This window comes from Chanodichthys erythropterus, chromosome 4 (assembly GCF_024489055.1).
Source record: "Chanodichthys erythropterus isolate Z2021 chromosome 4, ASM2448905v1, whole genome shotgun sequence".
In the NCBI taxonomy this organism is placed as follows: Eukaryota; Metazoa; Chordata; class Actinopteri; order Cypriniformes; family Xenocyprididae; genus Chanodichthys; species Chanodichthys erythropterus.
The window spans coordinates 14,067,401-14,197,500 of NC_090224.1; the positions used below are offsets into that span (position 1 = coordinate 14,067,401).

Sequence of the window (130,100 nt, forward strand, 5' to 3'; positions counted from 1 at the left end):
TGCCAAGGAAACATTTATAATTTTCATTTAACTTGATATACTAAAATAACTAAAACTGAAAGTGAAATAAAATGAATAAAAAAACAATCACATTTAAAGGCCCGCTGAAGTGTCTTGGAACGCACAGCATTATTCAATGTGCTGACGTAATTTCAACTGAAACAGGAAGACAGGGCGATATATCAAACAGCCCTAACCCTTTTTAAAATAGCCAATAGTGTTTTGTTTATATCACAGCTCGGCCAGAACTGTTAAACTCAGTAAAACCTATTAATATCTAACCGTTTCTCCTCCTAATCTCCTCTATATCACTTTAAAATACAGCATTCTGTGCAGAATTTAAATGGGTCCGATACCTTTCGTGGTCTGAGTTGACTCGCGGATATTATCCGCTCTGTGCTTTCGTGTCTCTGGGTCAGAGCACTGTGCTCGTGCAGCAGCGGTTCACGTTATACTAACGCAAAAACGAACGACTTCATTGCGCCAATGGAAAGCATATTTACACTCTCTGAATCGCTCCCTATTCTCTATATAGTGCACTAAGTGCCATTCACCATGTAGAAACTAGTATGTGTGAACAAATGACTGATTTCAGCCGCAGCTTCAGTGTCTGTTGGTAGTGTAGGAGGGGGCGGGACTTCAGATTCTAGACAGCATTTGATTGGACAGAAGATTTGATGAGAAGCTGAAGAGCGATGTGATGTCATGAAAATCCATGATTCATTTTAGCGGAAGTGAGAGTTTTGAATGCTTATATCTCCTAAATGCAAATGTTGTCATTGTTTTGGAACACACCAGCTTATTCATAACACTAACATATTCATACTAAAAGCTAAAAAACTTACATTTTGATTTCAGGGGGACTTTAAAACCCCCAAAAATGAATAAAAATGACAAAAACAAAATTACTAAAACTTTAAAATAAAAATGAAAAAAAAAATAAAATTTATATAAAAATTAAATCTAATTCAAACTATTAACTGATAAAACGATAACTGTCTAAGTGCTAAAATAACACTGCTTTTTACTTTCATGTGTTTTAAGGACAATTTTTAATGTAAATGAAAAGTGAAATAATTAACTTGACACAAAATATAAATAAAGTCTTAAAGCCTTTTAATATAAACTTTTGAAAATGTTATATTTTTATGATTTTACATACACTATCACTTTAAATGCACATTTTAAAAGCTCACAAAAAACCTGCTGGATACACAACGAAAGTTCACACCTATTTCCGCCATTTCGGCCAATCACAGGCTGATCCATTCCCTTATATGGAATTGAACCCGCCTCGCTTTGTTGCTTCATCCAATGAAAAAGCCGCCAGAACTTGATTGGCTGTTGTTTATGGCGATACAATAACAGTATCAAAAAACCCTAGAGTGAGTGACCATTTGTTGAGACCGTCAGTGAAAGCGGTTACACGCCTACACAGAAAAACAAATCATTCACTAATACTTTACAGTCAGTTGTTAAATTAATCTACCGAGGATTATCAGCCCGTGATCCCTCCGCAGGAGTCGATAACCTCCTCAGTGTTTTTGAGCGAAAGGATGAAGTAGTTTCTGTGGCTCCGGAGCTGATCGCCAACTAACGTTACAGTATGCGGCTTACTGGGAATATATGACAAATTCTGATCTTATTCTATCCTGCAAGGACATTCACCCATAGTTTGATACAGAAATGGTATCGCTGACCATTTTTTCTGTCCTTGGATCTTTTTCAAACCACCTGAATTTTCATACTTGAGCAGGACTGTGTGGTTTTGGCACATTAATATGCAAGCTCGAGGTGCAACATGTCTTTGTGCATGAATGCTAGGCAATCATAACTGATCTGGGGAACAACAAGGGGAAACTCCCCCTCGGAAGACTTCGGGACAATGACCGGACCAAGCGCCACCAGCAGCGGCGGCTCAACGGCCAAGATCAGCAGACACGGTCGGTCCAAGAGCACCAGTACCTACTGTCACACTACGGGTCCCGCTGCTGAAACCTCCTCGTCCACTGCCGCAAATAACACCGGTAGGTCGTCCGGTGAGGAAGACGAGAAAGACGGCGGGGTCCCGTTTTTCGTGAACAGGACGGGCTTTCCCATAGACGGTGTCACCTGGGAGAGAATGTGGTCGCACGTCACCAAAGTTCATCCTGATGGACAGGAGATGGTGGAGAGAATACGAAATGCAACACACCTCCCAAAAGTAAGTTGAAAGTAGTGGACTAGTGTCTGTGTCTAAACGTTTTTGGTAGTATAGATTCCCAAAAATGCTCAAAAATGTTGTCATGTAAGAAAGCTTGTCTATATGATATTTCTTGTTCAAATGGACAATGGTCATACATTGGTATTACCATGTTTTTGGAAATCTTTTAAGTAGGCTTACATAGTACATGTATATAACAATCATTTTTACCTTGGTATATATGTCACATTTTCATATAATTAATGACCACAGTACCATTTTTTTTTTTTTTAAAGTGATTTTAAGTTTGGGTTCAGAAAGTTTTTTGAAAGAAATTAGTTTTTTTTCCACATGGAAGCGTCCAATTGATCATAAGTGACAGTAATGACATTTACAATGTTACAGAAGATTGCTGTTTCAAATAAATGTTGCTCTTTTGAAATTTCTATTCATCAAAAAGTCCAGTTTCACAAAAATACTACACAGCACAACTAATGTCAACATTGATATTAATAATAAATGTTTGTTGAGCATCAAATCAGCATAATAGAATGATTTCTGAATGATCATGTGACTGAAGACGAGCATCACATGAATAAATTGTAATAATATTTAACAATATAACTGTTTTTACAGTATCAAATAAATGCAGCCTTGTTGAGCATACGAGGCTTCTTTCAAAAACATTAAAAGGTGCTTTTGAAAAGTAGTGTCTGCATACAGAAATCTTTTGCTAAAACCTCCAAATTGGTCTATATGAATCCTCATTTACAGGAACAGAGTTTATATATAAATAGCCTCTTACAAACTGCCATGCATGTGACCCAGTTTTCACGCAGAGAGGAAGTGTAGGCTATGTGATATGCGAGCGGATTTTCTCATCCATGTGTTTTCCAACACTATGCTACATTGTCCCTTGTCATAATTTAATTAAAAACCAGTCAAAGGAGAGATTTGATCCAACCAATGACAACTATGCAGAAACATTCCTCTGTTAATGCACATTATTATGAGGGACGATGCCATGTGACATCTCAGGACTTTCATTAGGATTAGGATGCTGTCATGTCCCTGTATCGCAATGTTGCACTAACCTCCAAACATAAACCAATCAGGCCTGATCAGGCTTCATAGAGCATGCAAATGAAGGGCCTCGGAGGGGATAAAGCGAGTCTTAATCACAGACTAAGTAATCCCCAGTGCTCGGATAGACAGTATTCGCAGGGTCAAGATGTGTGTTCATAGTAGCTCTTTTGGTTTAGTTAACACTATTGTGCATTCCTACACGCTCATATGTGCTGATGCGTGCAGAAAAAAGGCGAAAGCGTTGTGTCAGATCCCCAGATGTTAAAGTGATTTATTAAGGGACATTCCCCACCAGCAAGTGTTGAACAGGTGCTTGGAGTGAATCCGTCAGATCAGCCAGATTAGGAGTCACTCGAACGACTGCGACACGAGCCAGACGTTCCTGTTAGATCCATTAAATGGAGTGACAGTCCATGGGAAAGTCCTAGGTGTGAACCCATAAATGACTGTATTGACAAAGAATCAGAGTCTCTTGTGGTAACCTTGGATCCGAGGACACTGCAGTTATTATGTAAACAAACCACATACCGGTACAGTGGTGTCAATGTTGGTGCAGTTAAACAATATTCAGAGAGTCCATTATTTTTTCATAGCACATCTTGCATCTTTAAAATCATCTTTTGGCTTTGCTTTTTGGTATAATCCATTTGCTGGAGTGATATTAGGGATAATCCGTGTAATTCCTGTTATTTTGTATTACAGTTTGCATAAAAATATTAAGCATGCAGCACAAGCACAACTGTTTTCAACACTGATAATAATAAGAAATTGTTATTAAGCATATTAGACTGATTTCTGAAGGATCACATGACACTGAAGACTGGAGTAATGGCTGCTGGAATAAATCACAGGAATAAATGACATTTTAAAATATATTCATTTTTAATTTAAGTCTTGATGAGGCTTCTTTCAAAAACATTAAAACATTTTACTGACCCCAAACTTTCAAACGATTACCTACATTTCTGTATGCATATACCTTTTGATAAAACATCTTTTGGATTTGGTTACTGATATAATCCTTTTGCTAGACTGTTACTGAGGATAAGCTGCATAATTCCTATTGTTTTGTCTAGCAGTTGGACCTTTACATAAAACAAAACAGTCTTTGAGTCATCGTAGAAGTTACACAAATGTTGTTTTTTTAATATATATATATATAAAATTGTTTTATCCAAATTGTATTTGTACTCTGCAATGACTTTTTTTTCTGTAACAACTTAAAAGTCCACATCTGTTCTCTTAGATGGACAAATGTTGTCGGTGGCTTTATCGTCACCTACAGCAAGTGAGTTTCAAGTTTCTGTACAGTCCCACGGGTGGGCAGAGGTCAGCTAACGGCTCTGTGAGTGTGGATTGTGGTCTATTTATTGCTGCTGACCTCCTTTCAGGGTAGGAGAGACCCAGTTGAGCCAGTGGAGTAGAGTGTAGATGTAAATGAAACCTCTCTCAGAGAATTCAGATCGTCACAATCAATATTCAGAGTGTCATTTGTATTTAGATACACTGTTTGGGAATCGATACTGAATTTAAAGACTGAACATAAATTAAATCGATACCTGCACTGCACTGTTATAAGATCATTTCGAGCAGCAGTGATTCTTAATTGTTGGGCTGCTGGTCTGGACAACACAGGAAAATAATGCTAAATGTACACTAGTTTTTATGCTTGACAAGGCTGTGTTTACTTGAGTAAAAATTAAAGTATTAATTTCTATAAAAATATCGTATTAACCCCAATATTTTAAATTGTAGTGTAAATAATAAAATGTAACCAATATGATCAGGCATAATTAGGAAAGCAAAATGAATGTCAAATCAAGCCGATGTGCTTCCCGTATTATATTTGTTGCTCACATAAAAGTTAAACTTGGTATTTTCATGCAAATCCAGCTCTAATTTGGCAGAGGGCCTGTATAAATAATTAAATAAAACTAAAGAAAGTTTAGCAATTGATTTTTATTTTGCTAAAGGATTAGTTCACTTTAAATTTGAAATTTCTTGATAATTTACTCACCCCCATGTCATCCAAGATGTTCATGTCCTTCTTTCTTCAGTTGAAAAGAAATTAAGGTTTTTGATGAAAACATTCCAGGATTTTTCTCCATATAGTGGACTTCACTGGAGCCCAAACGGTTGAAGGTCAAAATGACAGTTTCAGTGCATCTTTAAACGATACCAGATGAGGAATAAGGGTCTTATCTAGAGAAACCATCACTCATTTTCTAATTTTTTTTTTAAATTTTATACATTTTAACCATAAATGCTCATCTAAACTAGCGCTCTTCTTCTCTATTAGAGAATATATTATATTCTATCTGGTAGTGTAAACACTGCTAAGTGTATTACTGCCCTCCACAGGTCAAAGTTTGAACTAATTGTTATATACTTGCACTAGCATATTGTATATGACAATTTTGTTCAAATTTTGACCTGTGGAGGGCAGTACTACCCTAAGCAGTATCTAAACTGCTGTAATTCTAATAGAGAAGAAGAGAGCTAGTTCAAGATGAGCATTTATGGTTAAAATGTATAAAATTTTAACTTTTTTTTTAGAAAATGAGTGATGGTTTCTCTAGATAAGACCCCTATTCCTCGTCTGGGATCATGTATTCTTTGAAGCTGCACTGAAACTGTAATTTTGACCTTCAACCGTTTGGAGGCCATTGAAGTTCACTATATGGAGAATAATCCTGAAATGTTTTCATCAAAAACCTTAATTTCTTTTCGACTGAAGAAAGAAAGACATGAACATCTTGGATGACATGGGGGTGAGTAAATTATCAGGAAATTTTAATTTGAAAGTGGACTTATCCTTTAAATTTTAGACTGTAAAAGTGTTTGTACTGTGCTGAGTTGCTATTTGAGTCTTGAAGCAAATCCATTTGAGAAAATGTGTTCGTCTGCAAAAAGTACTCGACTAGTAGTTAGTCAGTGTGTTCAAAAACACCATTTTAATGAGGCTGTAAGTTCCTATGACGGTTGTCACACCTTGGGTTTCTAAACACCTCTATGTTTAAGTGCTGAGAAAGAGGTGTGTGTTTGCAGGAAGCACGACTCCTTCAAAAGATATTCTATTCAGAGCAACAGCATTGTTATTCTGCTGTCATAACACTGGTGCAGATTTAGACAGTTTTAAGAGGGGGCATCTGAAGTCACGAAAAGAGGGTGATGACACAAAGTATCTCCTGCTACAAAAATATATGAGGCCTATTCATGTATTTGTCGGACAGTAAACAAACCTCTTGCTACTATAAATATGAAAATAAAAGCTACTGAGAAAATACAGTGTCACATCACTCACGTGTAGCCTGTTTTGGTTTCGTTTTCTCTGTTTTCTGTTCCCGTTTTGCCTGCCTGATTTACTAGTTAATTTCCTTGTTTGTTAATTAGTCCCACTGACTCCCACACACGTTCTGTTTCATCCTGATTACGTTTCCTCATGTTTATAAGCCCTGTGTTTCCTCAGTTCTTTGTCCGGTACTGTTTATGGTAAAGTTTAGTTGCCCTGTTTGTTTTTCTCCTGTTTCTCTTGGATTATTAAGGGTGCCCTCAAATGAAAAATTGAATTTATCTTGGCATAGTTAAATAACAATAGTTCAGTACATGAAAATGACATACAGTGAATCTCAAACTCCATTGTTTCCTCCTGCTTATATGAATCTCATTTGTTTAAAAGACCTCAGAAGAACAGGCGAATCTCAACATAACACCGACTGTTACGTAACAGTCGGGGTGTACGCCCCAATATTTGCATATGCCAGCCCTTGTTCCCAACAATATGAAAGGCATTAGACAAAGGCAGGCAGTATAACGTCTGGATCTGTGCACAGCTGAATCATCAGACTAGGTAAGCAAGCAAGAACAATAGCGAAAAATGGCATATGGAGCAATAATAACTGACATGATCCATGATATCATGATATTTTTAGTGATATTTGTAAATTGTCTTTCTAAATGTTTCGTTAGCATGTTGCTAATGTACTGTTAAATGTGGTTAAAGTTACCATCGTTTCTTACTGTATTCACGGAGACAAGAACCGTCAATATTTTCATTTTTAAACACTTGCAGTCTGTATAATTCATAAACACAACTTCATTCTTTATAAATCTCTCCAACAGTGTAGCATTAGCCGTTAGCCACGGATCACAGCCTTAAACTCATTCAGAATCAAATGTAAACAATATAACTACAATACTCACATAATCCAACGCATGCATGCCGCATACATGACGAACACTTTGTAAAGATCCATTTGAGGGTTATATTAGCTGTGTAAACTTTGTTTAGGCACTGTTTAAGGCAAGAGCGAGCTCCGTGGGTGGAGAGCACGAGATTTAAAGGGGCCGCACAGCATAAATCGGCTCATATTTAATGATGCCCCAAAATAGGCAGTTAAAAAAATTAATTAAAAAAAATCTATGGGGTATTTTGACCTGAAACTTCACAGACACATTCAAGGGACACCTTAGACTTAAATTACATCTTGTAAAAAAACTTTCGATGGCACCTTTAAAAGGACTTTATTCATCATTCCTTTAGCCTACTCAGTAGAGCTGTGGTTTTTGTGTCACGGGAAGTTCGTAGGTTAAGGTGTAAGAAGTCCGGTGCCAATCAAAATGTGACTTTGCGAAACATACTGTCCTTTAACCAAAATGTTGCTGTGGTAGCCTAATATTAATGCTATAAAATACACTTGGTTAATTCCATTTCATCATTAAAATCCATTTTCACAATTATTTTGACTGAGGGGGCGACGTCCCCCGCGGTGCCGGCCCTGCATAGTACAGTGCGTTTATGTGTTTCTTTATCATGCGTTCAAAAGCTTCAAGTCAGCACAGACAGACAAGACTTTACTTCCCTACCTTTCTACAGTCTCTCATTCTCTCGCTTGGCAGAGAGAGATAAAGAGGAAACAGGAGATAATTCCCTTTCCTCCTGTGACCCAGTAGCTCTGGTCTCCTCAGCTGTCCTGCAACACATGCTTAATTCTGCCAGCCTTTTTGTGACAAGCTTTGGATTGAGACTGTTAATGTGGTGTAGGAAAGAGCCTGTTTTGGATAGAAGACAGATTTTTTTCTAGCTTTCATTAATTGCTTCTTTTCTTCTTATAAATGGAAGCTTGTGTGCGAGAGGACGACCTTTGTTCATTGCTAATTTTCTTCGCTGCCCTTTTGCAGTTAGAAGTGTCATTGTAAGGGTGCAAATGATCAATGAGGCACTGTTTCTACAGATGATAAGGACTTTTCATGCCGTTGAGAGACATCGGAATCTGACTGAGGAATCTAGAATCACCTTTTGACTAGTTTATCAAATTTAGCTGGATAAAAGTGACACCCTTCATGATGTGGAAACCATGATATATTTTTGATTCTTTGAAGAATAGAAAGTTCAGAACAGCATTTATTTGAAATAGAAATCCTTTGTAACATTATAAATGTCTTTACTTCCGCTTTTAATGTATCCATGCTAAATTAAAGTATTAATTTCTTCTCTCTGTTTTCATAGCACCCTGTGCCATCAGTTCCAAACTTTAAGCCATCGATGTCTGTGCCTGATTGGCTCCATGCCGTCCAGAACTACATGAGAAACCTGCAGTATCCTTTACCCTGCACAAACTACTAATTCTGGGAAAGCATTCTAAAACTCTGCTTCTTCTGGATGCATTATGAATTCATTGGTACTCATTCCTTTGGAGTGTCAGTTATGCTTTTTCGCTCCGTGTAATTTATTCAGTCAGCTTGAGTGCCTTTTTGGTTGGAATGTCTCTTTAATGTAGAGTGATATTAGCCATGGGCCTGCATATTTCTGGCACACTGATACTTACGGTTTTGATAAAGTCTTAGTTAGACATGAAACCGTCTGTAGACACTATACTACTTTATAATTTGGGCAGCCATTGCTAGATCACTTCAGCTCCTGTGGATATTTATGTTCATCATAGTGTGTGATTAATATCTCTGTGTCTGACTTTTCTCCCACAAAGAAATTTAAATCTGTGAAGGGTAATGAGGACATAGGGTTCAACAGGACGTTGGTCGCAGCTGTGCACTTTGAGATGTATGAGTCACAATGAAAAAACAGGAAAACAAGAATTCCTAAATTAGTCATACAAACTTGACGTAGCTCCTTAACTGCTGACAGATACAACCATACAGGAACTCAGTTTTTTGAGATTAAGAAAACCAGACCTCTGAGTGGGTAAGTGATGCCATCGCTGAGGCATTTTCATCATCCTGTCTGCCTACCCCTTATTTCCTGTTTATAGTCTTTTCTTTTTCCTGTTCCTTCTTATTTTACACTTATTTTGTTCTTTTTATCTAGAGATGTACACAATTTTTAGGTTTATTTTAAACTGAAAAGAAGTCATTGACCCTGTATTACATATATATTTTTTAATATTTTTCAGGTTGATGGAGACTGCCAGAGAGATGATACGAGAGTCACTTCCCATCAAATGCCTTGAAGCAGTTATTCTTGGAATGTATCCTTTGGCTTTATTGACAACATTGTTTTTATTTTAGCAAAAAATAAAACTATTAAAAATTGCCATTAATTGAAACAAAGCAGAAATAAAATATTAATATTATATGAAAAACTTAAACTTAAAAAAACTTAAAAGAAAATTAGAAATATAATGACTAAAACTGAAATTAAAATAAATATACAGTGGGTACGGAAAGTATTTTCACTTTTTGTTATATTGCAGCCATTTGCTAAAATCATTTATGTCCTCATTAATGTACACACAGCACCCCATATTGACAGAAAAACACAGAATTGTTGCAGATTTATTAAAAAAGAAAAACTGAAATATCACATGGTCTTAAGTATTCAGACCCTTTGCTGTGACACTCATATATTTAACTCAGGTGCTGTCCATTTCTTCTGATCATCCTTGAGATGGTTCTACACCTTCATTTGAGTCCAGCTGTGTTTGATTATACTGAATGGACTTGATTAGGAAAGCCACACACCTGTCTATATAAGACCTTACAGCTCACAGTGCATGTCAGAGCAAATGAGAATCATGAGGTCAAAGGAACTGCCTGAAGAGCTCATAGACAGAATTGTGGCAAGGCACAGATCTGGCCAAGGTTACAAAAAAAATTCTGCTGCACTTAAGGTTCCTAAAAGCACAGTGGCCTCCATAATCCTTAAATGGAAGACGTTTGGGATGACCAGAACCCTTCCTAGAGCTGGCCGTCCGGCCAAACTGAGCTATCAGGGGAGAAGAGCCTTGGTGAGAGAGGTAAAGAAGAACCCAAAGATCACTGTGGCTGAGCTCCAGAGATGCAGTTGGGAGATGGGAGAAAGTTTTAGAAAGTCAATATATAAAATCAGTTTAAGTACTAAAGATACTAAAACTGAAATAAAAATAAATGAAAGCTAAATAGAAATATTAAAATTATATTAATATTATTAATAAAATAATAATAAAATATTATTATTATTAATAATAATATTAAAAGTTGTAATTGTATATAAATAATACTAAAATAACAGAATCTTATTTTTATTTTTAGTAAAATTACAAGGTCAAGAAAAAAATAAAAAATGAAACATGTATACATATATATTAATCATTCACAATAAGATCAATAACATGCATTTAGAAAACAGATAGGGTGATTTTTCATTTCAAGCCATCTTTAACACTCATAATACTCTTGCATTGTGGATAGCACACGAAAATATAGAAATTGAGTGTTTTCTGTTTTAGTCTTGAACGTCTTTTAGTCCCTAAACTATAAATCAGTACTCATAAATATAATTATTTTCATTGAGCACATGTAGCACTGTTAATTCGTCTTGGGAAAGCCCCATTTCTCCCTAACTTTTATTGTTGTTTTTGATATCTCAATTGCTAAAATTGGGATGGAGGATTAAGCAGCGATCTATCTAAGGCAATGTGCTTCAGATCACTGTCTTTCCTCATGATCCCCCACCCTTTCAACTCAGCCTGAAGCTTTTACGTTCAGCTGTTGCTAGGAAACTAGGAGTCGTAGTAGATTCTCCTGAAGGCAGGCAGAGCTTCCTGTCCATGTAGTGGATGCAGCTGTGCCATTCAGTGCCACTGGGAGGGTGTGTTCCTTGAGAAACTATTAGTGTCAGTTATCTCAGCAGACCCAGGCCAGGGGTTAACACAAGGTGAATGGCATCATCGTCCGTTGAATTGCCAAGTGCTTTACAGATTGTGGTGTGTTTGACAGGATCTGCAGTGTAGACTTCACTTTGAGTTAAGCTCCTCATGGCTCATTAGTTGCAAATAGATGCTTTCTCTCTGTGCGGATTTGTTGTGTTGAGCGGGAAGATGAAGGGTTCCAGTTTACGTCACTTTGAGATTTGTATCTTTGTGTACAAAACCCGTCTTTTAATCTACAGTGCTCTTGATGCAGTTCTCGTAAAGTCGCAGATGACTCAAACATCATAATGGACAAAGAGCGTAAGAGTATCAGAGAACACTGAGGCTATTGTTGTTGTAAAGTTAAAGTTGCTGTAAGCACTTTTTTAAATAAAGCACATAAAATATCACTGAAATAGGTGTCTTGAAAAATAACACTTGTTTTTGTGACAGCCCTAAGCGCTGTAACAAAGAATCTGTGCCCGCATGTGTTACCAAAGACTTTAGATATACAAAGATGCTGCACTCATATTACTATGAATGGGAGAAAATGTAATGCGCAATATGGCAGAATAAGTCCCTTCTTCTAAATAAAGGAGCCAATTGCTAATTGGTAAAGTCATTGCGTCAGTGCAGCTGCCGTTAGAAGCTGAGATGCGCGCTTATGACTGCACATGCGCATTGGCTGGTCCAGCCTGAAAAGTTTTCTGCCATAATTTGAGCATTTAGAAGCAAAATTTATGAGACAGTTGTTGTCAGATTTCTTTGGTGATTTCAAATATGAAATTTAACTGTAAGCTTGGTAAACAGCTTTGGAGAATTTAATGTTTCCCCATTCAAAGATATAGGAGCTGCACTTGCATGACTGAAATAGCTGCCCGAGAGGCATTTCAAAGATGGCTGGCAAAAGAAATGACTTGCCTTGAAGGATTAGTCCACTTTCAAATAAAAATTTCCTGATAATTTACTCACCCCCATGTCATCCAAGATGTCCATGTCCTTCTTTCTTCAGTCAAAAAGAAATTTAGGTTATTGATGAAAACATTCCAGGATTATTCTCCTTATAGTGGACTTCAATGGCCTCTAAACAGTTGAAGGTCAAAATTACAGTCCAGACGAGGAATAAGGGTCTTATCTAGCGAAACGATCAGTCATTTTCTAAAAAAAAAAAAAAAAAAAAAAATATATATATATATACACGTTTTAACCGTAGACGTTTGTCTTGAACTAGCTCTCTTCTTCTTCTCTATTAGAATTCCAGCAGTGTAGACGCTGCTAAGTTTATTACTGCCCTCCTCAGTTCAATTATTTATTTATTTTTTTAGAAAATGACCAAATGTTTCCCTAGATAAGACCCTTATTCCTCATCTGGAATCATTTAAAGCCCTTTGAAGCTGCACTGAAACTGTAAATTTGGCCAATTGAAGTCCACTATAAGGAGAATAATTCTGTAATGTTTTCATCAAAAACCTTCATTTCTTTTCGACTGAAGAAAGAAGATCTTGGATGACATGGGGGTTAGTAAATTATCAGGAAAATTTTATTTGAAAGTGGACTAATCCTTTAAAGGGATTTTGATGTTACCCAATCAGAACTTTCTGAAAGGCAGCTCTAAACCAATGGCATGAGTTTGGGGACGGGACTTTTTTATTGTAATTCCATTTGGGGCTGCTATTAGCACAGAAATCACTTCTTTAAACGTTGGGTCTGAAAGTCAAAAAGATGATATCCTGATAATAATTTTCTTAACTGTAGGTGTTTGTCCATGCTGGATTACCTGGATGTCTGGTCCCACTTTATATTATGTCCCACTATATATTAAGTGTATTTAACTACTATGTACTAACATTTAAATTAATCATTTGATACAATGCACTTGTGTTTAGTTCATATGTATTTACAGCTGTTATTAATTTCTGTAATTACATCTATTACACTGAGTGTGTTTACATGCACGTTCTTAAGCCAATTATGCTTAATAAGCCAACAATGAACGTGGTCATGTAAACGTGGTAACCCGTTTTCTTTTATTGGAGTAAGGTCATAAACGCCTTAAGCATAAACCGCTCAGAAAAGGTAGTTTTTTGCCTCTTATCCCGATTCTGCGCGGCATGTAAATGCATTAACCTGATTTCTGTCGGCTTATTGAAGTGCAGATTTCAACGCGCATCCAGACAGAGCGAGCATTTTGTAGCAAAGGAAGAAGGAAATATATCACAAACGCAGACTCTTTCAAGACCCAGAAAATTGTAAAAATGTGTTCTCATCTCTCGTGCAGCAGAATTAGAAGTAGTTCAGTCAAAACGCTGCATCTGTAACTGCCTGAGAGAATAATATATGAGCTGTAAGTTTCTCGCTGACATGTTGCAAGCTTATTTAACATCGCAACTGACATAACATATGGAATAATTGGAGTTAGATATGCAAATTATTATTTTTGACGTCACTACAGGGAAATAACCCGAGTCATGTACATAAAGTCATGTAAACTTGGTTTACTTGCGTGGTCATTTTACTGTTTTGCATGTATACAGGGAAAACTGGTTTTTTCAATAAGCTGATATTTGTGAGTTATCAGCTTACTGGTTTGCATGTAAACATGCTCACTGTTGACCCTTCCCTTACCCCTTAACCCACCCTTAAACCTACCCATACCACCAAACCAGTCCCTGTCCTTGCCCGTATCCCACCTTAATAGCAGCAAAAGTGTTTTGCAATTCGATATGAACACAATAATTACATTGTAATTATTTTTTGATGTATGTACATAGCAGTCAAGGACACCTAATATAAAGTGTGACCAAATGCCTTGTATTGTAAAGTTGTAAAAACGAAGACATGAAGACAAAACAAGTGCATTTCCTCACACTGTGTTCTTGGAACCTATAGCAGAAGTAATCCCAGCAGGTTTGGGAATGCGTGCGTTGCAGATAAGAATGTTGAAATCCACGGCACTGCTGCTGAGAGGATCACATGGCCCTACTGATGGGTAATGTGATCCTCTGGAGTCTTCTCATTGTTACACTGGCGGGGGGTTTTGTGGGTGTGTGTATCTGTGTACACATACATAGAGAAAACGAAACTCAAAAGAGCTGCAAAAGAACAAAACGTATGGAACGGGCCTGTATTTTCTTTAAAGGCATTTTGGATAGTTTTGTTCTTAAACAGGGACATAATTTGCTACAATGTTGCATTTTCTTCATGGTTCAGTTCGCTTTCACAAGGCAACCTTTCCAAGCTAACCAAAATGTGTTTATGCAAGTCACATGTGAGTAAAACTGTCCTCTTATTGGTCAGAGTTTACCTGTTTACCCATTAAAGGCATAGTTCACCCAAAAATGAAAATTATCATTTACCCGCGCTCATGACCATTGAAGCCTGAAAGTTTGAGTAATAATTTTTATGTTGAATCAATTAAAATATATATATTTTTTAATGTCTATTTGGTGCTTTTCTCATTTAAAGGTGCTAAAGAGGTTCTTTTTGTCGACTGAGTTTTTGAAATGAGCGCATGTGTAAGAACAACCCCCCTCCTTCACAGCTTATTTCAAGGGAACGCCTCCCAAAACTCATGCACGAGTATCGGAACACGAGTGTTTACCACCGGCATTCACTGTGTTATTAAGCCGGGCACACATTTAACGACTAGCTAAAACATTCTGACTATGCTCAACATACAGCAATTGTTTCCTGCTACTGAAGCAGATTTATATACTTTCACATGGAATTTGAACACCGACTGTAATCGCAGACTGAACGCAACTGGCTCTGACTGGACGCGTTTGAGCGCGATCAGTCATAAGTATCAATTTACATTCTTAATGGCCCTTACACTTAAAGCTGCGCACACACTTAGTAAATTCATTATGTCGGACTCACCGCAGGTAACTCATAATCTGCAGTTGTTACTCCTGTTTCCTGACAAAAACATTGCATGCAGCGCCTGTGGAGTGTGGAAAGTTACTGGAGCGCGCAGCCGCGCTCGTCTCTCACAAGGATCGTCATGGCAGTGATTGACAAGCCAGAGGGCCAATCGTTTACGCAATGATCGCGTAAACGATTTGCTGATGTTTTTAAGGCCCTACCTCGTGCAAAGATGATGTATATTAATATTATTACTTTCAGTGCTCCTAATAAATAGTATTTTATCAGTTAGTAAAGACAGTTTCAAGTAATATTGCAAAAATGTATAAAACAAAACATCCTCTTTAGCACCTTTAACACAATAATGACTATATCTTTTGGGGGTAATTTCTCAGCTGTGATTAATTTGTGATTAATTATTAATTTATCTTATTTTATTTATCTCGTTTTTAAAGGATTTTTAGAAATTTTAATGGAAAACAAGTAAAAAGCATCTTATTAAAAAAGGACATTTGCAGTGTTGAATTGGGAAAATACATTTTTTTTTGTAGTTGTAATCTGAGGAATCTGTTTTTCTGTTTGTGGACCACTGGAGTCTTTGATAAATAGATGAATATGCTTGTGTTATAGACTACAAGCATATTGTGCTGGTGATTGTCTTTGAAAGGCAGATGGCAAAGCAGTGAAGCAGTTCCAGGACGTTGCGTTGTGTTGTTGGACACACATGGCTCAACAGATCTGTGGTATGTGCTCTTGGCTGACTTGGCCGCTTGTGCCGTACCCAACTGCAAAATGACACAGGCACACTGTTTACTGACAAGTGTGATGATAACGATTCATTTAGCGGGTGGTTGCAAAGAATAAAGCATCGTTTCCTCATTTTAGCAACCTCAAGGCCACATGAATTCAAATTTAGCATCAGAAAAGAGAACAGCAATCATGCTAATCTCTTTCCAGTTTGTTTGTACCCTAGTTCTTAAATTTCATCATGGATACCCTAAAACAAACACCACTCAGTTTACTAATGTGATTGATGCCATTAAGGTCAAAAAGTAGTCTTTTTTTGTCCCTAGTTGCAGACCAGAATCCTGGTGTGAACCCTGCAGATAGACTCACAGCCTGGTGACTCCTCATGGCAGCAACTGCCGCATCATGTGTGGCCATGCCGCAGTGAGCACTGATCGCTTACATAAGACTACAGAAGAGATCAGGCAGAGAGAAGGAAAAGCCTAAGGGGAAGGCCAGTCTAGCCGAGTGTCTGCTGACCAACTTCAATCACATCTCTGCAACTTCATGGAAACAAAAAGCTTTTGTTTGATTTGAGATGTTTGTCTTTTTATTAGAGTATGTTTGTGATTTCAGTATTTGAAAATAATTTATTTATTTTTATATTTTTTGTGTGTGTTATTATTTGGTTGCTAGGGTGTTCTTGTTGGTGCTTGCCCATGCAAAAGTGTTTACCACAATGCTAGAGGGTTATGGGTGGCTGCTAGGGTGTTATGCAGCTTATAAGACTTTCAGAGTGTTTTTAGTGCATTATGTGGTTGCTAGTGTAACCCCTCCGGTCCTACTCATCCCACTTCGAGCGGGACTCAAATCGGCGTCTCAGGCATGGGAGGCATGCACTCTAACGAGGATGCTAAAGACTGCAGTCTCTAGCGTCAGTCGCTAGTGTGCCTCTTGAGATCAGGAGAGTGAGGTTTACCTGCACAACTTTTACAAGCTGGCCTCCATTGCACTCACCCCCGATCACATTGCACTTGCACCGCGGTCCATCTCGAATGACGACGCATCTATTGGTTAATATGGTTTGTTTAAAATAGCAACGGGGAAAACAGACAGAGTTCAGATAATGTATGTTTCAGTCGATGGATGCACAAAACGTTACAACAACGATAATCAGAAAGCGTGGACAAAACAGTCTTTCTTTGTATGTTAACTGCGAGTGCCCTCTGCTCTAATGTCCAGTCATTTACGCCGTCATCACCCGGGTGTTGATAGCGCGCGAGCGCAGGTGAACAGCACACGTTGCTGTCTGTGTTTAAACTAACTCATTTAAGCCTTGCTGATTTAAACCTTCAAGAACAAGATGCGAAAGAGAACTCGCACGCGCTGTGAGAAGATTTGTGTGTGCGCTCATCCGAAGCGCGCACACGCTTATTCCAGTCAGCGCGCAAATACTGAGTTCTCTTTCAAGTCTTGCGCTTCGGCGGACAAATTCATACAAAAATTATGTCAACATGCCCATCCTAGTGAGTATCCTAGCAAACATAGTCGGTTATGTCTTAAGTGAGCGTATATTAGTCGAGAAAGACAGCGCATGTGGAACAGTATATGTACTGGATCGTGCATGTCTTAAAGGGAAAACAACTATTCCTGCTGCCTGTATTTAATGTTAAATCAAACAACAAATAACAAAGAAATCACTCACTGCACTTGACTGAATAGTTTTTGTAACTTCAATAATGATTAATCTTTATTTATTTTATACAGTAAAGATAATGCAGTGATATTTTATATTTGATTACTATTTGATTACTGTTAAGATACCTGAAAAACCTGAAAAGCACTGTTCCTGGATCTGTTTTTTCGCTCTTCTTTATTCTTTTTTATGTAGGCTATTAAGTATCGGATCGGGACTCGGTATCGGCAGATGCTCAAAATCAAATGACTCGGACTCGATGGCAAAAAAACGTGATCGGGACATCCCTAGTCGCTAGTGCACCTCTTGAGATCAGGAGAGTGAGGTTTACCTGCACAACTTTTACAAGCTGCCCTCCATTACACTCACCCCCCTAAACCTCTGGTCCTACTCATCCCGCTTCGAGTGGGACTCAAATCAGCGTCTTAGGCATGGGAGGCATGTGCTAACAAGGACGCTAAAGACTGCAGTCGCTTGCACTAGTGTACCTCTTGAGATCAGGGGAGTGAGTTTTACCTAAACAGCTCTCACTAGCTGGCCTCTGTTACAATGCGTCATTACTAGGGTGTGCTTTATCGGTTGTTTTGAAAAATACTTAAAGGTGACTTGCCTTGACTTCTTGTTGGTGCTTGCATATGCAAATGTTGTTGCCAAAATTTTAGAGAGTGTTATAAGTGATTGCTAGGGTGTTGCTATGCAGCTTCTAAGGACTTCAGAGTGTTTTGAAGTGTGTTATGTAGTTGCTAGGGGGTTTTGGGTGGTTGTTAGGCTATTGCTATAGGTTGTTGGTGCTTTTCTATGCAGAAGTCATTGGCACAATGCTAGAGTGTTATAGGTGGTTGCTTGGGTGTTGCTAGGGTGTGTGTGTTATGTAGTTGCTAGTGAGTTCTGGGTGGTTGCTAGGTCATTTCTAGGGTGTTCTTGATGGTGCTTTCTCATGCAAAAGTCGTAGCACTGCTTGAGTGTTATGGGTGGTTGCTAAAGTGTTATTATGCCATTTTCTAAGGCATTCAGGGTGTTTTTTGTGTTATGTGGTTGCTTGTGAATTCTGGGTGGTTGCTAGGCCAGTGCTAGGGTTTTATTGTTGCAAAGGTGGTCACCACAATGCTAGAGTGGTGCTAGGGCATCGCTATGCAGTTTTTAAGGTGTTCAGTGTGGTAGCGAATTGTTACATGGTTACTAGAGTGATCTGAGTGGTTATTGTTGGCATGACTTGAGTACTTCATTCAGTACTGTAAATCTATGGGATTATTTCTCATATTTCACCTGATTTTAAAAAAGTAAAAGCATTCCTCAACAAGGCGCATAATTAGATGTGTCATTTGTGTATGTAGAACAAATGGTTTATTTTCAGGAAGTGTGACTGAAACCAAACTTACTGAAAGTACAAAGACAAATCAGATAGAAAAAATCAACAGTTCACATTAAGTTTAGAGGATTTGGTATTTTTCATGAAACACTTTGGTATCCTCCTGAATTTTAACACAGAAAAAAATCAGTTTGGCATTTAATTATCACCTCATTCTCAAGCAGCTGCTATTTCTGAGCTTGTAAATTATACTGATTTCATCCAACCTGTTTTGAGTAAACCCATCACAAATGAACGTTAATGAAACTGTACTGTTAATGAAATCCTTGACCCTATTGCTGTTAGCTACCTAACCAACGGTCTGACCTCTGTGGAGCGGTTCCCCATCAGCTTTAAGACCCAGTTCTCCGGCCACCACTTCCATCACGTGGTGCTGGGCGTTTACTGTAACGGCCGCTATGGCACCCTGGGTATGAGTCGGCGTGCTGACCTTATGGACAGATCTCTGAGCTTTCGTACACTCAGCGAGTTGGTGTTTGACTTTGAGGACTCATACCGTCGCTACCAGCACACCATGAAGAAGATCAAAATTGGCCTGTACGTGCCCCACAATCCGCATGTTTTCCAGCCTATTGAGTGGAACTATCTGGTGATCAACGCCTGCAAGCAGGGCCATGAAGACATGCGCAAAGAGCTGGAGAAGCACGGCCGTGACATGAGGATGAAGGTGGGTCCATAGTGTTATTTTAGTATTATTGATAAAGTATCATAGTTTTTGTTAATATTTTGTATTAGTTTTTATTTCTATATTTTCTGTTTTAATTTTTAGTAATTTTGTTGTATAACTATATATAATATTTTTTTTTAATTAGATTTTTTTTTTGTCATGGTTTATTTAGTTTTTTATTTTAGCTCTCAAAATATAACTATAATATATTATTGATATTTTATATAAGTATATTATTGATATTTTATACATTTTATTATTGATATTCATATTTATGCTGCCTTATCATTTTATTATATATATATATATATATATATATATATATATATATATATATATATATATATATATATATATATATATATATATATTGTATTTTCTATTATATATTTTAGATACTATATAATTTTTATTAAAAAAATGTTTATGGTTTATTTAGTCTTAGTTATTTTAGTACTTCAACTTAACTAAACAAAAATGAGAAATGTTGTAAATAAAATTTTAATCAAAATATAACTATAGTAAATTATAGATATTTTCTTTAAGTATATTATTGATATTTTATACATTTTATTATTGATATTCATATTTATGCTGATTTATAATTTTACCAAAACTACATATCTTAGGTTTTGGAACAGAGACCTACGCTTCATCCGAAATCAAATACTTCCATACTATATAGTATGCGAAAAACAGTACGGCAAAACCGTAGTATGTCGAAATACATAATATTTGAAAAATAGTAGGCGAAAAATCTCTGGATGACTACTACTTCCACCGAGATACAGAAGTGTGCATTCGATGGACACTTTACTATCCCATGAGGCCACGGGAGGGGATTTATGAATGGAAGTGAAGCGATGCAACTGACGCTGGTTGGTCACGTGACCGTAACAACATGGCGGATATAGTACGTCTGAATTTCATTCATACTACCCATATTCATACTATATAGAGCATGATTTTTTTAACCGTCGCGCAGTAAATTCAAATTCAAATGTAGTACCTACTCAGACAGTACGTGATTTTGGACGCAGCACTATTGTCCCTCTCAAAACTAAGCTAATTCAGTGGGAACTAAATAAGGTCAGACTTCCTGTGGTAGGTGGAGCCACATTACAAAGATCACGCTTGCCTTTACTCCGAGTTATTTTAAAGTAAACATTTATGTTTTACCCTGGTTCATTTATGACTGAACCAGGATCAGCAGTGTTCATATTTGTCCTTGGATGTCTCTGAAGAGAAAACCAGCAGACTAGCTTGAGATCATCTGTATGACTGTAATATGGGACATTTTTATCATGTAGACAGTAAAAAGTAGGTCATGTGCTCTGTTTCTCAGATGCGGCCTTGACTTGACCGCAGTCAGCTATGACATAGTTTCCATGAACGGCGTGAGCAGAGAGTGGAAACTCCTCTCTGGATGTCTGAAAGGAATGCATCTTTTTATGGATGTTGAATTTGGAAATGTTCAAAACCTAAATGTTTTTGCAATTTGTCTTTTATATTTTAGCTATATGAACATCTTAGAACATGTGATATAGGAATGTTTGAGGACATAACAAATACATATGGACTTGCAGGAATTTGCTTGTGCATTTAAGACAACATGAAATCAAAATTTACTTTGGCAATCTATCTTGAAAGAGTTTCTTGATGTACTGAATACCCAGCATCTGGCATCATCAACATGGAGCCGATAGAGTATATAAATCTCATTCTAAAAATTAACTATAACAATTGAGAACAAGTCAAGTTGCCTCTCATCGCTTGTGCTGCTCATTTGGGGAAAGCACAAGTGACTGAGTGTTTGGGAAATCTGTTGTCTAGTAGCATAATGAAGTTAATGAACATCATCAAGTTAATGAACATAATGTGGAGTTTTTCATTATGCTAGCTTTATTTGTGCTGCAGTTACTAATGAGAAGACACAGTGAGAGCGACTCAGCATTTGCTCCCTGTGGTGTGAAAAAGTTCAAGCCATACCCGTTTAATAAAGTGATTGTAGATTTGTTGTTTTCTGGCACTGGACCCCTGTCGAGCCGATGATAGGCAGTATTCTTCATCTGTTCCTTTCTCTGCTTGACTTTTACCACCTTGAAGATTTTAAGCCCATTTTCATTCTAATTGCCTTGAAATCCTAATTTCATGAACAAACTGAAGATAAAAATGATCTGTATTACCTCGTTCTCTCTATATAACTTTATAATCTCACTTGCATAATATATTAACTTATTCACAAATATAAAAATAATGAATATAAAATATGTGAAATTAATGAAAGTTTTAAAACAACTGGGTTTTATTGCAGATCCTCAAGTCGTCCAGTGCTCAGTCTCCAATTAAAGAACGAACCCGAGGCAAGTCTTTATCACCACGCCGCCGATCAGCCAGCAGTCCCCAAAGACGCCAACACGTCCACAGAAGAGACAAATCGTAAGTAATGGACACTTTGATGTTGTGGAAGCTCAGTACAGGGAAATACATGCACTTTTGTTAAAGCTGCTTGGTAGAAAAGTCTCTGTTGAGAAAATCTTAAAGTTCACCTAAAAATTATTCGCCCCAAAATTTCTTTCTTCTGCTGAACACAAAAGAAGATATTTTGAAGAATGTCAGTAACTAAACAGTTGATGGGCCCCATTGACTTCCATAGTACTATTTTCTATATGTATAGTGCTGTTCCATAGTTCCAGAGTACTATGGAAGTCAATGGGGCCCATCAACTGTTTGGTTACCCATATTCTTCACACACACACACACACACAAAAAAAATTGTGCGTAGTAGAAGAAAGAAATTGATACAGGTTTGGAACAACTTGAGGGTGAATGATGACTATCCCTTTTAGCTGTTAGTGATTTATTGGCAGTGACTCATCATGACTTGCATCAAGCTTAAAAAGTAATTACTTTGGGGTCCATTTATTAAATGTTGACACATTTTTAGTCATCATTTTTTGGATGTTCATGCTCTTTGAATGTACTGTAATTACTTTTATTAAAAATCCTTTGAAAATAAGCCATTCAAGGAGCATTCACACTAACAGCGATTAAATCAGTGGTCACTGAGGTCACCGAGATGCTGTTTCTACTTGGCTTGACTGATGTGCAAAACTTGGTATTTACAAAATTGACTAGTCAATTGAATTTTTTTAGTTTTTTACACACACACAAAACTAAATTTTGAATGTTAGTAATATATATATATATATATATATATATATATATATATATATATATATATATATACAAAGTTCTGTCATGAAACTCTAGATGACGCAGGCTGATAGGTACTTAACTCAGTCTTCTTGCAATCACATCATTCTATAGGGCACAGCTGATTGGTTCCTGCCTTATCAGTAGCCAATGAGCTCGCTGCTCAACCTTCAAATACATACAAATACATCATTTGCTGTAGTAGTTGCAGCGCACTTTCAGAATACCTCTGAAATTCAATATCTAAGATAAGTGAACTGTCATTCTTATGCTATGCATTATTGCGTGGTCTGCCTTATTTAATTCCACATGAGGTAACAGTTCATGAGGTTTAAAATAATGGGTCATGTTAACAGTCCTGTTTTAATGCTTAGAGTGAATTACTAAGCATATTAGCAGCTAGCGTAGATACAGTATTGTGTTTGTGTAGCAATATAGTTGCTATGAGGATACAGTGACAAAGCATTGATGGCATGTGAACTTGTTCAGCTGAAATAGGCATTCAGTTTTGTATTCGCATATTTCAACAGAGCTTACAGCAATTCTTAGTACTTTTGTTCAGAAGCAGCATGTAGCCGAAAAGGAGAAATGGAGATCGAGGATTGATTTTGAGATTTTCTGAATGCATCGGAATTCTCTGTTGAATTGATTCTGAACTTAGTTTTTAACAGCAGATGACGTTTTTAATGGTGTTAGTTTTTAACCGTATGCTCAAATGCTCACCAAGAAGAGCACTCGTGCATTCGTGAGTCTGAGAATGTATTTCCACCTTAGAATGCTTTTATGACGTGAGATTAATGTAAGCAGCCCACTGCCCACCCTTGGAATTCGAAATTTATGAATGATTATTTTATAGAATGTTCAAGTGGCGTGTGTAACGAAATTGGATGCAAGCAGAGTACAGCTGTTTCTAAAGCACATAGTGCCATCTGCTGTTAAAAACTAAGCTCAGTATCGATTCGAGAGAGAATTGTGATGCCTTCGGAAAATTTCTCGATTTACGATGTATCGATTTATAGTTGCAGCCTCTAATTACCAAGCCAAACAATCCAAGATTTGTCATGACAGAAATATATACATTACAACAAAATTCCAATTGTTCTGTGAAAATTAGTAATTTTGACACACTTCCACTTCAAATCGCAGTCAGTGTGAACAGTCCTTGACATTTGTAGACACTGCGTAAGCTTTTGTAGCAGTCATTGAGGTTACTAAACACTGAAGATGACACATTGTCTGTTCATGTTTCATGTTCATGCAGTGGCCTTAACGCAGTGCGTCCTCATTAGAGCTGTGATGGTGACACTGCGAAACAGGTGGTGGTAATTCGTTGACTAATCTCCTCTAGCAGCACACGGTTGGCGGGTTCTCATGTTACCAAAGCACAACCCTGTTTCTCTTGTCCAGGCGCTTGACTTTAATGTTTCTATAGCAGCGGCACAAGTACTAAGCGGAGAAGCTCTTTTATTATGCTGAGTGGACCAGAAAGTCCCTTTTAGCACTGCTGATCACTTTACAAGGGAGACCTCAGGTTCCTTTTGTTTGTGGTGTTGAGGAAATAAGATTTCTTTCCTTTTAGTTCTGCCCCTGGGAAATATTGGCAGTGCTGTGTATCTACTAGGAACAGAGTCATAAAAAGTGACATAGTGATAGATAGCAAAGCTTCCTCCCTGACAGAAGTAGCTATTTTAGCAAGAAATAAACACAAAGGGATCCCTAATCTGTGGGAAAAAAGACATAGCACAGGGAGTTAGGACTTGTTATTTAAGCAAAGTAGCTTTTAAACACCCTCTCCTGTCAGTACAACTGCCCTCAGGCATTACACTCAGTTGGCATCCGCTCTAATAGGATGTGAGTCCAATGCAACAGCTGTGGTGGATGCAGGCCTCACTGACATGTCACACTCAAATGAACCAATGAATAATCTTTCTACATGAACATACAGTGATAATCAGCAGGTCCTGTTGTGTTTTAGCATTTCAGAGCTCAGCGTCTGATGATGTAACTTCATCCTATGATGCAACGGATTATTTTAAAGCCGGTGTGCTTTAGTTTGTATGTGTTGGAGTAACTAAGGGTGCGGTCACATTTAACGCTTTTCAGTGAATTTTCGCAGGTGAATTCGAGTCATTACAATAGGAATCCACGCATTTTGGAATTTCATGTGATTCCTCCAAGCAGATTTTGTAATGGGTTCAAGTTGACCAACAGAAAGCTGCTTGGTTTGAAATTGACTTCTGTGTGAGTGGTGCTTTATACATCATACTTCATACAATATGGACAATGGGCCGTTTTCTTTTTTTTTCTTTTTCTTTTTTTTTACATTTTTCCAAAATTTCGTTGATGTGACCTCACCTTTTGTTGCAACACTACTAATTAACTCAATTTTTGTAGTGTGACAGTAGTTTTCAAATGTAGGTTTTCCAGTTACAAGCTACTTTTTAGAAGTACCCTGTAGTAAATCAGTCATCGCTCTCATATGTAGCATTAGAAATTCTGATTTGTTCTAGTGAATTGGTTTGGACTAAACAGTCTTCTCTCTAATATATTATGATAAAAGTTCTAAAAGTTTTCTCTCTCATATGTAACGCTAAAAAAAATTAATTCTATTGAATCTGTTCATTCTATAAGGTCCTTTCTATCATATGAAGCACTGATTCATATTTTCAGTGCTATACTTATGAGCAGTGTTGTTATTGTGAACTCAGGCCCCATTTACACTATGCATTTTCGTTTTAAAACGCCTAACTTTTGCTACGGTTACGCCTGTCGTTTACACTACGCCGACGACAGAGACTTTCGAAAACGCTGCAGAGCCCGTTTTAGTTTGAAAACGACATGGTTGCGTTTCAGGCCCAGTTTACACTAGAGCATTTTTGTTTTAAAACAGCATTTTAAAATGAAAAAGTACCTTGTCTACACTGCCGTTTCCACGGCATTTCAGAAACGATCTCCGTCTACACTACACAACCAAAAACGCATGTCACATGACCGTAAATAGTGTCCTTTTACGCATGTAGGCAGCTGCAGTATTAAAAATATGCTGAGTTTAACTGCACAATGGCTGCTAAAAATGACAACAAAGTCAGCAAAGATTGCAGTTCAGTCTCCATGTTATTGTTTACACGGTCGTCAAGGATACGCAGAGCGAATGTGGGCAGCCAGGCCATCGTTTTCAAAAGTCTCTAGGTGCGTCCCAATTCGCGTACTTGTGCACTATTCTGTGACGTTTTTAAATTGGCTTGGCTGCCCACATTCGCTCTGCGTATCCTTGACGACCGTGTAAACAATAACATGGAGACTGAACTGCAATCTTTGCTGACTTTGCATGGCTTTGTTGTGATTTTAAGCAGCCATTGTGCAGTTAAACTCTGCATATTTTTAATACTGCTGCTGCCTATATGCGCAAGACACAACTTATACTCGCATGCTCAGTGTCAGACTATAGAATAACACAAGACATGTCACTCGTATTGTTTTGAATGGGAGAAAGTGTAATGCGCAATATGGTGGAATAAGTCCTGCCTTCTAAAGCCAAGAGCCAATCGTCGACTGGTAAAGTCATCGCGTCACTTCAGCGGCCGTTAGAATCACCGGTTTCTATAGAAACAGTCAGATGCTCGCCTCCAAAGAGACGCGCATTTAGGTCTGCGCATGCGCATTAGCTTGATCCAGCCTGAGAATTTTTTTTTTTTTGTCATGATTCGAGCGTTTAGAAACTAAATTTATGAGTCGGTTGTTGTTAGATTTCATTGGTGATTTCAATTATCAAATTTAATCAAGGTTGACGAACAGTTTTGGAGAATCTGATGTTTCCCCATTCAAAGAGATAGGAGCTGCATGATGCCCAGGATGCCCGAGAGGCGTTTCAAAGATGGCCGCCGAGTGAAATGACTTGTCTTAAAGGGACTTTGTCAGTGTGCATGAACAGTCATGTGACATGAGTTTTCGGTTGTGTAGTATAGACGGAGATCGTTTCTGAAATGCTGTGGAAATGCCAGTGTAGTCGAGGTTCATTTTCATTTTAAAACGAAAATGCACTAGTGTAAACAGGGCCTAATACTAAAACTACTGAAAATGATTTCCTTTAAAATAAAAAATGAATTTAAAATATAAATATTAGAAGACAAAAAAATTAAATAAATTGAAGTACTAAAATTACTAAAACTAAAAATGCAAATAAAGCTTTAAAAAAATGAAAAGGTTTCAAAAAACCTAATAAAAATGACAAAAGCACATAAATTTGCTAAAACTTAAACTAAAAATATAAAAATTAAAGCTAATTCAAAATATTAATAAGTACTTTAATAGTTATGAGAAAGACTTTATGACGTTATGACGAACCAATTCACTAAAATGAATCAGACTTTCCATTTTAGTGAATCGGTTTGTAATAAATGGTCTAATGTTCCAATGTAGTGTTGGAAAGTCCAGTTGATTCAAGTAAGTTATGTTATGTCTTAAAATGATGCAAGATTGTTAAGGATGCTCACCTAGCATATGTTTGTGTTGATAAGCAATTTAAAAATACCACAGCAATGTCCCCCTTTGAGTTTTGTTTAATCGCATGCACTGTAGCGCAGCTAATGACATGTCTAAAACAGAACTCTTGATTGTGTTTTACAATGCTGTAATTTTTTAGTCAATCTAATGCACCTCTCAGATGAGAGGCTGAACCGCACAAGGCATGAAATAATACCAAAGTTTAGACTGCAGATCTGTGGACCTCCTGCTTCCCGATCGAAGCTATTTTTGCAGTGTTCTACAGCACCTTCCTGTCACATGCTCTGAGATGTTAATTACCAAGCCCCACACATACACCAGTGTGCCAGGCAGCTGCTGAAACACACCACCCATTTAACGTCAGCATCACCCTCAATTACACAGAACTGCACAGCACACGCTTTGCTTGGCAGATGAGTTTGTTAATTCACTTAGAGTGGAAAGAATTATGGACTTATGAAATTAATCTGCTCTCCAACCCCCTCAGTTCTGCAGTTGATGATTATGAAGTTTTGCCACTGTGATAAAACCTACAGCATGTGACAAGTTTCCGAAGCTCTCACAAGGAAACATCTTATACAAATATAACACTTCTTATAAAAATACACCTCTTAAAGGGACAGTTCACTCAAATATGAATATTCTGTCATTGTTTACTCACTCTCATGCTGTTTTTTTTTTTTTTTTTGGAGGAAATAACAGTGTATGGCTTTGCAACATGAAGTTGAGCAAATAAAGACAGAATTAATTTTTTGTGAACTATTTCTTGTCGTGATGAAATGGAAGTAGAGACAGGATTTGTATTCCGTATTTGATTTCTTCCATCTTGCGATGTACATCTGAGTTAAACAGATTATCAAAAAGTAAAAAAAATGTGGGGTGAGGTCTTGGTTCTCTACAACAGTAGTTTATTAGGTGGAGGCAGATCTGAATGTGATCTTGTAGTCGATTATCAGAAACGGCAGAACATGCCACCGGTCTTTTTCACTGGAAAAGGTTCTGACATTGTGATTGAAAATTATGAGGTCAAATTAAAGAAAAAAATGAAGCATACATAGATGAATCATTCACAATAAGATCTATAACTTGCATTTACAAAACAGATACAGTGAATTTTAATTCTATGCTGACTTTAGGACTACTGCAATATTCTGCAGTCCCATTCTTTGCTGTCTCTCTCACCACTATTTTCCTGTCTATCTCTAATCAAATGCCCAGAAGATAAGATGAAAATATGCATCTGATCCTCTCCAGACTTTCCACATCAAATCTGTTGAGTGAACAGGGGAAATTCCACAGGGAAAATGAAATTTAGCTTTGGTACAACATATCTGCTCCTGCCCTTTTCCTGGGTTCCCTCCCTGTCAAAGTGCATTATCTCCACCCAGGGCTATTTCTAACACACAGGATATTTGCTTGTCTACAGGCTCACCCCGCCTCTTCTGAGTCCTCCTTTCAGTCATCCTCAGATATCCACAAAAAATGCAGACAAACACTTTCAATGCCCCCTTTGTACATCTTGTACCCACAGAGTTTGAGTGTTCAGAACTTGCCAATCTTCCTGAAGGTCATTCTTCGGTTTTCATTGGACAAAAAAAGTAATGTGTTTTAAGAAAAAAAAAAAATATAATAATAATATATATATATATATAAAGTATAAGTATGTGTTTCTAATATTGGCCTAACTAGAGTGATGATTAAAAAAATCACTAAATAAAGAAAAATAATTAAAAGAAAGTAATAGTATAATTCAGCAAGGATGCATTTAATTGATTAAAAGTGACAGTAAAAACTTTTAAATGTTTACAAATGCTTTCTATTTCAAATAAATGCTGTTCTTTTGAACTTAAAGGGTTAGTTCATCCAAAAAAGAAATGAAGTCATCATTTAATCACCCTGTTGTTCTAATGCTGTATGCCCTTCTTTCCTTTTTGGACCACAAAAGGAGAATTAAAAAAAAAAGTTATCCTACTTGTGCTCCTCCATAAAATGGCAGTGTTTGGTAAAAAAATAAACAGAAATTGAATGTATTATTTAATGAAAATCCTGACCTTGACCATTGGACTTATGTGCATGGCTGCTCTACATGTGTGTTTGTGAGACTCTATTAGCACTGCAGTTCACAAAAAGCACACAAGTTTTGAGGGAAAAAAAATGTGACGAACTACAATCCTTGTATTTGTGTTCATCGCGACAAGAAGTTATCGCGTTCACATCTCTCATCTGACAACCACATTTTTTTTTACCAAACCCTATCGTATACCCCCAGAAAACGGTCACTATTCACTGCCATTATATGGATGAGCCAGAGCGTAAATCTCTAAATTTTTGTGGAATTTTGTGGTCCGAAAAAGAAAGAATGGCATACTGCATTAGAACAACACCAAGGTGAGTAAATGATGACTTAATTGTTGTTTTCAAGTGAACTATCGCTATAATATTCATCAAAGAATGCTGAAAAAAAAATCACGGTTTCCAGAAGCACAAATGTTTTCAACATTGATAATAATAAGAAAAGTTTCTTGAGCACCAAATCAGCATATTAAAATTATTTCTGATGGATCATGTGACCCTGAAGACTGGAATAATGATGCAAAAAATTCAGCTTTGCATTTTTGCACAGTCTCTTTATGAACTTTTTATGACTTTGACTAGTCATAAAGCTGCTATTATTGTTGTGGTTTCCTACAATGACTATAGAGTACCTCAGGGATGACGCATTTTTGTAGGCAAAACCCGGAAGTGAGTTAGCATTTTAGGGCTTCCGGTTCCAACGCCATAAAGTCAATGGGTTTTTTGAATGGGTTTTTGTGAAATCGCCTGAAATAAGGTCTGTGGTTAACATATTTTCACGTTTTGATCTATGACATAAAACACACCAGTTATAACCTGCTTGTGATTTTTTTTTTAAACTTTTACTGTGTCTTAAAAACGGCAGTTGCTAACAAATTGCTAAAAGGGACTACTTCATTTGGTGGGGACTTTAGACGTCATCATGACAAACAGGACATTTGGACAGCATTTCTCATGAAAAAGTGTATTCATAAACAGCGCATATATAATCAGTGAGCATGTTTTTAAATAACGTTGTTTTTTAAATACAGTTTGAGGAAGCTTGGTGGTGACAACATTGATCCGCTACCATGGTGTGTTGTAGTCCGTTTATAGCCTACTGTTAGCTTTTTATATCTGACCACTTTATTTAGGCTTCAAAATGTATTTATGTTGTTTTAACTTGTAAAGATTATCTTGATAGACAAAACGTGTAAGTGTCATAACCCTTTGTTAAACACAGAGCTTATTTTCTGCGATTTTCCAAAAGTCTATGGGAAAAATGCATAGGCTTTCAACCGAGGGAACCCGTGCGCCGCTAACTTCCGGGTTTGCCTACAAAAACACGTCATCCCTGAGGTACTCTATTAAATTTACATTTGTTTGGTAGCACTAATGTTTATTTGCCTAAGAAACAGTCTTTTATGAAGTGAAGAACTGTAAAAGGCAGAGTTGGAGCATAGAGGACCTGCGTTGGCACTGCTGTGCGATTGATCACCTGACGTTGAAGCGCCTGCTTCAAATAGCTAACATCAGTCAAAAGAACTTGGAGGCCTATTGATTTTTTCACACGAGTAGTAGCATAAAAGTGAATGGTGGAAGAGAGAATGTGATAGACTTTTAAAGGCAACAACAGCTACGGCTATGCTGGAGGTCTGTGATGAAGCGCATGGTTCTTCAGCAGCACTGTGTGTTCTCAGCAGGACTGAAGGTGGAGGTTGAACGTTAATGTGATTTATCTCAGGAAACACATCTGTGGGAAAGATCAAGTGAGATTCAAACTACCGATAGACCAATACAATGGTTAGTTCTGGTCCACAGCAAGCATTCATGTAAGAGCACTTAATATTTTCAATGTTTGTATCAGTAGCAAGACAGTTCTCATTGAAAAAAGAAAAAGTAATTAGCTGGCCATATTGTCTAAAATGTCAGTTAGTATCAACAGTAAACTGCGCTGGTTTATTTGTCAGGGACTATATTTTCAAGTGGAAGGATGAATTTGATTGATAAAAACAATTTTATGTAAGATTGTGGCCTTAAAGGTGCCCTAGAATAAGAATTTTTATTTATCTTGGCATAGTTGAATAACAAGAGTTCAGTACATGGAAATGACATACAGTGAGTCTCAAACCCCATTGTTTCCTCCTTCTTATATAAATCTCATTTGTTTAAAATACTTCCGGAAAACACGCGGATCTCAACATAACACTGACTGTTACGTAACAGTCGGGATCATTAATATGTATGACCCCAATATTTGCATATGCCAGCCCATGATCAAGGCATTACACAAGGGCAGGCAGTATTAACGTCTGGATCTGTGCACAGACAAGGTAAGCCAGCAAGAACAATAGTGAAAAATGGCAGATGGAGCAACAATAACTGACATGATCCATGATAACATGATATTTTTAGTGATATTTGTAAATAGTCTTTCTAAATGTTTTATTAGCATGTTGCTAATGTACTGTTAAATGTGGTTAAAGTTACCATCGTTTCTTACTGTATTCACAGAGACAAGAGTCGTCGCTATTTTCATTTTTAAACATGTGCAGCAGTCTGTATAATTCATAAACACAACTTCATTCTTTATAAATCTCTCCAACAGTGTAGCATTAGCTGTTAGCATTAGTGTAGCATTAGCCTCAAACTCATACAGAATCAAACGTAAACATCAAAATAAATACTCACATAATTAGAAGCATGCATACAGCATGCATGACAAACATCTTGTAAAGATCCATTTGAGGGTTATATTAGCTGTGTGAACTTTGTAAATGCACTGTAATATAGTCGAGAGCTCGTGTGGCAGGGAGCATGTGATTTAAAGGGGCGGCGCTGCCAAAATCAGTGTATAGTAATGATGCCCCAAAATAGGCAGTTAAAAAAATTGTATAAAAAAAAATCTATGGGGTATTTTGAGCTGAAACTTCACAGACACATTCAGGAGACTCCTTAGACTTATATTACATCTTGTGAAAAAGCATCCTTGGGCACCTTTAATATTTTATTTTTTTTATTATTTAGTGTTTTCAGACCACTGTTCAAACGTTTGGGGTCAGTAAGATTTTTCTTTTTATAATACATTTATTTAGCAAGGATGTATTAAATTGATCAAAAGTGACAGTAAAGACATTAATAATGAAAGTTAAAAGATTTCTATTTCAAAGAAATGCACCAAGCATGTTAGAATAGTTTCTGAAGGGTCATGCGACACTGAAGACTGGAGTAATGGCTGCTAAAACTTCAGCTTTGCAATCACAGGAATAAATTACATTTTGAAATACATTGAAAATTCTGTCATTAATTGCTCTCCCTTACGCCGTTCCACACCTGTAAGACTTTCGCTCATCTTCAGAACACAAATGAAGATATTTTTGATGAAATATGAGAGCTTTCTGTCCCTCCATTGACAGTCTACGCAACTACCACTTTGATGCTTCAAAAAGTTCGTAAATAGATCATAAAACAAATATATATGGAATGAGCGATTTAGTCCACATTTTCTGAAGAGACTTGCTTGCTTTATGTGATAAACAGATTGAATTTAGGCTTTTAATCTTTATAATTTTTGCCTTTTTACACTCTTTTTCCTGAGGTGGTTGATTCTGCTCTATAACAACTAATCCATGAACCAAAAGATTTGCCATATTTGTCATTACGCAACAATAATCTCTAAAATGAAACTAACATAAACATGTTTATTTGCAGGCCAGCAGCACTGGACAGAAAGCCAGCAGAGCTCAGCACCCTCAGTGATGGCTACCAGATCCGCATCTGAGACACTACAGCACTGACGTAACAGCTTTATCCTCCACACATCCTCCCTCAGTCAGATCCACCGATGGTGTTTTTAAACAGTATTTAATGTGCATTGTGAACTGTACAGTATATTAAACATATTTATAGTTGTACTTCCATGTTAGAGGTAAACTGGGTGCCCTTCTTAAATTTAAAAGCAGAAGAAATTCAAAAAAATGTTTTAAAAAGAACATGATGTTCTTTTTCCAGCCATAACATATTTTTATTAGTGGAAATTTTAAGTAGGAACCAAAATCAGCTTTGCTAAAGAATGTTTTACCCAAATAATTATACCCCCCAAAAATATTCAAGCATATATGGAAGATGTGGGAGGAAGGCTGTATTTTTAGACAGAATCTTCACTAGCAGTGAGAGCTAGAGTGTGAATGGATTGTGTTTGGCAGAGAGATGAAAACCTCGGTGCCTCGTTTTGTGGTGGTGGTAGTTTGAGGCTGACTGTCCCTTTTGTAGGAGAAGAGAAGGGTTTTTTTTTTGCCAGAGATGCAAGGACGCAAGGGACCAGAGCATCAGAGAGCTACCCATTCTGCCCACAAGAACTGTATTCAATCCAATTTACTTCTTTTTTTTTTGTCGTCGTTGTTGTTGTTACCTGCACACAGTCCCAAACACTCCTGATGAAATGGACATGATTTATTGACTGAAGGTTTGAGGCTAACTTACATTGAAGGCTTTGTACTGTTTTTTTTTTTTTTTTTTTTTTTTTTTTCTCATAAAAATATCACGGTTGCAGTTGTAGAGAAATAGTTTTTTATTTTTTTGTATTATTTAAAAAAATGTTTTTCTTGTTTTTACCGGTTGTTTAACAAGTACAGTGGTTTTTTTTTCCATTTCATTTTCTTTTTTAAAACAAAATCTCTGAGGTGTGAAGGTTGACGTGCTATTAATTGACCCATCCCTTGCAAATAATTCTAAAATTTCCACACATTTGTTTGAAAAATAAATATATTTCTTTTTTTTTTTTGCAGCGGCACAGATATAAGGCTTATCAGCTTGGCTAATGAATGAGTTAAGCAGATAAGTGGGTTCTTACGAACCCCCTAAAGGAACATGGTGATGGGAAAAAAAATATTTTTTTTTTGTGTTAACCTGAAAAAAAATGTTGCTTTCCCCGGAGAAACTTTGCTGTGGGTGAATGCAAAACTGGTGATGGAAATAATATGAAGTGGTATTTCAATGAATTTGAACAATACTTTTGCTACAAAACACAAAAGTTTCTTTGGCGAATGTGAAAGCACTGAAATAGAATTTTTATAATATGAAGTGGGAAGAATAACTACATTTTGATGCTTTTGCTAGTGAACAGTTTCTCAGGGGAATGCAAGACTTTTGCAACAGAACGCAAAAGGTTTGTGTTTGAACGCAAAGTTTCTTCAGAAAACGCAAAACTTGCAAACATTTTGCGATTGAACAATGTTTCTTGAGTGAAAGCAAAACTTGCAAAAGAGTGCAAAAATTTTGCGAGTGAACGCAAAGTTTCATGGGGGAATGAAAAATTAGCAAGAGACCAAATGTTTTGCGAGTGAACAAATGCAAAGTTTCTTCAGAAAATGCAAAACGTGCAAGAGAATGCAAACATTTTGTGATTGAACACGTTTCTAGGGTGAAAGCAAAACTTGCAAAAAAAAAAAAAAAAAAAAACGTGAAATTTTGCAAGTGAATGCAAAGTTTCTTGGGGGACTGTGAAACTTGCAAGAGAACATAAAAGTTTTGCATGGGAATGCAAAGATTGTTGAGGGAACACAAAACTTGCAAACATTTTGCGATTGAACAATGTTTCTTGAGTGAAAGCAAAACTTGCAAAAGAGTGCAAAAATTTTGCGAGTGAACGCACTGTTTCTTGGGGGAATGTAAAACTTGTGCGAGTGAACGAACGCAAAGTTTCTTGGGAAAATGCAAAACTTGCAAGACAATGCAAAAGTTTTGTGATTGAACAACATTTCTTGAAGGAAAGCAAAACTTTTGCAAGTGAAAGCAAAGTTTTTTAGGGGAATGCTAAACTTGCAGAAGAGCGTGAAAATTTTGCGAGTGAACGCAAAGTTTCATGGGGGAATGAAAAATTTGCAAGAGACCAAATGTTTTGCGAGTGAACAAACGCAAAGTTTCTTCAGAAAACGCAAAACGTGCAAGAGAATGCAACAAAGTTTCTAGGGTGAAAGCAAAACTTGCAAAAAAACGCAAAAATTTTGCATGGGAATGCAAAGTTTCTTGAGGGAACGCAAAAACACTGAATTTAATTTTTCCTCCCATCAAATTTTTTCCCCCCCATCACCATGTCCATTTTGGAGCTCCGTAGGTTCTAACTATATTAGGAATCGCCTCTTACTATGTTCAATCAAGTATACACAAAATATCATCTCTTTATCGACAGCATATCGCTTCGAACTTTCCCACCTCGTGAGAACAAGCTATGCACGTGGAAAAGGTCTGCGGATCCGTCCTTCTTGACAGCAGACCCATCTTTAAAATTGCAGCAGCGACATTGTTACTGATTTTGCGTGGGCTGTATGAGCCGTTCCTCTCTTAGCGTTGTTTATTGGGTGCTGTTGACTGAACTACCACATTATAGCTCACTCTGCCTTGTAATTGGTACCAGCTTTCTATCAAAAGCTATTGAACCACACAAGTGCCAGACCACTGAGTATGTCAAACTCATCCTTAAGGCTGAGGCTTACTTCTCAGTCACATGAAGATGAAAGGTCATGAGTTTCAATGACATATCAAATGTATCATGTTGAACTGCTCAGACCCTTTATGGGAGAGAAGCGGTCTGCTGCTACTAGGAAGAACGTGAAGAACATTACATTGTTACAGATTTATATCATTTATAACTTGTTTGGTTACTGATTAGATGCGTGTGAAATTGCGAGTGAAAAACTTTTTATGGCAGACAAAAAACAAGTATTAGTTGTATGAAAATGGCTTTCTGATTTTAAGGAAATGCAATGATCTCCCCTTAAAGGTGCTAAGACAAGACATTTTACCCATATTATAAAATTCAATTATTTTAGCATTGACTTTTTTATGATTAAAGAGCACATTGAAGTGACTTTTCTGTAGCACAATGATTAGGAAGTGAATTTCTCAATTAGTACAAGATACATGTTTAATGGTAAATAAATAAATAAATAAATAAATAGGTGAAATTAATATTCATGAGATTACAAATGCGTTTGTGGAATTTTTATGTTTTATGTCTTAAATGCAGTCTTGTCTGAAAATACAATCAATTTTGATGACTGACAAGTTTAATCAAAATTTTAAGGGAAATGTTTTTCTCAGTAAGAATGTTAATGATGTGACTTTCTCTATTTTGAAGACCTCACATAAAACTTGTCCTCATTTTTCTGTTCAGATTTTCCGTATTATAAATGTACCACCTAAATAAGGACTTGACCCTCAACTGTTTTACACACATTTTTCCTAAGCCTTACCACAGCTTGCACCATCAATCCTTTTTTTTTTTCCCAGAAATGTGTGTTTCTGAGTCGCCTCCATTTCCCCACGAGGAAACATGAAATTTGTTAATCCTCTGTAGCATGTTTTAATAAAACTATGTTTTTCTGTAAGTCTGATTCACCGTTCACTGTGCTTATTTATGCGGTTCTCTGGAATTCTTGATTCTGATTGGTCAATCACGGCTTTCTGAGATTTCCCAATGGCGCATCTGATATATATAACACAACTGAAGCCAATATTCGTCTCAGTTTTTGATAGTAGTGAAAATAATATCAGATATTAATACTGTAATAATGGATTGTTTTTTGAATCTAATATTTCATGTCCATGTATTTTGCTGAGTAGCCACATAAGCTGGTTTATTTTGTGATACTAATCGGCTTAATGTGCATTATCCCTTACTTAGCATTGAAATCTGGTTTTGTAAGGTCTTAAAATCTCACTTGCACTCCAATCTGAATATTCAGAGGTGTTGGCCGCTCTTTCTCTCTGCAGGCCAAGGAGCTGCTCTTGCAGAAGAGATTAAACCAGGTGATGTAACATCAGTGTTGCCCTAAATCTCAGCCACACAGTTACAGAACCCAGCCTGAACTAAGTCTTTCTGCACAGAGGGAATACGCCCGCATTAATCTGCTTACAAAGACAGCGTCACACACAGGAATAGAACCGCAGCAGATTTACCAAAAATCCTTCATTTCTCATCTATTCTCCCGACATAAAAGCACTCCTAGAACACCCACCATTGTCTCACACATATCCCAAAGAACACTCTGCTGAATCTCAATGCCTTATCATCTGGATTTTAATAATCCAGAAATAAGAGTTTTTCTTATCGCTTTCAGAATATATTCCAGCTGTAATGCACATTTGATTTGCACAGTCATGCAAGAATTAGTGGGGACAGACGTTTCTGAATATTTAACTGATAGGATAGCCAACAGTATCATTTTGGAAAGATGAGGAAAGGGTTGCCAGCTGTCTCAAACAAATATTATCTTATATTTGGAAGGAAGTAATGATCTCAATGTAAAAACGAATTTCAAAATCAAACATTTTCAACTTATTCTCATGTAACAGTGGGCTCGTGAAGCTCACTATAATTACAGGAATTTCCATTTTTGGAATAAAATATCACAGAAACTGCTTCTAGTTTCTCATCTTGGCAGTCTTAAAGAGTCTTAATAGATATAAAACATATGGCATCCTATATCTGTACTTAAATATGACACGCAACAAGAGTTCAGTACATGGAAAGACATACAGTGAGTCTTAAACACCATTGTTTCCTCCTCCTTGTGTAAATCTCATTTGTTTAAAAGACCTCAGAAGAACAGGCGAATCTCAACAGTCAGGATCATTAATATGTACGCCCCCAATATTTGCGTATGCCAGCCCATGTTCAAGCATTAGACAAGGGCAGCCAGTATTAACGTCTGGATCTGTGCACAGCTGAATCATCAGACTAGGTAAGCAAGCAAGAACAATAGCGAAAAATGGCAAATGGAGCGATAATAACTGACATGATCCATGATATCATGATATTTTTAGTGATATTTGTGAATTGTCTTTCTAAATGTTTCGTTAGCATGTTGCTAATGTACTGTTAAATGTGGTTAAAGATACCATCGTTTCTTACTGTATTCACGGAGACAAGAGCCGCTATTTTCATTATTTAACACTTGCAGTCTGTATAATTCATAAACACAACTTCATTCTTTATAAATCTCTCCAACAGTGTGTAATGTTAGCTTTAGCCATGAAGCACAGCCTCAAACTCATTCAGAATCAAATGTAAACATCCAAATAAATACTATACTCACATGATCCGATGCATGCAGTATGCATGATGAACATCTTGTAAAGATCCATTTGAGGGTTATATTAGCTGTGTGAACTTTGTAAACGCACTGTATTATAGAGTCGCGAGCTCGATGGGCAGGGAGCGCATGATTTAAAGGGGCCGCAGCCTGAATCGGTGCATAGTTAACGATGCCCCAAAATAGGCAGTTAAAAAATTTATTTAAAAAAATCTATGGGGTATTTTGAGCTGCAACTTTACAGACACATTCAGGAGACACCTTAGACTTATATTACAACTTGTAAAAAAATGTTCGATGGCTCCTTTAAACGGATTATATTATTAATATAATACATGTGATGTATTACAAATGCCAGACCTGGGATCAAATAGTTTGTTAATGATCAGTGTTTTAGTTTTAAATCTGAGGATCGGAGAAAAGGGCCAGTCTAAATGCAAGAGTTTTTACATATAAAAGTCTAATTAGCAGGGTTATTATAGTTAACTAAAACTAAATAAACATTAACTGAAATAAATAAAATACAAAATCCTTACTTTATTTCAGCTAGCTGCCAAAGCAACATTTCCATTTTCATTTAGTTTAACTTGATGTACTAAACTTAAACGTAAATAAAAATGTAGAAAAACTTTATAGACAGACATTTTCAAAAAAGGTTTGAAAAATGAAAACAGAAAATACAAAAATAAAAACTCATTCAAAATGTACATCAAAAACCATCAGTAAAATGCATCTATTTTCTCTTCCTGTAGCTTAAATATTAGAGCAAAGCGCTAGCAACACCAAGATCATGGGTTTGATTCCCAGGGAAAGCAAGAACTGATAAAATGTCTCAAATGCAATTAAAGTCACTTTGGATAAAAGCATTGCCAATAAATGTAATGTAAATGTAATACTTTAAAATTTTCCAAACTTAATAAAATATATAAATTATATAAAAAGAAATATAATAAAAAGAAAAAAAAAAATCAGAATTTCTCTTTTTGCACATCTGTACATTTTTTTGCTAAACAAACAGAAATACAATAATACTACATGAATACTTCAACAGCTTGAAGATAAAATCATTTATTTTTTCCTTTTTATTATAATCTTTAAAATGACACAGGTCTGAAAGAGATTACTTGAAAAACCTTGAAAATAAAAAAAAATATTAACATCTTCATGAAATGACATGCTTAGTATCAAAGCTGCCGTATTTCACAATAAAACATCCCTAATTTACAGGGTATAGTGCGCATGTCACCACCTCGTAATTAACTGGGTATCCATGGTATCTATGATCATGACTTACAGACAAGTTCCACTTCTGCTTCAAGTCTGTAATAGACAGTCTTAAGAGTATCTGTGAATCATTATAGCTGGTGTGAAAAAAAACTGTTTACATTGTACTGCGAGTTTGTTGGCCACAAAAGGATTTAAAGGCTGTATGATAATCGCAAACCCTTTTCGTTCCGTCAGCCATCAGCTCAAGGGTGTAGACGGAAGCGTGTCAAAAGCGGCAGGTGGTCAGAGGAGTTATGCTGGTTGGGAAGGCCGTTAACCTCCTGGAGTTCATCTTTCCCCACCAGGGCTAACCTACCCAGCAGCTGCAGACCCTTCTCTGGTGGCACACTGCATTCTGGGTAAGTGAGGGGTGGAAGAAAACAGTACCATGGTAACCAGCAGCAGAAATTTTGCTGTTGAATGTACTGCACTGCAGCAAACTGCAGCATCACAGATCACATGATTACAGGAGTGGTGATGTAACATTTACATTGATAGTCAAGAGGCATCAGCTTCTACTTTGAGGATATTTAACACAAATACATGTTCATTTGGCAGCAGCAAATGCAATAGCTGTAGTAATGAATAATCTGAATTTATATTTGAAATGAAATGTTACATCACACAACAACTATTGAGTATTTCCTAGGAAAGAGAATAGTAATGTAATGGTCAAACCTGCTTGAGCCGTCGCATCCCCCAGAGCTGCGGAGTAGAAGATGTAATCGACGGTGATGGCTGTACGTGAGTGGCATGTGGTGATCTCAGGTTGACCGCTCTCTTTCAGGTAGTGGGAGTATGCAGAGGTCAGCTTTAAACAGTGCTCTATGCTGGGATTGGTAAAACTACAAAGCAGATCACAAGAGAGAAGAATGATTACGTTTACAAAAATTAAAGTCTGACATGCTGAGAAAAGACGCATCATAGGACTTAAACAAGACGCTTCACTTTGAGCTGTCAAATCTCTCCACCTTAAATCTGCTGAACAGCCCTGGCTCAAGACAGCTTGGGTTTAAAATGCTGACGGCTATGGAACACAAAAGAGCAACAGAAACTAGGGGCAAAGGTTTACAATACTTTTATCGATGGCTCTGGCATAAGTGAATCGAGCGAGATACTGTGTACAGATATACTGGGAACTTATATTTACCCATCCAGTTCTGTCTGCTCCAAATCCTTCAAATCAGAATCTGTGAAAATATTTCAAATTAAATGTTAGCAGTTGCATCTTCAAAGCTATTCCATGCCATTACAGCTGTGGCTGCCTCTGTTTAAATCAATATTACTGTTTACTGCACTGTAATATATAGTAAGACTGAATGTCAAAGCTTTCTAAGTGGCTCCAAAAGTATTTGGACACTTAAGCCACACATATAAAAATAAATAAATAAATAAATAAATATTTATATATATATATATATATTATATATAAAATAAAAAAAATATATATATATATATATATATATATATATATATATATATATATATATATATATATATATATATATATATATATATATATTTTTTTAATATATATATATATATATATATATATATATATTTATATATATATATATATTTTATATATATATATATATATATATATATATATATATATATATATATATATATATATTTTTTATATATATATATATATATATATATATATATATATATATATATATATATATATATATATATATATATATATATATATATATATATATATATATATATATATATATATATATATATATATATATATATATATATATATATATATATTTTATATATATATATATATATATATATATATATATATATATATATATATATATATATATATATATATTTTTATATATATATATATATATATATATATATATATATATATATATATATATATATATATATATATATATATATATTTATTTATATATATATATATATATATATATATATATATATATATATATATATATATAAATAAATATATATATTATATATATATATATATATAAAAAATATATATATATATATATATATATATATATATATATATATATATATATATATATATATATATATATATATATATATATATATATATAAAAATGTTATTATCAAAAGTTTGGGGTCAGTAGGCTTTATTTTATTTTTAATTTTAATTTTTAAAATTAATTATTACTGTTATCCAGCAAGGATGCATTAAATTGATCAAAACTGACAGTAAAGACATTTACATTGTAACAAAAGATTTCTATTGCAAATAAATGCTTTTCTTTTGAACTTTTGAAAAATGTTTTATGGTTTCCATAACAATATTAAGTAGCGCAATCATCAACATTTTAATTATTATAATAAGAAATGTTTCTGAAGGATCATGTGACACTGAATGGCTGCTGAATATTCAGCTTTGCCATTGCAGAAATAATTTTAACATATATTAAAGTAATTTTTTTTTTTTTTAAATAGAAATAATATTTAAAAAACTGTTTTTACTGTATTTTTGATCAAATAAATGCAGCCTTGGTGAACATAAGAGATCCAAAACTTTTGAATGATGCATACAATGATGCATTTTGAATGATACATATCTGTCATAACACAACATTTGTGGAAGATGACGTTAAATTTGTTAGTTTTCAAATTTTCTTGGCAATTATTATCCAGTTAGTGTTTGTTCATTATATTATAAGTAATAAGGGCTGAAAGGTGACCTCTTGTTTGACTTTCATACTGGCACTGCTGAGAGATGCCCAGACTTCTTGGCCAAATTGGCACAGTTAGAATACGCTGCCCTCTTGGATTCTCCTCCTGTCCTGACACCTGCAAAATCAAGTCAGAAAATTTAAGTGATGCCAATACTGTGTCTGAAAAAATAAAAAGCAAGGAAACGTGCCAGGATTCTCTACCTTCCCGATAGGTATGCCATCATAGTCCAGTCTGCTGTCCTTAATAAAACGATACAGGGGAGACGAGGGAACGGAGTTCAAATCCCCACAGAGCAGCACTGGACAAACGCTGCTGTCAGGTAACTGGGCCACCCGGCTTATCTCTGCCAGCAGCATAGCAAGCTGGGCCAGTTTAATGTCCCCACGCCTAGGGTTGTACAGTAAATGTGTGTTGGCCACACAGACGTTGGTGAGAGAGCTATGGGGGTCAATGGGCCGCAGAAGCACAATCAGGCCCACGTTATCACGGTCCAGGAGAGGGATGCCACGTCGGAAATACTCCACAGGATGACAGGAGACCAAAGAGAAGCGATTGCGTTTGAAGACCACAGCACATCCGTCAGGCTTAAGTCCTGTTCTCCGTTTGTATTCACAGTGATAGCCTGTTTTAAGGGCAGAGAATTGCTGTGTTGAAAATGAAGTCCTATTCCTCACAAGAGTCCACTTGTGAAAATTTTATATTTTGCAATCTAATTCCATTTTTCCCCGTTATAGTAACGTCATGTTTTTTTGTTTTTATTTTTGAAAAAAAAAAAAAAAAGAAAAATGTGAGAAAAAAAGGTTTACATAAGAATCCCAGATTTTCAATGTGGAACCCACTGCTTATATGCTACCAATCAAAATTTTGCAGTCAGTAAGATTTTATATATATATATATATATATATATATATATATATATATATATATATATATATATATATATATATATATATATATATATATATAAGAAATTTGCTTTTATAAAAATGTTTTTTTTTTTTTTTTTTTTTTTTTTTTTTAGCAAGGATCCACTGATTAAATTAATTGACCGTAAAACAAAAAAAGTTAAAATAAGTTAAAATAAATGCTGTTATGTTTAATCTTCTATTAATCAAAAACTCCTGGAAAAAAAAGTATCTTAAAATCCAAATCCACAAAAAAAAAAAAAAAAAAAATGAAGCAACCATTTTCAGTGTTGATAATGAGAAATACTTGAGCACCAAATCAGCATATTAGCCAATGTTTATAATCAGCTTTGTCATCACAAGAACAAATTACATTTTAAAATATATTGAAATAGACAAAATGAATAAACAAAACTACATAGACATCAAGAGATACATAAAGAGACATCAAGGAAGTAAAGCAAGTACCTAACGATTCTAGCGAGGGTTTGAGTTGTTGTTTATAGTGGTCCTCTTGCACCTCCTGCAGGCACATTATCTATAGAAAAAAAAGTTATTGTAGATATTTAAAAAAAATCATACATTCTTGTACACTGAATATAAAAACAAAGCATTGATAAGCATCGAACACTCAAAGTTAGTGATTTTAATAACACTGCTTAAATGTAAGCATTAGCCAATCTTAAAATAATGTATCCATTTGTCATACTGCATATTATAATAACATAATTTAAATAAAAACTTACTGATTTTTTTTTAGTGTTTTAATTTTAATTTATTTAGATTTAAATACTTATATTTATCCGTTATCAGTCATAACATGAAAATGACTTTCAGCTTATTGACATTAACCATAATTGTAATATATGTGCATCCTTACAATTACATAAAAATAACATAAATGGCTCTAGCATGAAAAAAATTAAAGTTTATGCTAGCCACAAAGTTTGTGAATTACATTTAAGTAGTGATGTAAGACTGGTAACCAGTGTTGGGGTTACTTTTAAAAGTAACGCATTACAATATTGCGTTGCTCCCTAAAAAACTAATTGTGTCACTCAGTTACTTTTTATGGAAAGTAGTGCATTACATTACTTTTGTGTTACTTTTTCTCATCTGGGCTGGGCTGTTTATTTGTTTTTATAACAACAAAGTAGTTTTATTTTTGGCAAATGTAAAGGCCCTTTCACACCAAAAGAGAAACGAATAAGCCTCAAGCTGAAAGAAATGCAAATTCATGTCTGTACAGTAGAGGGCGCAGCTCAAACAAACAAGCCTTTCAGCTGTGCTGCCATTCTAGAATACAGAAGAATTTAGTCTAGAACTACAATAACCATCATATATACTCAACGCCTCTGCACTTACTCCCAATTTCTCTCAAGATGGGACAGGAGAGGTGTCAGTCAATAAATGGGAAAACAAAGTAACGCACGTTACTTTACTAGTTACTTGAAAAAAAGTAATCTGATTATGTAACTCGCGTTACTTGTAATGCATTACCCCCAACACTGCTGATAATGATGTAGAGTATAAAACACAAAAAGCCAGAAAATTTAATCTAGCAATTTTACGCAAATAACAAGTTTTATGTGGGAATTAGAAAAAATTTAAATACCCGACAAATGATTCTTTCACAAAAGGCCCATTCACTTACATCAGCACTGTGTTGTTCCAGCTCTTTGATGATGTTTGGAAACCTATGGTGCCAGTCCAATACGGGAGGGTTACAGTGTCTGTAAAGGTATGTGTTATCACAGAGCAGGTCTTGCGAGAGGATATTATAGGACATCACAGAAAAATCAAATGGCCATTTTTGTTTCCTCCCTTTCGCAGATGCAGCATTGCTAAGTTGAGAAAGATCCTCCCAGTGTCTCTTCAACTCTGTGAAGGAAAAAGATTGTGGATTGGGCTTTTTATGCACAGCTACATGCCAATACATCAGTATAATTTAAAATGAGCATCCAAATCATTTACCTGGTGTGGCTTCAGTCCTCTCTGGGCTTGAAGGAAATTTCCCAGGGGGCACTGGAATGCCGGTTACATTGCGTAGCCATTCAGGGCTTCCTTTTGTACTCCTGCTGCCTTTTGGAAGTGAACATTCGGGTAAGAGTTGAGATCTTTCCGCTGCCAGCCTCCCGTCCGCGCTCTTCCTCCTCTTCGGTGGTGGCTCTCTCTCAGAGCGGTCCATCAGACCTGCAGAAAGGTGAAGGCCTCGTCTGGGTTGAGTGTATGGCAGTATTCCAGTTTGCCTCCAGGAGCTCCAGTCGTACAGATCCGGAGGTCTCGGAGGCCTGTTGAAGGGGTGTCTGACAGTGCTGAAGGAGGAAAAGCGATGCTGCAGGTGAGGTGGTTGTGTCCACCATAAATGACCAGGCTGATACCAGTGTCTCCAGTGGTTGAAAACGGTCTGAGTTGGCGGAAAGCCCACTGTGCTCAGGTAACGGCCAAACATGGGATGACTGCAAAAGGAAAGAAAACATTCATTATACCACAGAGCAAACTCAGAAATATTTACCATGGTTTTACTATTGAAACACTAACAGAAGTTACTTTGCTTGAAATATTGTAGAATCATTATAAATATCTATTAAAGGGATAGTTCACCCAAAAATGAAAATTCTGTCATCATTTACTCATCGTCATGTTGTTCCAAACCTGTATGAATTTCTTTCTTCTGCTGAACACAAAAGATGATATTTTGAAGAATGTTGATAACCAAACAGATGATGGTCCCCATTGCCTTCCATAGTATATATTTTTTATTCTGTTGAAGTCAGTGGGGTCCATATACTCATATTCTTCAAAATATATTCAGCAGAAGAAAGAAATTCATACAGGTTTGGGTCAACGTTTTTCATTATTGGGTGAACTATCCCTTTAAAGGAACACTCCACTTTTTTTGAAAATAGGCTCATTGTCTAACTCCCCTAGAGTTAAACAGTTGAGTTTTACCATTTTCAAATCCATTCAGCCGATCTCCGGTTCTGGCGGTACCACTTTTAGCATAGCTTAGCATAGTTCATTGAATCTGATTAGACAGTTAGCATCGCGCTTAAAAATAACCAAAGAGTTTTAATATTTTTCCTATTTAAAACTTGACTCTTCTGTAGTTAAATCGTGTACTAAGACCGGCGGAAAATGAAAAGTTGTGATTTTCTAGGCTGATATGGCTAGGAACTAGACTCTCATTCAGGCGTAATAATCAAGGAACTTTGCTGCCGTCCCATGGCTGCAGCAGTGCAATGATATTACGCAGCACCTGTGAGCCCCTGCTTGCACAGGGAACGTGCCTTGCAACCATGGAGACGTTTGTGAGAGACGCTGCGTAATATCATTGCGCCTGCTGCAGCCATGCCATGATACGGCAGCAAAGTTCCTTGATTATTACGGAATGAGAGTCTAGTTCCTAGCCATATCAGCCTAGAAAATCGCAACTTTTCATTTTCTGTCGGTCTTAGTACACGATTTAACTACAGAAGAGTCAAGTTTTAAATAGGAAAAATATCAAAACTCTTTAGTCATTTTTAAGCGCAATGCTAACGGTCTAATCAGATTCAATGAACTATGCTAAGCTATGCTAAAAGTGGTACCGCCAGAACCGGAGATCGGTTGAATGGATTCGAAAACGGTAAAACTCAACTGTTTAACTCTAGGGGAGCTGGAAAATGAGCCTATTTTCAAAAAAAGTGGAGTGTTCCTTTAAGATTTTTATTAAGAATTTTTACTATAACAGTTATGATTTGTGGTTTTCATAAGGCAAGTTATTTATACAGAACTATATCTATACACAGTGACAGCCATATTACTAAATGACATAAAACAACAGTATTTCTTAGTATATATGGGGGGATTTAACAGACTAAATCAAATAACTATAATAACTATATAATGAAATTATTAAATACATCATAGAATGTTGCAATAAGGTAGAATGAAATGTAAGCATAAATTGTTTAGCAAGGCATAAAATACATTTATTTATTTATTTCATGTAAAATGAGAAGGAATTTGAAATACATACATTGAAATAGTAAAGAATATATATATATATATATATATATATATATATATCCTGAAATTGAATATACCATGACATCAATAAATGATCAATAAATATGTGCATAATGAAAAGTATGTATGTACAAATAATTAAAATTACCTGATATACGACATGATATACATTTCATTGTACTTTTCATTGTATTTATTTATCGAAACATTCCATGATACATATAATAATTTCATTATTTATTTATTCATTTAATTGAGTCTGTCTTCATAATTATGTTTATATGATAATAAAAAATATTAAAATATATAATATATCATGCCGTGTAGCCGTGTTGATAGTCAACAGCATAATCAAAACTCACAATCTAAATATGAACTTACTTTGGAGAAACTCCTGGTCTGACATAATTAGAATTAGTGTGTCGAGGCATGTAATGTCCTCTTATCATAAAACGACTCTTTTTGGCACCATCTGAGCTGAATAAAACCCAAAAACTATAATGAAAACACGTATAATGTACTGTTGTCACATGCTAACACAACAAACACAGATGTGATGGCGTTTGAATATGACGTCACTAGCAATGTCCGAATCCGAATGATGAATGAATCGTTCGTTTGAGTCGGATCTTTTCTATGAATTACTCTCAGAACCGTAGCTTGTAAGTGCATCGATGATTTGGGTGACGGCGCGAAAAGTAAGTTACGCATATCAGACATTAAACGCACTGACTGTTTTATCTAAAGCGACTTGCAGTGCATTTACAGTGCACATTAAGCCCCACATTTATTATTATTTTTTTTTTAATGTTCTCTGCGAATTTAATCCTTGCGTCGGTTTTTTTTCCCTTAGTTCTTCTGGGTACTGGAACACATAAATATATAGTAAATATAGTAGTTCATCTAGTATTAATATAGTTATATAATATGTATAGCTTCTATAGATTTTAAAGTAAAAAAAAAGTCAATGTAGTTTGTGTATTTGAGAACTGAATCACTGCGGCAACAAATAGAAATGAATTGATTGAAAGAATCGATTCGCGGAAAGGAGTCAGACTCGTACTAGAAATGACGGGAAGCATTAAGTGACAAAATACTAGAAATTTCGGTCCTCCTTAAGATAATTTGTTGGTAACAGTAAATGTAGACGTTTGATTGTTTTTGAACAGACTGATGATAACCCTGGGCAAGGAACTGCCGTTATATAAAGTCTTGACCGATAGAGTATTCAAGATTTGCATCGCATCTCAGTAAACGTCCACTGTAGCAGTTGAAAACGCGTTTCACTTACCGGTGCATTTTAACGATAAAATTAAGAAGCAGTGTTATAATTTCTTACCTGAAAATCCGCGATAAGCACACCGCGGAACTCTCGATCCAGATATTAAATGATTGTTGTCAGTGCCCCAGTGAAACCCTCAGATTGTGGGCTCATGTCTGCCCCTGTCTTCTCTGGCCGTGTTTGGTTTCGTGCTGTTGTTACAAAACATTTGTTCGAAGCTTTTCAGATGCAATGGATCAGTCTCATCTCGAACGTTTGGCCTTTTCTACACTTTTTCTAGTAATTTGCAACTTATACAGTACATGTCAAATAATAATAAAAAGCCTATCCTATCAAGACAAAATATTAGCTACCTATTATTAGGGGGTACAAAAGAATTCAACTGGGTTGAATAGATTTGTATGTATTATGTGAACAAATGTTGTAACCACTAGAGGTCACTCTTGTATTGAGTAGATCCCCGGTCAAGCTCACTTCTCAATAAAAACAAATTGCCTTTTCAAAATTAAAATTGTTAACGTAGGTCATTCTTAAGCCTGGGTAAACAGAAGCCTCCATTATCATGTTTCATACTCAGATTAAGGAAGAAAAACCATCACATCTTTAACTTCATGCTGACTTGACGACTAAGCTTGAGAATTTTTGCAACTGTAGTACAATGCATACGAATATATAATAAGGTAAACAACTGAGGTTGGTTGTCTGATTTTAAATGACTCACTATAGTATTTTAGAAGTCTCTGGAAAAACCCAGGGTTATGAAAACAGTGCTAACCACCAAGATTAATCACACTCGTATACCTACGGATTAACTTGTGTTACATATTTATGATATTGTTGGCTGATGTGAGCATCAGAATTTTCCAAAAATCCCATAAATCGAGACCCTTTTGTTATCTTTGATAAGGTGGCTGATCATCACTCTCCAGCCATCTGCCTGGCAGCATGACCCTACCCACTGACACAGTTCATTAGCTCATATTGCTCTTTGCATTTGCTGCAAAAATACCAGTTTTGGAGAACATTTCTTAAAAATAAAAAAATTATTTGAGCAGGCATTCAAACTGATAAGTAAATAAACATGTCTTCATTTACTAAATATAAATTGGTTGGGTGGTTGGTGTAATTTGGCGTAAAAAACGTGTTGATCAGGTTGACACAGCAAGGGACGTTAGAAGAGGAGGTGTTGTGCTGTAATTGGAGGTAATACTGGGAGAAAGACTATAATTAGGAGACATTGAACTGCAACATTTTGTTAAAATGAGCTGGGCTTTTTTGTTTGTTTGTTCCAGAAAGGATTCATTATTTTTTGTTTTAAGCTTAAAAATTTCCATGTAAACCCCTCCAAATATTATCATGCAAAAACCCAGGGATGAAAAATTAACAGCTTCTTTTATAACACTTGTCAGCCTCAGCAGTTTTGAGGTTCACCTTGGTCCTTTTGACCACACAGACATCAAATATTAACAACCGGAGATAACCGTGAGGCAGAAGGCTAAAGAAGCGTCACGGTAAATGGGTCAAAGTAGACGGAGATCTTGCATTAATTTAGTCTGATGTGTGAAATGCATTTTCGAGTCTTTCCTTCCCCAAGGACAGTATGAGGAAAAGGTCACTGAGAAATGAGACACTATGAAAAGCAATGATTCTCAATAGAGATACTCTGTTTATAGAGTACCAACAGTGCGCTGCAAAAATATGCTGTCACAGCAAGGAAACATCCAATAATTTGCAATATTTTATTATAAAAACTCATTAAACAAATGAGCTAATTTTTCCACCAATAAACAAATAAAGACACATATTAATGCAACCACTGTATCTAATAGCAATCAAATACAGAAAAATTCCATATATATATATATATATATACACACACACACACACTGATCAGGCATAACATTATGACCACTGACAGGTGAAGTGAACAACACTGATTATCTCTTCATCACGGCACATGTTAGTGGGTCACTATGATTTTGCCAAGTAAGACATGTTCCTGGATCAACATATTTTGTTGATCCTGGAACAACATTCCAGTCTGAAAATTTATTCTTAACCCTATTCCTACCCCTAAACCTAATCCTACCCTTAAATTTTCCCTAAAATCAGAGGGGAAAGATAGGTGAATAACACTGATGTAGAAGCACCTTAACCTGGTTGCAGGCCTAAACTTGTCATAAACGGTTAAAATCTGATTGGTCGATTGGAATGTTGTTCCAGGATCTACAAAGATGTTGAACCAGGAACATGTATTACTTGGCAAAATCACGGTGACCGTGAATGGCCCGGGTGCATGTGCGATGCTTACCTGGAGAACACATGGCACCAAGATGCACTATGGGAAGAAGGCAAGCCAGCGGAGGCAGTGAGATGCTTTGGGCAATGTTCTGCTGGGAAACCTTGGGTCCTGCCATCCATGTGGATGTTACTTTGACACGTACCACCAACCTAAGCATTGTTGCAGACCATGTACACCCTTTCATTGAAACAGTATTCCCTGGCGGCTGTGGCCTCTTTCAGCAGGATAATGCGCCCTGCCACAAAGCAAAAATGGTTCAGGAATGGTTTAAGGAGTGTAACAACAAGTTTAAGGTGTTGATTTGGCCTCCAAATTTCCCAGATCTCAATCAAGGTCGAGCATCTGTGGGATGTGCTGAACAAACAAGTCCGATCCATGCAGGTCCCACCTCACAACTTACAGGACTTAAAGGGTCAGGGCTTTTTTGGCAGCAAAAGGGGGACCAAGCCTGTTGAAAAAAACAGCATATGCTGGTTAGGTATGTTTTGAAGCATGGCTGGTTTGAGCTGGTTTATGCTGGTTCTTAGTTGGTCATGAGCTGGTTATAAGCTTGTCCTGAGCTGGAGCTAGTTGAAATATAATTACCTTGCCAGCTTGAACCATCTCATGACCAACTAAGGACCAGCATAAACCAGCTCAAACCAGCTGCCATGCTTCAAAATATACCTAACCAGCATATGCTGTTTTTTTCAACAGGGAATACAATATTAGGAAGGTGGTCATAATGTTATGCCTGATCGGTGTATACAGTGCTCTCATTACAGGGTTATGATGAAATTAATTTCAGCTTGTCATGTGTGTAAAATAAGAGAACACTGTTTGAACCTGCCTTTTTGTCGTTGTGTGGTTTTGAAGGCCGGGAGGTTTATTACGATTCAGTCTTTACTCAAAACATCAGGTGGCAGGCGTAGAGGCAGATTAGTAGTTTAGCAGGCAAAGGCCATTGCCATCTCACTCTTTAATAGGATCAAGCTGGAGTGTAAAATGTGACTTGAATTGAAATATAATTACCTTACAGCAAAGACAGGCCACCAGCGGCTCAGATGTATTGATTTAATAGTAATCGAGCGTGACTCCATGTTCAGCTGGCTGGAAATCGAGCTGCTGTTTAATCTGTTGTTTTATACCATCTCTCCAAAAGGACAGATCTTTGATCATGTTCACATTTTTGCACATGTAAATATTATTATAGGAATAGAAAATTGATTTTTAGCTCATGTTATGCCACAGGGTTCATTTTTAATTGGGGAAAATACACGTAATGTAATTAAATACACACCACCGTTCAAATTTTGGGGTTAGAAAGCTTTTTTCTTTTAAGATGGAACAATTCTGTTTAGGATGTTTTCTGAAGATGCCCTTGCACTAGCCATTGTTCAAATCTGACATCTGAGTGACAGACAGGTCTACAGGTTGAGCTAGATAGATTAAGAGCAAATACTCCTTAGATCTTCTGAATATTAATTCTCTCTACGCCTGTGAGCAGCTGGTCTCATGCCCCGTATCCCTGCCACGTCTCCTCTGGAGTAGTGCGCAGATCAAAAATAAATCTGCATTCTCATTATGTAGAACATTCACTCTTTAAAAGAAAAAAAGAATATTCATTGAGCTCATTATAATTCTGTCTCAGGCTAGATGTAGTAAAGATAAAATGTGAAAATGATGAATGAAACAATTGATTCATTTGATATAGAATCACATATAGCCTTTGTGTAGTTCAGCAAAGATCGATACCGTTCAAAAGTTAATTTGGGGTCAGTGTTACAACTTCTTAATTTAAGTCTAGGGTTAGAAGGGGTAACATTGAGATTGTGACCATTGCGCGTACGAGTGGTGATGGCTAAAGACAAGACGCTACGAAAACTGCCAATAAACGGAGTTTATTTACAATCAAGGAAAAAGAAAATAAAGGTGTGAGTTAAGGATAATAATACAATAATGCAATACTAACAAATAACAACAACAAGAAAAACAAACAAAGACAATATTTACATGAAAAAGAAACAAAAGTAATAAACCAGGGAAAAAGGACAAAAGAGAGTCGCCAAAGAAAAGAAAAGAACAAAACCAAAAAAGGGACCCAAGCTAACTCAGGTTCAAAACTAACCTAACTCAAGAAAAGAAAAACAAGAAAGCAAGTCTTCAGCGCGTCAAACGCCATAACTTACCTACACTTTCTACCCAAACAAAACATACAAATGTGGCGCTCATTCCTAACTGGTGTATCTATACATTGAAGTCACTAAGTGTTGCACATGTACGTCACGTGACATACTACCTTGTCCGTTCCCAAAGATCAGGAGCAACACAGTCGAAATAATACTTAAAGAAAAAAACAAGTTAAAGAACAAATCAAAGAAAACAGTGACAGCTCAAAACTGTTCAACGTAAGAATGACATCGTACCGAAGGAACTTAACAAGCAGATCTAACAAGCACAAAAACAGAAAAACAAAGAGCAAAGAGCAAAGCGAGCTATCCTCGCGTCCAACAAGCCGCTCTTTTAAACTCTGGCGCCGGTCCAGGATTGGCAGCGGGTAGCATGACGTCACGTGGGCTGATGATGATTGGCAGCCTCCCGAACCAATAACCGTCTCTTGTAGGCGTGCCTAGGAAAAGAGGGGGGAAGAAAGAAAAACACAGAGGCACGAACTACCAGGACGTAACACTCCCACCCTTAAGAACAAACTAGTTTGTTTTCAAAGTAGGGAAAAAAACTCAAGCTCTCGAAAGAGCATCAGCAAGGACATTTTCAACACCTTTCTTGTGTTTAATAACCAAGTTGTAATTCTGGACTGCTAGAGCCCAGCGCATCAACCTTTGATTTTGGTTATACATCCGAGATAAAAACACAAGAGGATTATGATCCGTAAACACTGTGACAGGAAGATTACTAGAGCCAAGGTAAACTTCAAAATGCTGTAAAGCGAGCAGCAAGGCCAGTGCTTCCTTTTCGATAGTGGAATAGTGAAGCTGATGCTTGTTAAACTTACGAGAATAGTAACTGACAGGATGATCTACACCATTTTTATCCTCCTGCAGGAGAACAGCTCCAGCGCCAACTGCGCTATGCGTCCACTTCAAGTTTAAAATCCCGTGTACAGTCAGGTGCAATAAGAACAGGTGCATTACATAAAAGCATTTTCACAGAGTCAAAAGCATGCTGACATTCTAATGACCACTTAAAAAGCTTAGTTGGACTGATTAATGCAGTGAGGGGACTAACAACAGTCGAGAAATTTTTACAGAAACTGCGGTAGTACCCAGCCATACCCAAAAACCTCCGTAGCTCTCGTCGGGTGGTAGGGACTGGAAACTCCGCAATTGCTGCAACCTTGGCCTCCACCGGCCGTACTTGACCTTGACCAACCTGTTTACCAAGGTAAGTGACGGTCGCTCGGCCAAACTCACATTTTGCTAAGTTAAGTGTCAAATTAGCTTTATCAAGACGCTCAAACACGGTTCTCAACGAGCACATATGTTCTTTCCAATCCATCGAATAGATGACCAAATCATCAAGATATGCATTGCAATTTGGTACATCAGCTAAAACAACATTTACCAAACGCTGAAATGTTGCCGGTGCGTTTCTGAGCCCGAAAGCCATCGCAGTATACTGAAGAAAATTATCTGGTGTTACAAACGCAGAGATATCTGACGCTTGTGATGTAAGTGGAACTTGCCAGTATCCCTTCAACATATCTAGTTTACTGACGAAACGGGCGGAACCGATGTTATCGACACAGTCTTCCATGCGCGGTAATGGGTAGCTGTCTGGCACAGTCACAGCATTTACCTTGCGGTAATCAGTGCAGAATCTAAAAGTACCATCAGGTTTCGGCACGAGCAAACATGGAGAACTCCAGGGACTGCAACTAGGTTTGGCGAAACCATTCTCCAACAAATAACTAACCTCCTGACGCATAACAGACCTTTTGACTGTATTAACACGATACGCATGCTGCTTAATAGGGCGAGCACCATCCACAACAATATCGTGCTGTAAAACATTCGTTTGTCTTGGTACATCGCTAAACAGAGATTTAAAATCAGAGATTAGGTTACCAATATCAGATTTTTGAGCAAAGGTTAAATGAACAAGACATGGAGATCTTGTAATATCTCAGAGTTTGCTAACCGTACACACTGATGAGGGGCATTACGGAACACGACACCATCCTCGTCAGCACCCGAGACATCAAGAGTGGGCGTCAGCTCCACAGCTATCGCGACGGAAGAGACAGCGGGCCCAGCAGTCTGTTCCGGAGCTTCAGATTTCTCTCTGGCATGGTAAGCCTTTAACATGTTTATATGACACACTCTTGTTTGACGTCTCCTATCAGGGGTGGAAAGCATATAGTCAGTCTCACTCATTTTCTTTTTAACAACATACGGACCAAAGAAACGAGCAGACAAAGCTGATCCAGGAACAGGTAAAAGAACGAGCACCTCATCACCAGGCACAAAAGATCGCGCAATTGCTTTTCGATCGAACTTGCGCTTCATGTTTTTTTGAACATTAGCTAGAGATTCCTCAGCTAGCGACCAAGCAGTATGTAAGCGATCTCGGAAAGTACTAACATAATCTAACACATTAGTACACGGACTCGAATCAGTCATTAAAATCTTTTCCTTAAGAACTTTTAAAGGTCCCCTTACCTGATGTCCAAAAACAAGTTCAGCTGGACTAAAACCAAGAGACTCTTGTACCGTCTCTCTGGCTGCGAACAAAACCAAAGGTACTCCCTCATCCCAATCTCGGGCAGTATCCATACAATATTTCCTAAGCATAGACTTAAGTGTTTGGTGAAAGCGTTCAAGTGCCCCCTGACTTTGTGGTCGATAAGCACTTGACACACGGTGAGAAATCGCCAAAGTCTCCAGAACTTGGTTAAAAAGCCTTGATAAAAAATTTGTGCCCTGATCAGTCTGCACTATTTTAGGGAGTCCGAAAGTAGAGAAAAATTTCACCAACGCTTTGATGATAACAGGCGCGGTGATTTTCCTTAACGGAATTGCCTCTGGAAATCTAGTGGCTACGCACATTATGGTTAACAGAAACTGGTTACCAGATTTAGTTTTAGGTAGAGGTCCAACACAGTCTACGATTACATGCTCGAAGGGTTCCCCAATAGCTGGAATAGGAGACAGAGGAGCAGGTGGAATCACCTGATTTGGCTTCCCAACGGTCTGACAGGTATGACACGTACGGCAGTACTGAACAACATCTTTTTTTAAACATGGCCAAAAGAAGTGTTGTAATATCCTATTGTAAGTTTTTGTAACTCCGAAATGTCCTGCGAACTGATGATCATGCGCTAAGCATAAAACATGCTGACGATACAAAGATGGGACAACAACTTGATGTACAACATCCCAATCCGAATCCCTAGTTTTGGAACACCACTTTCTCATCAATAAATCATTGTCAACAAAATATGCAACTTTCTTATCCTTAGCCACATCAAGAGGTACAACAGAATTAAAAGACGTAACGAGAGATTTGTCCTCTTTCTGTGCAGCACTTATTCTCTCTCTGGACACAGATAGTTTTAATGTATCTACATCAGACACAGTTGTACTAACTTTATTTGACTGCTTTTGTGTATCGACAGCAGCATCCAGTGATTCATCACCAGCAAGAAGAGGACGGAAGAACGACTCAGACAAGTCAACTAGATTTCCCTCTTTGCGCGACTGTGAGCGAGTAACAGCGCATGCGGGAAAAACGCCAGGATAAGTACTAGATACCTTTTCCGACCGACAAAACATATCTGGTTTGTCAACAACCTCTAAAACAGGCATTATTTTTCCTCCGGCCAGGTCATTGCCAAGGATAAAATCAACACCCTGTACAGGAAGTGAAGGACGTACGGCCACTTTCACAAATCCCGTACATAACTCACTCTGCAGATGCACACGATGCAAAGGAGCCGTTACGCAATTCATTTCAATGCCTTGTATAATGACGCTTGAACCACAGAACGTATCATCAGACAACGGCAACGTATCTGCTACAATAAATGATTGCATTGCACCTGTGTCTCTGAGCATCCTTATTTCTCTCTGATCCTCACAACTGCCAGTTAAGGAAACTAACCCTTTTAGAATAAAAGGTCGGTAACTGTCATCAATTCTACTCTCACCAGGCAATGAAACAATCGGCTTAACAGTTTTAACAAATCCTACACTCTTAGGCTGGGACTGTTTGCGTTTTAAAACCAAACAATCTGCAATCACATGTCCACGTTTGTGACAATAAAAACATTCACGATCCTCCTTAAGAGGTGGGGTGGACTTAGAACGTGCAGCCGAATTTTGAGAAAGAACAAACTGTGACTTTTCCGGACGTGCAGCAGGGAAGACACTTTTATGTGTTAAGACAAACTCATCAGCTAATACTGCTGCATGCGACAACGAAGTTACTTTCTGTTCGTTAAGATAAATCACAACACGCTCGGGCAAGCCATTTTTAAAATCTTCAAGCAATACAAGCTCTCTTAACTCGTTAAAATCACTTACCTTACTAGCTGTGCACCACTTATCAAACAAGAGCCCTTTCTCCCTTGCAAATTCCACGAAAGTCTGGACAGAACTTTTCCTGTGTCCTCTATACTTTTGTCTATAAGCCTCAGGAACTAACTCATAAGCACGAAGAATAGCACACTTCATAGAATCATAGTTTAGACTCTCGTCTAGAGACAACGTAGAGCATACCTCCTGAGCTTTACCTATCAACTTGCACTGCACTAATAGAGACCAGGCCTCTTTAGGCCAACGAAGAGAAATAGCAATGCGCTCAAACGCACTGAAATAGGAGTCTACTTCAGATTCTCGAAATTGTGGTACTAATACAATGTGCTTACCTATGTCAAATGTAACTTGCGATGGATCAGTCTGCGGAGAAACATCAGAAAACTGACCTGGATCCGACTGCGCGGCTGACCCGTTAGCACCCTTCATTGCCTCTAGATCCAGCTGTCGCAGCTTCACCTGCTTGTCAGCCTCAATCTCGAGCCTGCGTATCTCCAACCGCAGATTTAGCTCGGCCTGACGGGCATCGGCTTTCTCTTGTGCCTCATATTGCAAACGAGCCAAGCGGACTTTCAGTCGCGCCCGGTCTGTTGAATCAACAGAACTGGGAGAAAATGGATCAAACGGTGGCAAGCTGGCCTTAGCATCGGCAATCCCCTCCGCCTCGGCGTCAGCTCTACCACTCCGCTTATCCGCATCATCCACAAGGCTGAGATTTGCCACAGCAACATCGCCCTACACGTACACTCCCGCTAGACTCACCATCCATAGGATTTGACATAGGAAGAACATTTAACTCCCGAAGGCACTGCAACAATTTACTTTTTATGTCTCTCTTAAGACCTTGTTTGCTAATAGTAATCTTATAGTGGTCAGCTACCAGCAATAAATCTTGCTTCCTGCACAAATTAATCTGCTCTAACGAAGGGTTAATAACAAAATTCTGCAAATTAAACGTCTTCCATAACGCACAATAAGCAAATAAGCAAATGACACTTCAATACCTCCCGCATGGGTACAACGCCAGAACTTCCAAAACTTACTTCTTGTCAATCGCAACCAACACACACGCACGCACCAATGATCACAACTATAAAAGTTATTCGGGACTGAATCATATCAGTAAATACTATCCCGGACGAGCCCCCATTAAATGTTACAACTTCTTAATTTAAGTCTAGGGTTAGAAGGGGTAACATTGAGATTGTGACCATTGCGCGTACGAGTGGTGATGGCTAAAGACAAGACGCTACGAAAAACTGCCAATAAACGGAGTTTATTTACAATCAAGGAAAAAGAAAATAAAGGTGTGAGTTAAGGATAATAATACAATAATGCAATACTAACAAATAACAACAACAAGAAAACAAACAAAGACAATATTTACATGAAAAAGAAACAAAAGTAATAAACCAGGGAAAAAGGACAAAAGAGAGTCGCCAAAGAAAAGAAAAGAACAAAACCAAAAAAGGGACCCAAGCTAATTCAGGTTCAAAACTAACCTAACTCAAGAAAAGAAAAACAAGAAAGCAAGTCTTCAGCGCGTCAAACGCCATAACTTACCTACACTTTCTACCCAAACAAAACATACAAATGTGGCGCTCATTCCTAACTGGTGTATCTATACATTGAAGTCACTAAGTGTTGCACATGTACGTCACGTGACATACTACCTTGTCCGTTCCCAAAGATCAGGAGCAACACAGTCGAAATAATACTTAAAGAAAAAAACAAGTTAAAGAACAAATCAAAGAAAACAGTGACAGCTCAAAACTGTTCAACGTAAGAATGACATCGTACCGAAGGAACTTAACAAGCAGATCTAACAAGCACAAAAACAGAAAAACAAAGAGCAAAGAGCAAAGCGAGCTATCCTCGCGTCCAACAAGCCGCTCTTTTAAACTCTGGCGCCGGTCCAGGATTGGCAGCGGGTAGCATGACGTCACGTGGGCTGATGATGATTGGCAGCCTCCCGAACCAATAACCGTCTCTTGTAGGCGTGCCTAGGAAAAGAGGAGGGAAGAAAGAAAAACACAGAGGCACGAACTACCAGGACGTAACAGTCAGTAAGATTGTTTTAATGTCTTTGAAAGAAGTCTCTTTTGCTCACAAAGGTTGCATTATAATGTGTATTACAATTTAAAGTAACTATTTCTATTGAATATATCTGAATATATTTTAAAATGTAATTTATTTCTGTGATGACAAAGCTGAATTTTCAGCATCATTAATCCAGTGTTCACGGTCACATGATCCTTCAGAACTCATTCTAATATGTTGATTTGAAGCTCAAGAATATATATATATTATATATATTATTATTATTATCAAAGTTGAAACACGTGCAGCTTCATATTTTTTGTGGAAACCATGATGTAACACGGTTCGTAGATATGGGAAGAAGGAGGCGGGAACCGGCGAACATTTAACAAACTTTAATATATAAATAAACCAAAAATCAAAGGAAAGTAATGCCGGCAGACCCTCACGGATGTCTGCCGGCCACACAAACATAATAAAACATAACGTAAAGTCCAGGCCTGGTTCTCTCTTTTCGTTCACTGTCGTCGCTCCTCCTTTTATGCTTCCGGAGCTCCTCCGTGAGGGACTTGAGGCCAGTGCGCCTCCCAGGTGGAGCTCATGAACTCTCGTGCCACTGGCCTCGCGCCGTTCCCTCATGGCTCTCGCCCGCCCTGGTCGCCACAGATGATATGTTTCTTTTAGTTTTCTTTAACGAATAAAAGGATGTGTATATGAAGACTTCAGATGCAAAAGCTTCTAAGTGCCATCTGAAGTTTTCTTCTAAAATGAGCATTTTTATCAAGCTCATAAGTTTAGGTTCAGTAATTTTGCTTTAATGGCAATTAATAGGTCATTTTCATTGCCATTAAAGTGAAATAACTGAACATAAACATATATATATAAAATATATATAAAAAATGTGACATAAACCACACTTTCAGTAAACAAAAAGAAAACCCTATCTAGTGGTGAAACGTTTTCTGTGTTGACAAATCTTTTGCGATGTCCTAATGACAGTCACGATTCGCACGCAACGCGTCAACGTCCGCTAATGTCCAATTTGCGACCTAACGACTCATTTGAACAGATTCATTTTAATGAATCATGACAACAACCAATCTGTTCACACGGTCTATAATGAATCATTTACTTGAACAACTCTGAAATGAGAATATAAGTGTACTTACCCCATTTAGCAAGAGTGGTTAGTAAAATTAGCCTTAATAATCCACAATATTTTCAGGTTATTTAAATGACAATGTGTAGTAAATTAGGCCTACCTATAAAATCAGTTAGCCCGGATTTTATATTAACTTAAAAATATAACTACAATATACTTAAAATATTTAAGTTTGGTTGCTTTACTTATAAAATATGAGTATATTCTACTAATTTGTGGGTGTATTTGAATGTGTTAATAAATGTAAGTTAAATGCACTTAAATTATGAAGTTTTTCTCCTGGCCAAGCCTCCTACACACTGGTTTGTGGCAGGTAATGACGCCATTTTGTCCTGGTGTGTGTGAATTCAAGGAGCTGTTAATGAACAGTTGGAACATTGTTTTGGCTGTTCTACAGACATTTTTTCCAAACATTTACCTTTTTATACTGTAGTTTTTCACCAAATGAGAAACTCTCAATTTACCATCATCGAGATCAGGGTTTGTTTTAGATGAGCTCTTGACCCTTGAATTTTTAATATTAAATTTTGTTTGGGCAGTTTTAACTGCATTAAAACTAACCAGACAAGTGAAGTTATAAGATGATCAGGTGGTGTTGATTATGTTTTCACATAATCATTATTTGATCTGAATCACTGAACTCATTTAGAGCTCAATCTCTGATAAGCAACATATTCTGATAAACAGATCAACTCTGAACATTAGAAAACAAGCTACTAAAAAGTCACAGAAAAACAGCAAAACTTAAATAGTGAGAATAAAGAAAATTACTAAAACAATTCAGCTCATAATTTATTCATGCAGCAATGCATGATGGGAGGCATGGATGCATTTTGATTGGTGGCAAGTTAACTTGCTTAGTACATTGAACTTAAATATACTATGTATAATAACTACAAAGTAATTAATATTACAAAACATTTTAAGTTAAATGAACTCAAATTATTAAGTTAACATTACTTAAAAATTTTAAGGCAACGAGTTACCTCGGTTTTTTAAAGTAGATTCTACTTATCCGGGTTTAGGTGAAACCAGAACAAAGCAAGTTGTTGTTAGCTAGGTACATTCAATTGTATATATTATGGTAGAAAATTATATTATTAGTTAATATAACTTCTAAATGCTACTTTTTAATACTTTTCAGGTTTAGCAAAAAAAGCATCTTCTCTTACAAAGCTATAAAATCAGAGAAAGATTTACAGTGAGAGTGACGGGAACTTTATTGTCAGTATCGGGCTCGCAGATCACGTGGGTAGGGAACTTTTTACTGTTTGTGTGGATGACCATGTCTGTCACCACCGAAGACCATTTTTGACCCTGGAAAAACCCTGCATTGATTCATTTGATTTGAGATATTTAATACTTTCACATAAATGTATGTATGCAATTAATTTAGATTAATTAATCACAGAGTATGTAATTAATTAGATTACAATTTTTAATCGATTGACAGCCCTAGAATATATATAATTATATGGGATTGAAATGGGGGGACTCGAGAGGACTGAGTCCAGGAAGTGAATTTCAAGGGGGGACAGAGTACCAGTTCAAAATGTAGAGGTTTTTTTTTATCCGTGTAATAGCCTCCAAATGCTATGCAAATTTCTTATGTTGATATAGATATTCCGCATCTAAGTTTAAAAATATGAAATATGTCCCCAGGTCCTCCCAGTGAATCTCAGCCATTTCCACCACTGTATATAGAGAAGCAGAATGCCTATTGTCAAACATGTGTATGCCTTTGTGCCTATTTCTGTTGAAAGTAAGTGTTGTTTCAGTAGTTAAAGAAAGCACCAATCATGTTGATTGACAGCACCAGCAAACTATAAATTTATTCAGACATCAGTGACCCTGATCATGTAATCAATCTGTTTTTGTGGCCCTCTGTGGCATATCTTTAGCACAATTTAGAGAGAACTCAAAAATGCCAGTATGTGAGAAATATCAAAACTCATTACAGTTGGGTTATAAATGCAGAGAACTGTATTCCATACAAAAGTGTAATAGTTAATTTAGAAAATGCTGTGAAACATGAATATAAATGTGAGGCTTGTGTGAACTAATTTCAAGGCAAACAATTTCAAAACCTTTCAATTTGTAATTTTTACTTCAAACTCTGCATGTTTCAGGGCTGTTTAGCCTCTAAGTTATTTTGTAAGTTATTTCTCTCCCTTGATATAAAAATGTCTGAATATTGTGGGATAAAGCAAACAAGAATATATAAAAATCCCTTGGGACCAGATTATCAAGTGCAAGTGGATGTCAGTGTGTTAAGTCGAGGCGCTTCTGATTTAAATGTACGATTACATAACCATCATCTCATTTCTAGAAACTGCACAGGTTAGTTTAAAGAATAGTTCACTCAAAAATAATTTGCTCATCCTCATGTTGTTCAAAACCTATATGACTTTTTATTCTGCGGAATAAAAAGATGTTTTAGTAACAGTTTTGTAGAAGCGCTTTCTTGATGATGATGCCGGTTTGTTTTGAAGAGATTCCTATAGGAACTTTCTAGGTTGTTGCGGTTTTGCTTCGGCTCTGTAAATGCTCTAGGAAGCAGAACCCTCTGTGTCACGGGTTCAGAAAACCGCGATTATCCTTCCTTAACGCTTCTGCTTGCAGCCGTGTAAATAAAGACAGTCTCACTCCATAGGGCTGTTGTGTTGTATGAAATGTTAATGAACTGAGTGATATCGGAGACCCTCTGGTTTGTTTGAGGCGGTGGAAGTTCTACATTGTATTCGGCTCTCTGACAGCCGTAGTGTGTTCAACCGTTGTCTCAATTTCCAGTTGATTAATGTACCAAGACGTGGGAATGCATCCTTCCCTGTAGGGAGGGGAAACGCATGCCAATTTGAAGTGTAATTTCATGCACTTCTACTGAGGCATTCAAATGTGTAAAAAAAAAAAAAAAAGCTTGTATTCCTTGCGGGATCAAGCGGCTGGGTAAATGGGTTTGCATGATCTGATAGCTGTGGTACGAGGCTTTTATGAAAGTGGTTGAAAGACCTGAGCTATCCATAACCAAACATTAGACACAATGCATATTCTCAGCAAGTACATTTCTGCTCAGGTTTCATGTGCTGTGTGAAATGGCATCTTGTTCTCAGAAATTTTCATTTTGAGCTCCATGAATAGACTCCTGATAAAATGCACTTCATGACAGATGCATTTCAGATGGAACAAGCAATAATGTGGGGTGCATTTAGGAGGTTTTAATTTCCTTTTCCCTTTTTTTTTTTAATATATATCACATCCTCAATTCAAACAGGCATGAATCTTAACAGGCAATCTGCCCTGGTGCTGCCGGGAAGTGTTTTTGTAGTCATTCTCCTGAGCTGCAAGAACAGGCAACACAGAAGGTATGCGATATGTGACTATAGGGCTTTTCACACTTGAAATAGTTAACCCTGGGTGATTCTAAACCCTAGCTAAATGGATTCCTGGGTTATCTTGTTTCATGTTTTACATTGCTCATAATTTATCTGGAGTTAACAGTTAATCCTGGCTATTCATAAACTGCCGTTTCACACTGTATATTCAACCTGGGTTCTTATTAGCATATTTGCAATGTCAGTGTCACCGATTGGACAGACGCAGAATGTGATATGTTTACATAAAGAACGACTCTAGCATTGCGTATCCTCATATCATATACATTTATTGCCGACTGTACTGTCAAGTTAATCCTTAATGGACTTTTCAGATTATAACGGTATGAAACTTCTTCACTCCAATTGTCGCATTTTCTGTCACCATTTTACATTTTTTCCTCTCAAACACTTAAGTGAAGTTCCAAAATGTAATTTCAGGATGAATGAACCCATCTAATCTTTCAATTAACTGCCGGAGTATATAAGCTTCCACTCACCTTGCTCCGGCATCAGCTGTTTTGGCGTACCTCCACCTTCCCAGCTTCACCAACATAATTTATGCATTTTGCTACCATACTCCTATTCCAAGCATTAGTAGTCGGGTATAACAAAGCTTGAGTTGAAGCTGCTTCCTCAGACAGCAAGCCAAATATGCTTAACCTCATTAGCTTAAAGGGTTATTTCACTCAAAAATTAAAATAATGAAACTTATTACTCGCCCTCATGCGTTCTACAAGATATTAGATAGATAGTCTAGATAATCACTAAATATTGCTGAAAAGTTATTTTGTTTTTTTGCCGCTTTATAATATTAAGGTTTAACCACTGTACTCCCATGAACTGTTTTAAATATGTTTTTAGTACCTTTATGGACCTTGAGAGGTTCAGTGGCTTTGCTCTCAATGGAGGCCTCACTGAGCCATGGGGTTTTATCAAAAATATCTTAATTTGCTTTGATGAACGAAGGTCTTACGGGTGTAGAACGACATGAGGGTGAGTAATTAATGAAAGAATTTTCATTTTTGGGTGAACTAACCCTTTAAAAGATTTAACAAACATGTAAAACTACTGTTTATACTGTTCAAAGCAGGCGAATATGAGGCATGCTATTGGTTGTCGGTTGCTAAGCATCTAGTCTTAGCATTTTAACACTGCATCATTTCACACTGTACCATAGACTGTACAAAAGATGGATGACATGTTTCCACTTCCTTCCACTGTAGAATAATGAAGCCATTGTAGTAGAAGAAATGTCCGTTGACATTTTGTGCCGATTACGTCATTTAGGAGCCTGAGTCTGCGTAGTAGTGGTCTTGAGGTATCAAAGTCCTGCCCTACTCCTACACAGTAAAATCCCCAGAGTTAAATCAACTCTGCTCAGAGTACATATGGTCCCTCTCTAAATAGTGTTAAAGTAACACTGAAGCAGAGTTAAAGTTAATGAGATAATTAAGCAATTAATAAGGCAGTGACTGAAGTCAGTTGTAGTTCTTGTGTTTCTCTTTTCTTCAGTGATTTTGCTTGTTAACAGCAGGTGTTCATCACTAATGCACAATCATTAATTGTTATATTAATTAATTGTTTTATTATCTCATTAACTTTAACTCTGCTTCAGTGTTATTTTAACACTATTTAGAGAGGGACCATATGTACTCTGAGCAGAGTTGATTTAACTCTGGAGATTTTGCTGTGCATTCCCGCAGACTCAATCACAAACACAGTTGTCAATGATGATGTTACTCCCCATTTCTATAACCTCAAATAACTAACTAAACCTTGAACATTCATCAGTGTGATAAGAACTAACTAAAATGACAGAAACCTTGTTTGGGAAAAAATATTTGAAGAATAATTGGCTTTATATAAATAGTTTGGCTCACGTCCCATTTGATTTCATGGAGAGGCGGGGTTTATAGCCTATGTTGCAGCCAGCCACAAGGGGGCGATCAAAATGTTTTGGCTTCACTTTTCAGGAAGTGTACGACACTCTTGCGTGTGAACCATTCCTTTACCCAGGGTCAAAAGAAGTGTTTAGAATTACGATAACTATGCACAGCTTTGGATTAAGCACAGTGTGAAAAGCTTTTATGTGACTACAAAATTAATGAATGTTGTGCCACGTAAGTCTGAAATATCAAAATTTGTGAGATGTGAATAAAAAGTAAAAATAAAAAATCCAATGAAAGCACAATGTATTTGTGATCATCCCCCAAACTTGAGTAGAGTAGGAATTTCATTTGGTGACTAAGCTTCTCACATTTATCATCTCGCTGTTATGCTAGCCCTGACTGTACCGTGTGTCAGAGATGTGAGAGGAGGATATCAACACATCCGCTACAATCCAGTCTCTGCATAATTTACAGCTCTGGGAACTTAAAATAGAGCAGAGTGCAATTGCAAGACATGTTCCTGCATAACATTTGTCATACATCTTAAAGAGATATAATGCATAAATGAAATATAACATTTAATTAAGAAGAGGCTTGCATTGGATGCCATTACATTTAATACGATTTTTAACTGATTGTTTTGCACATAAACATACACATAATTGCAGACCAAGATCTTTTTAAAGGTGCCATCGAATGTTTTTTACAAGATGTAATATAAGTCTAAGGTGTCTCCTGAATGTGTCTGTGAAACATTTAGAAAGACAGTTTACAAATATCACTAAAAATGATGTGTGATCATGTTATCATGGATCATGTCAGTTATTATCACTCCATCTGCCATTTTTCGCTGTTTTCCTTGCTTGCTTACCTAGTCTGATGATTCAGCTGTGCACAGATCCAGACGTTAATACTGGCTGCCCTTGTGTAATGCCTCAATCATGGGCTGGCATATGCAAATATTGGGGCGTACACCCTGACTGTTACGTAACAGTCGGTGTTATGTTGAGATTCGCCTGTTCTTCGGAGGTCTTTTAAACAAATGAGATTTATATAAGGAGGAAACAATGGTGTTTGAGACTCACTGTATGTCATTTCCATGTACTGAACTCTTGCTTTTTGACTATGCCAAGATAAATTCAATTTTTAATTCTAGGGCACCTTTAAATCAGCTCGACCGATAGGGACACTCTTCATATTCTGACCAAGTCTAGTAGCCCAAATTCTTCAGACAGATCAACTGTCAAACAACAAATTCTCGTACACCATCGCAATGCATCTTGATAATTGTGCATTTGCTTTGTATCTCTGTTGGCCGGGGTCGATAGGCAATATTCTTACAGATGGATGTATTCATTTTAGAGACACTGATGGATGAGAGCAGGAAAGAAATCAATCTCTCTTTCCTTTCAGGTATTGATCACTTGTTCAAGAGAGTTCCGTGTATCGGAACACGTATTAGAGGCCAGGATGTGAGGAAGTGTAAAGCTGTTTAAATCAGTGTTGTTAAACATGTGTGACAGTGGGTTTTTATTAGCGCTGTGTGTCTCTGTGGCTCAGATAATGTGTGTGGCTTTATGTTTAAAGCTTTTAAATACACTATAAAGTGTCCTATACTTTTCTTTTTTATTATGAGTTCATTATATTATATTAAACAGTGAAATATGAAACCATAGAAATGTCAGTAAGGATGTTTAAAAGCAAATAAATGTAGTATTATTCCAAAGTCCATTTTTTATCAAATCATACAAATCACTAAAAAATGCTGGGTTAAAAAAAAAAAAAACCCAAGTTGGGTTGAAAATGGACAAACCCAGCGATTGGGTTGTTTTAACCCTGCAGTTGGGTTAAATGTTTGCCCAAACTGCTTTAGTAGTTTTATTTAACTCAACTATTGTTTAAAAATTACTGTATTGCTTGCTTATAATGAACCCAAAATATGTTGGAAATAATAATAATAAAAAAAACAAAAAAACAATCGCTGGGTTTGTCCATTTTCAACCCAACATTTTCAGAATGTATAATCTTAAATATAATATATATTTTATCCTAATTATCCACTTTAAAAAATGCTGGGTTAAAAACAACCCAAGTTGGGTTGAAAATGGACAAACCCAGCAATTGGCTTATTTTAACCCAGCGGTTGGGTTAAATGTTTGCCCAACGTGCTGGGTAGTTTTATTTAAGTCAACTGTTGTATAAAAATTACTGTATTGCTTGCTTAAAATGAACCCAAAATATGCTAAAATTACATTTATTAATATGTTTAATAAATGAGCATTTTTTAATAAGATAATGAATAATAAACAATAAACATTTATTAAATTGCTTATTAATAAATGTACACCTTTTGATTATTATTGTTGCCTCTAGTTATTATGTGTCTGATTTTTAATTTCTCACCTATTTTGGATTCATTTTAAGCCAGCCATATAGTCATTTTTAATCAGTAGTTGGATTAAATAAAACTACCCAGCAGGTTGGGCAAACATTTAACCCAACCACTGGGTTAAAACAACCCAATTGCTGGGTTTGTCCATTTTCAACCCAACTTGGGTTGTTTTTAACCAAACATTTTTTAGAGTGTAATAACAAATAGATAAACTCTATTTGAGCATGATTTTATTTGTTGCCATTTTCATGGAAAAACAGAATAAAATGATCCTTTTCCAAGAAATTGAATTATTTTCTCTCCAGGCCAAGGTCTTTATCACTGACTGTGTGAGGTACAATAAAGCTGCAGGTAAATGTGGCCCAAATCTGATTTTTTTGCTCATATGTGACTCTGATCTGTTTTTGTCATGACAGTGTGAACAGTATAAACCACTTAGAATCTGAAATTCCATATGGTTCATCTGTTCAGACCTCAGTCTGTACAGTCAAATAGGAATTCATGCGACTTTTATGCAACAGATTGTCATTCGTCACAATTCTGCACTCATGGGAGTCACTTCAAAGATTTGACATAGCCGAAATTATAGAGACAGTTGCGAAAGGTAGCCTGCCCATAAATTTGCTGGCTTCCATGGCAGATCACATACAATTGAACGTGTAATCACTTACTTTAAGGTCCTCCATGTTTAATTCCATATTTAAAACAACTATGTGAACAGCTATACTAAAAAATAAATAAAAAAAAAAGCATCTGAGCAATAAATCAGAATTGAGCACTAAAGCTCATAGCCTAAATGTAACATGCCAACTTAGATGATTTGTTTAAGTCCCTACACGTAAATATGAGCAATAGTAATTCTGACCTGCTTTATTAAACTCTACATTAATTAAACAAGATGTTCCAGCTCCTAGTACATGGTTGAATGTGAAAGAAATCTACCTCCCTTGTATTTTCCCATCACTGGTCTTGGAGCATTTCTGAGCACTCCATTCTGCTCCGAGAGTTTGCACCTTAAGTAAAAACACACAGGACTGCCAGCGTGTAGTGGCGGTTTCAGTCGGTGCACCGTAATCATCTTCACAGCCTGTTGTTATCTCCACAAAACAAAATCCAACCTGCTGTCAAATTACTCACCATTGAACAGCTGCTACTGAGAGCCACAATGGCATTACAACCAGGCATATAGCCAGTCCCTGACCCAAATCACAGATTTTTGAGAGAGAGCGCACATGCTTATGTTTTCTTTAAAACATACTCCATTAGAGCCATCTTGTTATTTCATTGATATTAGATGAAATCGTAATTAATGCTCAGTCCCTGGACTAGTACAAGGAAGTTTGATAGGTTGTCTCACTGCACCAGACACGTTAACCCCAAAAATATTAGTGGGTCATTCCGTGTCAAATCAACCAAATTTCGGAAACTTCCCCTGCTCAAATTTTTGAATTTGTTAATATTTTTTCTGTACAAAGACAAAAGTGATGAAAGCCAACATATTAAATGTCACATATGTATATTTGCTGAGTAATCCACTATTTTGTAGAGTGGGTCAAAATGACCATTTTCACCTGATATTTGGAGCCGAATTACAGGGGTGTAAAAATGCCATTAGAAAAATGGCAGCATCATTATTTTATTTTTACAGAGAGATTGGTAGATCTATTAGTAAAATCTGTTGACTTTAGCAATCTTTGTCTCATTATATGCCAACGGTGACAGTTCAAAAATGGCAAAAAGCACTTCTTGTGTTTTTTACCTCAAGGTTACATGCCTATAACTCAATAAGCATTAAATATCCTTTTAGATTCTGTTTTTAACAAACTTTCCTTTTTGTATCTTCATTTTAAAGGTCCCATTCTTCGTGTTTCAAACTTTAGTTAGTGTGTAATGTTGTTGTTAGAGTATAAATAAAATCTGTAAAATTTTAAAGCTCAAAGTTCAATGCCAAGCGAGATATTTTATTTAACAGAAGTCGCCTACATCGAACGGCCAGTTTGGACTACATCCCTCTACTTCCTTCTTTAATGACGTCACTAAAACAGTTTTTTGACTAACCTCCGCCCACAGGAATACACAAAAAAGGGGGCGTGGTCTTGTTGTGCTCCCACGGAGAAGAGCAAGAGTTGCGTTTGTAGAGTGTGTTTGTCGCCATGTCGTCGAAACGCTGTTATTTTCATCCCGCAGTCCAATCACCTTTGTTTGGCCTTCCCAGGGACGCTGTACTTAGAGATCAATGGTTACAATTTATGTTTAACTCGGTTCCCGAAAATTATAATTGTGGTATCCTTACTGCAATAGTTAATGTTGGACTGCAGTGCACATAATGGCCACAAGATGTATATGTATATGGCTGTTTTCCGTTTGAGGTACTCTTCTGAATGAGTGATTACGTACATTTTCTGTCGCTGCTTGTGTAGATTAAAGAGTTCAGTCTCTCTGGAATTATTGTGTTTTGTGTTCAACACCACAATAATCCACATGTAAAACTATGTGCAGCACACGTTACGGTAAGAGGCGTGACCTTTCCGGGCAAGGTTCGCTAAGCTGCTGTCGAATCACAACACAGGAACCGCTGGCACAATCAGAACTCGTTACGTATTTCTGAAGGAGGGACTTCATAGAACAAGGAAGTCATCAGCCCGTTTTTATGACAGTGGAAACAGCGGTATACAGATAAGTAAATTATGTGAAAAATACTGTGTTTTTTTTACACGCGAAACATGAACACATGTTATATTACACACTATAAACACAATCAAAGCTTCAAAAAATCACGAAAAACGGGACCTTTTAAAGATCCTCAATGGTTCAATTCCAGAGATTCGGAGATCTAAATGCGACACCATGAGCAAATTGGTAAATTGTACACATTTTCAGAGGTCAAAAACCAAAGCTGATACTTTTTTTCTTTTTAAAGACGAATATCTTAAGAACAAATAATGTTGAAACTAGAAATGTTTCTTGTGTTTTTCTGTCATCTCAATTGCATAGAACATACCTGTCTATAAATATACCTTTTCCAAAGTTTGCATGCCCGTAACTAAAAGTATTCAAGATACGTATCTTAATATCCTTCAAGATTCTCATTCTTAATAAACTTTCCTTTTGAAATATTAATTTTCAAGGCCCTATTTAGTTCAGTCCCATAGATATGTGGATCTCAAAGCAGGTTCAAATTGTAGAATTTTACCCATTTTTAATGGTCAAGATCCAAATGTAGGTACTTTTTAAACATATACAAATATATATATTATATATACACACACACACACAAAAATTATTCAATTTAGGCCGCTGCTTATCATGCATTCCATTAGTTTATCTCTACAGATTTGATCAGTGCTTTTAGCACTCTGATTTTAAAGCCCACATCCATTGCATCTTCTGACATCATAACCTGTTTCTATTTCTCCTTGCACAATCCGAAAAGCATTTTGTGTAGGAGGAATTCATTAACAAAAGTTTACCTGGATTTCTCTACATGGTTGCTTAGCCTTCTGCACTGTCTAGAATGTCTGAATAAAGCTCTCCCTATCCTCACAGCTAATTAGGCAAGACCTAATGCGCTGATCCAATACTTTGTCACGTATTTGATTTGATTTTTTTTTTTTTTTGTCTCGACATTTTAGGTTTTTTACTGTTTACTCACCAAGATTGAGTTTGACCATTCACACGTGCAGGTGTATTATTGTTAGCACAAGGTAGAGTGGAGAGTAAATGATGACACAATTTTCATTATCGGGTGAACTATCCCTTTAAGGAATGTGTGTTAAAGGTTTTCCAAGGACAACTGTAGTGTGTTGCCTCATTTTGTGGCTCTTTTAAAGTGCAGCTACATTGTTGTGGGGATTTATATCTGAATGTTACATTGACTAACTCACCTTGCTTTGTTTATTCGCTGTCGGCTTTTTCTCTGAGTCAGAACCACTTTACTACATCACACAATAGTCTACAGACAAGAGATAAGGCTGGATCACAAACAGGCTGCTGCTGGCTGTAGCTTCAAACACCTTGAATCTCTAAAACCTTTCCACAGATCCACCTCCGGGGTGCTCTGTCTGAGGTCAGCTTTACTCAGCCAGCTGGAACAGCTGTCCCGGCATTTGTTTCACCTGAGAAACACTGATCGCCTTAGATGTACCTTGCAGGTCCTGTCAGCTCTGTGCCGCTTCCTGGCGAGAAACATGCTGTGTGAGCGCATGCACAGGGAGGTTGTTTTGCAGGGTATTTTTTACATTCTCAATATAGCAGCACCTTGCATTTACTCTAACCCTATATCTTTGTAGTATTGTCTTGTCGTTGAGGCTCTAGGTCTGTTATGTAGACCATTTTCTTCTCATCAGCTTTTAATTTCAGATGTTAATTTGTTGTCAGGTGGTAGATGGTATGAACCATACTTGATGGCACAAGTCATGTTTTTCTTTGTACACTATTATACAAAGGTTTGGGGTCTGTAAGATTTTTTTTATGTTCTTATGCTCTCTAAGACTGCATTTGTTTGATTAGAAATACAGTAGAAACGGTAATATTGTGAAATACTATAACTATTGTTTTTGTATTTGAATACATTTTAAAATGTAGTTTATTCCTGTGATGGAAGCTGAATTTCCAGTCTTTAGTGTCACATGATCCTTCAAAAATCATTCTAAAATTATTATTATCAATGTTGAAAACAGTTGTGCTGCTTAATATTTCTGTGGAAACAGAAATATATATATATTTTTGGGATTCTTTGATGAATAGAGTTCAAAAGAACAGTATTTATTATAATGAAGATTTTTGTTGCATTATAAATGTTTTACTGACAATTTTAATCAATTTAGTGCATCCCTGCTGAATAAATGTATATTCATTTCTTTCAAGAGGAAAAAATTCTGATCCCAAACTTTTGAACGGTAGTGTGCCTTTTAACCTGAAATAAAAACCGAATAGAACTGCAGTTTGAATTTACATAGACATGGCAATTTGCAGTATTATATTCAAGGTCAATTCCTAAGTGAAAATTCTAGTAAAAATTGGCTTTAGCGACTAAATAAAACCATTTGGTCAGTAACTTCATTAGGAATTGACCATTCGCATAATTCGGATTTTGATCTCCATATCCATTTACATGTATTATATATATCTTCCAAGGGGTTTTTTCCCTCCTAGGAGTCAGCCGACATTGGCTTAATGTAGCACCATCTTGTAAATGTTACATATTACCACGCTTGTTTGTACAGCTTATTTTTAACCACTTCCCTTTTTTTTCTGTGCTTCTAATATGTAAAGCTGCTTTGAAACAATTACCAATTGTAAAAGCGCTATGTAAATAAATTTGACTTGACTTGACCCTACTTGACCGTTCGCAAAGACTCGCCCCTTGCCCCTCACAAAGTGAAAAATATGTCGCAGAGCAAAGAGGAAGCTGAGCAGGTTATTTTTGATATGAAACATTCTCAAATTTCATCTGCTTTAAACATTGCAATGCTCATGATAACTTTCATTAACTCTACAACAAGTAAATCCACTTCACCAGATAGCTGTTCTTTGAGCTAACAGAAGTTCAAAGACAATATTATGAAGATGACGGCGCACTTGTTTCTCTGCCGCATAAGGTCTTATAGCATCAAATAAACATTAATGAACATCAGAAATAATGTTGTTTTAACCGTGGAAAGACATCAGAGCACACCGTTTTACAAGTTCAAATCCACAACGTTAATCTACTTACTGACTGTTTTGTCGGACAATAACGGCAGATTCCGCGTTATGACTGGTTAGATCGCCTGTCAATCAAACTCTGAGCATGCTGTTGACACAACATGAGCACTTTAAATCGAAGATATACAATTTGCCTGCTAAATGTTTTGACCCACACATCATCTAACAACTTTACCTAAGCAGAAATTGTTGAAAATGCTTTTTGTTCTGTTCAGAAGTCCATGTGGTGGCACATTAGGTGCTGGTCATATAATTAGAATTTCGTGAAAAAGTTCATTTATTTTTATTGTAAATTATTTTTAAAAATGAAACTTTCATATATTCTAGATTCCCTACATGTAAAGTAAAACATCTCAAAAGTTTTTTTTAATTTTGATGATTAGAGCGTACAGCTTATGAAAGTCCAAAATCCAGTATCTCAAAATATTAGAATATTTCCTAAGATCAATCAAAAAATGGATTTTCAAAACAGAAAAGTTCAAGTTCTTTAAAGTATGTTCATTTGTACACTCAATACTTGGTCGGCAGCATATATTACAGCAAATGACTTGCTCCTAGCACAAATTACAGCATTAGTGAAGTGTGGCATGGAAGTGATCAGCCTGTGGCACTGCTGAGGCACTATTGAGCCTTCAGATCATCTTCATATTGTTGGATCGACTGTTTCTCATCTTTCTCTTGAAAATATCCCATTCAGGGGTCAGGCATGTTGGCTGGCCAATAAAACACAGTAATATCATGGTCAGCAAACCACTTGAAAGTGGTTTTTGCACTGTGGGCTTCATTTAACTCATCGTGAAGCTTTCCCAAGTGTCTGAATCGGCTTTACTTGACAGTATTCTCAAGCTTGTGGTCATCCCTGTTGCTTGTGCACCTTTGCCTACCCAATTTCTTCCTTCTAGTCAACTTTGCATTTAATATGCTTTGATACATCACTCTGTAAACAGCCACCACATTCAGTAATGACCATCTGTGACTTACTCTCTTTGTGGAGGCTGTCAATGATCGTCTCCTGGACCATTGCCAAGTCAGCAGTCTTCCCCATTAGTGTGGTTTCAAAGAACAAGAGATACTTGGAATTTATACTGTAGGGATGCACATTTAATGAAACTCAAATGTAAATATTCTAATATTTTGAGATACTGGATTTTGGACTTTCATGAGCTGTACGCTCTAATCAACAAATTTAAAAAAAAAAAAAAAAAAAACTTTTGAAATGTTTTACTTTACATGTAGGGAATCTAGTATAAATGAAAGTTTCATTTTTTTAAATAATTTGCAATAAAAAAATGAACTTTTTCACGATATTCTAATTATATGACCAGCACCTGTATATTCATCATATTAAGCAACCAAAATGAAAATTTAAGGAATGAAATCACTTCATCTTCCCTTTTTTGTGAAGTACAGTTTCACAGACTGTAAACTGGATCAAGTTTTATATGATGCTCTGAGTGACAGTGACCTCCGCTGTTTTGTCACTGATATGTGAGGAAAACCTCTACAAAGTCCCATTGACAGAGGGGCAAAAATATGTAGCCTATTACTTTTCTGTGGACAAACAGTGCGGGTTACTGTGTCATTCAGTTTTATGGCCGGTATAACATTTGGCCGGAACATTTTCTCAATTCACCCAGCATTGGCAGGTGTGGCACAAAGTTAATTTATGACCCTGATTACTTTAGATTGAACAAACAGCCAAGAATCAAGCTGTTCAAACTCATTGCCAACTATCCTGCTGTCTATGACTGACAGCATGTTGCCTTCTGTAGAAAAATGGATGCTGACAGCTATCAGAAATCACTTCTGCACATCCACAGGCTCTAATCAGCATTATATTTGGCTTCCAGCCAGCTTGTATCCTCAGACAGATGTCTGTGGGCCAGAATGTTAGATTGAGTTTCCCCCTCGTGAACCCGGACAAGAGAAAGTCAACACAATTCACTCATTTGCACCAAAAACCCACCTGAGTGCTGTAATCAATTAACACTGTTACACTAAAGGCAAGGGTTACATTAAAGAGGGCACATGTTCATTACAAGCCAATCAATTGTCTCTAAGAGGTCATTAGAATCCTCTTATTTTTCACAATTGCTTTCATATACTGATCATTTCGCTTCAATGTGATCATCTTTATTAATTATTATTAAACGGCTCTTTGAAATACTGGATTTTAATTAGTCAATTCTATCATCCAGCATTCTCATATTTCCTAATCTTCACATCACTGTCATCATTATTAGTATTAATACAATATTATTGCGTCTTGGTGCTAGGCAGATATTTTGTACATTGTACATATACATTGTTTTTCAATTTTTTAAAAGATAATATACATGTAAGATTATAATATCATCTAAACTCAAATCAATATTTCATATTTTTGTTCTATATATTTCATGTTTTTTGGTGAGTAGCCATGTAAAAACTAGGATAACTTGCCATCAGCTGTTTATTAGTGCAAAATAAACTCAACAGGGTGATCTTGCATCACTCTGAAGTGGTTTATTTTGTTAAACTATACATATAACATTGAGATTCAGAATGCATTTTGTAAAAATCAAACCTTCAGTCGTGTCTTGGATACTTCGGTTACTTCAGTGTAAGCCAGTTCCCCCCATTGCATTTAACAATTGCTCTGCCTATGTGAGCTGCTGTTAAGTATGTTGGTCATGTCTTTCTGTATGAGACTGGCACTATTCTTTCTCTCCATTCCAAACGGGAGTTGGACAACGACAAAAGCAAGAAGCAAAAATAAACTCTTTTTTCCTGGTTGAATTTGAGCTGTGAGTGAATCGTTCTTCAATTTGACCTGAATGTTAGAAAAACATTTGATAGACAGCATTCATTTTCAGCTTGCATTAGGGACTTAACAAATACTGAGGCAATGCATTAAATATAACAAAATTCTAAACAAAAATTTTGAATCAAAAACTGAGCATGCTCTGGGTTTGTCCTATATTTTGCCAAAGACTGGGGAGGCATGCCAAAAAGATCTGTGTTCCTCAGTGTGTATGAACATGTTCAAAGTTAATTTATATCTTTATCTCTCCTTCTTTTTAAAATAATCAATCAGTGCTGCTCTATTTTCACTTCTAAAGCGCAGATATGCTGGCAGAGGCTGCAATCTTTCTCCCTGTGATTTCATCTGTGGGATGTTTCCTATCAAAGCCAGCTTGTCCTCAAAAAAGTCCTCAATTTGAAGCTGTGCCACATTGTGTGTGTGTGTGTTCGCGTGTGTCACTGCTCACGAAAGAAGTGACACGAGCAGCGATCCCTGGTGCTTCATTTTTTTCATCATCTTCGTTAATGTCAGGTTCAGATATTTCTTTTATATAAGTGGATTCAACCAAATAGAGCAGGCATATCTTGGAAAACAGGATTTTTCTAGCTCTTTTGAAATAAAAAAAGTTTGATGTACCATGTAGACATGCTCTGACATTCATAAAGCAAAGCTTTCTCCTAGTCCACCGAGACTATTTATGGAGATTTATGCAGCAAAAATGGGTATTGATGTCACACCCATGAGCAGATTTACAAATGTCCGCCTACGTTTACATATCAGCTCTTATTTGGTATTCAACAAATTTGGTGGGGGTGTTGCTGGTAATTTCATGTGTGAAAAGGTTAGCCAATCATAATAAACATAATTTATGTTACCATTCACCATTCAAGTTTGGGGTTGGTGAGATTTTTTTTTTATGTTTTTGAAAATCTCTTACGCTCATCAAGGCTGCATTTATTTCATTAAAAAACATAGCAAAAACAGTAATATTGTGAAATGTCACAGTTTTCTATTTGAATATATTTTAAAATGTAATTTATTCATGTGATTTTCATCATTACCCCAGTCTTCAATGTCACATGATCCTTCAGAAATCATTCTAAGAAACATTTCTTATTATTATCAATGTTGTGTTGCTCAAAATAACTGATACATTATTCACTATTATTTGATATATTGAAATAGAAATATTTTTGTAATGTCTTTAATGGGTCCTTATTTTGTGTGTGTGTGTGTGTGTATATATATATATATATATATATATATATATATATATATATATATATATATATATATATATATATATATATATATATATATATATATACACACTACTGACAAGTAATATATCATTTTGTTTGGTTTATTTCAGCATTGTTTTGTGACCCAGTCATCATAATATGATGCAGAAACAGCTATTACATTATGGTGCCAACTTTATTGGATCCACCAGCAATCCTACTACACGTAAGTAACAAGTTTCATTTTATTGTTTGATCAGAGGAAGCTTTTAAAATATAAAAGTAATTTCAGGCTGACAGACATCTGCGTAACTGAAATGACACAGTGACCCAAACCATTACAGTCACTCATCAGCACAGTGAACCCAGCAAATAATGCAAAATGCCAGTCACAGACACTTAAACTTATCTGGAGAAACTTAATAACAAGGCTTCACAGGAATAAGCTCTTAGAGCTGTCAGCGCAGTATCACAATAGGCTGATGAAATGGCTTAATCAGCCTCCTTCTAACCATTCATCTGAAACTTCAATATTATCCCACCTCGGCAGGAATTATGCTACAATTCCATGCAAGAGACAGATACAGAAAAAGAGAGATGATTAGCGTCTTATCCTGCCAGAACACTAGCTTTTACCCAGACTGCCTTGCTCTTCCTGTTGATGTGTGTTGTGTAGTCATTCATCCTCCTGTTGGGCACGCTCTACTGATTCAGTGCGCTGCCATATCCAATATGACTGTGATCTCTTGTTGTAAAACATATTTGTATGCAATTTCTTTTCTCTGGCACTACAACGCCTTGTTTTTATTGGCATATACGGATATATATTCGTGTCTTGCACTGTCTTGTAGTGAGACCCCTCTTGAATGGGAATATTTGAACATCCATAAATTGATGAGCTGAGCTCTTATGTGTATGAGTGTGTGTATGTGTATATATATATATATATATATATATATATATATATATGTATATGTTTATATATATATATATATATATATATATATATATATATATATGTATGTATATGTATATATGTACAGTGTGTGTGAATACTTTTAACATTTCAGCACTCTACACATTTGAAAAATGCAATAAAAAAGACAGTAAAATATTTGAAGCCACTATAGTGTATTTTTTTATTCTTAAAAATCATCCTACATAATAAAAAAGGTGTCCTAATTGAAGAATCACTCACATACATTCATTGGTTTATAAATGGATTATGATTGGAGCAACTTTAGAAAACTGCAGACATACGCAGTCTAAGCGGTGTGCTTTATCAGCTTGTCAAGTGTGTGAAGCACAGGTAATGTTCCCTGCAATATCTTATTATCCTACTCTAAATTGAAGTTTCATTAAAAAAGGCCCAATGGGTACTCGCTCCAGTGGTCGCAGATTTAGAAGTCTGCCCACCTACCACCAGGCATTTTAATCAAAGTTAAATCAAAGAAAAATGAAATCTCATCAGTGCACGTCGGCTCATTTCTCTCTCTCCCCTTCCTTAAATCAGTCAGAGATTGCAGGGCATCGTGACTTTGTTCTGTACCGGCGGTTTGTACAGGTTTTAATTTCAGCTACAGCAGACTTTCTCTGCTTTTTTAAGAAAGAAAAGGTTGATTACTGCCTGAGGTATTTACAGATGTAAGCTGGATTTCTGGGTGAAAACAATAGACACAAAGACAAAAACAAGCACAAAGGGGAAGCAAGAAATAATGACTTATTTTGTTATTTATTTTTCCCTGTGTTTTTGCTAATTAATGCTTCCAGCAGAGTGAAATTGTCAGAATAGTTTTAGATGAAAATAGTACTTGATTTTGAAAAGGAATAGGAATAGTTCAACCAAAATATGTGGATGTCCCCCCCTGTGGTTATATATTAAATTACATGTTTTTATTATTATTGTTACACTCTAAGAAAAAAAATGTGCAAAACTGTACCTTTTATGGGTACAACAGCTTGTCACTGGGGCAGTACCCTTAAAATCCCTCTGCCTACCTTATTTACTCCTAAAAGGTTCCTAGTAGTAATTTAAGGTACATTGCTACTACCTTTTAGGGGTAAAAAGGGAATAAAGATGTCTGCATTTATACAGACAAAAAAATGTTCTGCAAAAATACCCCCCTTAAACACCTATTACAGCACAAATAAGAGGTGGGAACATTGTCTTCCACAAAACTAGTTTATTTAATATATTGCACTCTCCAGAATTTTGAAGAAATGTGTTCCCTGCCTTGGGTTCATCTTCTTTTTCTGATGTCTATAAAGCTATAAACATCAGCATTATGGCCTCAGGCCCACATTAGACCTTCACAGAGCATCATACCTATCAGATCAAAACCAGAGCAGTGTCTGATTGGTTTGAATGACCTTGAGAGCACAATATCTGTCCAGGCCATTTCCTGCATACCTGTAAAGGAATTTTATTCACCAGTAGCTTTTTTTCTTTTTAGCTATTATGTCATAAAATGATTATATGTATTATGTTTATTTTTATTTTGTTTGTGTTATTCATTACCTTCAAAGTTCACTGTATAAAATGCCCACCTATTTGAAAACTTCAATTGCTGATTTAAAATTTTAAGTAGAATCAACTTACTGTGACATGAAGCCCAAGTATGGTAACCCGTTCTCGGAATTTGTCCTCTGCATTTAACCCATCCAGTTAGTGCACACACATTAGGAGCCATTTTTGCTGTGGTGCCTAGGGAGCGACTAGGGGTTAGATGCCTTGCTCAAGGTCATTTCCTGCCATTATTGAGACTTGAACCCACAACCTTCTGGTTACTAGTCTGATTTTCTAACCATTAGGCCAGGACTGCTATTTCAACTTAAATTGTATTAAACTGACTTATTTTAAGTGTTAAACTAACAAATTTAGTTGAAACCAAGCAATAACCTCCCCCTGTTTCTCTCGAAGCCAATACAGAAGTGACTTAAACTGCAGTTCATCGACTGGCCGCTAGGGTTAGGCTCCAAAAGAGAGCAGAATCTCATTGAGCTCCATGTTAAAATGCCCAGAAAAAACATGTTTAAAGCCTGGTACAAATTGTGGTTTTGGTCTATACAGTTAATTTTGCCCTTCATGACAACTCTGAGGGGGGTGAATTTAAAAAAAAGAAAAAAAAAAAAAAAATTATATTAAGCCTTAAAGTTTTGCATAATTAAAGGTGTGGCCACTTGAGTGACAGGTGGATTTCCGATGCTGTCTGTGAGCCATCGCAAAGACTATCGAATAACACAAGACGTGTCACTCTAATTCTTTTGAATGGGAGAAAGTGTAACACGCAATATGGCGGAATAAGTCCCGCCTTCTAAATAAGAGCCAATCACCGACTGGTAAAGTCATCGCGTCACTTCAGCGGCCATTAGATTCATTGGTTTCTATAGAAACAGTCAGACGTGCGCCTCCAAAGAGACACGCATTTAGGTCTGCGCATGCGCATTAGCTTGATCCAGCCTGAATAATATTTTTTTTTGTCATGATTCGAGCGTTTAGAAACGAAATTTATGAGCCGGTGGTTGTTAGATGTCATTGGTGATTCCAAATATGAAATTTAATCGTAAGGTTGGCGAACAGTTTTGGAGAATTTGATGTTTCCCCATTCAAAGAGATTGCATGATGCCCAGGATGCCAGAGAGGCGTTTCAAAGATGGCCGCCGAGTGAAATGACTTGTCTTAAAGGGACTTTGGCCATCGTTACCTCGGCTAATTCTAGCCGCTGAATTTGGCATCTCTGCAGTGTTTGTGCTTTATTGGGGATTAAAAGTTTTGTTTGTCAGATATACTACAATGACAATGGCTGGAGAGTATGCCTCTCAAGACACCACAAAATCCGACAGCACTGCTTGGATATTATAACTAAAACTGCTGCACTATTTTGAAAAATTATACTTTGGACGGGGGCTCATTTGTTTGTGAGAATCCAATGTATGTGATCATATACAGTTTTACAACATAAATGCTGTTCAGATTGTATAATTTCTTGAAGAACGATGATGATCATTCAGAAGAAACGTGATGCAAACAACAGACAGTATATCAAAATTTCATAGATTTAATGCTTTTGGGGACAAAAAGTGCTGTTGTTTGATTTTCAGTGGACGCTCATGGACATTTTACCCAAGTGCCACGGATTGGATTCATCTCTATATTGTAAAAAAGACACCGTAGATTGACAGTAAACCTTTAGAACATTCAAATGATATAACTTATCTTTATTATAATTTTGATAGTGTCTAAGATAGATAGATAGCTCCTTAGCCTGCCAACATGATAGGCGGTGTAGTTTCAGCAACCAGACCTCAGTTCCAACCACAACCTGCCTCTTCAAAATGCTCTTCAGAAATCTACGGGTGACTTCACGGACCCTACATCCATATTTTTGTGGTTGAAACTCATGAATCTCATATAAATGATTTATTAAAAAACAGTTGAAATTATTTTAAGTTGCCATGACTTTTTTTTTTACAGTGTATGTCATTCAGAACTGGTAGCTTTAAATTATGTTTTTACATTTTAATATTTTCTATCATTTGTAATTTTTTATTAAAGTTAATATGACTGAAAAATGATAGACCAAAAAATAGTGATCAGTGTTTTTTTGCAGCCACAGATATTACAATGCTGAATATATAGCCCACCTTCACTCTCATATTTCCCTTTTAATAATGTCATGAAAGGGATTAAGACACCACACAGGTAATCATTGATTCCTGCTCCCAATTCAGTCATGCAAACAAAGTCGATTCAAACATCTGATTTCTTGACTCATCTCCCGTCTCATCAGAATATCTTTCAAAGCCCTGTTGTCCCCAGAGGCTCTTGGTTATTTTGTGTCTCCTGCTTGCAATCTGAAATTTATAACCTCTTATTTCACTCTACTCAGGTCTGCCTAGTCAGAGGAAAGAAAAGTAAGAAATCTCCTTTTATTTTATTTTCCCATATTGTTTTTCAGTGTCTAAATGCGTTTGATGCTCTTCAATATGATCACCTAGGTATCTGCAATAAAGGCGGTACAGTGGCAGAGAAATAACAGCTTTAGTTTGCATTACGACCTACAGTATGCACCAGAATGATGAAACCTGTTATTGCATGTCACGACCTCTGCAGTGCAAAAGGTAATGGAAGGTAGAATGTTATTTTTAAGCCAAGCAATTATGTAGCATAATGTATTCAGCACAAGAATTTAGAGAATTGTGGTTGAATAGCTGTGATTAAGTAAACATCATTTGATGTGTGACATTTGTCAGATACTAAGTCAGCATAAGAATAGATGAATGCTCATTTCTGCTTCAGAATGACGTTTTCCAGGTGTCTGAGCAACCTGAATATGTGTTCAAGAAACAGTTCACTCAAAAATGAAAGTTCTGTCATCATTTACTTACCCTCATGTTGCTCTAAACCTGTAGGATAACTTTTTTCCATATAGAACATGAACAGAGAAGTTTGGCCATTATTTTCAAAGCAATTGAGAGTGGACTTCTTAAAAGATCTTCCTAAAAAGATGCAAACACATCATAAAAAAATCATAAAAGTGGTTCATATGACTATTTTCCATTCTGCCCCTGTTTTCATAGACAATGCTTAGTCTTGAAAGACTAGACTTTAGTCTTGAAAGTGTAGTCCCAGACTAAAATGCTTGAGCTGTTTTAACCGAAAGCAACTTGTATTGACACATCTTAATTTTTTTTATGTCAGTGCCATTGTTTTATCTCATGTTTTTTTTTTCTAAAGCACATTTATAAAAGCTACTTATATGTCCTATTTGAACTAATCCTTGCTTATTCTAAGCTTTGTCTGTGAAACCAGGCAGTAGTGTCATACAAAAGCTTTGAATATTGCTTTTAAATAGAAATAGAAGAAATTCATAAGGGTTTGGAATTACTTGAAAATTAGTGAATAATGGTGCAATTTTTTGGGCAAACTATCACTTTAAAGATGAATAGACATGATACTGCTGTCAAATGTGTTCACAAGGCTGACCATTGCTACTTTCATGTTTTATTTTCTTTGCATTTTCAAAACACATTTCCAACTAAACTTGTACGAAAAAGTAAAGTAAATTGATTTACAGGTAAGAAATACAATGTATTAAAACAAACATTTGAGTATCCCACAAACCAAAAAAGTTCATTTGATTTGAATTGGTTTTCATTCTGAATGTCTCTCAGTATAATTGGACCGAAAGACTGATCGTGGCTTTTTGGACTGTGAACCATCATATCTTTCAACCCCTCAAAGGCGTCTGGCTCTGCCTAGGGTCTGCTGCGACACCAAATTCAGCGTTTGAGTACCGCAGCTGTGTAGTGCAGATAGCTTGCTGTCAAAAGCCGTTTCTCAGACGAGGGACAATTATGTTCAATCAGAGATGATGCTTTACTGAGTGTTTTCCTCCCTCTCATGCGCCTCTGATTTGGTTTACGAGAGAATGTGACTGATGGCGATCTTCCAGAGATGTTGAGCGAGTGGGGTTTTAAAATTGCAACAGCAGCCAATTATGGAACAGACAGAGCACATGCTCATTAAATTTGCACAAGAATCTCGGCATTTCGAAACCATTAGCTCTGAAACCTCATTCTCAATTTCAGATGTTTCTCTGGGAGCATACTGATAATAGAAGTAGTGGTGTAAAGCATTATGGAAATTCTGTGTACCAGCAGATGTGAACAGTTGAGAGTGTAGTGATCATGTTGATACTCCAGCAATTGAGGCTGAAATTCAGTTTGTTTGTTTTCTATGCCGCATGGTGCCCATTGACGGCACTCTGAAGTGCACTAGTTCATGTTCAAATAGAACCTTTTCAAGGGAAACTCATCCAATTTAGCCATCATTTACTCACATTGGTATGGGAATCAAAAATAATTGAAAGGAATTGTTGTCATTGATTATTCACTCTCAAACGCTTTTGTTCATCTTCAAAACAAAAATTTTTGTCCCTCTATTGAAAGTTTATTCACCCAAACTTCTTGATGGTTCAAAATGACAAAGATGAAGATGAAAAGTCTTAAGGCCACGACACACCAACCTTACGTCAAAAAGTAGCGGCAACGAAAGCCGATGGTTTTGTCGCCTCACGTCAGCTGCGTCGGGGAAAAATGTGCTTGAACACACCGAAAGAACTTCAGCCGACTGTCAACTAGCATTCGCGTTCTGTGCCTGCGTATAAAGGAGATAACTGTCTATTTAAGCAGATATATTTGTCTACATTCGTCATTCAAAAAGGGAAAGCGAAACTAAGACTGCATGTATACAAACCATAAAAAGCAGAACTTGCTTACCGTTTTGAATATCAATCATGCTGATATGGCAAGCCGTTTTGACTTTTATTCATTCTCACGATATGAATTCTTGATATCAACAATTCAGTTTTCACTAGTTAAAATGCTAATTCTTGATATCAGGAATTACATTTCCACTAGTAACAAAGTTAATTTCCAAAATCAACAATGAAATTTTCACTAGTTAAAATGCTATTTTTTGATATCAAGAATTATATTTCCACTAGTAAAAACTAGAATTCTTGATATCTGTAATTGTATTTTCACTAGTGAAATGTCACCATAGGCTGCCATTCAAATTCAATGAACTGATTTCTTACTAGTTGAAATTCCAATTTCACATATCAGAAATACAATTCTTACTAGTAAAAATAATAATTTTTGATATCAATAATTCAGTTGTCACTAGTTGAAATGTCAGTTCTTGATATCAAAAATTGAATTGGTACTAGTAAAAATGTTAATTTTTGATATCTATAATTTGATTTTCACTAGTGACAATGTTAGTTTCTGATATCATGAAAGTGATTGTTATTAGTAAGAAAGCCATTTTAGATATCTGAAATTATATTGATATCAGAAATACATTTTCAGATATCAAAAATGAACATTTTTACTAGTAGCAGTTCAATTGTTGATATCAAGAACTGACATTTCAACTAGTGACAGTTGAATTCTTGATATCAAAAAATCGCATTTTAATAGTAGCAATGTAATTATTGATATCAAAAATTACGATTTTTACTAGTAAGAATTGTATTTCTGATATGTGAAATTGAAATTTCAACTAGTAAAAAATCAATTCTTGATATTAACAATTGAATTTGAATGGCAGCCTATGGTGACATTTCACTAGTGAAAATACAATTACAGATATTAAGAATTCTAGTTTTTATAGTAGAAATTCAAATGTTGATGTAAAGAATTAACATTGTTACTAGTGGAAATGTAATTCCTGATATCAACAATTGAATTGTTGATATCAAGAATTCATATCCTGAGATGTGAATAAAAGTCAAAACGGCTGATCACGTTCTTTATTCCACTCCGCTCATTTATTATGAAAATATTCATGCATTCGAGTGCTCAGGTAAGATGACGTAAAATTAGAACAACCTTCTGTCTGTGCCGATATCTTGCTTTCATAACTTTTGCTACTGTTATACTTTTATACTGAACAGCCAATCAGAGTTTTCTCTCTCCGGTGGCCCAACGCCAATTCAACATGTCGAATCGGCTGAAAAAAGCAGACAAGGACCAACTTAAGCAGACAGTGTGGAACACACTGAGAAAACTTAGTCAGCTGACACACAAAAACTGCCCGACGGCCGACCGTCAGCTTGGTGTGTTCCGGGCTTTATGGGTTTGGAACAACATGAGGGTAAGTAATTGAAGACATAATTTTTATTTAGGGGTCAACTATCCCTTTAACAATTGCAGCTAGAATTGCTTTTAGTGGTTTTTGTTCCTTGACGATCCCATTAAAGGTGCTAAATAGGATGTTTTGTTTTATACATTTTTGCAATATTACTTGAAACTTGTCTTTACTAACTGATAAAATACTATTTATTAGGTGCACTGAAAGGAATAATATTAATATACATCATCTGAGCACGAAGTAGGGCCTCTAAAACATCAGCCAATCGATTGGCCCTCCGGCTTGTCAATCACTGCCGTTCCTTGTGCGAGACGAGAGCAGCTGCGCGCTCCAGTAACTTTCCACACTCCACAGGCGCCGCATGCAATGTTTTTGTCAGGAGACAGGAGTAACAGCTGCAGATTATGAGTTACCTGCGGTGAGTCCGACATAATGAATCCAATAACACAAGTGAATGTCGGTGGTAAACAAACACTCGTGTTCCAATACTCGTGCACGAGTTTTAGGAGGCGTTCCCTCGAAATGAGCTGTGAAGGAGGGGGGTTGTTCGTACGCAATCTTTGGTTTCTCAGTCGAAGAAAAGATCCTCTTTAGCACCTTTAATGATGGAAATTCCATTGCCAAAATGAAGATTGAAGATTTTCATGCATTTTCAGAGGCAGCATATAATTTACCTTAATATAAAATAAGTTGTTCTGTCCACATCCATTTTCACTCTTAAAAATAAAGGTTCTTTATTGGCATTGATGGTTCCATAAAGAAACTTTAACATCCATGGAACCTTTCCATTGCACAAAAAAGTTCTTTAGAGTTGAAAAAGGTTCTTTAGATTATTAAAATAGTTTCGACACTAAGAATAAAATTGTTCTTTTAAGAACTGTTCACTGAAAGGTTATTTGTAGAACCCAAAAATGGTCTTTCTATGAAACTTATGCGGAAAAACCTTTATGTTTAAGAGTGTAGACAGCATCATTGATTATAATGGTTTCTATTGCCTTTTATCACATTGCAACGTGTCCTGCCAAGTTGGACGCATTCCTGGGTCAACATATTTTGTTGATCCTGGAACAACATTCCTGTCTGAAAATTTTATCCTAACTATATCCTTACCCCTAAACCTAACCAATAACTTATCCCTAAAATCAGAGGGGAAAGATAGGTGAATAATACTGATGTAGAAACACCTAACCCTGGTTGTAAGCCTAAACTTGACATAAACTTTAAACTTGTCCTTCAAATATCTTTGGTTGATTGGAATGTTGTTCCGGCATTAACAAAGATGTTGATCCAGGAACATGTTGCACTTGGTTAAATCAGGTTCTACCATGTCCGGTGTGTGAATCCATTCTCTTAGAGCACTTTTTTAAACTTTCTATTTATAGTTATATATTTATCATTCTTGGTGTGAACAGGCCTTTACAGTGTTAAGTTGTAGGCCTACAGGCTTACATTGTGCACTATTTGACTGATGCACGCTATGCAGAGCATTTCAAATCAGCCACTTATGCTTCCATTTCAGTTAGGATGCTGTCAGCAGCTATGTAGGTAGCGAGGCAGCTCATTAGGTTTTGAATTCTCTGTAGCATAAAAAAAAAAATGGCAAAGAACGTCCTGTTTTGTGCAAAAACATCAGCATTTCCTAGCACAAGTTTCAAGGAAAAGTGAGGTTTTCCCTTGCTCAGCAGAGAAAAGGAGGTTTAATTTGCGCTCCAAAGTGACAGTGACTGTAGATAAGCACTATCACACTCACCTCACAGAGAACCGCATGTTTCAATTTTAGATTTTGATTTAATCCTTAAATCCTTGTTCCAAAATCTGTATTTTCAAACTCAACAGTAAAGCAGTGAATTTTAATTAAGATCTTCAAGCGGAGCCAGAGATGAAGATTGATGATACAATCAGCTATAGCATGTCTGTGAAGAATTAGTTGTTTTTCTAGTTACTAATACACACACTAGGGTGAATTATTAAGACTGTGTTTCTGCTCCTCGTGCATTCACAATAATGTTTCATCACACATTACAGTCATCCAGCCTCATTCGATGCAAATTATTATTGCTGCAATATATTAGCACAAACACCAACACATTTTTTTTGGCTTATTTATTATTTGTGACCCAGCAGAGTAGCGTGTACAATTCCACTTCCCATTGTGAGTGGGAAGAAATCATATTAGATCAATAACAGATAGCTATGTGTGTGTATGTATGTGTGCGTGTATGTGCTCACCCTACTCGATGTGAAAGCGGGAGGCGAGACCCCTCAAACACGCATCTGTCTCTGGCTCCACTACACTGTCATCCGTATTCCTCTCTTTAAGGAATATCGTCATATGCCAGGATCAAATGGCATTCTGTCAGCATCCTGCATCTCTGGCTCCCCAAAAATCCTTGTTTTTCTTCACAGCAGGATTTGTAAAAATGGACAAAAAAGAACAGTAGAGGCTACTAGACTTATTCACGAATAAGCTATTAAACTGTTAAAAAGATGATTGCATTTTACACATTCTGTGGTTGGAACAATACATCTATTATATTATTTTCTATTTATATTGTGGTAATTGTCTCTCGAGGAACTATTATGTTTTACTAGAATGTGTTTCTATGTTTTGTGTGCCAAACTCTGCATGGATCTCGTGATTTTGAACTCCCACTTCAAAGTGTGAACTCAACGCACTGCCGTTTTGCATAGTTTCTCTTATAAAGCACCACGTCACTGAATCTTTTGTTGGAGCCGTAGACTGCATCCTTTGTACGATCAAGTACAATCAATGCTGTATTTCTGCTTTTTCCTCACATCATTTCATGTTTAGGCTTTGATTTGAACAGAACAATGGTAATATATATATATATATATATATATATATATATATATATATATATATATATATATATATATATATATATATATATATATATATATATATATATATATATATATATATATATCTGAGCTGTCTCATAACAGACAAGCGTTCAAAGCAAGATTCATCCACCCACTTGGATTATGTTGTGTTGAAACAGAAGGCTGGAGAGGGATGCTTTGTTCATGTGTAGGGGTTTTCCTGACTCAGGTATTAACGGATCTCAAGCAGCAGATCCCAGAGAGGGCGGACTTGAGAGTGCACAGTTGGGAGTGATACAATTTCTCTTCTTGGTGATAGTGGAGAATAAGGAGATACAAAAGTGATTCTGCTCCATTTAACAAATCTAAGCTAAAATTCTAGGATGCAAGTAGTGTTCACCCTTGCTTTTCACTTGAATAGGTTTGTGATTAATGAGGAGCATCTGAAACACATATAATGAGATATAAATTATGTTGTTACCAATCCGCATAGTGATTGCGCCTGCTAGAACCGGAAAAATCCATTAGTTAGGTAAAACACTTCAACAAACATTCAGCTGAAAATCTAGCGGAGGCATTTCTGAGGAGAGTATTGATTGAGATGTTTTTTGTGCTCAGCGGGTTTTTGCCTTCAGAGCCGACGGTCCAGAGGTCTCTTAATATATGAGCGTGTGCCGTTTAATGAAAGCTGCGTGCGATGCCTCCCATGCTGTGATTGCTCAGCAGGTTTGCTCTTTTCACGACTCAAAGCCCTCCTAAGAGTTAATGTGCGGTCAGAAATGTCCCTGGCTTGTGTTCTTTGGTCCACCTAAGCTTTTACTGCTATTCTGAGATACAGATAATTACTGGATGACTGAATCAGATTTCCTGCTGTAATTAGAAAAAGGGCATATACTTTTTTTTTTTTTTTTTTTTTTTTTAAATTATGCCCCATTTTACAAGATGTAATATAAGTGTCCCCAGAATGTGTTTATGAAGATTCAGCTCAAAATACCCCACAGATCATTTATTATATCTTTTCAAATTTGCCCCTATTTGGGTGTGAGCAAAAACACACAGTTTTTGTGTGTGTCCCTTTAAATGCAAATGAGCTGCTGCTCCCGGCCCCTTTTCAAGAAGAAAGCGGGGCGGAGCTTTAAAGGATTAGTTCACTTTCAAAATAAAATAACCCCAAGCTTTACTCACTCTCAAGCCATCCTAGGTGTAAATGACTTTCTTCTTTCTGATGAACACAATCTGAGATATTTTAGTAAATACCCTGACGCATCCGAGCTTTATAATGGCAGTGAGTGGGATCAATGAATATGAGCTAAAGAAAGTACTTCCATTCACATCCATCCATCCATCATAAACATACTCCACATGGCTCCATGGGGTTACAAAGGACTTCTGAAGCAAAGCGATGCGTTTGTGTAAAAAAACAAAAAAACAAATCCATATTCAACAAGTTATGAAGTAAAATATCTAGCTTCCACCAGACCGCCTTTGGTATTTAAATGGATAGTTCACCCAAAAATGAAAATTTGATGTTTATCTGTTTACCCCCAGCGCATCCAAGATGTAGGTGTCTTCGTTTCTTCAGTCGAATACAAATGATGATTTTTAACTGCAACCGCTGCCATCTGTCAGTCTTATGATGGCAGTGGACGGGAACTCGAACAATAAGAGTCAAACACTTCCACAGACAAATCCAAATTAAACCCTGTCGCTCGTGACGACACATTGATGTGCTAAGATACGAAACGATCGGTTTGTGCATGAAAATGAACAGTATTTATATAATTTTCTACCTCTAATACACTATATACTATGTCCAACAGCGTTCAGCACTCGTTTAGTGAGGTCTGATCGTGCTCTGACAACGGAAGTGATGTCTCGCACTCATTGAAGTATATGGGCGAGACATCACTGTCATTGTCAGAGCGCGATCAGACCTCACTAAGCGAGTGCTGAACACTGTTGGACATAGCGGTGTTTTAGAGGTAAAAATGATATAAATACTGTTTGGTTTCTCGCACAAACCGATCGTTTCGTGTTTTAGCACATCAATGTGTCGTCACGAGCGACAGGGTTTAATTTGTATTTGTCTATGAAGTGTTTTAGACTCTTATTGTTCGAGTTTCCGTCCACTGCCATCATAAGACTGACAGACAGCAACGGTTGGAGTTAAAAATCATCATTTGTGTTCGACTAAAGAAACAAAGTCACCTACATCTTGGATGCACTGGGGGTAAGCAGATAAACATCAAATTTTCATTTTTGGGTGAACTATCCCTTTAATTTATATTTCTTCTCGTTGAGTCAATGATACAACATACAAGCATAAAGCAGTTTTACGGGGCCTAAATCATTTTAGATTGACAACTTTGTTGATTTTTGTTTGGAAGGCAACATTCTTTTCACAGCAACACTATGTCAGGTTCAACACTGATGAATGTTTTTGTATAACTAACTGAATGAGACATCTCGGCTCACAAAACTGTTAAAGGTTAACTATGTTTAAACTCAACTGTCATCCTAATTCCCACACAGAGGATTGCCTGTTCTGCTATGTTGGTTCCATTAACTTTCGCTGAAGATAATCGCTTCTGCTTTCTCTTTACCCAGCTGGCCAGCTCAGATAGAAGAACTCGAGCCTCATTTGAACAGTCAGTATGCACCTACTCCATAGAGAGTGTAAACCAGAGAAGGCTGAGTTCACCCATCCAGAATAAAGCGTTATTGAGGATGAAATGGAATTTTTAATTGGCTAGGGTTACAGTGCCATGGAAGGGCTCCGACAGGTCCGGTCTTGTCACAATGACACTGTCCTACAATACAATGCTATGGCATTCGGCTGTCCCAAGCACAAATGCACGTCTCTTCACATTACATGGAATGATGGCATTATGGGACAGTGTTTCGTGGAGCAGAATCATAAATTACACCTTCACAATACTGTATTTGCATGTTAGACAGGTTTAGATTACTAGCACAGCAATATCTCATTTGTTTTTATTAAACACTGGAGACGAGATGTTCTGGAGTGCATTATGTTCTGTCAGACTTTTTTTCTGCATTGCATTGCATTGCATTAACTTTGCCTCTGAATTTATGATTAATGCAGGACTCCAGGGCTCACCTATCATGCTCCAAAGCCTGTTGTTTTTGGAAAAATCAATATCTGAAAGGTGCAAGGTGGATTTCTCCCAGCGCTTCATGGATCGCTGACTACTCATTCAGCATGTGTATGTATTTCTAAATGTATTGCTTATCGACCAGTGTAAGAGCAGACGGAAAAGAAATGCATAGTATTCATAATACATCACAACATTTTTTGTTCTTTTACCAAAGGGATTGAATCTGCAGTAAACAGAAGGTGTCATTATTGAACTCAAACTTTAAGAACCATACATTTTAGAAGTTAGATATTTGGTTTGACTCAAGTACGTCTTTTATACAAAGTAGCTATGCTTAAAGGTTTATGTGGAGGATATTGCCAACATAAGCAGTGGACAGATGGGATCTAGCCATTAATGAACCATTATACTGATTAAAGCCATTGCCAGCAGAATTATTGCTTCATTTATTGACAGCCTTTACACTAAAAATTAATTAAAGCAGAGAGAGGGATTCCTGTTAGCAGGTCCTTAACACACTAAATGCTCTTCAGATGTAATTCTGATCATATCCGTGTATATTAATTGAGATTCCAAATCGTTGGGAGTATACGTGTTCAGTCCGAAGGGCACGTCAGATGGCATAGAGAACAAGTGATATTTTGCTACCTAGACCGAGATGTTCATTTGGAACGCCCTGCAATGTCATGAAATAACAGCTGATTATGCAGATGTGAATTTTGAGATCATAGACTAAATACATAAATATACAATATACAGTGCCTATAGAAAGTCATCATACCCTGTGAAAACCTTTACCTTTTTGTCACATTACACCAAAAAAATTAAATAAATTAAGTCTAATTAGAATAACAGGGTTGGAAAAGTCATAAGTCCCCTGATTTAACACTTCGTAGAGCAACCTTTTGCTTTAATAAACTTTTTTGGATATGTCTCTATTAGCTTTGCACACCTAGATTGGGGAATATTTGCCCATTCTTCCTTGCAGAATTCATTCAAATTCTGTGGTGAGCAGCAATAGACTGCACTCTTCAAGTCCATCGGATTTAAAGGGTTAGTTCACCTAAAAATGAAAATGATGCCATTCATTACTCACCCTCATGTCAGTCCACACCCGTAAGACCTTCGTTCATCTTCGTAACACAAATTAAGATATTTTTTATAAAATTCGATGGCTCAGTGAGGCCTGCATTGCCAGCAAGAACACTCCCTTTTTCAATGCCCAGAAAGGTACTAAAAATATATTTAAAACAGTTCATGTGACTACAGTGGTCCAACCTTAATATTATAAAGCGATTTTTGTGTGCCAAAAATGACAAAATGGCAACTTTATTCCACAATATCTAGTGATGGGCGATTTCAAAACACTGTTTCATGAAGCTTCGAAGCTTTACGAATCTTTTGTTTCAAATCAGTGGTTTGGATCGCATATCAAACTGCCAAACTCACGTGAACTATTGAAGTTTCAAAACACTTATGATGTAACGAAGCCTCGTTTACTAAAATCACGTGATTTTGGTGCTCTGAAACATTGATTTGAAACAAAAGATTTGTAAAACTTTGAAGCTTCATGAAGCAGTGTTTTGAAATCGCCCATCACTAGATATTTTGGAATAAAGTCGCTATTTTGTTATTTTTGGTGCACAAAAAATATTCTTGTTGCTTTATAACATTAAAGGTGCCATCGAACGTTTTTTTTTACAAGATGTAATATAAGTCTAAGGTGTCTCCTGAATGTGTCTGTGAAGTTGCAGCTCAAAATACCCCATAGATTTTTTTTAATTAATTTTTTTAACTGCCTATTTTGAGGCATAATTAGAAATGCTCCGATTCAGGCTGCGGCCCCTTTAATTGCTTGCGCTCTCCTCCCACGGAGCTCACGCTTTAACACGCTTAAACAGTGCATGGTATTTATTTGGATGTTTATATTTGATTCTGAATGAGTTTGATAGTGCTCTGTGGCTAAAGCTAACATTACACACTGTTGGAGAGATTTATAAAGAATGAAGTTGTGTTTGTGCATTATACAGACTGCAAGTGTTTAATAATGAAAATAGGGACGGCTCTTGTCTCTGTGAATACAGTAAAAAACGATGGTAACTTTAACCACATTCAACAGTACATTAGCAACATGCTAACAAAACATTAGAAAGACAATTCACAAATATCACTAAAAATATCATGTAATCATGGATCATGTCAGTTATTATTGCTCCATCTGCCATTCGCTATTGTTCTTGCTTGCTTACCTAGTCTGATGATTCAGCTGTGCACAGATCCAGACGTTAATACTGGCTGCCCTTGTTTAATGCCTCCATCATGGGCTGGCTTTTATGCAAATATTGGGGGCGTACACCCCGACTGTTACGTAACAGTCGGTGTTATGTTGAGATTCGCCTGTTCTTCTGAGGTCTTTTAAACAAATGAGATATATATAAGGAGGAGGAAACAATGGAGTTTGAGACTCACTGTATGTCATTTCCATGTACTGAACTCTTGTTATTCAACTATGCCGAGGTAAATTCAATTTTCAATTCGATGGCACCTTTAAGGTTGAACCACTGTGGTCACATGAACTGATTTAAATATATTTTAGTAAATTAATGAATCTTGAGAGAGGAAATGTCATTGCTGGCGATGCAGGCCTCACTGAGCCATCGGATTTTATCAAAAATATCTTAATTTGTGTTCCGAAGAAGAATGAAGGTCTTACGGGTATGCAACGACATGAGGGTGATTAATAAATGATATAATTTTCATTTTTGGGTGAACTAACCCTTTAAGTCAGGGCTCAGACTTGGCCACTCAAGGACATTCACCTTCCTATCCTTAAGCCATTGCGTTGTTCTTTTGGCGGTATGTTTAAGATCATTGTCATGTTGTCATTGTCATTTTCAGTTGTCTAGCAGAGGACCGCAGGTTTCCTCAAGAATTTGGATGTACTTGGCAGCATCCATTTTTCCTTCAATCCTGACCAAACGCCTAGTCCCCACTGAAGAGAAACACCATACACACAACATAATGCTGCCACCACCATGCTTCACTGTAGGTATGATGTGTTTTGGGTAGTGTGCTTTGTTTGATTCTCACCAAACATATATTACGCAAGTGCACCACTTGGATATTATACACATATTCGTATCCATAATATGAATCAGCTGTTATTTCATGATGTTTCATGACCCTGCGAGTTGGAACACAGCTTCTATCGCTCTTTCACTCTTGCAGGTTTAACCAGATTCAGTTGGAAGCACATGGTTGCAAAAAAAAAAAATAAGCTTAGAGAGGTGACCCCTTTAACAGCTAAAGTTTCTGAAAGGAAGAAAAAGCAGGAAAGTGGAATCTGGTTGGCATGAGGAGATAGCATGTGTGTATGTGTGGGATTGATGTGGTGGGTGAAAATGGGAAGGTGTTGGTCAGTCAAGTGGGAAAAGGCTTCAGTTTTCTATTTCATCAAGCAATAAAACCCCCAAGCCCTTGTGGCCTTTATCTGTGCTGTGATCTAAGCACATTATAAGGCTGAAACTCAGTGTTGAGAAAGCAGCTGGATGAAGTGATGATTACTACAGAAAGTCCTGGCAAAGTAATGAGAAAGTAGCACCGGATAACATCAAAACCAATTAAGTCCATCCAGGTTCAGTTCAACCATGAAAAATGTTCAACCTGGTTTCATTTATCTATTTTGAATCCTTTCCAAATGTACGGATTAATCTGCTTTAAAATACAGGGGGAATTCACTGAGAATTAAAATGCAGTGTGCCGACTGATTGTTTATTTGCATGCTGTCTGCATTGTTTTAGTGCCCAATTCACTAAAGGAATTATGCAAATCTAGGCAAAACAGCAAACATGCTCCCAAAAATGTATTTTTTTTAATTGCTAGTACACAGTTGTGGAGAATGCAGCAGTCTATCACAATCTGGCATACTTTTCTGGAACTGTAGCATAGCTCCACCACTGCGACCTCTTTAAAAGGCCAAAATGCACTTTTGAAAATATGCCTGGTTATTACACTCTTCTCCATCATTTGATATTTATTTGATGAATTAATGCTGCCACGAAACACAAAATGTAAACAAACATATCTTTTTAATAAAATTCTGTTTACCTCCTGCTGTCTGTGGGCGGTAATAGCACTGCGTTTTGTAAATAAGGCACAATCTATAAATAATGAGACTAATTTACATAGAAAGGGCTGTATTTGTACTGTAAAGAATAACTGAGTTGAACTGATTTTACTGGCTGGTTAAACTACATAACGTCTGGTTAGTGAATAACATACAGGAATGAAATGCCATGCAACTATACTATATAGTCTTTAGTTCTGAATGCTATCTGACAAACCCATACTTGTGACGTCACTGCGATAATTAATGTGGATTTTTTTTTTTTTTTTGTCAGTTAAATGAGCTGGAGGATGACTCAAAGTGAGCATGTGATAAAGAGATGCTCTGACAAAAAGCATGACACACATGCAGTGGATTCATACCAAGTTGTGCTCTATTTTCAGTGAATGACACCTTTAATTGATGCAGTGACTGGGGACTCATGTGCCGCATAGTCAGATGGGTGTGAAAAGACTGAGGGACAGAGAAAGAGAGAGAAGTGTTGCTGCTGTTTTCCCTTTGCATGAAAAATGAGACTGAGTCCATCTCAACCATATTATCCCTCTCCCAAAGTGCTTTGTGGACAGCCATTCATCTTTCTGCATCTCGCCCCCTTTATCTGTCACTCCTGTCTCATCTCTACACCTCTCATCTTGCTCTACTCTCCTCCTCCACCTGAATACAATTTGCTGAAACTTTACCAAAGCAACTCAGGGCCTGTAACTCATCTTCATCGGCTTAGATCACTGAACATCATGTCACACATCTCCATTGTCTAATCATCAACGTTAGCTTCGTAATACCTGTTACAGATGTAGTGTTTAATGACAAACAGTAATCAGGAGGGAATTGGTGACGCATTTAATCTCTGGTTTTACAGCTTTGTCCATGGATGATTTTATCCCCTAAGGCAGATTCTTACGAGCTCACTTACTCAGCCTGACAGAAAGCGATGTCAGAACAGCATGATAAAAAAAAGCACCGCACTGGGGAAGAGGGAAAAAATCACAATTCCGCATTGTATCTCAACGGCAACCACTGGGCAGATTTTCCTTTGATGGCAACTTTGTTTGAGTTCATGTTTAAGTTCAAGTTCAAACTCATGTTTAAGTTCAATGATTGAATAAAACTGAACAATAGAATATGGATAAATGAAGTCTTAATTTGAACTTTCCTCTATAACACATTACAATATTAGTTCAATTAAAGGCATGCGATTAACACAGTATGGAAATCATTAATGGCCTGTCCAGTATTGTACCTCTAAAGTCGTTTTACATCAGAAACATTCACCAATGATAAATATTTCAGTTTAATCATGTAATGTAAGTGTGTGTTTGTGTGTGTGTGTATTAATATTTTTATTCAGCAAGTATCAAGACTCTATTAAATTGATCAAAAGTGACAATTAAGGCTTAAATTGTTACAAATATATATAAAAAACATAATAAAAAATAAATAAATATATATTCCATTATAAAAATAAATAAATATATATATTCCATTATAAAAATAAATAAATATCTGAATATACTGTTTATATTTGTTTCATTATTTATATTGCAACAGGAATTCACTGTTTCAATGTTATTTATGCAGCTCTATTTATGTGGTTCTCTGTGTAGTCATCATTGATTTTTAAGCATATTTGTTTTTAGGTGGGTATTTGTGGATGCTTGTGTGTGAGGGTGTACATTATTATTAAGAAATGAGAAATGGAGGGAATATTGGAAAATATTCCTCTGTTATTTTGTTTCTCTATTGTTCACCACTCTTATCTGAATTTGTGGCAGGCAAGAGCTCTGCAAGTGACTCCTGTTCACATCCGTCAAGTGGTATTTGGACAACACCCATCCAAGAGAGCAAGATTGTGTGTGTGAGTACACATCTGAGAAACACATCTCACAATATTACATTCAGAGAGATGAATGTCTCCTCTTTGTTGTTTTACCAACCATGATTATTTGGTGTGTGAGACAGTGGTTTCAAAGAGGATATTTGCTGATAAGTGTGCTAGAGAGAACAGCAGTCTTATTTGTGATGATGTTAACCCAAAGACCTCAGGAATCTCATGTGTAGGCACCTATTGTAATCGTTGGCGTTCCGTTTACTTCTTTTTCTTCTTCTTCTTCTTCCGCTCTTGAAGTCTATGGCAGCCCATAGAACCGCTTGCGGGAAAGTTGTGACATTTGGCACACAGTTAGAGGACAGTCTGACCTTTGTCCATAGCAAATGTGGAGTCTCTAACTCAATCCCTCTAGCGACACGAGCTGTCCAAAGTTGCACTTATGTTTATGCTAATAACTTTTGAACCGTGAAAAGGGCTAGAAATAAAATTAGTTTTTCCTCTGATTCCTTGGGTCAAGCCGATTCCAATGCACCATCATGAACCGTCATGGAAATTTTTCCGCCATTTTGAATTTTCTGAAAAACGTACTTTTTCGAAATCCTTCTAGGCCGTTACCAAAGTCCCTTTAAGACAAGTCATTTCACTCGGTGGCCATCTTTGAAACGCCTCTCTGGCATCCTGGGCATCCATGCAATCTCTTTGAATGGGGAAACATCAAATTCTCCAAAACTGTTTGCCAACCTTACGATTAAATTTCATATTTGAAATCACCAATGAAATCTAACAACAACCGGCTCATAAATTGAGTTTCTAAACGCTCGAATCATGACAAAAAACTGTATTTTCAGGCTGGATCAAGCTAATGTGCATGCGCAGACCTAAATGCACGTCTCTTTGGAGGCGAGCGTCTGACTGTTTCTATAGAAACCAGTGATTCTAATGGCCGCTGAAGTGACGCGATGACTTTACCAGTCGGCGATTGGCTCTTATTTAGAAGGCGGGACTTATTCCGCCATATTGCGCGTTACACTTTCTCCCATTCAAAACAATACGAGTGACACGTCTTGTGTTATTCTATAGTCTTTGCCGTTGTTCCAATTTTCATGAAAATTGAACCAGATCATCATCAGACCATGCCGACAAAAAGTTCAGGAATTCAAGTCGATTCCTCAAACCATTTTCTTAAAACTCACGAACAAATTGTACATAGTGCTTGCGAAATAGACATAAGGCTGTATCTCCGCAACGCTTTATCGTATGCAGACCAAACTTCGTACAACTTCCTACAAAGCATGACCTGAGGCACCTTGCAGTGTTTCGGCGCAGCACCACCTACTGGTGCGGAAATATGAAAAATTGATTATTTTGCTTATAACTTCTGATGGGTTTGTCCAAAGATCATAAATTTGGTCTGGTTGGATTCAGGCATCATGCCGAGTCGATAACCAATTTTCCCATATCGGACATTTTGGCCGTCGGACCTTTTGAATTTTGTGTTAAAATGCTGTATCTTTAAGAAACTCAGTATGGGTCATCAGCACAATGCCCTGAAGGAGCCTGAGAAGTTTCGGACCAGCGCCACCTTGTGGTCAAAAGTTATAACAACATTTACAAAAATGCTAATAACTTTCGACTATTTTAACTGATTGTAATGAAACTGGTCTCAGTTGATTCCTTGGGTCATGCCAAGAACACAGATATTAAATTTGCCATAGTCGGCTGAACTTCCTGTCCGCCATATTGTTTTTCTTTAAAAACCTACTTTTTCGAACTCCTCCTAGACCGTTGCTCCAAAATCGAACTGTATCATCTTCAGACTATGCCAACAAAAAGTTATGGATTTCAAGTCAATACATCAAACCCTTTTGTATACCAGAGCAACGAATTTGAGGCGTGATGCAAAACCCAGTCTTGAAGCTGTCTCTCTGCAATGCTTTGACATATTGACACCAAACTTTGCAGGTGTCATTGTCACCTCACTCTGACCATACCACATTAATTTGGTCACAGCGCCACCTATTGGTCGAAAGTGATGAACCAGTAAATCCTCGTTTTTGATAATTTTTCAGCTCTTTTGCCTAAAATGATCTTAATGGGTCTTTAATTGCTCATTGTTGCAGTTGGTCTGATGCTCACAGCCATGTTGGCTGGTTTCTTGTGCCGTTTTTGTGCTTGGCCCTGTAATTGCTGCTTGCAGCTATATTTTATTTTTTATTCTATTTTATTTAAATTTAATTTAATTTTATTTATTTTTAAAATCTGACCAACAGTCTTCCAACAAACTACATTTGCCATATTTTCAGAACAGATGGCTCGAGGGTTATGTTAGTGGTTAAAATTTAAGATATATTTTAGGATTTTGCTCAAATCATCATCATCATCTTGTTGAATTTAATTGAACATCAGTTCATTTTTTTTTTTGTCTAAGTATATGTGAATGAATGCTTTTCTCTGGTGTAAATTCTTTGAAATTGTTTCTCTTACACCTTGCCTGCTTTACTGTAATCTTTGCTGACTTTGTGGGGAAGGCTGACTTGAAAGCCTCCCATCTTCCCCACTGGCAGCTCCTCCATTACCTACAAAGTGCTTCATCTCTCTCCGCTGAGGTTGGGTCTACTGTGCTACTTCTGATTAATGACTGTGCCATTCCAGCTCAATTTATTACCATACATTTCACCATGCAATACAATCCAGCACATTCACCCTGTATGGAGGTATTAACATTGTGCCATGATACTTGACACTGTAATAGTGAAAATTATAAGAACTTATTTGTCTGGCATTTGAGACAAATCCATTAGGTTGACTTGAATAATAGCTAAGCTGAAGCTGAGGTACAACCTACTGCCCCTGGGGTGCATATATGAACACATTTAATAGTCAAAAGAGCATTATATAATAATAAAGTCCTTGAGGATCAGAAAATAGCTGACAGCACTGAATAGAAACGATCAAACTGTGATATATCATATGATATATTCAGTACTATGGGTGTAGAATATTGAGGATAAGCATAAATCTCTGTTATGAGAGAAAAGTCACAAATAGAGAATGTTTGTCAGCGGTTTTGTGCCACACGGGATCAGCGCTAATTGTTGGAACTCAGGGTAGCTTAACAGGCAGATTGTGATGTGTGAAAGTATGTCCTTATTAAGCTCTCCTCATTCACTGTGTCTGAACAAACATGATTGGACTTCTCACCCTCAACTATTTATTCTGTTAAAGTCAGCTTTTTTTCCAATCTTCACAGTTCGCTAGACAAGATTCATCTTGCACTTGTGGAATCTGACTAAGTCTCTGCTCCCACAGTCCTGCCTCCGCTTTCCCTTTCCAACATCCAAACATGCAGAACTGCCTCATCACCTGTTGTTCTGCTTTTACTTTCTAGCTGTGCTGGCATTTTTGCTCATTCTCTGCCAAGAACAGCAGCACTTTTACCCATTTTTGAAATTTGTGCCCACTCAGATAAGGCTTTTCGAATAATGTAACAGAATCAGTTTCCCTATACTTTAAATAAACTTTGCATGACTGCATTCTTAACTCGTTTTTCTACTAAAAGTTTTATATTATATTATATTATATTATATTATATTATATTATATTATATTATATTATATTATATTATATTATATTATATTATATTATATTATATTATATTATATTATATTATATTATATTATATAACATTTCTGGTTCTCAAATCTGATTGGCTGAGAGGTCTTTCCAGCCATGTGATATATATTCTACCAGTATAACCACAGGAACCGTTTGAATTGAATGTAGTCGAACCTTAGCCATGCTGATAAAGAGCGATATCGCACTCTGATATTATATTATAAGTGATATTATATTATATTATAGCCTATTATATTATTTTTATTAAAAATGTAACCATGTTAAATATGTCTTTGGAAGGCTTTTGCCTTTCAAACACATTAAAATGCACAAATTCACACCATTTTGTATTTATGTAATGCAGGGATTCTCAGACTTTTTGTCAGCCCAACCTCTTAATATACAGAATGGAATAAGCTTTCTTTCTCTTTGTATTTTTGTATCAATATGATGCAAGATTATCATATTCAAATCAATGTGATAAATGAATTAGGTCAAAAGTAACCAAAAAGTAGTCAGATTATATTACCTAAAATGTAACAGACAATGATTTGGGTAACAATTTAGAATACCGTCCTGTCATTAATGAAAAACTACAGGAACAAATGAGTTACGCAATATTAACACCGTAACTACTACTAACTAACAAGAAACTCTGATTAACGAATTAGTAAGTAATCATGCATAATTGAATGTGGTAGTTCACTATTAGGTAATCAATTTTTTTCATACATCCCAGAGGACTAATAAGAACTACTATACACAGGTTCATAAGTAATACAAATAATGTATAATTATAAAGTGAACCCACTAATGATTCAAGTATTACCAAATCCTTAGGAAATATTTGGATCAGTATTCTAAAGTGAAAAACATCATAACTCTCTAGTAATGACTGAAATCATTGTAAGCTTTTGAGGTTTTTGTAAGGTTTAGGATAGTAATTCCTTCTGAAGGATTTCGTAACACTTGACTACTAGTGGGTTATCATGATCTCCACATTGGAATATTGATCCAAATAATTAGTAAATCCTTTAGAAGGATGTAGTAACACTTGAGTCATCACTAATCAAAACTTTACAAAGCCCTCCAAAGCTAACCCAAAGTTGACCCATTCAACCGAGCACTATTACTTGCTAATTCATTAATCAGAGTTTTTTGTTAGTTAATAGTAGTGACTAGAATGGTTATAGTGCATTACTAATTTGTTCCTGTGTGTAGGCAAGGGCGTAGATTTGGTTTCAACTTTGGGGGGGTTGAATGTTGGTATGGTTGTATTGTATTGAGGTGGTTATAACTGATGGCTTTGAATATTGGGGGGGTTACCTTCCCCCCATCCTCCCCAAAAACTACGCCCCTGTGTGTAGGTATTCATTAATGAGAGAACAGTATTCTAAAGTGTTAGCACTGCAGATATACTGTACATACATACATGCATATTTATTTATTTAAATCCAATACTACAATAGATATTTTTCTCTCTCTCTTAATTTACTGACTTCAAATGGAATACAGAAGAGTGTGCTTGTATTTAGGTTATTTTTTTTTACTTTACAGTGCTCTAGTTCAGATACTTGAAGGACTAGCCATTCTAAATGATGCTCTCAGATGTTGTTTCTCTCTTCACGCTCCTGTTGGCTGCTTTTTGGCCATCCACTGTTATCGACCCATTAGACAAAGCAAAATGGAATTTCTAGCTATCTGCACCCTCTTAGTCTATTGTTTCCCTTTCAGTCACGCTAAGGTAATTCGTTTTTCAGGGGCCGTGTTTCGCTCCCCTTTCACTGCTGGCTGATTGCCTTGTAGAACAGACCTGTCCATGTAACATTATCCTTGGTCTATGCTCTTTACCTCTAATTTATCTGTCTAGTATAACCAGGGCCTCTGACATATCCACGTCCTTCTAAAATGCCATGATCTGTTTGTCTCTTTTTGTTTGTCATTGGAGCTTTTTTAATAAAAAATGATTATTTTTTAAAATCTGTAAGTTAAAAGTGAGTCAATATCAGTGAACGGTAGTTTATGACCATCTAATGCATATACTGTATAAACAAAAGGGAAGTAATCACTTGTGTAAACCGCAAGCTTCAATCAGGTTGTCAGACAACCTTTTGAGTTTGTCTTCTCAGAAACAGAAAAGGTACTTTCAACACTTTCAACGAAGAACTAATCACATGATTTGCCAAAGTTTGCCATGTATCTGCATTCAAATTTTAATATTTTAAATTTCTGCTAGCAAGTGAACTAGATTCATGAGCAGAACTGTATATTCAGCTTTGCTGTCTGAGTTGTGAAATAACCACTGCTAGCACACAATAATAGACACATACACCTACTCCTTTGTCTCGGTTTTATCGGGAACAGGAGACAAGAACAAACTCGTTTCTTTCTCATCTTATCCAGAGATGCTGAGAATGGCAGAGAGAATCATAAATTATATAATCAACAGGTCATAAATCCAATTTCATAAAGAATCACACATTATGGCCATTGTTGTAACAAACTTGCTGGCTCCATTCATGTATATCCCACTTTTCAAATAATTTCCATTGGATAAAATCAACCTACATTCTTCTCACTGAATATCCAGTTGCACTCTCAAATACGTCAAATTGTAGAAATAAATTGGGTTGAGATTCATGATCAGAACTATATATTGACCTATGCTTTTGGAGTTATGTGAAATAACCACTGCTAGTACACTTTTTATCTCAAATTGAGAGCAATTTTTTTTTAGTTGTTTTTGGATTGCATTAATGCAATACCTAAAATGCAGTGCATTCTAAAATACGTCAAATTGTGGGGGAAAAAATGGGTTTCAAACAGCAGTTCACATTGACTTTAAAGGTGCCCTCGAATGAAAAATTTAATTTATTTTGGCATAGTTAAATAACGAGTTCAGTACATGGAAATGACATACAGTGAGTCTCGAACTCCATTGTTTCCTCCTTCTTATATAAATCTTCGAAGGACAGGCAAATCTCAAAATAACACCGACTGTTACGTAACAGTCGGGGTGCCCCCAATATTTGCATATGTTCCCAACATTATGAAAGGCATTAGACAAGGGCAGCCAGTATTAAAGTCCCTGTAAAGTCATTTTAAAGTATGTGTTCTGAGTTTGTCACACCACAGAAAATGTGTTATTAACCACCCACCCAAATTTGAATGATTAAAAAAAATCTGCAAGTAAATGAAATAAGGTATCAAAATCTCGAAAAAATAGGCAGCGCTCTCTGCTCTCAAAAGCTGGGGGCGTGTCCGCTGTCGGCGCTGAAACCACACCCAAGGCGGGAGGGGTAGACGAGGTCTGTTCAGTCACATTCACCAAAAACAGCGGATTATCTGTCTGATGAAAGTTTGTAAAATTATCCTGTGTAGAACGATCACTTTAGAATCATTTTAGGAAATTTAAATAAGGAGACCGAGCATATTGTATATTATAACAACCATGTAATATGCATTTGCGTGACGAAAGCATTACTAGCTAAATGTGCAAAGGGCTGTATAACCATAATGAGCGAGTGAACCGCTGTAGAGTTAGAGGCGGCGCCACGCTCGGTGCGTCATCGACAGTTATATAGTGTTAGGGGCGGGGCTATGCTCGGGGGACGATGTGCGTCATTAGACCCCCGTTGTAGCTCCGCCCAAAAAATCCTGAGCAGAGACTTGGTGAAAAACTGTTTAACGCTCTAACTTCACAATTAAGCATTACTCAATTCACAGACTTTGTAATGTGTTTCAGCCATACATTTGTAACATTTATAAAGTGTTAAGAAAGAATTCTCAGAATTGACTTTACAGGGACTTTAATGTCTGGATGTGCACAGCTGAATCATCAGACTAGGTATAGCAAGCAAGAACAACAGCGAAAAATGGCAGATGGAGAAATAATAACTGACATGATCATTGATATCATGATATTTTTAGTGATATTTGTAAACTGTCTTTCTAAATGTTTCGTTAGCATGTTGCTAATGTACTGTTGAATGTGGTTAAAGTTACCATTGTTTCTTACTGTATTCACGGAGACAAGAGCCGTCACTGTTTTCATTTTTAAACACCTGCAGTCTGTATAATTCATAACACAACTTCATTCTTTATAAATCTCTCCAACAGTGTAGAATTAGCCGTTAGCCACAGAACACAGCCTCAAATTCATTCAGAATGTAAACAATATAACAGTATACAATACTCACATAATCCGACGCATGCATGCCGCATGCATGACGAACACTTTGTAAAGATCCATTTGAGGGTTATATTAGCTGTGTAAACTTTGTTTAGGCACTGTTCAAGGTAAGCGCGAGCTCCGTGGGTGGAGAGCACAAGATTTAAAGGGGCAGCACAGCATAAATCGGCTCATATTTAATGATGCCCCAAAATAGGCAGTTAAAAAAAAATAATTAAAAAAATCTATGGGGTATTTTGAGCTGAAACTTCATAGACACATTCAGGGGACACCTTAGACTTATATTACATCTTGTAAAACAACGTTTGATGGCACCTTTAACAAGTTTAAGAGATTAATTGCAATATAGAGAAACAAAGAATAGGCTCATGGTTTTCAACAGCCGTATATCATTAGCAACACTGAGCACATACAAGTGCGAACACTATTCACAACACTCGTGAATATGCTGAGAGTGTAGCATAACTAAAAAAAAAAAATTCAGGTTTCTGTGAAAATATTCCCTGAGCTGCATATTCAACCTTTGGCATATGGCATAAGAGCTAATTAGAACTATGCTAATGTGATCCCTCAGGCCCAGCGACTGAAGAGGAAACCAACTATGTGCTTTGATATATCTGTCATGCTTCAGCAGACACTAACAAGGATGAATCTGAGACACTACAGACCCTGCATAATATAGGTCTGCATTGTTCAAACTTATTCTTAACTGGTGGTCTTATCAGCTTTATTTGTGACTTTCAGTTAATTATTTACATTTAACTTCTGCACATCATATTCAGGAAATACTTCTTTCCCAAGAATTTAACTCACTTTTGTCTACTCTGTCTTAATGTGATGATTCATGGGGCAACTTTTTGAGCAATGATGCTGGGCAATGTTGCCATCAGCGGGCAACCTGTTGAGACACGGAAACTAATTAAGGGCAACAGTTGGCAGCAACTAATCGGAGAGGAGCAAATCTATTGCCAACCTAATAAATACTTGTTAGACACTTTATTTCAACTTTTCAAATATTTTCTTCATTTTTAATTATATATAAATGCCTTTCCCATGCATCTGATTTGTGATGGGAAAAGGGAGAAGAGCGAGTTTGGCAAAAGGCGGATTTGAATCCGGGTTGATCGCATCAAAAGCTATTTTCATGTGCCATACTCCCTATGGCCTACCTACACCACTGCAGACGTTACATGAAGCACGTCTTTTTAGCATTTAACTAAAAATATTTGATAGCTAAATTACAGCCTAGGTACATTAAATTGGAAATTTGTTGGTATTTTAAAAGGTTAGTTCACCCAAATATGAAAATAATGTCATTTATTACTCACCCTCATGTCGTTCTACACCCGTAAGACCTTCATTCATCTTTGGAATACAAATTAAGATATTTTTGATGAAATCTAATGGCTCTGTGAGGCCTCCATTGCCAGCAATATCACTGAACATCTGAAGATGCAGAAAGATACTAAAGACATATTTAAAAAAGTTCATGTGACTACAGTGGTTCTGCAATAATATTATAAAGCGATGAGAATACTTTTTGTGCACCAAAAAAGCAAAATAAAGACTTTTCAACAATATCTAGTGATGGCCGATTTCAAAACACTGCTTCGAAGCTTTACAAATGTTTTGTTTCGAATCAGTGGTTCAGATCGCGTAAATGAAGCCTCGTTTACTGAAATCATGTGACTTTGGCGCTCCGAAACACTTATTCTAAACAAAAGATTTGTAAAGCTTCGAAGCAGTGTTTTGAAATGGGCCATCTCTAGATATTGTTGAAAAGTCGTTATTTTTTTTGCCGCACAAAAAGTATTCTCGTCACTTTATAATATTAAGGTAGAACCACTGAACTCACGTGAACTGTTTCGAATATGTTTTTAGTACCTTTATGGATCTTGAGAGAGGAAGTGTCATTGCTGCCAATAGAGGCCTCGCTGAGCCATCAGATTTCATCAAAAAATATCTTAATTTGTGTTCCGAAGATGAACGAAGGTCTTACGAGTGTAGAACAACATGAAGGTGAGTAATAAATGACAGAATTTTCATTTTTGGGTGAACTAACCCTTTAAGCATTAGAGGTAAATTCCCTGTTTTGGGTTGACACATGACAACTAACCAGCGTAAAAAAAGATATAAGTTCACACTCCTTTTCTTCGCTCCACTGCCGCTGAGATCTGCCATCTTGTTTGAATTTTTTTGGAAATCTCCAAGCCGGTCACATGCTCGGCAACAAAAGGTTGCCCCGTGTATCTGTGCACTTATTTCAGGGATAGTCCTTCTGAGGTTTAGTGCCCTGTTTCAAGGATAAAATGGTGATGGATCAACTTTAATCTCAGCCTCAGACAGCATGTCCAGGGACCGCCTGCAGTCTGTTGGCTATACTGGCTGTCTCATGCATGTTGTGCTAAAAAAAATGTCAAGAGCCAGCTGAAATTGTTTGTTCCAATCTGATTGGCCGGTACTATGCAACATCCAGGAGTCAGGGGAATAATCCACCTGGAAATTAATTGTTTACAAGCTATACATGTATGTCAGATTAGTGGCATTAAATATACATTCTTTGAGGCACTTATTAGTAGCAAATATAGGTTTTATAGAGATTTTTCTATTACTAGAAATCGCTAATAATAAAGTCCTGTGATAATTTCAGGCTCCCCATGGCAGTGGGACCCCTGCTTATTGTAAGGCCATTTTACAAATAACGGAGAGAAATTCAGAGCGAGTCAATATGAAGCTCACCAGGAACAGGCAGGTCCGTGAAAGCGCCGTTCCGCGGTAGGTGGTGCTAAACTCATTCACATTTTGTCGGTACCTCGGTGGGTACACAGGATGATTTTAATCGCCCTGGACAGCGTCCAGCGTCACTCACAATCTCAGCAAGTCAGCGCGCTGCGCACGAGAGCAACAACCTCATTCCTGGATATTAGGCACTACGGGCAAGTGCGCGAGAGCTGCGCGCGGACACAATTCGCCTGTCGTTCACTGAGAGAGGAGCGCGCGAATGGTTTTCAAACTGAAATGAATCGTTAACGGACGTTTGAAAATGAAGAGGCTTTCTCGAAAGCTCACTTTAGCTCTCGCAGCGCTGTTTTGGATAGCCGCTTTACTCTATTTCATATTGCTGAATAGCCGGAAAATACTACCTGACCAAAGAAACGAGCAACCGAAAGTAAAAGAGGTGAGTGATACATACAGGTAACGTTACAACCTCAAAGACGAAATGGCTTGAATTGGTTGTTTTTTAAGATCTGTCAGTAACTCTTTAATTCCTTGTTTTTCTATTTCTGAGAGAAAATATTTGTATAGGCGCGTCACTTTTATGATATCTGAGCCGATAATAAAGGACAAAACTGTCCAACATGTAGCCTACAATCTTTTTTATGGTTGGGTGTGTTAAATTCAGAAATCCTCTTTGAACTTATTCTCAGCTTGGAGAAATTTTAGCACTTTTCCCTCGGGAGACGAAATAATATGCTTTGCGATAACCTTTTCGCATTTTGTTTGTTGACAAATATAATTCTAGCATTTTCCCCCTCATTTTTCTCTTTTCCAAATTCAAACATGAATTCCTATCAGTCAGAATGATGGACGCAAGGAAACAGCTTTCATATATAAGTGCATACATGAGGGGGCAGATATTCAATCTAGATAACTGAGTGGAAAGTAAATATTTAAATAGTCTGTAAAAAATGTTCGTAATTAAGGCTATTCATGAACCAAGACTATTTGTACCCATGACATTTGCTCTAGAAACTGTTCAGCCACTTTCTGACTCCCCAGAGGAAAGATAAACCATTAAACAGATATTTTTACTGTCACTTGTTTCTAATAGACAGCATGAGCTTTATTACTTTCTCTTGATAAATAATATTCTCACATGTGGCTCCTCTATTCTGGAGTTTCAGAGGAGTCTCAAACGGTTTGCAAAAAAGATACCAGTCTGAGATTGAACTCAAATTCCCTGGAGTTATATTCCACCCACATTCATTTTATATCTCTATATTCGTACTGTATGTAGATAGCTGTCTGATTCGCATCTATTTTACTCATTCTAAGGTATTGAAGAAGAAACATCTGAGACAAAACTGATACTTGAACTCTATTAAGTCTATCAAAGAGAAAACTTTGAGCAATTAAACATTTACTTGGTCCTAGATGTCTGAACTGCATGTCATATACTTGTTTTTGTATATTTAATTCCCCACAAGACTAATTCAAGATTATGTTTCTTAAGATGAATGCTATATACTGTATAAAACAGTCAGTTTGTATGTGTGAGATTAAATAGTAAATAAGAAATTGATAGTTCTCTTGTTCTGAAGACATATAACTACGATCAATAAATAATGCCACTATTTTGTTCAATATATCTATCCCGACTAAGATAAAAAGTAATGGGAACAGAAGGTCAAGGATATTCACAAACAGTATAGAGTGAGATGATGCTCATATCTGTTGCATTAATAAAAAGCCCTAGTCGCTGTATTGTTGCGTAAATCTGCAGCAAGTCTTGTACATCTTGTAAGTCAGTTTTTCATTGAAACAGCGGCTGGTATATGACAATAAAGTATCACTGAGGGTAATGGTGTATGAAACATGATATATGGTGCAATATATCACAACACTGAACAACACTCTATAGGAACGGAAATATGAAACCGTTAGCACGTGCTCCTTACATATGTGTGGAGACAGTGATAGACTTTTTATGGTATAATGACTGGATTTATATCAGAAAAAAATCGTAGTTGGTGAATGCTTGAGCAGTGATGGATTTGACTTTTTTATTCTCAGCTTTTTATCTTTTTGTACGCCCTTGTGCGAGGATGTAAAACTAAAAATAAGTAAACAGTTAATGTGGCCTTGAAAACCGCAGTGTGATAAATTTTGCAGACACTCCCCCCTTTAAATACAACTAAGCACTGGGAGAGAAATGACTACTTTAGTATTCTGTGTTGAACAACATGTTTCCATTTGCTGTTTGCTTCAATATCTATTTTCTGTAATAACCCTGACAGGGAAGGCCGAACCTGCAATAGCTGTTATTGGCGAGGAGGAATATGAAATACAGGGTTGGCACAGCGGCTGTTGAGGTGAATGCGGTGTGTGTCACATTGGCCAGTGTGTTCAAACCATTCATCAAATGGTGGTGACATCTCACTCAGATTCGATGGGAAGATACTCCCCCATCAGTAGAGTGATGCATTATCTTTATAATGGTGAGGTAGGACTGAGATATCACCCATGACATCTGCTATTACCATGATTCATGGCAGATATGTCCCACAATACAGATTACACAAGCAGACAGTGTTGTTGTGTGGTATATTCACGATGGCTTCGTGTCACTGGTGTTAGACCGGACAGATGGAGTTTGATGGACTCATCATTTGCTTGCACATGAATTCTGACAGAACATCGGAATGAATCATTTTAATGCAATTCCGCAGACCGGTTTTACAGTCATGCATGACTTCTGTACCTGCTGAGAGTGTGCTGAGGCCCTTAAAAAGGAGCAGGATTTCAAAAGAAGCCTTATGGAAGTTCAGATGTGTGGTTTTGTGCTTTGCAAGAGGGCAGAGGCTTTGGTGGTGTAGAAAGCTCTATAAAAAGGACCCACACAACCACACATATGGAGTACAGATGACAGGACAGGGAGGATCCAATTACCACTTCCTCAGTCTGTCCTCCTCCTCTCATTAGAAGGCTGAGCTCTGTGGGAGCTGGGGGAACACTGAGCCCCAAACGTTGCACAGCTCAAATGCCCTGATCAGTGACTGTGGAGCATCAAGAAGCTAATGATTTCAGCGGGGAGCGTGGGGGTGGGTGCGCGGACGCTGCTTTTTGAAGGCGAATAAAATTGTTAAGCAGATTTGACACATTGATTCCGAACCTGTCATCTTTTTTTTTTCATGTGCTAATTAAATTCTGTTTCTATTACTGAGTATGCTTAATCATTAAAAGAGTTAATTTTGCTGTGAGTCATTGTGCCCTAATCCTAAAGTGTCTAGAATAGCAACAGTGTTACATTTTTACTTGTGTTCACACCTTTTGTCATTTAAACTTTTGCTCAGCCTGTAGGCTTGACATGTCACTTCAAAGTTTCTAGGCCTGTTTTAGACAAACTCAGAATGAATAAATTGCCTGTGGTGATGTGGGTAAAAAAAACTAGGGCTGGGTTAACAATATAATCAATTCTCATTTTGATGAACTGATATTGGTTCTTAAATGGTTAGTTCACCCAAAAATGAAATTTCTTTCTCACCATCATGTTGTTACAAACCCATAAGACCTTCGTTCATCTGCAGAACACAAATTAAGATACTTTTGATGAAATCCGAGAGGGTTTTTTTTATCTCCCATAGAAAGCAACTAGTGTTGGGGAAAGTTACTTTTAAAAGCAATGTATTACAATATTGCGTTACTCCTTAAAAAAGTAACTAATTGCGTGACTTAGTTACTTTTTATGAAAAGTAATGCATTACATTACTTTTGCATTACTTTTTCTCATCTGGGCTTGGCTTGCTTGTTTTTTTTTTTTTTTTTTTTTTTTTTAAATAACAAAAAATGTTTTTTGGTGCATGTTAAAGGGATAGTTCAACCAAAAATTAAAATTTGCTGTTTATCTGCTTACCCCCAGGGCATCCAAGATGTAGGTAACTTTGTTTCTTTAGTAGAACACCAATGATAATTTTTAACTCCAGTCGTTGCCGTCTGTCGTTCTTATAACAACGGCAGTGATGTCTCACGCATATACTTCAATGAGTGCTAGACATCACTTCCGTTGTCAGAGCGCAATCAGACCTCATTAAACAAGTGCTGAATGCAGTTGGACATAGTGGCGTATTAGAGGTAAAAATAATATAAATACTGTTCGTTTTTTCGCACAAACAGATCGTTTCGTGTCTTAGGACATCAATGTGTCGTCACGAGCCACAGGGTTTAATTTGGATTTGTCTATGCACGTTTATTGACTCTTATAAATTGTGTTACCATTGACTCGCATTATAAGACCGACAGACGGCAAGATGAAGTCACCTACATCTTGGATGCCTTGGGGGTAAGCAGATAAACATCAAATTTTCTTTTTTGGGTGAACCATCCCTTTAAGGTCTTTTCACATCAAAAGTGAAAAGAATAAGCCTCAGGCTGAAGGAAATCCATATTTATGCCTGTACAGTAGAGGGCGCAGCTCAAACAAACCTTTCAGCTGTGCTGCCATTCTGGATTTAAAAAGAATAGGATATAGGAGAAGGAAGTTCTACACTCTTATTTCTAAATCTAATCTAATGTAATATTTGCTTATTAGTACGGCTGATTTAGATGATTGACAGCAGCAGCAAAGACATTGGTTAATAAAGTGAGATTAAATTCTGAGTTTGAATTTCACTGTTTTTATTCATTTTGAGGAATACTGAAGAATGTTTCCATGCAAGTGAGATGAGTAAATGCATGTTCACATTTAGAACTACAGTACCCATCATGTTCACACAACGCCTCTGCACTTTATTTCTCTTAAAATGGGGACAGGAGAGCTGTCCATCAGTAAATGTGAAGGAGTAACTTATTTTGTTGTAAATTGAACTATGGCAATATTTTGTTGTAAAAATATTTTGAAATATTTTGTTATAAATTTGTGTTACTTTAAAAAGTAATCTAATTACATAACTCAAGGTGCTTGTAATGTATTACCCACAGCGCTGAAAGCAACCCACATTCAAGGTCCAGAAAAGTAGTGTGATAATAGTCAACATGACTACAGTGGTTTAACCTTAATGTTATGAAGTGACGAGAATATTTTTTGTGTGCAAAAACAAAACAAAAATAACGACTTTAACAATTTCCTAATGAATATGTCACATTCCTAATGAGAACATTTACATATTATTTATATTATCAGAATGTGTGTCTCTGCGTTTTAATATCAACCTGACTTTAAAAAAGACAGAAACCATCAGTTTTGAAAAAAATCACCAGTATTATCTGATAACAATAATAATGGGAATCTGAATTGGCGAGCTGAATTAAAAGCCAAGCCATTATCATGCTAAGCAGTCTAAAGAAACAGACATGTGCAATTACCACCTCTATTATTGGCTGTAAAGATGCTGTTGTGGCTGTTGTAAAGCAGCGGGCCATGACATTCCGACTACACACGCAATACTGTGAAAAGACGTGTGAGCTCATTGGTGAATTCTTAACTCACTGTGTTTACAATGCCCTGAAGTCCACTTAGTCCAGAAGTAAAATTTAATAGCTCAATATTAATGTTGTTTTATAGCAAAAAAAAGTAAGTATAAAGTTAAGGTACTTCCTTACATTACAGATTACTTTTTCTAATTATATTTGTTTTATTCTTTACATGTCTGTACACAAGCTTCGCTAAGGCTTATATTTTTAGAAAATCCATGCTTTAAAAAAATAATTCTCTGTACCCCCTTAGTCCTAATTAGCAATACCTCTGAAACTGCACCTGTCATGAGCATGGGTTATTGATTTATGATGTGTGTTTTCATAGTAACAACCCTCTCTATTGTTTTAAGCAGAATCTCTGCACAAATACGAATGCTAGTAGCAATTATTTCCATGGAGGGCAGTAGCTGCATTTGGAAACACAGGAGAGAAGGAAGCATCATCATCAGTCAGCATTCATATAGGCATCTGGGGAGAAACTAGCAACCTGCTGGCACGGGTAATCACCAGCCCCAACCATAACCAACAGCCTCCAGCCCCCTTAATGGTCTAACATCAGCAAAAAAGCTCAAGGAAATAATAAGTGGGAAAACATGGAAACTCTCAAGCTGCTGTCGGTGCAGAATGTGGAGGTTTATTAAATTATGATTGATATGGCCTTATGGATTCCAAGACGTAGTGTGTTCAACCCTTAAAATTTGTGACTACAGCTTGCCGCGTGCTTTATATTTCGAGGGGTTTGGTGTGATTGTGCTGCAGAACGCTGAAATATTAATGACTTTCTTGTGATAATTGGGAATATTGCCTACAGCCGTCAGCCACTTTATTTACTTTCCCCACTTTTAAAAGGTTTACTGAATGTTTCTTTTCACCAAATGAACACGCTCATTTTAGAGTCTTGGATTTTGCAGTGGCTTCTTATTTATTTATTTATTTATTTATTCATTTATTTGTTGCTGATTTTAGATTTGAAATTCAAAGATGCTAGGCTTTTTGTTTGGTCAGACCTGTAAGTTTAACTTATGCAACCTTGACTTCTAGTATTTCTGTTGAACAAGATAACAGACAGTGAAAAATAAATAGACTAAATGATTACAATATATCTCACTGCTGTGTTTCCATTATGTTGTAGATTTCAGATGCTGAGTGGGATGACCTGCTGGAAGAGTTTGAAGAGAAAAGCTACCTCAATGCTCACAAATGGAAGCCAGGCCAGGACCCCTACAGTCTGTATGCCTTCAATCAAAGAGAGAGCGAGAGAATCCCCAGCAACAGAGCACTTAGAGACACCCGACATTACAGGTAAGCCTTGTGTGTGTGTGTGTGTGTGTGTGTGTGCGTGTGCGTGTGCGTGTGCGTGTGCGTGTGTGCGTGTGCGTGTGCGTGTGTGTGTGTGATCTATATATAATATCCACACGGTTCATATTAAATTAATGAAGGTGCATCTGTGAGTTCTTGAAAACTTTTAGAAACTGATGAAAGGTTCATCAAAGTGGTTCATGGCTGGGTAGTGAGAAGTTCTATAAGGTCAGTATGCTATACTAGATGCGTTAACACTACAGTTCAAAAGTTTGGGGTTAGTAAGATTTTTAATGTTTTTGAAAGAAGTCTCTTAATGCTTAGTTGATCATGGTTATTAAAATTATCACAGTTTAAAATAACTGTTCTCTGTGTTGAAAAGGCCTATATTTTATTCCAGTTAAGGCAAAACTGATTTTTACTTCAGTCTTTCGTGTCACATGACCCTTCAGAAATCATTCTAATATGCTGATGGTTCTCAAGAAGTGTTTTGTATTATTATCAAGTATTGAAAACAGTTGTGCTACATAAATTTTATGTTGCTGTTCCATCAGCCTATGGTTCTAATTCAGTGATTGCACAAACAAAACTCAGTTTGTGTAGTGCACTTATGCCACCAACACATTTTTCTTCACCCTCTGCCATATGCAATGCCCAACAAATGTATAAAAGAAACAAAAAAAAGAGATGGATCTGTGCTGTTTCAGGTATTTAGCAGATACAATTAATTGGATTGTTAACATGCTTTCACTTGCCCTGGAAATTGTATATGAGCTTCTTAATCAGACAGCTGTCTGTGATATTTGGCAGCTCTTGGTGGCAACATGACCTCATGGTATTTGTAGCTCATGAAATGAGACCGCTCCTGGACACAGTACATTTTCACTCTCTGCAGTGCTGTGGGAGGTCACTCACTCATTAGTGCATGTCACTTCTGTCAGGCAGAGTGCCATAATTTTTCATCTATTTCTGGATTCTTTTACTCTGTTTACACCTGGTATTAACGTCCATCTTGGTTAATCAGATTGCAAGTGATCAGCTGTGACAGATTTTCTTATGTCTGCACCACGTTACCACTTGTGATCCTATTAATTGAGGGGAAGGTGTTATGTTGAAAAAAAAAAAAGCCAACACACTGTTGCTTTGCTTCCAAATATACTTGAATTTTTAAGCTCACTGTAAATGTTACACATATGTGACCCGTCACGGAAACCGGGGACACAAGTCGGCAGCACAACTATTGAGCAAACTGAGAAAGAAGCGGTTTTTTTTTTTTTTTTTTCAGAATTGGTGATTTTCGTTTTTTTGCAGAATCTGTTAGTTTAGATCATGAAGAAGCATCTCTGTGTTTTAGATAACAGTATTGGTTTATTTAAGCGTACATTTTGAGGTTGAAATCGGCTTGTTTTTCAGAGATCGCAGTAGGGTTGTGTCATTGTCTGTTTGTAGTTCCATACTGGAATCAGATACGCCGGCTTTTGTTTCCTTTGTTATTGCCGCCGCCCTCCAAGGGAAGCGTGGCTACTTATTTATGCAGCGCTCTTGCCGGCTCTAGCTGATATCAAAATTTAATAAAGATGGACTCCGCAAAGAATATCGCAGATGAGCCGTTACACTGAAAATGTTTTGAAGTACAACATACGTCTGGGTCCTTTAGCTGCGGAAAAAGAGTGGCAGGACATGCGAATTATTGGACATTTAGAGGCAAACAGATGCATAGTGCAAACTTCAGAGATGGTTACATCCACAAAGAAGACCCCGACACAGAGAAAGTGTGCCCGAACAACTTATTTCATTGGAGGCAACAAGATCTTTTCTGTTTCTTATGGGGTGAGTTTCCATAAACATCAAAGTTTGTCGTTTTGTGTTCATTCTAAGAACACGTAGGCTACACGTTATCTCATGTGTCTATTGTTATTAGCTAGCTCAGGACTATCGTTTTAATTGTAATCGTTAGCATCGTATCACTTGCCAAAAACCCCCATTACTATAATGGGCTTTTAGATGGTAATGTTAGCATGTTAATTTGAATAACGCTTCAACTGCTTGAATTGACTGGTGTGAAGGACTTAGCTCATGTAAACCTTACTATTCTTGAATTGAATGTGACGCTAATAATTTTAGCCAGTTACTACTTCTTAACAAGGATTTACTAATGTAATAGTAAATGTATCAGATTAAATTCCTACGTAAGTAAAAGTATAAAGTATCCGTAGCCGTAAAATGTGCGTTATAAGTCAAAAGTAAAAGTATTGAAGAGTTTAATGTACAGGATTTTTTTAATCCTTTGACTCAAACCAGGTCTAACCACTAACTGAGGTCCAAACCAGGACTATACGGTTATCACAGAACCCTGTTCAAAAAGTTCTAATGTCAAAAAAGATAAATTACTGACATTTACAATGCACATTATCCTTTATTATTAATAGTATGCGGTCCGATTTTCCCGTTGCGTCTGTCGTTGCTATGCAACCATGCAGCTTTACAGGGGGTATGGCTTATCTAAATTAGACGTAAATGAGCCCTATTGTCACTCCCAGCAGGTGAGAACAGGCGAGAACTGCAAAATATTTAGGTCATTTTCTGCCCTTTGAGCTTTTTTGAGTGCCTACCTTCAAATGGTCACAACTTCTCCAAATATGATCAGATTTCCATGTGTAACACATCGCTGGAAAGCTTGGAGACTACACTTTCAGAATCTGTGAATAACTCAAAATGCCCCAGAACCGACTTGTGTCCCTACTTTCCGTGACTGGTCACATATTCTCAAGGATTTGCATGTATTGAAAATCTACACTTAAAGGGTTAGTTCACCCAAAAATGAAAAATATGTCATTAATTACTTACCCTCATTTAGTTCCACACCCATAAGACCTTCATTAATCTTTGGAACACAAATTAAGATATTTTAGTTGAAATACGATAGCTCCGTGAGGCCTTTATAGGGAGCAATGACATTTCCTCTCTCAAGATCCATAAAGCTACTAAAAACATATTTAAATCAGTTCATGTGAGTATAATGGTTCAATATTAATATTATAAAGCGACGAGAATATTTTTGGTGCGCCAAAAAAAAAAAAAAACTTTAGTTGATAACTTTAATTTAGTGATGGCCGATTTCAAAACGCTGCTTCATGAAGCATCGGAGCATAATGAATCAGTGTATCGAATCATGATTCAGATCGCGTGTCAAACTGCCAACGGCTGAAATCACATGACTTTGGCGCTCCGAACAGCAGATTCGATACACTAATGCATTGTGCTCTGATGCTTCATGAAGCAGTGTTTTGAAATCAGCCATCACTTTTTAAGTTGTTATTTTTGGCGCACCAAAAATATTCTTGTTGCTTTATAATATTAATATTGAGCCACTGTACTTACATGAACTGATCTAAATATGTTTTTAGTACCTTTATCGATCTTGAGAGAGGAAATATCCCTATGAAGGCCTCACGGAGCAATCAAATTTCAACTAAAATATCTTACATAAAATATGTCACAATGTTAGAATGTAGGCCTCATGTAATTTGACCCCTTTTTTGCGCATAATATAACAGACTACAAAGTTACATTCATGTTTGTTTTCATAGCCAATATGAACATTGTTTGTAGAAAAATATTTTAAATTAAATACAGATTTAAAAAAAAAAAAATTTTGTTGTACAACATACCAAGATTATACATAGCCACTCAGCCCAAAAATAGAGAGATGAGATATGAAAAAAAAAAAAAAATAGCACCAGCCGCCATTGCCTTTAACAAACTAGTTTAAAACTCTTTGCTTTATTGCAGTGAATGATTGATATATGAGTAAACAGTCTTTCACTGCTGTCCCTGGCACATAATCATTTACACTACAAATGTGATATGGTCACATGTGTTTCTGACTACCTCTAAATGTATATGAGTGATCAGCACTGTCCACATGTGATAATATGCATAATCCAGGTCTAAACAGGGTCAAAGTCTTGTGTAAACATCTGAAGAATCTTTTATTTGCATTCCTTGAATAAACAAGATCTCTGATCATGAAATTCTCAACATCATGGCTTGTGTTCAGAAAATAGTAGGTCATTTATTTTTTATAAAGTTTTAAGTTTTTGTTCAAGTAACTAGCTTAAGCCCAGATAAAATCTGTAGATATTTTCTGCCTTTCTGTAAAATAAATGCAAGTTCTTAGTTTTAGTCTGCTACTGTTTTTATTAAATTAAAAATAAGATGCATATTAATTATATTATATATTTTAATATTTATTATTATTACAACTTTATTAATTTATTATTATTTATTATTTCTTTATGTATTAGCAGACTAGGCTTAATATAGATTACAGTTAAATAACAGCTTGTAACAATAACAAATAACTAAAATAACTTCATTGGTGTTTAGAAAACATCAATGCTGGATTAAAAATAAACCAAGTTGGGTTGAAAATGGTCAAACCCAGTGACTGGGATGTTTTAACCCAGCGGTTGGGTAAAATGTTTGCTCACCGTGCTGGACAGTTTTATTTAACCCAACTATTGTTTAAAAATTACTATACTATATTGTTTACTAAATTACTATATTAAAATGAACCCAAAATAGGTTGGAAATCAAAAATCAGACACATAATTACTACAGGCAACAAGAATAATCAAAAGGTGAACCTGTATTAATATGGAAATTAACAAATGTTTATTGTTTAATTATTAATCATTAAATTTATTAATAAATGTTAAGCAATACAGTAATTTTTAAACAATAGTTGAGTTAAATAAAACTGCCCAGCAGGTTGGGCAAATATTTAACCAACTGCTGGGTTAAAATAACCTGATTGCTGGGTTTGTCCATTTTCAACCCAACTTGGGTTGTTTTTAACCCAGCATTTCTTAGTGTATGCAGAGTTTTCTGAGAATTGCAGACATGTTTCATAACGCAGGCCACAAACCCACTGTTTTGTCAACAGAAAAAATTATTGATGAATGTGCCTTGTCAACTAAAAGCTAACCATGGGTTATTCTCAGTTGCACAGTATCCAAAATATGCAGGTATATTTCAGGTTTATGAGAAATCATCTAGAGAGCTGTTGGGGCCTCTATAGCGGTGCAGTATAATTCTCTATAAAATAATTCATGCAGGGACAGGGAGACAGTAGAGAGAATCTCCGATAAAAGGTGAGGAGGCGGCTCATTATGCAGGCCCTGTGCTTTAATGCTATACTCTCTCTCTCTTTCCCAGTGTCGACTATTTTCTATGTAGCCCTCGTTTCTTCCTTCCTCTTACATGACTCAAATGCCTTTGTAATTACAGTAGGAACACCACACTCATTGTTCATGCCGTTGTTGACCAGTAGCACAATATTGAAATTTCCAGGGAAATGCAATCAAAGTGCCAACGCTACCTCTTAATTAACTTAAGCTGAAATTGGACAAACAAAGGATAATTCCACTGTGCCAGCAGGAGCCACTGTTTGATTGTGGCTTTGGACGTCAGTATAGATGCAAGGTTTTTGTGTTAGTGTTGTGTTGACTATATTTAGTCAATAAATATAACCTTGCTGGATTTATATGTTCTCTTTTAACAAGATTCTATTGAATCTTGGTACATTTTCTCCTACTGTATGATCAGATTAGAGTACATTAAGCAACCTAACATGGGTCATGCATTCGCACTGCACATTTGCTCTGAGTATACACATTCCTTCAAGTGTCTTCAGGCACGCTTAGTCCCTGAACTGGCCGAGCATTCAATCAAATGCCGAATGAAACTTTGACAGCCATCTGTGGCAAGACCCTGGTCCTTTCACTTAGCCTGGTGCCTGAACCTCATTTTGCTTCAGAGAAAAGAGCCACCACCAGAGGAAATTAGCATGAACCTCAATTCAGAAGGACTTCCATTCCTCAAGGGCTAATAACAGATAAGCTCAGGCACCAGGAGCTTTGCAAATGTTGTTCATTAAAGCTGCCATTTATTCAATTCAAAAAGAGGCTTCAGAGTCACTGTGATGAAACACCAGGGAGGGGGTGGAATATAACCATGGCAAAGATGGCCTGTAGTTTTTTAGATTACTAAAACACTGCAGTCTGACTTGATGAATTTCATTGAAAGATTCTGTAAAGGACTCTTACGTTTTTAATGTTTACTTCGCACCTTCTTCCAGAAAGCAGGATTTTATCAGGATTTCCAATTTTAAATTGTTACATTTTATACAACAGTTAGTTTTGGGCCTTGAATCCTCAAATAGAATGCTGGTAACAGTCCAACAGCACTGGAACTTAAGCCATGCTCAGACTGTCTGTCCAAATCCGATTTTTCTGCATATCTGATTGGAATCCAGATCATATTTAGCAAGTGTGAATGGCAATCAAATCCATTTCAAGTTACATTCATATGTGGTTTAAAATCCGATTCAAATCTCATTTCTTGGACTTGATTTCAGTCTGACCACTCTGATTGTATTTCATGTAGATTTTCTGCCTACATGTGCACTTTCTCACGACTCGCATCATGTAATATGTAAACACGTCAGACGTCATTGCAGAAACAAGGTTGCATTTTGTTATTGTCAATATACAGGTCATGCAGAAAATTATAATACATTGGAGACATCTCTGTGGTCCAGTGATGAGGTGTCTTCACTTATTTCTCTGTGTGGCAGAGATGGCAGCACAGAGTAAAGACGCTCATGCCAGCCTCCGTTCTGTCGCAAACCCCTCCATGTTGTTTTTTGTGTAGTCCTACCAACTTAAGGCATTGCCACGGAAAGCAACACAGATATTCTGGAAAACGAAAGAGAGCCATGAGACACATAAATCAGTTCTGAACAGTTGCCATACACAGTGTTAACAGTCAATCATTTAGATCAGATTCCAATCGGATACACAAAGAATCAGATTTGGACTGACTGTGAACAAGACCTTATTGATTTTTCAGTGATTCTTTCTGCTGATTACATGCTGGTCTTTATAAGTGGTATAGTGTTATAATTGAATCATTAATTCAGTTGATTTGTGTAAATCACTGATTCTTTCAATTCTGAATCAAGTGACTGTCTTTGTGATTTATTGAATCATTTATTTAACCAATTCATTCAAAACTTTGATTCTTTCAGGAATAAAACAAGTGACTGTCTTTCGGAGTGAGTCATTGAGTGAGATGAATACATTTGAATTTGTGACTGTCTACATTTTGTAAACCTGTCACAATATAATTCAGACAAAAATGGTTTCATTCTCACAAAGCAATTTTATAGTTCCATTATAACACCATAAGTGCATCCCAATATGAAAAAAATTAGTAATACAAAATTTATGATATGACCCATTTAAACTTCAGATTTTGTCTATGGTCATTGTAATGGTCATTGTTAGATGTCCACATTTGGCAGACAGACATTTATTGTTGTAAATCTACCTTCATTTCTTGATGAATGCAGTCAGGGACTGGACCCTTTTATAGCCATTTATGAGTGAAATGTTACTGTAATTCAGTTTTATTGTGAGTTATGGCTGCTGTATAATGACATTCAAATAGCCTACATGGCAATGGTGAAACTATGAATTTGTAAATCAATACAGTGTTAGCAACTGCAATCGATAGATCTCTGCAATGATAGGAAACCATTATGCTGAGCACCCCAGACATTTTTAACATTGCAAGGACACTGTCATGAAAAAGTAAATAGATGTAATTTATTCAGGTGTATCTCTGTTGAAAAAAACAGCATATGCTGGTTAGGTATGTTTTGAAGCATGGCAGCTGGTTTGAGCTGGTTTAAGCTGGTCCTGAGCTGGTTATGAGATGGTCCTGAGCTGGAGCTATTTGCTTAGGACCAGCACTTGACCAACACTCGACCGGCTTAAACCAGCTCATGACCAGCTAAGAACCAGCTTAAACCAGCTGCCATGTTTCAAAACATACCTAATCAGCATATACTGTTTTTGTTTTTGTTTTTTTAACAGGAATGTCATATGACAAATATCAAATATGTGTGTGAAAATTTACTCCCACTTGATAGGACGCTGAAATTCAAGTATCTCCTAACTGATATTTATAATGAAACAGCTTCAGTGTTTATTTTCTGCCTTCCAGAAACATAATTGACAATATTTGTTTGATGCTTTCATGAATTACGTTTTAGGCTTCATATTAGAGAAGTGTAATTTCTTTTCCTCTAATTAGAGTCAACCGCTCTGTATCTGCTCCCACTGCTCAGTAATGATGGGCATGTGGCAAACCTGAGAGAAAGTGGCTCAGATCATCAGCAGTAGCCAATCGAGGACAGTGTCTTCACACCAGCACCCTTACAAATCAAGCACAGGTTTTTTTTTTAAACTGGTGTACTCATGCTCATTACTTGAAAACCATGATACTGTGTCTCCGGTTTTTCCTCTTGCTTCCTGTTAGGTCTCCACTGACTTATCTATAAAATTTACAAAACTGCTTCTTTTTGGAGGTCTTTGGATATTTTGGGACTGTTTATTTCTCATTGTTGCTCAAGCTTAATGAAAGGCATATTTCCTCCTGGGCTGTTCTGGCTCGCCAAGGTTGGAGCAGTGTCACTCGTTTCCCTAGAGCTCTTAGACATCCTATTGTGTGTATAACAAAAGAAGCACCTGAAGGACATTTGCATCTCCGCAGAGCATCTGAGACATGAATACATATTTTCATGATAAACTTCCTCGTCGGTTCCTATCATTGTTCTTCGTATATCAAACAATAAAACATATGCAAAGCATGCAGAGCAATTACTCACTAGAGCAGCTTATTTAATTAGCGTTTCCTGCCTTTTCCTATTTGTCATATGCACTATTTTCATTGGTGTGGCCATATGTTGTGATTTTGTCCAGCAGTAAAAATCTTAAGGAAAGTGAGTTGGATACATCATAATGAGAAACGCTAAGACCAAATTCCCAGTTCCCAATTTTCTCAGGGACGCATCCATCATTTTGGCAAAATATCAAGTACACAGCAATATGCTTCCCCTCTCCCAGATGTTGTTTTCTGACAGAAACCCTAATGATGCTCTGTGTTTTGCTGTATAAAGCATCCCCCTATCTCAAAAGACCTTGGGCTATAGCTGCATTGAGCGATGGATCCCGCTCCCAGGCTGGCTTCAAACAGCATATAAAGCTGTGAATGCACCCCTTAGCCCCTTAGCTCATAAAGTGTGTTTAAGGCTGATCTAACTGTATTCATGAATGAATAAGCAAAAGCAGGATATATATGTACTTCATTCCTAAGCAAATTTATCATGACTGTTTAACCCCCAAAAGTTTTGACATTAAACATAAATACATCTGCACTTTACAGTATGTGTTGCTCCAACAGAGCACTGATGCTCTGATTAAACCATTTTAGAGGCTATGGCTTGTCTAATGAATGGCGAAATCTATATCGCGTTATTTCACAGTTTGACTCAATATTTAAATGATCGCATTAAAGTGAAAAAAAATATGGAAAAGGCCTAAATTACACTCTGCTAATGCAATAAACAGTCAATTTCAGTCACTTTCAGTAGCAGGCTTTCCAGACAGATTGGCTTTGTTCCAAAACCAAGTGAACTGCCTACATAGGCAGCATTCTAAAACATCCTTCACAAGCTCCATGATGCCTTCTGATTGATCCTAATTGATCATTTTGCTCCAATAATTGTTTGTCCTTTGCATTGTTATACTTATTACAGCTTTTTTAAATAAATACATTTTGAGTCGAATCTCCTATATGTGGTTTGTGTAAGAAGCACTATAAGACTGCCTTTGAATGCAGCAGACAGCAAGGAGGCTCACCAGATTGGAACAGAGCCATTAATTAAGCAAGGCATATTAAACACAAAATTAAAATAGGCATTCACTTTATTATGCAAGTAGTCAATGCTTCTACTGATATAATTAATGTAATAAGAGTTTTATAGGAATAGTGGATTTACATGAGACCACCTCAAATTTTTGAGGCAATACGGAAGAATAACTGACTTGCCGTGGACATTGATATGTGACAGATTAGATAAGTAAATGTTGTTTTATGGTTATGTGCCATTTTAATTGTATCTGTATAACATTTAATGCAAAAAGCAACCCTTTTCTTCCTTTTTTTATGACTTTTTTTTTTTGTTTTTTTACTTTGTCAAATGATTAAATGATCCATTATGCTGTCCACTTTATTGTTGCTTAGTGATTTTTGCATTCTGTAGCTATGGCAGTTAACAGTTTACAATGATTGGTCAGGAAGCAAAAGGGCAATTTCACACTGCACTTAACCAGGGGTTATCATTTTTATCAGTTTTAACCCCGGGTAAAGGAACGGTTCACTCTTTTAATTTAGAAGCGGGTTTTTACCCGGGGTTATAAAACCCTTCTCCGAAGCAGGGTTGGTATTGCTTTTGTGTGTTAACCCCGCATTGCGGGGTTGAATCACATACTCATATTTGCCTGCTTTGGACAGTCACAGAAACACTTCACATTGTATATAAACAGTAAATTTAGCATTTGAGAGGAAAAATGTCAAATGCTGACAGAAAACGCGACAATTTGATTGAAGAAGAAGAGACCGTTTCATTATTACCTTTATAGTCCGAAATGTTCATTCAGTTTTAACTTGATAGTACAGAATGCTAGAGCTAGCTAGCCTATGTAAACAGGTTGCTTGCTGCGTTTATCCAATCAGTGACACTGACACAGCAAACTTGCAAATAAGGACATTAACCCAGGTTTTAGGAATGTACAATGTGAAACGTCAGCTAATGAATACCCAGGATTAATTGTTAACCCTGGATAAATTATTAGCAGTGTGAAACGTGAAGCAAGATAAAACAGGATTCTGTTTACCTAGGGTTTAGAATAACCCAGGGTTAACTTTTCAAGTATAAAAAGCCCTAATGTGTAGTCCGACCATAGACTGTACCCATAGATTTCTGAACAGCAGTTTTGACGCGTAAATGAGGCCGTGGCCATCTTAGCTGCGCGTCACTGCACGTCACCCCCGGATAACTGAAAATGGGCAAAAAGGCGGGCAGGTGGTTTGAGCTGATGTGACTGGTTGCTGAAACCACGCCTGCCTAGCTCGACGTGACCATGTTAGCAAGCAAAGGAGCTATCTATCTAGACACTATCTAAATTATTAATGAAGATACGTTTTATCATCAGAAAGTTCTAAAGGTTTACTGTCAATCTACAGTGTTTTTTTTTTTAAAGATATAGATGCTCCAACACCAGTAATTTGTGTTGGGTGTGCAAATAACAACATGGATAATTAAAATGGGACTTCATACCTTTATAATAGAGATCGCGAGATGAATCCAATCTGTGGCACTTGGCTAAAATATAAGTCCATTGCAAAACAAAAAACAGTACTTTTTGTCCATGAAATATTGATATATTATCCATTGTTTGCATCACATTTCTTCTGAATGATCTGCTCTCTGTCATCGTTCTTCAAGAAAGGATGCAATCTGAGCAGCTTTTATGTTGTAAAACTGTGTGCGATCGTGTCTAATAAACAAATGAGCACATGTCCAAAGTATATTTTTTCAAAATAGTGCAGCAGTTTTAGTTATAATATCCAAGCAGTGCTGTCAGAGTTGTATATCCTCCTGGTATTGTCATTGTAGTAAATCTCACAAACAAAATTTTTAGCCAATGCCACGATCCAACAACGTGTGTTCTGTTTCTTCTGCATGCATGCACATTTACACAGACACACATCAGTCTCGAATATTATGCAGCAAGCCATATTTTATAATTGTATAAAATAATCGAACACAAATATGGCTGAGATGCCAAATTCAGCGGCATCTACCTGTCACTCAAGTGACCACGCCCTTAATTATGCAGAACTTTAAGGCTTAATATAATTTAAAAGAATGAGTTAGAAAAAAATTCACCCCCCTCAGAGTTGTCATGAAGGGCAAAATTAGCAGTATAGACCAAAACCACAATTTGAACCAACTTGTAAACATGTTTTTTTTCTGCTGTAAACTTGGCCAATTTAACATTCTGCTCTCTTTTGGAGCCTCTCCCTAGCGGCCAGTCGATGAATCGCAGTTTAAGTCACTTCCGTACTGGCTTCACGAGAGACTGGGGGAGGTTGCCGCTTGAGTCTGACATGTTTCTTATTCATGATAAAAGAAGAATTTAGAAGTCAAAAGTCAACAGAATCTGACACAGCAACTATTGTAACAAAAAAAAAAAAAAATATGTAGTTTGGCTGGCATTAGTTTTGTGTTTTGATTAGGGAAGACTATGTGTTATTTATGCTTAGCTGGTCTTTTTGATCTTTTGATTTTTTCTTGTCCACTGATACTTTTTACAGCCAAAACCTAAAGTCTTCTGTTTTTCTAAGGTGGAGCGCTGCAGGGTAATGGCTGGTGTTTACTCCAAGTCAGAATGTTCATCCTCAAAACAAAGTGCTTTTTGCTGGCCCACTCCTCCTGCTCTTGGGGTGAAGCAAAAATGCTATTTATTTTTAATCAGATCCTCCATTATTGATGCTCCCACTCCTCTGAGTTCTGGCTGCTGTCCTTACCATTCTAACCACATGTTCCTACTTCCTCCACACAATGGGGTGCTGTTGGCCTGTTAACAGAGGCAACATCTCTCTTGACCACGGCCCCATTTTATATTGTCTATTTTTAACTGTTCACTGGTTACTAAGGCACCTTAAAAACAGTTGCTTTACGCATTTCAGCAGTTGCTATTGTTCGCCATATGCTCAAAGGCTGTCTTGACCTCCTTTAGGTTTGATTATGTGCAAATTTAGCAAAGGTTTTGCCACACGTTAAACTGATGCTTAATTAGTACCACAGAGTCTCATTATTTTGACTCCCTCCTGTCTCTCCCAGGTGTACAACACTGCACTATGACCCCGACCTGCCATCCACCACCATAGTGATCACGTTCCACAATGAGGCACGATCTACCCTACTGCGCACAGTTAGGAGGTAAGGCTTGGACATAAATCCATCTGTTCCATTTTCATGCATATTTGCATATTTTTTTCTTTTTGTCACAAAGAAAATATACCTTTTAGCCCCCATTGTGTTACATAAAACTATGCACTATTATTTCCTTTTGCCTTATTCACTTTCAGACAAAATATGCAAAAATTGTATCTATAGGGGTACACCTGCTTGTCACCAGGGAAGTACTCTCAAAGAGACATATTTGTGTTATTTACCTCTAAAAGGTTCATAGTAGTACCTTAAGGTTTACATGTTACTATTCTAACACCGTGTCTTAACCAGACGCAATGCGTTAAGATTCCAGTGACAAACAATTTGTCTGTCTACACCAGACGCAACTATGAGAAGCAATAAAGTCAATCAAAAATATCAGCCAATCAGAAGAGCGCGTTGGCTGGCTCTCTCTGCATGCTCCCGGCACTTGCAACATACATCGGATAAGTACGTAATCAAATTCATGAATATTACACTATTTTAACATTATTAAAATACATACTGAGTTACTGAAACAATCTCTTTCATAGAATAAACCATTTGATTGTTCTTGTTTCCTTTTATTTATTTTGAAGACCTGAGGTGAATTGTCCATTGCTGCTGTAATTACGACTATAAAAGACACAAAATGATATTCAAACTCACATTAGATGCTTTTAACATTAAATAAAACACATGAACAGTACCTGAAATTACAATTTTCATACTTTATGTTGTTGTTCCAGCTGTTTTTCACCTTTCGATGTTAAAATCCACTCCACTTTCAATCCTGACCTTTGACCTACTGTAGGTTGATGGAGCAGTGAGCAAGTCTTACTGTAGCTGCAGGTCAGGGCACATGTCAATATAGCTTCAGTATAGCTTAGAGTAGGTCACAAGAGACGAGGAGTCCATTTTAATCATCGTTTCTAAGCAGTTATTTCATTGGAGTAAAGCTTTGTGCATATACTTAAGAATATATTGAGACATTATTTTCCCCATCTTCTAATTACCATAATGCAGAATTAATAATAATGATATCTATATTGCAGTATTTATACTTGCAGTTTTACTTTTAATTTATACTTTTAGGTTTGTTAGTTTATTTTGCACTGCCTTAAATTTAT

The 130,100-nt window shown here is 36.7% G+C and overlaps 3 protein-coding genes across 5 annotated transcripts in view; 2 read left to right on the forward strand and 1 right to left on the reverse strand.

Moving 5' to 3' along the window:
* The first annotated feature begins 1,252 nt into the window (after nucleotides 1-1,252).
* Nucleotides 1,253-36,925, forward strand: vash2 (vasohibin 2). 2 transcript variants are annotated; one of them, XR_010894966.1, is made up of 7 exons: nucleotides 1,253-2,203; nucleotides 8,778-8,866; nucleotides 9,414-9,470; nucleotides 9,679-9,753; nucleotides 19,335-19,716; nucleotides 20,346-20,629; nucleotides 22,031-22,090. XR_010894966.1 is itself a non-coding variant. In XM_067384205.1 (7 exons), the coding sequence occupies exons 1-7, from the start codon at nucleotides 1,886-1,888 to the stop codon at nucleotides 33,266-33,268; spliced, it is 1,116 nt and encodes a 371-aa protein (XP_067240306.1). In that variant the 5' UTR covers nucleotides 1,253-1,885; the 3' UTR covers nucleotides 33,269-36,925. The 2 variants fall into 2 exon arrangements, 1 of the variants encoding a protein (XP_067240306.1); XM_067384205.1 differs by lacking the exon at nucleotides 20,346-20,629 and adding an exon at nucleotides 33,199-36,925 and having other exon boundaries at nucleotides 22,031-22,155.
* A 2,174-nt stretch (nucleotides 36,926-39,099) lies between these two features.
* Nucleotides 39,100-49,048, reverse strand: angel2 (angel homolog 2 (Drosophila)). Of its 2 annotated transcripts, none has more exons than XM_067383152.1 (9): nucleotides 48,819-49,048; nucleotides 45,443-45,927; nucleotides 45,123-45,349; nucleotides 43,937-44,006; nucleotides 42,764-43,185; nucleotides 42,569-42,677; nucleotides 40,999-41,038; nucleotides 40,527-40,693; nucleotides 39,100-40,203 (listed from the first exon to the last, which is right to left on the reverse strand). In XM_067383152.1, the coding sequence occupies exons 2-9, from the start codon at nucleotides 45,918-45,920 to the stop codon at nucleotides 40,052-40,054; spliced, it is 1,665 nt and encodes a 554-aa protein (XP_067239253.1). In that variant the 5' UTR covers nucleotides 45,921-45,927; nucleotides 48,819-49,048; the 3' UTR covers nucleotides 39,100-40,051. The 2 variants fall into 2 exon arrangements, with proteins under 2 accessions (XP_067239253.1, XP_067239252.1); XM_067383151.1 differs by lacking the exon at nucleotides 48,819-49,048 and adding an exon at nucleotides 47,861-48,021.
* Nucleotides 49,049-109,450: 60,402 nt separating this feature from the next.
* galnt14 (UDP-N-acetyl-alpha-D-galactosamine:polypeptide N-acetylgalactosaminyltransferase 14 (GalNAc-T14)) overlaps nucleotides 109,451-130,100 on the forward strand; it is a 46,862-nt gene continuing 26,212 nt past the window's right edge. Inside the window, exons 1-3 of the mRNA XM_067384206.1 lie at nucleotides 109,451-109,746; nucleotides 115,894-116,063; nucleotides 128,881-128,979. Of these exons, the coding sequence (XP_067240307.1) occupies nucleotides 109,612-109,746; nucleotides 115,894-116,063; nucleotides 128,881-128,979 (404 nt within the window). The 5' untranslated portion in view covers nucleotides 109,451-109,611. The remainder of the gene's footprint in view (nucleotides 109,747-115,893; nucleotides 116,064-128,880; nucleotides 128,980-130,100) is intronic.

What these genes read in the sequence shown, in the direction of transcription:
- vash2 (XM_067384205.1), top strand. Translation starts at nt 1,886, where the DNA reads ATGACCGGACCAAGCGCCACCAGCAGCGGCGGCTCAACGGCCAAGATC. An exon ending in ATGCAACACACCTCCCAAAA is followed by an intron (nt 2,204 to 8,777) that starts GTAAGTTGAAAG and finishes CTGTTTTCATAG; the next exon opens with CACCCTGTGCCATCAGTTCC. An exon ending in GCCGTGACATGAGGATGAAG is followed by an intron (nt 19,717 to 22,030) that starts GTGGGTCCATAG and finishes GTTTTATTGCAG; the next exon opens with ATCCTCAAGTCGTCCAGTGC.
- angel2 (XM_067383151.1), bottom strand. Translation starts at nt 47,928, where the DNA reads ATGATAAGAGGACATTACATGCCTCGACACACTAATTCTAATTATGTC. An exon ending in ACCCTCGCTAGAATCGTTAG is followed by an intron (nt 43,186 to 43,936) that starts GTACTTGCTTTA and finishes CCCTTAAAACAG; the next exon opens with GCTATCACTGTGAATACAAA. An exon ending in GGATGCGACGGCTCAAGCAG is followed by an intron (nt 40,204 to 40,526) that starts GTTTGACCATTA and finishes TCACTTACCCAG; the next exon opens with AATGCAGTGTGCCACCAGAG.